General features: G+C 44.3%; 2 protein-coding genes across 2 annotated transcripts; both read right to left on the bottom strand.

Moving 5' to 3' along the window:
• Positions 1–4,108: 4,108 nt before the first annotated feature.
• LOC144738394 (uncharacterized) lies at positions 4,109–57,914 on the bottom strand. The gene is given in 11 exon segments (XM_078621429.1): positions 4,109–8,749; positions 29,821–29,992; positions 30,741–31,539; positions 31,542–32,316; positions 32,318–32,381; positions 32,383–32,661; positions 33,802–33,926; positions 37,039–37,071; positions 40,495–41,673; positions 52,568–55,827; positions 57,363–57,914. Coding segments are annotated over 10 exon segments (7,518 nt in total). The 5' UTR covers positions 54,584–55,827; positions 57,363–57,914; the 3' UTR covers positions 4,109–6,673.
• A 1,079-nt stretch (positions 57,915–58,993) lies between these two features.
• Positions 58,994–103,269, bottom strand: LOC144738393 (uncharacterized). Its single transcript, XM_078621428.1, is given in 9 exon segments — positions 58,994–65,558; positions 65,675–65,901; positions 75,810–75,982; positions 76,547–76,653; positions 76,774–77,601; positions 89,309–89,448; positions 90,495–91,119; positions 91,121–91,365; positions 102,187–103,269. Coding segments are annotated over 9 exon segments (4,680 nt in total). The 5' UTR covers positions 103,267–103,269; the 3' UTR covers positions 58,994–64,303.
• Positions 103,270–116,284: the final 13,015 nt, after the last annotated feature.

Here is a 116,284-nt window from a genome sequence, read left to right as displayed (position 1 = left end):
ATTGTTGAGTTCATAATGCAGTGAAATAACTGCACCACAGCTCCCCAGAAAGATAAACTCTTAAATACACATACATTCCACATGCATCATTAACATATATAAACAAAATCCACCATTCATGACGAATTGCAAGTCACCTTATCCCAGTGCTAATGCCATGATAGGTGCAATTTAAGGCCATGTAAGTGTGGATTCCTTGTCAGCAGGTAATGGGAATGATCCAGGTGTCAAGGGATGACTGGCAGATGAACCAGCTGTGCTCCCCACTGTCTTGCTGGGTTTTAGGAACCCAGCGTACCACGTATTCATGATGGCGTCGCCCTTCCGACCTCATCGTTGTTGCAGAGAAAATATCTATTAACTGCCCTGCAGCATACCTCACGGACCTCCTTCACAGAGGCCAATCTTGACACTGCCGGCACCAGTCATTGGCAGGTCCGATCACCTCTACATCCTCCAATCTCTCCTCTGGCCAATGCCATGCCTGTTCAGCCCCTAATATCTGGACAAACAAAAGATGCTTGAGCATGCAGTGTCTGGGAATGCGGGATTCATGACCAAACAAATGCAGCCTCGCCTGCGAAAGAGACTCAAGATTATATTCTATATTGACATCTTCAGGATCTGTAAGCTTCTAATACAAAATAAGTCTGGTTGGATAGAGGATGAATCATAGGCAGGACAGCCTTCATGGTATAAGCCAGCAGAGATGGTAATTTAAATAAGTTAATATTCTGAATCCACATAGTAATATGTGGCCAAGAAGAATCACAGCTTTATTCGTTAGTTTCTAAAATGCTTTTTCTGGTGAGGGTCGCGGTGGCAGCATGCTGAGAAGGGCAGTCCAGGCCTCCTTTTCCCTGGCGATAGACTCTAGCTCATCCTGGGGAATTCCCAGGCATTCCCAGGCCAGCCGAGCGACATAGTCCCGCCAGCGTGTCCTGGGCCAGCCCTGGGGTCTTCGACCCAGTGGGACGCGTCTGGTAGAGATCCAGGGGAAGTCTATTGGGGGGCATCCTTACGTATATTCTATATTGATATCACCGCTAGAGGCAGGCAATCAGGTGTGAAAAACAGCAAGAACATTTTCAAGAATTTTCCAAAAATTTCTTGCTGTTTTTCACACCTAAAGTCATGTAGAAGAAAAACAATAAAAAAAACTACAAAAATTCTCACGTTTCGACTGCAACACGAGCAATCAGGTGTGAATTAACACAGCAAGAAAAATTTCCAAAAATTCTTGCTGTTTTTCACACCTAAAGTCACGTAGAAGAAAAACAATAAAATACCAAAAATTCTCACGACGTTTCGACTGCAACACGAGCAATCATCGTCAGGTGTGAAAAACACGGCAAGAAAATTTTCCAAAAATTTCTTGCTGTTTTTCACACCTAAAGTCACAGAGAAGAAAAACAATTAAATAAAAAATAAAATAAAAATTCTCACGACGTTTCGACTGCAACACGAGCAATCATCGTCAGCTGTGAAAAACACATTAAGACAATTTTCCAAAATGTAGAAAAAATTTCTTGCTGTTTTTCACACCTAAAGTCGTGTAGAAGAAAAACAATAAAATAAAAATATAAAAATTCTCACGTTTCGACTGCAACACGAGCAATCATCGTCAGGTGTGAAATCCACAGCAAGAAATTGTTATACTTCATTATTTCCCTTCTACATGACTTACCGAAAGAACCACTAATATCTTAACACCTGTTTCAGTTGCCAGAAAAGGGGAAAAAACTCTTCTTATATGTTGCTACTGGCAAAGGAGGTCCCATGAAGTAGTGAGCCAGATGAAGACGAATTAAACTTGAAGCAGAGGATTAAAGCAAATGCAATCAGGCGAGGGCAGGAGGCAAGGCCCCGCGTGGCTAGGCCCCGCGTTGTAATGTTCCAACCTGGACATCGATTCCATACTCGCTGCTACTCAATTGATATCCCGACGAGAGAGAGAGAGACGGAGAGAGGCTCTACCTGGGCAAACAACAACAACCACCACGACAACAACCACGATGTTAACTTCTCACCTCGGATCTGTGAGAGCGCGCGCGGTGCAGCAGCTTCCCGCTATAAAGTGACGTCACGAGGCAACCAGCGGTCTCACTGGCGGGCTTGAACACATTCCCCTCCCCCAACGAGCGGCGGTGTAAATGAATAAATTATGTTAATGAGACGGTCTCATGTGTAGTGATGAGCCGTGGATGTTGAACTTGTCGCAATGAAGTAGCGATATTTATGAATAAATTATGTTAATTAACCGCCAGTTGATAGTTTCAGTTTCATTTATTAGGTACTATCGGGAAGCACCCGGCGTTGCCCGAGGGAAACATTTATTGAAAAACTTCTCAAAAAACTTAAAAACATAACATATACAAATGAAAAAGAAAATTGATTTTCATCTTATTCATAAAATGAATACGAATTTTTATAATTTTTTTATGAATTTAAATAAAACCCAACGTGCGGTGGAAAATAAACTTGCGGCTCGCCCGTCAAGATTTGATTCTTTAGATAGCGCAAAGGAATCGAAGGTTGTAAATGTATTTAGAATCGGCTTATTCCGTTTGATCGATACCACAAACGCTCAGCAGATATCGATTCTCGCCACACACTTCATGGTCATTCCCCCCCCCCAAAATACAAATGTTTATTTTTTTATAATTTTTGCATGGTGTACATTTTGCAAAGTACCACATGGAAAATTTCAAGTTTGTTGAATGTCAGGAAGTATGCTAAACATTTTGAACAGACAACACATTCACAAATTTTCCTTTTATATATAGAAGACTAGCTTGACTACCCGGCTTCGCCCGGGACTTGGATTCACCACGCCCGGCCGCCTTTGTCTCCCCAGTGGCGATGTTCACACACCACATCAGTTACTCGTTTGAGGCTGAGTCGACCTAGGGGAAGCCCAGGACCATTAAAAATAATCGTTGTGGCCGTGAGCGGGAATCAAACTCGGGTCGCCGGGTTCGGAGCGCAGCACGCTCACCACACATCATCTCTAACACACAGAAGTGAGATGGCTTTCTAAAGGTAGATCACTGGCCAGAGTTTTTGAGTTGCGAGAGCCACTCCAGAGATATATTTTAGAAAAACAGTCACCACTGGCAGCACATTTCAGTGACACAGAATGGGTCGCAAAACTTGCTCACTTGTGTGACATATTCAGCCTGCTCAACGTACTCAATGTGTCATTTCAGGGGAGATCGACAACTCTGTTCAATTCGGCAGATAAAGTGGCTGCATTCAAAGCCAAACTGGAATTATGGGGGCGACGAGTGAACATTGGAACTTTTGACATGTTTCAAACACTAGCAGAGATTTTGAAAGAGACTGAGCCAGGGCCGTTCTCCCAGCTGGTGCATTAAAACCTATCTCAGCTTTTAAAAGAGTTTGAGCATTACTTCCCAACCACAAAAGACCCCCGAACTGGGAAAGAATGGACCCGCGACCCATTTGTGAATAAGCCAGGTGAATCGACTTTGTCTGTGCTAGAAGAGGATCAACTGCTTGAGATGGCAAATGAAGGTGGCCTTAAAAGTATGTTTGAGACAACTTCAAATCTCGATACGTTCTGGATTAAAGTCAAGGCGGAATATCCTGAGATTGCCACAAAAGCACTGAAAAGCCTGCTTCCATTTTCCAACGTCCTATCTTTGTGAAGCAGGGTTTTCTGCAGTGATAGCAACCTAAACGAGATTATGGAGTAGACTGGACATAAGCAACACACTTCGGGTGTCACCGTCTCCCATCACCCCCAGATGGGACCATCTAGTTACAGGAAAGCAGCTCAGGGCTCCCACTGATTCTGCATTATGGTGAGTTGTATAATTATTTAATATTACAATGTAATAATAATATAAATAAAGTGCACAATAAATACAATGCGCTTGAATCATGAAACCACCCCCCCCCCCCCCCCCCGCTGGTCCGTGAAAAAATTGTCTTCTTACTAATCGTGATGATACAAAGATTCACGCTTTAACTTTTACTGATTATGTTTTAGTGTACTATCAGATCTCATAATTCAGATCTCGCCGAAGGATACAGTTCTTATAATTAGGATCATTATGCATGAACTTCGGAAGGAACCACTCAGAAACTTCTGTGTAACTTTAATTTATGAACAAAAACATAACACTCTAATATGCGAACTCTTATGCTTGGAATTGTCAACACAGTACCCTTGGAGATGTGCTCCTCATTGATCCGTACATTTAACCCTCAATTCTTACGTTGTTAAACTGGGTAACAGAGTAATCGGTTAATTCCTCAGAGTAACGCGAGCATAGGAAAAAATTAACCCGTAAAACAAAGTTTTTCACTATAAATCCTTTATATGCGTGGCATTGGGGCGGCTAGAGTCCTCTCGTCCTATGGCTTGAGATGGCTGCCACCTATGGGTCAGATGATTGTCTGGCAGCATTAAACAATTGGTAAATAAATCTAATATTTTTGTCCTAAAAAGTGTAAAATTTAAGAAAAAATTTTTCACGAACATTAATTGTCACGCACGACGAGTATGTGTGGAAAATGTCAGCTCGATTGGATCACGGGAAGTGGGTTAAAAAACGGCCGAAAGATTTGCACGGTCCTAAGCAAGCAAGCGAACTTAATATAAAGGATTTAAAAAGTCCTTAAAAATAAATGTGACAATATTCATACGAACGGCAATAAAGAAACATGTCCCGATTGCAAAAGTAGACCTCAATGAATTCATTGGTAGATTATGCAATTAACTAAATGTCTTGGAACAATGGTGTGCGGCAGTGTGCCTGCTTCAGCAAATGCTTATCAATTGGCTAAGGCTTCAATAAATTCGCGGTCAAGATTCTGTGATCAAAATAAAGATTCCAACACAAGTCTCCCTGTGAGTGTGTGGATTCGTAACGTAGGTTTCTAAACGTTAAGTTTCGTCAATGAATTCATCGGTACAGTTAAAATTAACAAAAATAACAACTAAAATACTTATCAACGACCGTATCCATGTGACTCAATGGGCAGCAATGTTCTTCATTATCAGCTAATAGTTGACGCACTCTTATCATTCTTCTTCTTATTATTAGTCCCGGTATGTGCGGTATGTGTGTGTTTGGTGGTTTTGTCTCCTTGATCAATTCTTTGCGTCAAGCAGACGCTGGGTGATACGTGGCGAGTATGTGAGTGTGGGGGAGGGTCATACACACAGCTTCCTCGCTCTCTCTCGCTCGGCGGCAGCTGGAGCTGCTGCCCACTGCTGGATGAAGAGTCTGCACGACGCTCGCCGTCGGCGGTGCGCAATGATTCCGTCGTCAGATAGCGCCCGCAGCTCGTCTGCTGGTCGCAGTTCCTCACTCTTGTCTTGGTTCACAGCTGGTGCTGGTCGGTGTGTGTGGGTCGAACCCACGGCGCTCTCCTCTTCCTCACGGGCGGCTGGTCAGGCTCTTTCCCCTGCTGGATGAGCTGAGTCGGCACGACGCTTGTCTTTGAAGGTGGCGCTGCTGCGCTCTCTCTCCGGCTCCGTGCTCTCTGGCGATGCCTGGTTGCGCGTGCAGCTGGTTCTCTGTGATGCTGTCTTGGTCGATGCTTGGGCTTCCACCCTTTCTCCCGGTTGATTGCTCGTCGTTGCTCGTCACTATCTCTCGGGCTGCAGCTGCTCGTGGGAGCTGGCACTCAGCATTGAATAACTTTGAGCGATAATTCTTCTGTCAGCGCTGAGCTCGTACTCGGTAACCCATTGCTACTCGGCAAGCCTCTTCATCCTTGGTTGATTGCAGAGTCCCACCCCAGATCTTGCTGCTTGCAGTAAGTCAACTCTTTGCGATGATTTCGTAGACTCGTGGCTTCTGCTGGTGCAGCTCGTTGACGATGTGCCAGTCACGGGGGCAGGTTCCCCGGAGCCAGCCGATCACAGCTGCTCGTGGGAGCTGGAATCTCACTCTCAAAACTTGTAAATTGTATTCGCACACCTCTTGAACAACTGTGAAAGCTTAGTACAATACAACTTATCGCAATCCTTGACTTTGCAAGCAACTGAAAACATCAGGATAAATGTAGAATAAAACTCTCAGCGATACTGTCGGTCCATGCCGAACTCAGCACCGAGCATCACCTCGCCCCCTCTTCTCTGCGAGACACAACACCCATTGTTGATCTCGAGGCCATGCCCCGGAGTCTGCCCGTCACAGTACTCTCTGTCGCTTGTAGTCTTCTGTAACTTGCAGTAGTCTCGATGTATGGGTCGTGCCTCTGTTTTTACGTGAAATTCTCTCCCCTCGGATCACCGTGTGGTTAGTCATAGGAAACAACATATACATTGTCTTTGAAACTGATTGGTCCACACCAGAGACAGCTTTCTTTCGAGCCTAGTATCAAACGGTGTTAACCTAGAGGACTCCAAAAGGCGTGCTCTTCGAGTGTTTGTGATGAGATATGATACAAAACTCCGAGTTGCTGAGGCGATTAAGCAAGCACCATATAAATGCTAATATTATTATAACATAGTGAATGCTTGGGAGTTTATTGGCTCTCGCTCCTTGTTAGAGATCTACCCAATCCACAGGTCCGCAAATACTGACCGCTCTTACTCTGCAGGTTGAACCTAGGAATGGAGTGTTCAACTTAACGTTCTTTTCAATAAAGGCCTGTGAAAATGTGAATCAATTGGAGCTGCATTGTCTCAAGCTTATACATCTACAGGTTTTACATTTGACTTTGTATTGTCTAAGAAGTCCACCCACACCTCCACTTCCACAAACTGCTGGGAGTTGCCTCGCTCTGCCTCACAGTCAGAATTCTCCTCCTGCTTCACGTTGCCTCCATTGATGTGAAGGTCCGATTTTGGAGTTGAATGTTCATCTTCACATTTGACCTTCACTTCTTCGCTCTTCACCGTCGCCTCTTCAAATTTCACCTTGATACATTTCATAGTGTCCAAGCTGGAATTTAATTCTGGTTCTTTTTTCAGGAGGGATGGGCTCATTGCAGCACTTTGACTTTCACAAGTCGATTTCAGACTACACTCCTTGGGGGTCTTCTGATGCCTGTGTGTTCTCTGGTGTCTATCAAGCTGTGGTGAATTTGCAAACGCCTTCCCGCACACAGTGCACTTGAAGGGTTTCCCTCCTGTGTGTGTTCTCTGGTGTATTTTAAGATTTGATGAACTTGAAAATGCCTTCTCACACACACTGCACTTGAAGGGGTTCTCTCCTGTGTGCGTTCTCTGGTGCATTTTAAGATTTGATGACTGTGAAAATGCCATCTTACACATACTGCACTTGAAGGGTTTCTCTCCTGTATGCGTTCTCTGGTGGCTTTTAAGATTAGATGACTGTGAAAATGCCATCTCACACACACTGCACTTGAAGGGGTTCTCTCCTTTGTGCGTTCTCTGGTGGCTTTTAAGATTAGATGACTGTGAAAATGCCTTCCCACACAGACTGCACTTGAAGGGTTTATATCCTGTCTGTATTCTCTGGTGTATTTTAAGATAAGACGAACTTGAAAATGCCTTCCCACACACACTACACCTGAAGGCTTTCTCTCCCGTGTGTGTTCTCTGGTGGATCTGTAAACCTGATGTCCATGCAAATGCCTTCTCACACACAGTGCACTTGAAGGGTTTCTCTCCTGTGTGTGTTCTCTGGTGGCTATGAAGCTGTGGTGACTGTGCAAATGCCTTCCCACACACAGTGCACTTGAAGGGTTTCTCTACGGTGTGTGTTCTCTGGTGTATTTTAAGAGCAGATGAAAATGAAAATGCCTTCCCACATATACTACACCTGAAGGGTTTCTCTCCTGTGTGTGTTCTCTGGTGTTTTTTAAGAGCAGATGAAAGTGAAAATGCCTTCCCACACACACTACACCTGAAGGGTTTCTCTCCTGTGTGTGTTCTCTGGTGTTTTTTAAAAGCAGATGAATCTGAAAATGCCTTCCCACACACACTACACCTAAAGGGTTTCTCTTCTGTGTGTGTTCTCTGGTGTATTTTAAGATAAAATGAACTTGAAAATGCCTTCCCACACACAGTGCACTTGAAGGGTTTCTCTACGGTGTGTGTTCTCTGATGTATTTTAAGAGAAGATGAAAATGAAAATGCCTTCCCACACACACTACACCTGAAGGGTTTCTCTCCTGTGTGTGTTCTCTGGTGTTTTTTAAAAGCAGATGAATCTGAAAATGCCTTCCCAAACACACTACACCTAAAGGGTTTCTCTCCAGTGTGTGTTCCCTGGTGTATTTTAAGATAAAATGAACTTGAAAATGCCTTCCCACACACACTGCACTTGAAGGGTTTCTCTCCTGTGTGTGTTCTCAGGTGTATTTTAAGATAAAATGAACTTGAACATGCCTTTCCACACACACTACACCTGAAGGGGCTATCTCCTTTGTGCGTTCTCTGGTGGATTGTAAGATTAGATGACTGTGAAAATGCCATCTCACACACAGTGCACTTGAAGGGTTTCTCTCCTGTGTGTGTTCTCTGGTGGATCTGTAAACATGATGACCATGCAAATGCCTTTCCACACACAGTGCACTTGAAGGGTTTCTCTCCTGTGTGTGTTCTCAGGTGTATTTTAAGATAAGATGAACTTAAAAATGCCATCTCACACACACTGCACTTGAAGGCCTTCTCTCCCATTGGAGATCTCTGGTCCTGTGTAAAATTTCCAGTAGAATCCATGCTATTTGCATACTGGTCCCATTGTTGTCTTTGTCTACCGAGCCGCGCTGAGTGCCCCTTTGCTCCATCAGACCAATTCTGCAGAGGAAGCATCAGAAGAAGCATCAGCTGCAGACAGAAAAAAATTGTCCACACCATCTTCATCAGTATCGAGGCACAGAAGAGTGAATATATACACAGTCACACATGACTTACACGTCTATATTTATTCATATATTCAGGATTATCCCCAATTCATCACACCGGCTGTTAAGGCACACAATGAGAGGGCAAAAGGTTATAAATATGCCTGGAAGCACTAGCATCTTCAAAATAAATGTTAACCCAAAACACCAAGCACACAATTTCGGCAGCCTGGCTGCAAAAGTAGTATTTATACAAGCAAAATTCAGCTAACATAGCAAAGGCTGTTGGTAATAATACTATTTGTATTATGCAGAAATGCATAAATAAATGTTCAATCGTGACTTTAGAGGTGTGAAGTCAGGCTCAGATTTTCTTGAATGCTTGGATGAACAGATCTAACTTCAGCAGCATATGTGCTGTTAATTTCCTGTTTCCATTCTTCCAAAAAGTTCCAGAGAGAAACTAAAATAAACGATTGTTTTGATTTAACCTCCATGTTCAATAGTTAATATAATTTACTGCAAATACAAACTTGACATTGTCACACACTGGCATGGTAAAAAGTGGTGGTGTGTCCAGAACCATGCCTGGCCGCCTTCATCGGCTCAGTATTGACGCTTCCTCCCTTCACCATGTAATTCATTTAAGATCAATCAACATAGCAGAGGCCCACAAGCAGTTCAGCTTTCACTTTTCAATCATGTTTGCTGTCGGTGATAATCAAACTAATTGTTGAGTTCATAATGCAGTGAAATAACTGCACCACAGCTCCCCACAAAGATAAACTCTTAAATACACATACATTTCACATGCATCATTAACAAATATAAACAAAAATCCAACATTCATGACGAATTGCAAGTAACCTTATCCCAGTGCTAATGCCATGATAGGTGCAATTTAAGGCAATGTAAGTGTGGATTCCTTGTCAGCAGGTAATGGGAATGATCCAGGTGTCAAGGGATGACTGACAGATGAACCAGCTGTGCTCCCCACTGTCTTGCTGGGTTTTATGAACCCAGCGTTCCACCTATTCATGTGGGCGTCGCTCTTCCGACCTCATCGTTGTTGCAGAGAAAATATATATTAACTACCCTGCAGCATACCTCACGGACCTCCTCCACAGAGGCCAATCTTGACACTGCCGGCACCAGTCATCGGCAGTCCGATCGCCTGCCAAAGAGACTCAAGATTATCTATATATATAAAATCGCAAATCTGTCTGTCTGTCCGTCTGTCTGTCTGTGTGTGTGTCTGTCTGTCTGTCTGTGTGTCGCCGGACCATACGCAGTTTCATTGGACGAAATGTGAGGGATTTGCGAGACACGATTGGTCCGTTTGGTTTTCCTAGCGCTGCGATTGGCCCGTTGGCCGACCGGCGCGGCCCACGGCGGTTGCCCCTGGCAACGGCCAGCGACGCCTTCGCTGCGGGGTGGACGCCATTTTGAATTCCCGTTAAAAATATGCGCACGCATTAACACGCGACTCTGAGGTAAATTCATCAAAGTTTCACGTCCTCTTCACTCCCCCCCCACCCCAATGTGTGCAATTACTATTATAGGGTCGGTAGATAATGATATTATAGCGATTAGACAGTATTATTGTAGCGCGGGGGGGGGGGGGTAATGGCCCCAGTACCCAGCCTCAGCTGGGTAGGCAATCTAGGCGAGGCCGGAGGCTCTGCACGGTACTAGGCCTCGACACCCCACCCGTGTCAAGCGACGACTTTGTGGTATAAACTCGATATACCCGGCGTTGCCCGGGGGGAAAATACATTTAAAATCTTCTGAAAACTTTAAAACATTACATACCAATGAAAATACAACTGTGTAATTACTTTTAAACCCGACGCGCCAAGAATCGATTCTCTGAATCGCGCAAAGGAATCGAAGGTTGTAGATTCCTTTAGATTCGGACGATTCCCGTTTACTATAAGTTGGTTAAAGTCGATATAAACTGCTACGAACGGGAAATATCCCGCGTTGACCGGGGCAAAAATGTAATTAAAAACTCCTGAAAACATTAAAACATAACATACCAATGAAAATGAAACTCTATCATTTAAAATGTAAACCCCCAACATGCCAGGAATCGATTCTTTGAATCGCACAAAGGACTAATCGAAGGTTGTAAATTACTTTAGGATCGCGCTTCCTGTTTAATATAAGTTGGTTATAGAGTTGATATAAACTGCTACGAATGGGAAATATCCGGCGTTGACTGGGGCAAAAATATAATGGTGAGGGCGGTTGTGAGTGGCGATTGTGAGTGGTGATTAGTGAGTGGTGAGGGGAGGTTGAGTGGTGAGGGTGAGTGGTGAGGGTGAGTGTTGAGGGTGAGTGGTGAGTGGTGATTGGTGAGGGTGTGATTGGTGAGGATGAGTGGTGAGGGAGAGTGGTGAGGGAGAGTGGTGAGGGTGAATGGTGAGGGTGAGTGGTGAGGGTGAGTGTTGAGGGTGAGTGGTGAGGATGAGTGGTGAGGGAGAGTGGTGAGGGAGAGTGGTGAGGGTGAATGGTGAGGGTGAGTGGTGAGGGTGAGTGTTGAGGGTGAGTGGTGATTGGTGAGGGTGTGATTGGTGAGGATGAGTGGTGAGGGAGAGTGGTGAGGGAGAGTGGTGAGGGTGAATGGTGAGGGTGAGTGGTGAGGGTGAGTGTTGAGGGTGAGTGGTGAGTGGTGATTGGTGAGGGTGTGATTGGTGAGGATGAGTGGTGAGGGAGAGTGGTGAGGGTGAATGGTGAGGGTGAGTGGTGAGGGTGAGTGTTGAGGGTGAGTGGTGAGGGAGAGTGGTGAGGGTGAATGGTGAGGGTGAGTGGTGAGTGGTGAGGGTGAGTGTTGAGAGTGAGTGGTGAGTGGTGATTGGTGAGTGTTGTATACTAAACCCTTCTTCCAAACTTGATATTTTTATATATTATCTTGTTACTTGATATATAATGAATGAAAACACCCCAAAGCGCAGCAAACTGCAAAACACCAGGTGTTGTTAAGTAATGAACTGGAGGAGGGCTAGGATGACAGAATTTGCAACCTTGCCTCAAGGAAAGATAAATCCAGGGTGAGTGGTCAAACGAAGTGGGTCAGCTCAAGGTTGTGTACACAGGGGAGGGAGCTGATTTAAACAACCTGCGCGTCTGAACGTGAGGGGGCCTTTGACCTGAAATTAAGAATAACACTCCCAGAGCAGAAGGTTGGATGGCCACAGTGAGACGAATAAGAGCGTTGTATATCTCAAGGATGCAGACTCAGCTGAATAACAAGGCTGCGGGGGTCACCAGAAGTTCGCGTTCGCCTAGTTAAGACGAAAAGCTCAATTATTCTGTATTGCTATTAAAGTAACGTTAAAGTCAGAATTTAACAACAGGATAGGCTAAAGTTATTGATATTCACACCCACTCCAATTAAACCAGGCCACAAGTTACGCCTACTGAACCATCACCATCATTAAGTCAATATGAAATGTTATTTCCATACTTTAATATACAACTCGACCCAAAGCATATGACAATCAAAACCTTCCTAAGTCAAAATTGAATCGCACCCAGACAGGAGCGAATAGTCGATATAAGGTTGAAGAGGGAAGGAAATTAAGAGCACGGCGAACTGCAAACGTAAGCAAAAAAGCCGGGAACACACCAACCCAGCGACCCACCAGCCCAGCAACAGCGAGTCGGGCTTCGACAGGCCATAAAAGTAGAAATAATAACTCCCGGGGTCAGGGGACATCAGAAGAAGCAAGCAGACAAAAACCAGAACTGACTCCAAGGTTCAACCGCCCTCACCTACAAGGAGTGACGGAAATTAATGAGGCCTTGAGTTAACGGCGTCAGCTGGACAGCAACAACAACGGCGAGCAGAGACAGAGTGAGGCAAAGACTGCGAGGCTATGAAATGCAACTTCATGTCAGTAAAGCCCTGACCAACAAGTTAAGTTAAAGACATCACAATACATAATATCGTACATAACATCAATGTTAACGCTATTCACCGTCAACTATATTCCGCTTATATAACCATGCAGACACCAAGGAATACGAATTCCTAGGATCAAGAAACTTACCCCTTAACCTAAGATATCGGAAATAAATTAATAATAATAAGCCTATGCATGAAAGGACAAAAGTAAAACTTATGAAAAGCCAGGATAGCGGGATAAATCACCACCAGGTCGAAATAAAATACATAATAAAAGAGCGATGTTAAACCCAGGGTCGGAGAGAAAGGGAGATCCCGGCCGTCTTTGTATCCCCGCAGCGCGGGATGGGAGTGTGTATGTGCTCGGGGAGGCACCTCCACTTGGGTCAAGCACCACGATGGGAAACGACACACCTTAGGTTACATACAGAATCATAACTGGGAAATGGTAAGGGACAAATGTTAATTTAAAACTTTTTAACCATGTCTGTGTGCGTCTGTGAGGGTCGGAGGGAGTGTGCCCCTCCCTCCAGGTCGTGCAACACGGACAGAGGCGCCTGTGAGACGATTTGTAACGTCTGTGTTTTGGTTCATGAAGAAGGCCAGACAAGAGATAATATTGCACCCAGACAGAGAGACGATTTCGAGGCAATTTGTAACATCTGATTGTTTGCTCATGGTTTTATGGAGGGAGTATGACAACGGAATATACCGTGGGTGATGCACACAAGGACACGGACGTACGGACACACACATGGACACACCTACCTACGGACAGATCCTGACACAGCAAAAATCGAAAGAAACCCCGCCTTGTGGGCAGGACCCAAAGGGATTTTTCGGCATAAAAGAAAGGACCCTGAGCATTGGAAACCAGTTCGACCAGGAGGGTCAACTCATCAGCCGAGTTCGACCAGTGGGTCGGCTCAGGAGTTCGACCAACAGGGTCGGCTCAGGAGTTCGACCAGCGGGTCGACTCAGGAGCGAGCTGCGACCAACGGGTCGGCTCGACTCTTCAGCTCGTCTGGGACTCAGCCGAGTTCAGCCGGCTCTCGGGGCTCGACTCAAGCGGCTCCCCATCTCCTCTGCAGGCGGGCAAGACCCGCTTGACAGCTCAACTCGGCCTGCGTGGGCCAACCTCTGCCGAGTCGGAGGTCTCTCTGCAGCTGACGGTCGCGGTTTGACGACGTGGCGACGACGCTGCGAGCGAGCTGTGGGCGCCACCTACCGACCGGGTTCCGAACTACGACAGCGTATCAACAGGCATCCAACCAATTCACCACGGTGACAGAGGAGCGACTAATACGTATGACGCGCACCGCCCCCTCACCACACGACCACCAGGCGTCTGTTTGACATAAAGAACCGACTCCAAACATTGACTATTCAAGACCACTCTTACCACTCAAACACACTCGAACCCATAAGCCATCCGTGGCTGTGAAGAAAACATTCGAGACCGAGTGATGGCCATCCGTCGTTTATAAGAGTATTCGTAATTGTATCTTTAATATTTAGTGGGCTGTACTCTTAATCGCATAAATTCCCAACAGATCCATCAATACGAATTGATTCTTGGCACCTCCTTCCGCCGAGCCACGCTCACGTGGGGAGTGGTGGCCGTGATCCAGATCCTTATCAGGTGATCTGGTCCCCAATTAGTAAACTTGATAAGATAACGATCTTCGGAAAAGGAGCACCGTCGCAGGCCCTTACTCCGAGCCATTCTGTTGTCAGATAACCTGCCGATGTATCTGTTGAGATTGGTGCCTTTAAGAATAATAACTGTTTTGATTGTGTTTTTTTATCGCCGTATAATCTTTCAAGTATCTTTCAGTCATAATCGCCGCACGTACTCGCATCCTCTACAGAATATTCAACTGTCCCGTGACCCAAGGTGCTAACAACGTGATAAGGGTTGCGTATGATCAATAAGGAGGGCGGTACTGCGTGAACAATATTGAGTATAATCATTCATTAAAGTTAAGGTTTTTCTTAGCATAGTATTTGCATGTTTTAACGACTCTCTCTCTCACTAACAACCATCGCGTTATGCGGGATCCATGTGCCGTTGTCAAGTGAAATCAGACAATCATTGATGATACTGTAGTGATGCCGTGTTGACGTTCCGGGATTGAGAGTTCGCATACTATATCATAGTTGAGGTTGAATTAGTAATAAATTGATTAATACAGAAGTGGTTGTGTGATTCTTTCCTGAAGTCTATGCATAAGATCTGCTTCTGCGTTGAGATCTGAACTTGGTGACCTTAATAAACACACATACATACTCAGTAAATGTTAAAGCGATTACGGGGTGAACCGGGGACCTAAAGATAAGCGAGAATGAGACGAACCTAGACAACGATGCCGAGTTAATCTAAGTTAATCTTGCATACTTACACCACACCTGCATAACTGCATACGATTAATTGCCTTATTCCGATCGATAACCCACCCTCGTCACCGAGGCGGGGTCTGGTTATCATAACGACTTGCATTATCATAATTACACCCACTCGCATAATTACTACGATTACCTCTCGAATTGGCATAACTAAATGTGCATAATTACATAAATTAACATATATCCGGATAATTACACATTTGGCCAAATTTCATTTGATTATTATTATTTTCACTGAATATTCATAACCCACATATACAACATAATAATTTCACCCACGCACGCATACAACACATCAAAATTTTGATACCCAACATATACAACATAATGGGGGCGTCGCCCGGGATTTCTCGCAGACAGTTTATGCATGAATTCAGGAACGAATCACTGTTGTGTTAATCAAAGTGTTGTGAACTAACGTTGCCTCGTGATTATAAACGGGGATATACACGCGCTCTGAAGGGAAATACCAGAGTAGCAGAGTATAACAAAGACAGCTGGGCTGAGATTATTTGCTCGAGTTGAACTGACGCATCCTGTGATACAATTGTTTATAAGTGCTCTGAAGGGGAATTCAAAGTAACTCCTGCCACTTGAGATGATAGGATTAAGAATAATTTTTGAATGGGTGACGGGGTACGGGGAACTCGTATTAAAACGTACCGACTAATCTGTTACAAAGCAGTACAGTCAGAGAGACATATGGGAAGGGAGCTGTATCGATAACACGAACACACCTCGGGGGAAACTAATTGACTGGATAAAATGTAACAAAGGCGAACACGATGCAAAAACTACAGGAAAGGCAGGACAGGACTCATTCCTTTTCACACAGGCATACAGACAGGGATGGTGGAATAAAGGAAAATTCGGAAAGGAAACAGGAGAGAAATCGTCTCTAATAAACGAGGAAAAATGTCCTCACACCATCGTAAGGGAGGAGAAATCAGGGCTCGCGACACCAGCGGAACTCACAGACGTGGATCCACAGAATAAATGTGGAAGTAACATTAAATCACACTCATTCGAGAGAAGGGATGGAGAGATACATATGCAAACAAAAACATGTGAGATTGACAACTTCACAGATAGAGGGAAGCAAAATGTTAAAGTAAAGTCGACAGGACGTGCTCCGCTAAGGGCAGAGGCAAAAACTGAAGGGAAATGGCAACACGAGCGACACGGCATTGGGCGCGCACACAGAAAATGCACACCGCTTAATCACGCCCCACACAGAACAGATAAAAGTGACAGATTGCCTGATGATAACTTGTTTGATGATGACGCTGACGGCGATCAACTTTCGGAATACTTATTCAACAGTAAAACCCTTAAATTGATGGACAAGGCTCTAGTCAGAATTCCCGATTTTGACCCCCACAATAAGACTATGGATATCCACACACATATCGCGACAGTGGAAGAGGAGGCAATGATTAGAGGGTTGATGAGACGGGATGAAAAAGCGAGTTTGTTGAAACGAAGCTTAAATAAAGATTCTATCCCATGGGTAAAGTCACTACCACACAAGGTTAGAAATGATTTTAAACAACTGAGCCTGGCAGTGATTCGGAAGTTTGGAGAATATTCGACACTCACTGAGGGGTTTTATGCTGTAAAATCGATGACCCAGGGCATGGACCAAGATCCACGTGACTACCTCGTACAATTTAAAAGAGCGTATTACGCAGGCGATGTGAATCAATACCACGAAGGAGATAAAATGTTCAAAATTATGTTTTTTGAATCCTTGAGCCCAGAGATTACCGAAAGGGTGAGAATGGTTGTGAATCCAGAAACCGCATCCTTACGCCGCATAGAGAGCAAGGCGTACATGGCATGGTTATACAGAGCTAAGAATCATAATTCGGATCCAGAACACAGGGAGAGGGATAAAGAACCCAGCCTCTCAGAGAGGAATACAAATCACCGAGCAGTCCCACAATGCAGGACGGAGCAAACACGCAAGCACACATGGCAAAATAACCCAGAGAGAGGTTGGCACGAGAATGAGAGCGGCATAAAGCCGGACATTCAGAGGAATCGCAGGAGGGGGAGGTTCGGAACAGAACCATACCAACACCCCATGCCACGACACACGAGGCCAAAGTTGCACACTAAGATGGCGAGATAACCATCCAGCGGGAAGGTACACAGACTGCGGAGGTATGGATGCGAACATGCAGGAGAATCGTAGGAGGGAGAGGTTCAGAGCAGAACCATATCAACACCCCATCCCACGACACACGCCAGGTTCAAATTACGCAGAGAGATGGCAAGATAACCACCTAGCGGGAAGGTGTTACACAGACCGCGGAGGTATGGATGCGAACATTCAGAGGAATCGCAGGATGGGAGGTCAAACACAATCGATCCAATTCCGACCAATTCCTCCACCGGCTATACCAGGAGGGAATAGAGGAATAACACAGAATGCGGTCCAAAGACATGATAAACAACCCACAGTGAGCGCGAGCGAGCGGCCAACACGCGCCCCACCCGCCGAGGTATTAAACCCGAAGCTCAATGAGGAATACAGGCAGGCTGCAAGTGACAGGGCGGGCAGAAACGTGGACAGTACTCCCGTAAATGACGCGCGGATCGAATACAAGGACAGGGTTGCATTGAAGCGTGATCGGACAGTACAAAAACAGACAGCAGGGACACGCCCTGAGGAGCGCAGGCATGAGCCTTTGAATGGAAAATATTCAAGGGAAACCAAAATTTATGTGGATCGGAGTGCTAAAATGGAGACGAATGTCCATGACGTATTGGGAATGGTGTTGAAATCCAACACACTCGTAAAAACAAAGAGGGCAACATTACGAGGGACAGAATTAAATCGACACACTGACTCGGCAAATGTGCATGTAATCGCAGAGAGAGCGAATGCCAGTGATGACGGAGTACAGAAGTTGGTTGTGTGCGCGAATTTTGATTATGTGCAGCACAATTTTACACCACACACTCCCACGACGCGAGAGAGTGAGAGGGGAAATTACAAAAACGAACCGGAAAACCGTGATCGAATGATCAAAGTGATAAGTGGTAAACCAGACACTCAAAACTTGGTAAAAAGATTGCAAGGATGTAACAGGAGGGAATTAACGCAAAAATGCGTTCGAAACCGCTACCTAGCGTTTCCCAGGATTTAGCAAAAACAAAAAAATGTAATATCCGTCGGAGTTATGAGGGATGAGAACCATGTAACTGGTGATATCGATGTTAAAGTTGTGTTTTATTTCTTTTGCTTATTTCAAATGTAACCTTGTTAAGATTGTGAATGCGTTATGGATTAGTAACAATTCAAAAAAAAATTATAATAATTTTAATTTATATATATACCTTTTTTTAATTAATTAATGAAAACAACTCACTTCTCCTCACAAGAACACCAGGAATCCATGAAACATGGAGGGTGGTTAAAATGTTGAGAGTTCGGTCACAAAGAGGTCATGGACATCCGAATGGACAAAAGATGTATGGACTAGCCTCCCAAGACATCTGGAGATATACAGATAAGGGCAGAATAAATAACGGTTGAAACTTCGCGTTTTCTTAACGTTTTCCTTACCGAAAAGTAGAAACTTAACAAAAGATAATTAACCAACAAACAATAATTTTATTATTAGTAATTCCTTATATTCACCGCATACATATTATTTAGAAGTATATGTTTCCTATCTACACGACCTTCCGAAAAACTACGAATTCCAGGAAGCTTAAGTGCATAGTACGCTTAACCTTAGGACATAAAAATTAACTCAGAATAAACACCAATCTCTGGGGAACTAAACTAATGGGCATATCACACTACAATAATGTGTAACATGTTTTCCAGGAAATGGCAGCCCTCCTGCTCACGCTCCTGCTAACGTACCTTGCCAAGCTAGAAGGGAGCCAAGGCCTGATGATGCCACCCAAGAATAACCGTAGAAACTATCTTTTTAACGATATCTCCTATAACACGTAGTCAATAGAATAATTTCTCCCTCCCTTATCGTTTTACCTTCCTTTAGAATATTTTTTTTTCCCTTCTCTTGTCACATATAACCATGTTAAGTTGTGACACGTACGCGTGCGTTGTAAGGAAATAGCAGCAAAACTTGAGGACAATCGATGGTTCATGATGGAAGAAGGGTATATATTTTTTTTTTTAAAATAACCCGTGGCCATTTGACCACTGGTCATTTTTAAAAGGGCGGAATGTTGTATACTAAACCCTTCTTCCAAACTTGATATTTTTATATATTATCTTGTTACTTGATATATAATGAATGAAAACACCCCAAAGCGCAGCAAACTGCAAAACACCAGGTGTTGTTAAGTAATGAACTGGAGGAGGGCTAGGATGACAGAATTTGCAACCTTGCCTCAAGGAAAGATAAATCCAGGGTGAGTGGTCAAACGAAGTGGGTCAGCTCAAGGTTGTGTACACAGGGGAGGGAGCTGATTTAAACAACCTGCGCGTCTGAACGTGAGGGGGCCTTTGACCTGAAATTAAGAATAACACTCCCAGAGCAGAAGGTTGGATGGCCACAGTGAGACGAATAAGAGCGTTGTATATCTCAAGGATGCAGACTCAGCTGAATAACAAGGCTGCTGGGGTCACCAGAAGTTCGCGTTCGCCTAGTTAAGACGAAAAGCTCAATTATTCTGTATTGCTATTAAAGTAACGTTAAAGTCAGAATTTAACAACAGGATAGGCTAAAGTTACTGATATTCACACCCACTCCAATTAAACCAGGCCACAAGTTACGCCTACTGAACCATCACCATCATTAAGTCAATATGAAATGTTATTTCCATACTTTAATATACAACTCGACCCAAAGCATATGACAATCAGAACCTTCCTAAGTCAAAATTGGTATCGCACCCAGACAGGAGCGAATAGTCGATATAAGGTTGAAGAGGGAAGGAAATTAGGAGCACGGCGAACTGCAAACGTAAGCAAAAAAGCCGGGAACACACCAACCCAGCGACCCACCAGCCCAGCAACAGCGAGTCGGGCTTCGACAGGCCATAAAAGTAGAAATAATAACTCCCGGGGTCAGGGGACATCAGAAGAAGCAAGCAGACAAAAACCAGAACTGACTCCAAGGTTCAACCGCCCTCGCCTACAAGGAGTGACGGAAATTAATGAGGCCTTGAGTTAACGGCGTCAGCTGGACAGCAACAACAACGGCGAGCAGAGACACAGTGAGGCAAAGACTGCGAGGCTATGAAATGCAACTTCATGTCAGTAAAGCCCTGACCAACAAGTTAAGTTAAAGACATCACAATACATAATATCGTACATAACATCAATGTTAACGCTATTCACCGTCAACTATATTCCGCTTATATAACCATGCAGACACCAAGGAATACGAATTCCTAGGATCAAGAAACTTACCCCTTAACCTAAGATATCGGAAATAAATTAATAATAATAAGCCTATGCATGAAAGGACAAAAGTAAAACTTATGAAAAGCCAGGATAGCGGGATAAATCACCACCAGGTCGAAATAAAATACATAATAAAAGAGCGATGTTAAACCCAGGGTCGGAGAGAAAGGGAGATCCCGGCCGTCTTTGTATCCCCGCAGCGCGGGATGGGAGTGTGTATGTGCTCGGGGAGGCACCTCCACTTGGGTCAAGCACCACGATGGGAAACGACACACCTTAGGTTACATACAGAATCATAACTGGGAAATGGTAAGGGACAAATGTTAATTTAAAACTTTTTAACCATGTCTGTGTGCGTCTGTGAGGGTCGGAGGGAGTGTGCCCCTCCCTCCAGGTCGTGCAACACGGACAGAGGCGCCTGTGAGACGATTTGTAACGTCTGTGTTTTGGTTCATGAAGAAGGCCAGACAAGAGATAATATTGCACCCAGACAGAGAGACGATTTCGAGGCAATTTGTAACATCTGATTGTTTGCTCATGGTTTTATGGAGGGAGTATGACAACGGAATATACCGTGGGTGATGCACACAAGGACACGGACGTACGGACACACACATGGACACACCTACCTACGGACAGATCCTGACACAGCAAAAATCGAAAGAAACCCCGCCTTGTGGGCAGGACCCAAAGGGATTTTTCGGCATAAAAGAAAGGACCCTGAGCATTGGAAACCAGTTCGACCAGGAGGGTCAACTCATCAGCCGAGTTCGACCAGTGGGTCGGCTCAGGAGTTCGACCAACAGGGTCGGCTCAGGAGTTCGACCAGCGGGTCGACTCAGGAGCGAGCTGCGACCAACGGGTCGGCTCGACTCTTCAGCTCGTCTGGGACTCAGCCGAGTTCAGCCGGCTCTCGGGGCTCGACTCAAGCGGCTCCCCATCTCCTCTGCAGGCGGGCAAGACCCGCTTGACAGCTCAACTCGGCCTGCGTGGGCCAACCTCTGCCGAGTCGGAGGTCTCTCTGCAGCTGACGGTCGCGGTTTGGCGACGTGGCGACGACGCTGCGAGCGAGCTGTGGGCGCCACCTACCGACCGGGTTCCGAACTACGACAGCGTATCAACAGGCATCCAACCAATTCACCACGGTGACAGAGGAGCGACTAATACGTATGACGCGCACCGCCCCCTCACCACACGACCACCAGGCGTCTGTTTGACATAAAGAACCGACTCCGAACATTGACTATTCAAGACCACTCTTACCACTCAAACACACTCGAACCCATAAGCCATCCGTGGCTGTGAAGAAAACACTCGAGACCGAGTGATGGCCATCCGTCGTTTATAAGAGTATTCGTAATTTTATCTTTAATATTTAGTGGGCTGTACTCTTAATCGCATAAATTCCCAACAGATCCATCAATACGAATTGATTCTTGGCACCTCCTTCCGCCGAGCCACGCTCACGTGGGGAGTGGTGGCCGTGATCCAGATCCTTATCAGGTGATCTGGTCCCCAATTAGTAAACTTGATAAGATAACGATCTTCGGAAAAGGAGCACCGTCGCAGGCCCTTACTCCGAGCCATTCTGTTGTCAGATAACCTGCCGATGTATCTGTTGAGATTGGTGCCTTTAAGAATAATAACTGTTTTGATTGTGTTTTTTTATCGCCGTATAATCTTTCAAGTATCTTTCAGTCATAATCGCCGCACGTACTCGCATCCTCTACAGAATATTCAACTGTCCCGTGACCCAAGGTGCTAACAACGTGATAAGGGTTGCGTATGATCAATAAGGAGGGCGGTACTGCGTGAACAATATTGAGTATAATCATTCATTAAAGTTAAGGTTTTTCTTAGCATAGTATTTGCATGTTTTAACGACTCTCTCTCTCACTAACAACCATCGCGTTATGCGGGATCCATGTGCCGTTGTCAAGTGAAATCAGACAATCATTGATGATACTGTATTGATGCCGTGTTGACGTTCCGGGATTGAGAGTTCGCATACTATATCATAGTTGAGGTTGAATTAGTAATAAATTGATTAATACAGAAGTGGTTGTGTGATTCTTTCCTGAAGTCTATGCATAAGATCTGCTTCTGCGTTGAGATCTGAACTTGGTGACCTTAATAAACACACATACATACTCAGTAAATGTTAAAGCGATAACGGGGTGAACCGGGGACCTAAAGATAAGCGAGAATGAGACGAACCTAGACAACGATGCCGAGTTAATCTAAGTTAATCTTGCATACTTACACCACACCTGCATAACTGCATACGATTAATTGCCTTATTCCGATCGATAACCCACCCTCGTCACCGAGGCGGGGTCTGGTTATCATAACGACTTGCATTATCATAATTACACCCACTCGCATAATTACTACGATTACCTCTCGAATTGGCATAACTAAATGTGCATAATTACATAAATTAACATATTTCCGGATAATTACACATTTGGCCAAATTTCATTCGATTATTATTATTTTCACTGAATATTCATAACCCACATATACAACATAATAATTTCACCCACGCACGCATACAACACATCAAAATTTTGATACCCAACATATACAACATGAGGGTGTGATTGGTGAGGGAGAGTGGTGAGGGAGAGTGGTGAGGGTGAATGGTGAGGGTGAGCGGTGAGTGGTGAGGGTGAGTGTTGAGGGTGAGTGGTGATTGGTGAGGGTGTGATTGGTGAGGATGAGTGGTGAGGGAGAGTGGTGCGGGAGAGTGGTGAGGGTGTGATTGGTGAGGATGAGTGGTGAGGGAGAGTGGTGAGGGTGAATGGTGAGGGTGAATGGTGAGGGTGAGTGGTGTGAGTGTTGAGGGTGAGTGGTGATTGGTGAGGGTGTGATTGGTGAGGATGAGTGGTGAGGGAGAGTGGTGAGGGAGAGTGGTGAGGGTGAGTGGTGAGTGGTGAGGGTGTGTATATATGTAAGTTATTAAGAAATATATTTTTCACTCGGGCAACGCCGGGTACTTCTGCTAGTATTCTATATTGATATCTTAAACAATAAAGTCTGGTTGCATGAATCATAGGCAGGCCAGCCTTCATTGTATAAGCTAGCAGAGATGGTAATTTAAATAAGTTGATATTCTGAATCCACACAGTAATATCTGTGGCCAAGAAGAATCACAGCTTTATTCGTTAGTTTCTAAAAAAATAACCCGTAAAAACAATGTTTTTCACTATAAATCATTTATATGCGTGGCATCGGTTTTATTTTATTATTCATTTCTGTTTTTCTTGAGTAAGAGTTTCATTTTTATCACATTGGTATTTTAAACAAAAAACCCAAAATTAAGATTGAACCACTTCTACGGGCAAGTTCTAAGTTTACCTTTTTCTCTCTCTCTCTGGGTTTTTTGTTCTCTCTCTCTGCCTGTATATTTAGTGCACTTTTTTCTGTCTACACTCGTTTTTTGTCGTTCTTATGTTCTGCTCTGTCTGTGTGTCTCCGTTCCTCTTGTTTTTTTATGTTTTGTCTTTCTTTCACACTTAAATTCTAACTTAGCAATCTTTGAAATACGCAATCGACCAGGCTATGCGTTAATTGTGTGTTGACCGACTCTCTGTGTCGTATTACATAACATTTCGATATTTTGCTAGGTTATTTAATTTAGTGTGTTCTTTCTCCCTCTCTCCTAATGTTCAAGCCTGCGTACTTTACTACGCGTTTCTTCGTACTCATTGACATGTACATTTTTTCTCTAACCCCTCCCTCTCTCTGCCTCCGCCCCCCTCTGTCTATTTAAGGCCACCCCACAGAGACGATCCCCCCTCTCTGTACCTGTGTTGCTCTCTCTATGTATCTTGGTGATATCTTTCTGCTTATATGTCTGTCTATAGTTTTCTGGTTATATTTTTACGTTGCTATTTCATTATACCTGATGATGATTGCTTGTGTTGCAATCGAAATGTCGTATGCTATTATTTAATTTATTATTTTATCTTTATACGTGACTTTACCGAAAGAACCAAATACGTAGTCATTTATTGATTTAAAGCTTTCGTGACTGCAGGAATTAATACTCTTTGGGTCCTTCGGTCAAGTCACGTACATAGAAAATAATAGATCACGATGTTTCGATCGCAATACAAGCAATCGTCGTCAGGTGAGAGAGAAAGCTGCTGAGACAAGGTCTTATATAGGCCTGAGATGGGTGCATCAAGGTAGGTGGATGGAGCTAGAGATGGTCCAACCAATTGAAATAAACACGAAGAAACCGTATACAAAAATATCTCAAGACAAAAAATAGTACAAATCTGTAAATAATAAAAGGGGTAAAACCTCTTCTTATATTTTGCTACTGGGAAAGGAGGTCCCATGATGTAGCTGCTCACCCCGAGCCGTCATTGTTCTGATGGTGGCGTTGTCTTTGTGCTGTGTACGCCTTTTGGCGCTGTCCTCTGGTCGAACACCGTTTGAGACTAGGCTTGAAAGAAAGCCGTCTCTGATGTGGACCAATCAGTTTCATAGACAATGCACAGATTATCACAGCATGTGTTTTGTTTGCATATTGATCGCGAGTATATTGTGGTTAATGCAGACACGATTCCTTGCAAGAGGTTTCAGTTCGGCGTTTTAACATCTTAACACCTAAATTTAGATTTGAAGCTTTCCTGACTGCAGGGATTCATATTCTTGGTTCTTTTGGTAAAGTCATCAAGTAGAAGCGAAATAATAAAATAAAAATTAAATTAAAATTTCTTACGACGTTTCGATTGCAATACGAGCAATCATCGTCAGGCGTTAAAAACACAGCAAGACATTTTTCCAAAAGTGTACAACGAATTATTGCTGTTTTTCACACCTAAAGTCACGAAAAAGAAAACAATAAAATAAAATTTCTCACGTATCGACTGCAACACGAGCAATCATCGTCACCTGTGAAATCCACAGCAAGAAATTGTATTACTTTATTATTTCCCTTCTACGTGACTTTACCGAAAGAACCAATAATATCTTAACACCTGTTTTGTTGCCAGAAAAGGGGGGAAAACCCTCTTCTTATATGTTGCTACTGGCAAAGGAGGTCCCATGAACTAGTGAGCCAGATGAAGACGAATTAAACTTAAGCAGAGGATTAAAGCAAATGCAATCAGGCGAGGGCAGGAGGCAAGGCCCCGCGTTGTAATGTTCCAACCTGGACATTGATTCCATACTCGCTGCTACTCAATTGATATCCCTACGAGAGAGAGACGGAGAGAGGCTCTACCTGGGTAAACAACAACAACCACCAGGACAATAACAACAACCACGATGTTAACTTCTCACCTTGGATCCGTGAGAGCGAGCGCGGTGTAGCAGCTCGTGACGTCACTCGGCAGCAGGTGACATGACGTCACTTGCGGTGTTCAACACAATCCCCTCCCCCAACGAGCGGAGGTGTAATAGAATAAATTATGTTAATGAGACGGGCTCATGTCTAGACATAATTTCAACCGTGATGATGGGTACAAACTTAGTAATCATTGGAAAGATGTTATCAACCACGCAAAAAGACTTAATTACAATTTTTTGGACCATCTTATCTGACAGGCACTATTTTACTTTACTTTACCGAGTGTTAACATCCCCAGTTGTTTTTTAGCAGTGCTCTCTTCATTGTTCAGCCAACATTGGTATAAACATGGGCATTTTCGTTCTTTTGTCTATCATGTGTATTAGAGCTTCCCTCCCCCTCTCTGTCCATTGTGTTGGCGTGTGCGGCAGTTGGCCGCTTGCGCATAATCGCTCCATTGTGTTGGCGTGTGCAGTAATTAGCCGCTTGCGCACAATCGCTTGCACGCCGTCGCCCACCCTTTTGGCCTCGCACCCCCTCCCTCCCGATACGTTCCATTCATTGGCTACCATAGTCTGATGAGCTCCCCCCTCCCTCTCCTCCCCCCCTCAACTCGCTTTTAAGGGATTACATCTTGAATCATTGCCTCACTTGATGCAGCTAATCTGGCTGTGACGGTCCCACCTGATGACGGAGACTTGTGTTGCCTCCGAAACGTCGTGAATTTTGATTTTATTTTATTTTCATTCATTTTGATGTTTTACCTACGTGACTTTACCGAAAAAAACCTAAGAAGATGATGGGGCGTGGATGCTGAACCCGTCCCAATGAACTAGCGACGGTATTTATGAATAAATTATGTTAATCAACTGCCAGTTGATAGTTCAGTTTCATTTATGAGGTACTCGCGGAAAGCACCCGGCGTTAGCCCGGGGAAACATTTATTGAAAAATTTCTCAAAAAACTTAAAAACATAACATACAAAATTTTTTTTTTAGATGATTATCTCATTAATAAAATTTTTAATAAAACCCAACGCGTGGTGGAAAATAAACTTACACTCGAGCGTCAAGATTCGATTCTTTAGATCACGCACAGGAATCGAAGGTTGTAGATTTATTTAGAATCGGCCTATTCCTGTTTAATCGATACCACAAACGCTGAGCAGATATCGATTCACGCCACACACTTCATGGTCATTTCCCCCCCCCCTAAATACAAAAGTGTATTTTTTTAATTTTTGCATGGTGTACATTTTGCAAAGTACCCACATGGCAAATTTCAAGTTTGTTGCATGTCGGGAAGTACGCTAAACATTTTGAACAGACAACACATTAACAAATTTTCCTTTTATATATCGAAGACTAGCTTGACTACCCGGCTTCGCCCGGGATTTGGATTCACCAAGCCCGGCCGCCTTTGTCTCCCCAGTGGCGATGTTCACACACCACATCAGTTACTCGTTTGAGGCTGAGTCGACCTAGGGGATGCCCAGGACAAGAAAAAATAATCGTGGTGGCCGTGAGGGGGAATCGAACTCGGGTCGCCGGGTTCGTAGTGCAGCGCGCTCACCACACATCATCTCTAAAACACAGAAGTGAGATGGCTTTCTAAAGGTTGATCACTGGCCAGAGTTTTTGAGTTGCGAGAGCCACTCCAGAGATATATTTTAGAATAACAGTCACCACTAGCAGCACATTTCAGTGACACAGAATGGGTCGCAAAAGTTGCTCACTTGTGTGACATATTCAGCCTGCTCAACGTACTCAATCTGTAATTTCAGGGGAGATCGACAACTCTGTTCAATTCAGCAGATAAAGTGGCTGCATTCAAAGCCAAACTGGAATTATGGGGGCGACGAGTGAACATTGGAACTTTTGACATGTTTCAAACACTAGCAGAGATTTTGAAAGAGACTGAGCCAGGGCCTTTCTCCCAGCTGGTGCATTAAAACCTATCTCAGCTTTTAAAACAGTTTGAGCTTTACTTCCCAACCACAAAAGACCCCCGAACTGGGAAGGAATGGACCCGCGACCCATTTGTGAATAAGCCAGGTGAATCGACTTTGTCTGTGCTAGAAGAGGATCAACTGCTTGAGATCGCAAATGAAGGTGGCCTTAAAAGTATGTTTGAGACAACTTCAAATCTCTATACGTTCTGGATTAAAGTCAAGGCGGAATATCCTGAGATTGTCACAAAAGCACTGAAAAGCCTGCTTCCATTTCCAACATCCTATCTTTGTGAAGCAGGGTTTTCTGCAGTGACAGCAACCAAAACGAGATTATGGAGTAGACTGGACATAGGCAACACACTTCGGGTGTCACCGTCTCCCATCACCCCCAGATGGGACCATCTAGTTACAGGAAAACAAGCTCAGGGCTCCCACTGATTCTGCATTATGGCGAGTTTTATAATAATTTCATATTACAATATAATAATAATAACATAAATAAAGTGCACAATAAATATAATGCTCTTGAATCATCATCAAACCATCCCTGCACCCCCTCGCTGGTCCGTGAAAAAATAGTCTTCTTACTAATCGTGATAACACGAAGATTCTCGCTTTAACTTTTACTGATTATGTTTTAGTGTAATTCTATCAGGTCTCAGAATTCAGATCTCGCCGAAGGATACAGTTCTTATAATTAAGATCATTATGCATGAACTTAGGAAGGAACCACTCAAACACTTCTGTGTTAAGCAACTTTAATTTCTAAACGAAAACATAACACTCTAATATGCGAACTCTTATGCTTGGAATTGTCAACACTGTACTCCTGGAGATGTGCTCCTCATTGATCGGTACATTTAACCCTCAATGATTACGTTGTTAAACTGAGTAACAGAGCAATCGATTCATTCCTCAGAGTAACGCGAGCATAGGAAAAAGTCCTTAAAAATAATGTGACGATATTCATACGAACGGCAATAAAGAAACATGTCCCGAATGCAAAAGTAGACCTTAATGAATTCATTGGTAGATTATGTAATTCACTAAATGTCTTGGAACAATGGTGTGCGGCAGTGTGCCTGCTTCAGCAAATGCTCATCAATTGGCTAAGGCTTCAATAAAATCGCGGGCAAGATTCTGTGATCAAAAGAAAGATTTCAACACAATAGTCTCCCTGTGAGTGTGTGGATTCGTAACGTAGGTTTCTAAACGTTTTAGTTAATTAACAAAAAGAACGACTAAAAAACTTCTCAATGACCATATCCACGTGACTCAATGGGCAGCAATGTTCTTCACTATCAGCTAATACTTGACACACTCTTATCATTATTCTTATTATTATTAGTCCCGGTATGTGTGTGTTTGGTGGTTTTGTCTCCTTGATCAATTCTATGCGTCAGGTAGACGCTGGATGATACGTGGTATGCGAGTGTGGGGCAGGGTCATATACACAGCTTCCTCGCTCTCTCTCTCTCTCGCTCGGCGGCAGCTGGAGCTGCTGCCCACTGCTGGATGAAGAGTCGGCACGACGCTCGACGTCGGCGGTGCGCGATGATTCCGTCGTCAGATAGCGCCCGCAGCTCGTCTGCTAGTCGCCGTTCCTCACTCGTGTCTTGGTTCACAGCTGGTGATGGTCGGTGCGTGTGGCTCGAACCCACGGCGCTCTCCTCTTCCTCACGGGCGGCTGGTCAGGCTCTTTCCCCTGCTGGATGAGCTGAGTCGGCACGATGCTTGTCTTTGAAGGTGCTCGACAGTGCTCGCCGCTCGTCCGCTGGCAGCTGACACCCGTGCTCTGTGGTGCTGCTGTGCTCTCTCTCCGGCTCTGTGCTCTCTGGCGATGCCTGGTTGCGCGTGCAGCTGGTTCTCTACAATGCTGGCGTGGTCGATGCTTGGGCTTCCACCCTTTCTCCCGGTTGATTGCTCGTCGTTGCTCGTCACTATATCTCTCGGGCTGCAGCTGCTCATGGGAGCTGGCACTCAGTGTAGAATAACTTTGAGCGATACTTCTTCCGTCAGCGCCGAGCTCGTACTCGGTGACCAATTGCTACTCGACAAACCTCTTCATCCTTGGTTGATTGCAGAATTCCCACCCCAGCTTGCTGCTTGCAGTAAGTAACTCTTTGTGTTGATTTCGTAGACTCGTGGCTTCTGCTGGTGCAGCTCGTTGACGATGTGCCAGTCACGGGGGCAGGTTCCCCGGAGCCTGCCGATCGCAGCTGCTCGTGGGAGCTGGAACTCACTCTCAAAACTTGTAAGTTGTATTCGCACACTTCTTAAACAACTGTGAAAGCTTAGTACAATACAACTTATCGCAATCCTTGACTTTGCAAGCGACTCAAAACATCAGGATAAATGTAGAATAAAACTCTCAGCGATACTGTCGGTCCATGCCGAACTCAGCACCGAGCATCACCTAGTCCCCTCTTCTCTGCGAGACACAACACCCATTGTTGATCTCGAGGCCATGCCCCGGAGTCTGCCCTTCGCAGTACTCTCTGTCGCTTGTAGTCTTCTGTAACTTGCAGTAGTCTCGATGTATGCGTCGTGCCTCTGTTTTTACGTGAAATTCTCTCCCCTCGAATCGCCGTGTGGTTAGTCATAGGACACAATATATGTATTGTCTTTGAAACTGATTGGTCCACACCAGAGACAGCTTTCTTTCGAGCCTAGTATCAAACGGTGTTAATCCAGAGGACACCAAAAGGGGTGCTCTTAGAGTGTTTGTGATGAGATGAAACAAAACTCCGAGTTTCTGAGGCGATTAAGCAAGCACTATATAAATGCTAATATTATTATAACATAGTGAATGCTTGGGAGCTTATTGGCTCTTGCTCCTAGTTAGAGATCTACCCAACCCACAGGTCCGCAAATACTGACAGCTCTTACTCTGCAGGTTGAACCTAGGAATGGAGTGTTCAACTTCTTAAAGGCCTGTGACAAATGTGAATCTATTGGAGCTTCATTGTCTTAATCTTACACATCAACAAGTTCTCCATTTGACTTTGTATTGTCTAAGAAGTCCACCCACACCTCCACTTCCACAAACTGCTGGGAGTTGCCTCGCTCTGCCTCACAGTCAGAATTCTCCTCCTGCTTCACGTTGCCTCCATTGATGTGAAGGTCCAGTTTTGGAGTTGAATGTTCATCTTCACATTTGACCTTCACTTCTTCGCTCTTCACTGTCACTTCTTCGCTCTTCACCGTCGCCTCTTCAAATTTCACCTTGATACATTTCATAGTGTCCAAGCTGGAATTTACTTCTGGTTCTTTTTTCAGGAGGGATGGGCTCATTGCAGCACTTTGACTTTCACAAGTCGATTTCAGACTACACTCCTTGGGGATCTTCTGATGCCTGTGTGTTCTCTGGTGTCTATGAAGCTGTTGTGACTGTGCAAACGCCTTCCCGCACAGAGTGCACTTGAAAGGTTTCTCTCCTGTGTGTGTTCTCTGGTGTATTTTACGATTTGATGAATGTGAAAATGCCTTCTCACACACACTGCACTTGAAGGGGTTCTCTCCTTTGTGCATTCTCTGGTGGAGTTGAAGATAAGATGAACTTGAAAATGCCTTCCCACACACAGTGCACTTGAAGGGTTTCTCTCCTGTGTGTGTTATCTGGTGTTTTTTAAGATAAAATGAACTTAAAAATGCCTTCCCACACACACTACACTTGAAGGGTTTCTCTCCTGTGTGTGTTCTCTGGTGTTTTTTAAGATAAAATGAACTTGACAATGCCTTCCCACACACAGTGCACTTGAAGGATTTATCTCCTGTGGTGTTCTCTGGTGTATTTTAAGATAAGATGAATTTGAAAATGCCTTCCCACACACAGTGTACTTGAAGGCTTTCTCTCCTGTGTGTGTTCTCTGGTGTATTTTAAAATAAAATGAACTTGAAAATGCCTTCCCACACACAGTGCACTTGAAGGGTTTCTCTCCTGTGTGTGTTCTCTGGTGTATTTTAAGATTTGATGAATGTGAAAATGCCTTCTCACACACACTGCACTTGAAGGGGTTCTCTCCTTTGTGCATTCTCTGGTGGAGTTGAAGATAAGATGAACTTGAAAATGCCTTCCCACACACAGTGCACTTGAAGGGTTTATCTCCTGTGTGTGTTCTCTGGTGTATTTTAAGATAAGATGAACTTGAAAATGCCTTCCCACACACAGTGCACTTGAAGGCTTTCTCTCCTGTGTGTGTTCTCTGGTGTTTTTTAAGAGCAGATAAATCTGAAAATGCCTTCCCACACACACTACACCTGAAGGGTTTCTCTCCTGTGTGTGTTCTCTGGTGTATTTTAAGATAAAATGAACTTGAAAATGCCTTCCCACATACAGTGCACTTGAAGGGTTTCTCTCCTGTGTGTGTTCTCTGGTGTTTTTTAAGATAAGATGAACTTGAAAATGCCTTCCCACACACACTGCACTTGAAGGGTTTCTCTCCTGTGTGTGTTCTCTGGTGTATTTTAAGATAAAATGAACTTGAAAATACCTTCTCACACACAGTGCACTTGAAGACTTTCTCTCCTGTGTGTGTTCTCGGGTGTTTTTTTAAGATAAGATGATCTTGAAAATGCCTTCCCACACACACTACACTTGAAGGGTTTCTCTCTTGTGTGTTCTCTGGTGTATTCTAAGATAAGATAAACTTGAAAATGCCTTCGCACACACACTACACCTGAAGGGTTTCTCTCCTGTGTGTGTTCTCTGGTGTTTTTTAAGAGCAGATGAATCTGAAAATGCCTTCCCACAAACAGTGCACTTGAAGGCTTTCTTTCCCGTTGGAGATCTCTGGTCCTGTGTAAAATTTCCAGTAGAATCCATACTGTTTGCATACTGGTCCCATCGTTGTCTTTGTCTACCGAGCTGCGCTGAGTCCCTTTGCTCCATCAGACCAATTCTGCAGAGGAAGCATCAGAAGAAGCATCAGCTGCAGACAGAAAAAAAAAAATGTCCACACCATCTTCATCAGTATCGAGGCCCAGAGGAATCAATATATACACAGTCACACATGACATACACGTCTATATTTATCCACATATTCAAGATTATCCCCAATTCATCACACGGGCTGTTAAAGCACACAATGAGAGGGCAAATGGTTATAAATATGCCTGGAAGCACTAGTATCTTCAAAATAAATGTTAACCCAAAACACCAAGCACACAATTTCGGCTGCCTGGCTGCAAAAGTAGTATTTATAAAAGCAAATTTCAGCTAACATAGCAAAGGCTGTTGGGAATAATACTATTTGTATTATGCAGAAATGCATCAATAAATTTTCAATCTCAACTTTAGAGGTGTGAAGCCAGGCTCAGATTTGCTTGAATGCTTGGATAAACAGATATAACTTCAGCAGCATATGTGCTGTTAATTTCCTGTTTCCATTCTTCCAAAAAGTTCCAGAGGGGAACTAAAATAAACGATTGTTTTGATTTTACCTCCATGTTCAATAGTTAATATTATTTACTGCAAATACAAACTTGACACTGTCACACACTGGCATGGTAAAAAGTGGTTGTGTCCAGAACCATGCCTAGCCGCCTTCATCTGCTCAGTATTGCTGCTTCCTCACTTCACCATGTAATTAATTTAAGATCAATAAATATAGCAGAGGCCCACAAGCAGTTCAGCTTTCACTTATCAATCATGTTTGCTGTCGGTGATAATCAAACTAATCATAATGCAGTGAAATAACTGCACCACAGCTCCCCACGAAGATAAACTCTGAAATACACATACATTTCATATGCATCATTAACATATATAAACAAATATCCACCATTCATGACGAATTTCAAGTAACCTTATCCCAGTGCTAATGCCATGATAGGTGCAATTTAAGGCCATGTAAGTGCGGATTCCTTGTCAGCAGGTAATGATCCAGGTGTCAAGGGATGACTGACAGATGAACCAGATGTGCTCCCCACTGTCTTGCTGGGTTTTAGGAACCCAGCGTTCCACCTATTCATGTGGGCGTTGCTCTTCCGACCTCATCGTTGTTGCAGAGAAAATATATATTAACTGCCCTGCAGCATACCTCACGGACCTCCTCCACAGACGCCAATCTTGACACTGCCAGCACCAGTCATCGGCAGGTCCGATCACCTTCATATCCTCCAATCTCTTCTCTAGCCAATGCCATGTCTGTTCAGCCCCTAATATCTGGACAAACAAAAGATGCTTGAGCATGCAGTGTCTGGGAATGCGGGATTCATGACCGAACCAATGCAGCCACGCCTGCCAAAGAGACTCAAGATGATATTCTATATTGATATCTTCAGGATCTGTAAGTTTCTAATACAAAATAAGTCTGCTTGGATAGAGGATGAATCATAGGCAGGACAGCCTTCATTGTATAAGCCAGCAGAGATGGTAATTTAAATCAGTTCATATTCTGAATCCACAGAGTAATATCTGTAGCCAAGAAGAATCACAGCTTTATTCGTTAGTTTCTAAAAATGCTTGTCCTGGTGAGGGTCGCAGTGGCAACATGCTGAGAAGGGCAGTCCAGGCCTCCCTTTCCCTGGCGACAGACTCTAGCTCATCCTGGGGAATTCCCAAGCCTTCCCAGGCCAGCCGAGTGACATAGTCCCGCCAGCATGTCCTGGGCCAGCCCTGGGGTCTTCAACCCAGTGGGACGTGTCTGGTAGAGTTCCAGGGGGAGTCTATTGGGGGGCATCCTTACATACATTCTATATTGATATCAGCCCTTGAGCCAGGCCCAGGGGTTGTGTTCACCAACAAGCGCCTGGTGGCCGCGTGATGGCCAAGTGGTGCAATCCTGTGCGTCAAACATCCGCAGGATGAAGGGTGAGAGGCGGGTGCGATTCCAGCATAGCAGGGAGAAGGATGGTCTCAGGTGTCAATTTTGTTTCCAGATAAAAGGGTAAAAAAAACAATTATGATATTTTGCTACTGGCAAAGGAGGTTCCAATGGTGTAAATGCGTACCACGAGCTCTCATACTCTGATGGTACATTGTCTTTGAGTTGTACGCCTTTTGGTGTCATCTGGTCCAACACCATGTGAGACTAGGCTCTAAGAAAAGCTGTCTCGGGTGTGGCCCAATCAATTTCAAGGACAGTGCATACATTATCAGAGTTGTGTTTTTGTTTGCATTCTGACCGCAGGTATTGTGGTCAATGCAAACATGACTCCTCGTAAAAAAAGGTGTCAGTTTTGTTGCCAGATAAAAGGGTAAAAAAACAATTATCATATTTTGCTACTGGCAAAGGAGGTTCCAATGGTGCATTGGGAGCTCCTCAAACTACGTAGTTATTTATTGATTTAAAGCTTTCGTGACTGCAGGAATTATACTCTTTGGGTCTTTCGGTCAAGTCGCGTACATAGAAAATAGATCACGACGTTTCGATTGCAACACAAGCAATCGTCTTCAGGTGAGAGAAAAAGCTGCTGAGACAAGGTCTTATATAGGCCTGAGATGGGTGCATCAAGGTAGGTGGGTGGAGCTAGAGATGGTCCAACCAATTGAAATAAACAGAGAAACCGTATACAAAAAATATCCCAAGACAAAAAGAATTGTACAAATCTGTAAATGATAAAAGGGGAAAAGCCTCTTCTTATATTTTGCTACTGGGAAAGGAGAGGTCCCATGATGTAGCTGCTCACCCTGAGCCGTCATTGTTCTGATGGTGGCGTTGTCTTTGTGCTGTGTACGCCTTTTGGCGCTGTCCTCTGGTCTAACACCGTTTGAAACTAGGCTCGAAAGAAAGCCGTCTCTGGTGTGGACCAATCAGTTTCACAGACAATGCACAGATTATCACAGCATGTGTTTTGTTTGCATATTGATCGCGAGTATATTGTGGTTAATACAGACGCGATTGCTTGCAAAAGGTTTCAGGTCGGCGTTTAAACATCTTAACACCTACATTTTTATTTCAAGCTTTCGTGACTGCAGGGATTCATATTCTTGATTCTTTCGGTAAAGTCATCAAGTAGAAGGGAAATAATAAAATATGAAACGATTAAAATTTCTCACGTTTCGATTGCAACACGAGCAATCATCGTCAAATGTGAAAAACAAAGCAAGAAATTTTTCCTAAATTTTCATACATTTTCTGGCTGTTTTTCACACCGAAAGTCACGTTGAAGAAAAACAATAAAATAAAAACATTTCTCACGACGTTTCCACTGCAACACGAGCAATCATCGTCGGGTGTGAAAAACACGTTAAGAAAATTTTCCAAAAATTTCTTGCTGTTTTTCACACCTAAAGTCACGTAGAAGAAAAACAATAAAATAAAAGATAAAATAAAAATTCCCACGACGTTTCGACTGCAACACGAGCAATCATCGTCGGGTGTGAAAAACACGGCAATAAAATTTTCCAAAAATTTCTTACTGTTTTTCACACCTAAAGTTACGTAGAAGAAAAACAATAAAATAAAAAATAACATAAAAATTCTCACGTTTCGACTGCAATACGAGCAATCATCGTCATGTGTGATAAACACACCAAGAAAATAATCCAAAATTTTCAAAAAATGTCTTGCTGTTTTTCACACCTCAAGTCACGTAAAAGAAAAACAATAAAATAAAAAAAGAAAACATGTCACGACGTTTCGACTGCAACACGAGCAATCATCGTCAGCTGTGAAAAACACAGCAAGACAATTTTCCAAAATTTAGAAAAATTTTCTTGCTGTTTTTCACACCTAGTCACGTAGAAGAAAAATAAAATAAATAAAAATTCTCACGACGTTTCAACTGCAACACAAGCAATCAGGTGTGAAAAACACAGCAAGAAAATTTTATACAATTAAAAAAAATTCTTGCTGTTTTTCACACCGTCACGTAGAAGAAAAACAGAATAAAAAATTATCACGTTTTGACTGCAACACGAGCAATCATCTTCGGGTGTGAAAAACACGGAAAGAAATTGTATTACTTTATTATGTCCCTTCTATGTGACTTTACCGAAAGAACCAATAATATCTTAACACCTGTTTTGTTGCCAAAAAAGGGGAAAAAACCTCTTCTTATATTTTGCTACTGGCAAAGGAGGTCCCATGAAGTAGTGAGCCAGATGAAGACGAATTAAACTTAAGCAGAGAATTAAAGCAAATGCAATCAGGCGAGAGCAGGCGGCAAGGCCCCGCGTGGCTAGACCCCGCGTTGTAATGTTCCAACCTGGACATCGATTCCATACTCGCAGCTACTCAATTGATATCCCTACGAGAGAGAGACGGAGAGAGGCTCTACCTGGGTAAACAACAACAACCACCACGACAACACCCACGATGTTAGCTTCTCACCTCGGATCTGTGAGAGCGAGCCCGGTGTAGCAGCTCGTGACGTCATGCGGCAGCAGGAAGCGACTTGACGTCACTTGCGGTGTTCAACACAATCCCCTCCCCCAACGAGCGGCAGTGTAACTGAATAAATTATGTTAATGAGACGGGCTCATGTCCAGTGATGAGGCGTGGATGCTGAACCAGTCACAATGAACTAGCGACAGCATTTATGAATAAATTATGTAAATTAACCGCCAGTTGATAGTTTGTTTCATTTATTAGGTACTGCCTGGAGCAGGGGTCGGCAACCTACGGCTCCGGAGCCGCATGCGGCTCTTTACGGGCTGCTTCTTGACGATATGTACGTATGTACAGTATGTACTCAGATGCATTGCGGCTCTTGAAATACTGAATTTTGTACCGAATTGGAAAGAAATGGCTCTTCTTGTTATTTTAGTTGCCGACCCCTGGCCTGGAGGAAGAATGTAGTGAAAAACTTCTCAAGAAAATTAAAAACATAACATATACAAATGAATTTTTTTTTCTTATTCTTATGAATAATTTTTTTAATAAAATGTAAATAAATCCCAACGCGCGATGGAAAATAAACTTACGCTCGCGCGTCAAAATTCGATTCTTTAGATCGCGCAAAGCAATCGAAGGTTGTAGATTTATTTAGAATCGACCTATTCCCTTTTAATCGATACCACAAACGCTCAGCAGATATCGATTCTCGCCACACACTTCATGGTCATTCCCCCCCCCCCCCAAAATACAAAAGTTTATTTTTTTATTATTTTTTCATGGTGTACATTTTGCAAAGTACCCACATGGCAAATTTCAAGTTTGTTGCATGTTGGGAAGTACAGCTAAACATTTTGAACAGACAACACATTCACAAATTTTCCTTTCATATATTGAAGACTAGCTTGACTTCCCCGGCTTCGCCCGGGACTTGGATTCACCACGCCCGGCCGCCTTTGTCTCCCCAGTGGCGATGTTCACACACCACATCAGTTACTCGTTTGAGGCTGAGTCGACCTAGGGGAAGCCCAGGACCAGTAAAAATAATCGTGGTGGCCGTGAGCGGGAACCGAACTCGGATCGCCGGGTTCGTAGCGCAGCGCGCTCACCACACATCATCTCTAAAACACAGAAGTGAGATGGCTTTCTAAAGGTAGATCACTGGCCAGAGTTTTTGAGTTGCGAGAGCCACTCCAGAGACATCTTTTAGAAAAACAGTCACCACTGGCAGCACATTTCAGTGACACAGAATGGGTCGAAAAACTTGCTCACTTGTGACATATTAAGCCAGTCAACGTACTCAATGAGTCATTTCAAGGGAGATCGACAACTCTGTTCAATTCGGCAGATAAAGTGGCTGCATTCAAAGCCAAACTGGAATTATGGGGGCGACAAGTGAACATTGGAACTTTTGACATGTTTCAAACACTAGCAGAGATTTTGAAAGAGACTGAGCCAGGGCCTTTCTCCCAGCTGGTGCATTAAAACCTACTCTTGTGCTTGGAATTGTCAACACAGTACTCCTGGAGATGTGCTCCTCATTGATCCGTATATTTAAAACCCTCAATGATTACGTTGTTAAACTGGGTAACAGAGCAATCGGTTAATTTCTCAGAGTAACGCGAGCATATACGGCGATAGTAAAAAGTCCGTAAAAATCAATGTGACGATATTCATACGAACGGCAATAAAGAAACATGTCCCGAATGCAAAAGTAGACCTCAATGAATTCATTGGTAGATTATGCAATTAACTAAATGTCTTGGAACAATGGTGTGCGGCAGTGTGCCTGCTTCAGCAAATCCTTATCAATTGGCTAATGCTACAATAAATTCGCGGGCAAGATTCTGTGATCAAAATAAATATTTCAACACAAGTCTCCCTGTGAGTGTGTGGATTCGTAACATAGGTTTATAAACGTTTAGTTTCGTCAATGAATTCATCGGTACAGTTAAAATAAACAAAAAGAACGACTAAAACACTTCTGAACGACCGTATCCACGTGACTCAATGGGCAGCAATGTCCTTCATTATCAGCTAATAGTTGACACTCTCTTATCATTATTCTTCTCATTATTAGTCCTGGTATGTGTGTTTGGTGGTTTTGTCTCCTTGATCAATTCTTTGCGTCAAGCAGACGCTGGGTGATACGTGGCGAGAATGTGTGGGGGAGGGTCACACACACAGCTTCCTCGCTCTCTCTCGCTTGGCGGCAGCTGGAGCTGCTGCCCACTGCTGAATGAAGAGTCGGCACGACGCTTGCCGTCGGCGGTGCGCGATGATTCCGTCGTCAGATAGCGCCCGCAGCTCGTCTGCTGGTCGCCGTTCCTCACTCTTGTCTTGGTTCACAGCTGGTGCTGGTCGGTGTGTGTGGGTCGAACCCACGGCGCTCTCCTCTTCCTCACGGGCGGCTGGTCAGGCTCTTTCCCCTGCTGGATGAGCTGAGTCGGCACGACGCTTGTCTTTGAAGGTGCTCGACAGCGCTCGCCGCTCGTCCGCTGGCAGCTGACACCCTTGCTCGGTGGCGCTGCTGTGCTCTCTCCGGCTCCGTGCTCTCTGGCGATGCCTGGTTGCGTGTGCAGCTGGTTCTCTGCGATGCTGGCTTGGTCGATGCTTGGGCTTCCACCCTTTCTCCCGGTTGATTGCTCGTCGTTGCTCGTCACTCTATCTCTCGGGCTGCAGCAGCTCGTGGGAGCTGGCACTCACTCTCAAAACTTGTAAATTGTATTCGCACACCTCTTAAACAACTGTGAAAGCTTAGTACAATAAAACTTATCGCAATCCTTGACTTTGCAAGAGACTCAAAACATCAGGATGAATGTAGAATAAAACTCTCAGCGATACTCTGTCGGTCCATGTCGAACTCAGCACCAAGCATCACCTCGCCCCTCTTCTCTGCGAGACAACACCCATTGTTGATCTCGAGGCCATGCCCCGGAGTCTGCCCGTCGCAGTACTCTCTGTCGCTTGTAGTCTTCTGTAACTCGCAGTAGTCTCGATGTATGGGTCGTGTCTCTGTCTTTACGTGAATTTCTCTCCCCTCGGATCACCGTGTGGTTAGTCATAGGACACAACATATGCATTGTCTTTGAAACTGATTGGTCCACACCAGAGACAGCTGTCTTTAGAGCCTAGTATCAAACGGTGTTAATCCAGAGAACGCCAAAAGGCGTGCACTTTAAGTATTTGTGATGAGATGATACAAAACTCCGAGTTGCTGAGGTGATTAAGCAAGCACCATATAAATGCTAATATTATTATAACATAGTGAATGCTTGGGAGCTTATTGGCTCTCGCTCCTAGTTAGAGATCTACCCAACCCACAGGTCCGCAAATACTGACGGCTCTTACTCTGCAGGTTGAACCTAGGAATGGAGTGTTCAACTTCACGTTCTTTTCATTAAAGGCCTGTGACAAATGTGAATCTATTGGAGCTTCATTGTCTCAAGCTTACACATCTACAGGTTCTCCATTTGACTTTGTATTGTCTAAGAAGTCCACCCACACCTCCACTTCCACAAACTGCTGGGAGTTGCCTTGCTCTGCCTCATAGTCAGAATTCTCCTCCTGTTTCACGTTGCCTCCATTGATGTTAAGGTCCGATTTTGGAGTTGAATGTTCATCTTCACATTTTACCTTCACTTCTTCGCTCTTCACTGTCACTTCTTCGCTGGTCACTGTCGCCTCTTCAAATTTCACCTTGATACATTTCATAGTGTCCAAGCTGGAATTTACTTCTGGTTCTTTTTTCAGGAGGGGTGGGCTCATTGCAGCACTTTGACTTTCACAAGTCGATTTCAGACTACACTCTTTGGGGGTCTTCTGATGCCTGTGTGTTCTTTGGTGTCTATAAAGATGTGATGACCGTGCAAACGCCTTCCCGCACAGAGTGCACTTGAAGGGTTTCTCTCCTGTGTGTGTTCTCTGGTGTATTGTAAGATAATTTGAACTTGAAAATGCCTTCCCACACACAGTGCACTTGAATGCTTTCTCTCCTGTGTGTGTTCTCTGGTGCATTTTAAGATAATATGAACATGAAAATGCCTTCCCACACACACTGCACTTAAAGGGTTTCTCTCCTGTGTGCGTTCTCTGGTGCTTTTTAAGATGTGATGACTGTGAAAATGCCATCTCACACACGCTGCACTTGAAGGGTTTGTCTCCTGTGTGTGATCTCTGGTGTATTTTAAGATAAGACAAACTTGAAAATGCCTTCCCACACACACTGCACTTGAAGGGTTTCTCTCCTGTGTGCATTCTCTGGTGTATTTTAAGATAATATAAACTTGAAAATGCCTTCCCACACACACTGCACATACAGGGTTTCTCTCCTGTGTGTGTTCTCTGGTGGATCTGTAAACATGATGACCATGCAAATGCCTTCTCACACACAGTGCACTTGAAGGGTTTCTCTCCTGTGTGTGTTCTCTGGTGTTTTTTAAGATCAGATGAATCTGAAAATGCCTTCCCACACACAGTGCACTTGAAGGGTTTCTCTCCCATTGGAGATCTCTGGTCCTGTGTAAAATTTCCAGTACAATCCATGCTGTTTGCATACTGGTCCCATTGTTGTCTTTGTCTACCGAGCCGCGCTGAGTGCCTTTGCTCCATCACACCAATTCTGCAGAGGAAGCATCAGAAGCATCAGCTGCAGACAGAAAAAATGTCCACACCATCTTCATCAGTATCGAGGCACAGAGGAATGAATATATACACAGTCACACATGACTTACACGTCTATATTTATTAATATATTCAAGATTATCCCCAATTCATCACACAGGCTGTTAAGACACACAATGAGAGGCCAAAAGGTTATAAATATGCCTGGAAGCCCGAGTATCTTCAAAATAAATGTTAACCCAAAACACCAAGCACACAATTTCGGCAGCCTGGCTGCAAAAGTAGTATTAATCAAAGCAAATTTCAGCTAACATAGCAAAGGCTGTTGGGAATAATACTATTTGCATTATGCGGAAATGCATAAATAAATGTTCAATCGCAACTTTAGAGGTGTGAAGCCAGGCTCAGATTTGCTTGAATGCTTGGATGAACAGATCGAACTTCAGCAGCATATGTGCTGTTAATACTGGTAGGAACGAAGTGGACCAGCCTACAATAGATTATATCGTCCGTCCGTCCGTGTAGCAACATCGCCCCCTACTGCAAACACTTGACATGACCCTACAAAAACCTTTAGACTCAGTGACGCTTTCCTGGCTAAACAAGTGTAACATTCCCTTATAATTCCCTCAGATAGCTTTTAATAATAACATTTAAATTAATGAGGCTTTCCTGGCTAAACAAGTGTAACATTCCCTTATAATTCCTTGAGATAGCTTTTAATTAAAACTTTTAAATTAAAATTTTACTCACAGCGGCCTAAAGCCTACAGCTAGGCCTAAAGCCTCGACCTACGCCTCAAACTCTCCCTTCGTATCGTACCCCCGCGTGTGTGCGAGGGAGTTAATGTTTAACAATGTTACATTCCCTGATGCTTTTAAATAGAAACATTTAAATGTAAAGCTTTTACATAAATAATAAAAACATTTAAATTTAAAATTAACTCACGGCGGCCTAAAGCCTACAGCTAGGCCTAAAGCCTAGAAATAGGCCTCAAACTCTCCCTTCGTATCGTACCCCCGCGTGTGTGAAAGGGAGTTAATGTTTAACAATGTTACATTCCCTGATGTTTTTAAATAGAAACATTTACATTTAAAGCTTTTACATAAATAATTAAAACATTTAAATTAAAAATTAACTCACAGCAGCCTAACGCCTACAGCTAGGCCTAAAGCCTAGACCTTGGCCTCACACTCTCCCTTTGTATCGTCCGATTCGGTGTAGCAACATCGCCCCCTACTGCAAACACTTGGTAGGACCCTACAAAAACATTTAGACTCATTTGGGCTTTCCTGGCTAAACAAGTGTAATAATACATTATGTTTATAATCTTTGGTTATTCGTTCCTACCAGCCCACACCGCAGGGTCCTGTTTTCCTGTTTCCATTCTTCCAAAAAGTTCCAGAGGGAAACTAAATAAGCGATTGTTTTGATTTAACCTCCATGTTCAATAGTGAATATAATTTACTGCAAATACAAACTTGACACTGTCACACACTGGCATGGTAAAAAGTGGTGGTGTGTCCAGAACCATGCCTGGCCGCCTTCATCTGCTCAGTATTGACGCTTCCTCACTTCACCATGTAATTAATTTAAGCTCAATCAACATAGCAGAGTCCCACAAGCAGTTCAGCTTTCACTTATCAATCATGTTTGCTGTCGGTGATAATCAAACTAATTGTTGAGTTCATAATGCAGTGAAATAACTGCACCACAGCTCCCCACAAAGATAAACTCTTAAATACACGTACATTTCACACGCATCATTAACATACATAAACAAAAATCCACCATTCATGACGAATTGCAAGTAACCTTATCCCAGTGCTAATGCCATGATAGGTGCAATTTAAGGCCATGTAAGTGTGAATTCCTTGTCAGCAGGTAATGGGAATGATCCAGGTGTCAAGGGATGGCTGTCAGATGAACCAGCTGTGCTCCCCACTGTCTTGCTAGGTTTTAGGAACCCAGCGTTCCACCTATTCATGTGGGCGTCGCTCTTCCGACCTCATCGTTGTTGCAGAGAAAATATCTATTAACTGCCCTGCAGCATACCTGCAAGGCAGTTAATATGGTGCTGGACCAGATGATGCCAAAAGGCGTACAACTCAAAAAAGGTGTCAGTTTTGTTGCCAGATAAAAGGATAAAAAAACAACTATCATATTTTGCTACTGGCAAAGGAGGTTCCAATGGTGTAAATGCTTACCCAGACCTCTCACACTCTGATGGTGCATTGTCTTTGAGTTGTACGCCTTTTGGCGTCATCTGGTCCAACACCATGTGAGACTCGGCTAAGAAAAGCTGTCTCGGGTGTGGACCAATCAATTTCAAGGACAGTGCAAACATGACTTCTTGTAAAAAAAAGTATCAGTTTTGTTGCCAGATAAAAGGGTAAAAAAACTATTACAGTGATACCTCAGTTCACGAACTTAATTCGTGAATTGACTCTGGTCGCGAACCGAATTGGTCGTGAACCGAGGCACATTTTCCCATAGGGTTCAATGTAAATCCGGTTAATCCGTTCTGACCTTTTTTTTTTGGTTTTTGAAGCACAAAAATATGAAACAAATTACAATACACATTAGTACTGTACAGTATAGTAATGTATAAAGAGAGAACACTAACCTTGGTTTAGATGACTTCAGTAAGCACTCAAACAGGTGAACTGTACAATACAGTAAGTACAGTATTGTACAGTACAGTAGTACAGTACAGTACTGTATGTGCTAAAAAGCACACCAAAAAGCAAAAAGTCACTGAAAGTGTCTTCACAGTACTCACAGTACTTCTTTCTGTGTCTCTTCTTCTCTCCACGATCTTCCTACAGGAAGTCACGACCATGTGACAGCCTGGAAATAGCATTAAAATGGCCGCGGCTCCTGTTCGTGAACTGAAGCGGAGTTCGTGAACCGAGTTGTTCGTGAACAGAAGCGTTCGTGAACAGAGGTATCACTGTATCATATTTTGCTACTGGCAAAGGAGGTCCCAATGGTGCATTGGGAGCTTCTCAAACTACATAGTTATTTATTTATTTAAAGCTTTCGTGACTTAAGGAATTAATACTATTTGGGTCTTTCGGTCAAGTCAAGTTACATAGAAAATAATAGATCACGACGTTTCGATCGCAACACAAGCAATCGTCTTCATGTGAGAGAAAAAGCTGCTGAGACAAGGTCTTATATAGGCCTGAGATTGGTGCATCAAGGTAGGTGGGTGGAGCTAGAGATGGTCCAACCAATTGAAATAAACACGGAGAAACCGTATACAAAAAATATCCCAAGACAAAAAAATAGTACAAATCTGTAAATGATAAAAGGGGAAAAGCCTCTTCTTATATTTTGCTACTGGGAAAGGAGGTCCCATGATGTAGCTGCTCACCCCGAGCTGTCATTGTTCTGATGGTGGTGTTGTATTTGTGCTGTACGCCTTTTGGTGCTGTACTCTGGTCTAACACCGTTTGAGACTAGGCTCGAAAGAAAGCCTTCTCTAGTTTGGACCAATCAGTTTCACAGACAATGCATAGATTATCACAGCATGTGTTTTGTTTGCATATTGATCGCGAGTATATTGTGGTTAATACAGGTAGGAACAATGTTCCACACTGCCCACCAGGGATTTATTGTCTGTCTGTCATGCATAAATAAATATATAATACACACAGCTCTTTGATTGGTGGAGACCTTACAAACAGCTCTTTGATTGGTGGAGACCTACTGCCGGGTACGGAGAGGGGAGGTGCCTAAGGGAAGAGGGTCAGGGGAGGGGCCTAAGGGAGGGGGGTAATGGGAGGGGCCTAAGCAAGGGGGAGGGGCCGATAGTTAAGGGGGCTGGCTACCTGGCTGGCTGCCTGGCTGCCTCAAGTCAAGTTATTTTTTATACAGGTAGGAACAACAGGTTCCACACTGCCCACCAGGCATGAGTTGTCTGGCTGTCGTGCACGAATGCGCTGTCCAACCAAGTTCCTACCTGCCCACTCCGAAGGAACGTGCTGCAGACACGATTCCTTGCAAAAGGTTTCAGTTCGGCGCATTAACATCTTAACACCTAAATTTTTATTTGAAGCTTTCCTGACTGCAGGGATTCATATTCTTGGTTCTTTCGGTAAAGTCATCAAGTAGAAGCGAAATAATAAAATAATAAAAATATTAAACAATTAAAGTTTCTCACGACGTTTCGATTGCAACACGAGCAATCATCGTCAGGTGTGAAAAACACAGCAAGACATTTTTCTAAACATTTCTTGCTGTTTTTCACACCTAAAGTCACGTAGAAGAAAAAAAATAAAATAAAACAATTCTCACGACGTTTCGACTGCAACACGAGCAATCATCGTCAGCTGTGAAATCCACAGCAATAAATTGTATTACTTTATTATTTCCCTTCGACGTGACTTTACCGAAAGAACCAAGAATATCTTAACACCTGTCTCAGTTGCCAGAAAAGGGGAAAAAACCTCTTCTTATATGTTGCTACTGGGAAAGGAGGTCCCATGAAGTGGTGAGCCAGATGAAGACGAATTAAACTTAAGCAGAGGAATAAAGCAAATGCAATCAGGCGAGGGCAAGAGGCAAGGCCCCGCGTGGCTAGGCCCCGCGTTGTAATGTTCCAACCTGGACATCGATTCCATACTCGCTGCGACTCAATTGATATCCCTACGAGAGAGAGACGGAGAGAGGCTCTACCTGGGTAAACAACAACAATCACCACGACAAGAACAACCACCACGATGTTAACTTCTCACCTTGGATCTGTAAGAGCGCGCGCGGTGCAGCAGCTTCACGATATAAAGTGACGTCACGCGGCAGCAAGCGGTGACATTACGTCACTGGCGGGCTTGAACACAATCCCCTCCCCCAACGAGCGGAGGTAACTGAATAAATTATGTTAATGAGACGGGCACATGTGCAGAGATGAGGCGTGGATGCTGAAGCCGTCGCAATGAACGAGCGATAGCATTTATGAATAAATTATGTTAATTAACCGCCAGTTGATATTTTCAGTTTAATTTATTAGGTACTAGCGGGAAGCACCCGGCGTTGCCCGGGGGAAACATTTATTGAAAAACTTCTCAAAAAACTTAAAAACATAACATACACAAATGAAAAAAAATTAGATTTTCATCTTATTCATAAAATACAAATTTTAATATTTTTTTATAAATTTTAATAAAACCCAACGCGCGGTGGAAATAAACTTGTGGCTCGCCCGTCAAGATTTGATTCTTTAGATAGCGCAAAGGAATCGAAGGTTGTAAATGTATTTAGAATCGGCTTATTCCGTTTGATCTATACCACAATGGCTCAGCAGATATCGATTCTCGCCAAACACTTCATGGTCATTCCCCCCCCCCCAAAATACAAATGTTTATTTTTTGTATAATTTTTGCATGGTGTACATTTTGCAAAGTACCACAGGGAAAATTTCAAGTTTGTTGCATGTCGGGAAGTACGCTAAACATTTTGAACAGACAACACATTCACAAATTTTCCTTTTATATATAGACTAGCTTGACGACCCGGCTTCGCCCGGGACTTGGATTCACCACGCCCTGCCGCCTTTGTCTCCCCAGTGGCGATGTTCAAACACCACATCAGTTACTCGTTTGAGGTTGAGTCGACCTAGGGGAAGCCCAGGACCAATAAAAATAATCGTGGTGGCCGTGAGCGGGAATTGAACTCGGGTCGCCGGGTTCGTAGCGCAGCGCGCTCACCACACATCATCTCTAAAACACAGAAGTGAGATGGCTTTCTAAAGGTAGATCACTGGCCAGAGTTTTTGAGTTGCGAGAGCCACTCCAGAGATATCTTTTAGAAAAACAGTCACCACTGGCAGCACATTTCAGTGACAGAATGGGTCGTAAAACTTGCTCACTTGTGTGACAAACAGGTCCCTGCGGGGTGGGCTGGTAGGAACGAATAACCAAAGAATATAAACATAATGTATTATTACACTTATTTAGCCAGGAAAGCCTCACTGAGTCTAAAGGTTTTTGTAGGGTCCTGCCAAGTGTTTGCAGTAGGGGGCGATGTTGCTACACCTAATAGGACGATACGAAGGGAGAGTTTGAGGCCTAGTTCTAGGCTTTAGGCCTAGCTGTAGGCTTTAGGCCGCTGTGAGTTAGTTTTTTAATTTAAATGTTTTAATTAAAAGCTATCTCAGGGAATTATAAGGGAATGTTACACTTGTTTAACCAGGAAAGCCTCATTAATTTAAATGTTTTAATTAAAAGCTATCTCAGGGAATTATAAGGGAATGTTACACTTGTTTAGCCAGGAAAGCCTCACTGAGTCTAAAGGTTTTTGTAGGGTCATGCCAAGTGTTTGCAGTAGGGGGCGATGTTGCTACACCTAATCGGACATCAGACGGACGGACGATATAATCTATTTTAGGCTGGTTCACTTCATTCCTACCAGTATCAGCCTGCTCAACGTACTCAATCTGTCATTTCAGGGGAGATCGACAACTATGTTCAATTCGGCAGATAAAGTGGCTTAATTCAAAGCAAAACTGGAATTATGGGGGCGACGAGTGAACATTGGAACTTTTGACATGTTTCAAACACTAGCAGAGATTTTGAAAGAGACTGAGCCAGGGCCTTTCTCCCAGCTGGTGCATTACAACCTATCTCAGCTTTTAAAAGAGTTTGAGCATTACTTCCCAACCACAAAAGACCCCCGAACTGGGAAGGAATGGACCCGCGACCCATTTGTGAATAAGCCAGGTGAATCGACTTTGTGCTAGAAGAGGATCAACTGCTTGAGATCGCAAATGAAGGTGGCCTTAAAAATATGTTTGAGACTTAAAATCTCGACACGTTCTGGATTAAAGTCAAGGCGGAATATCCTGAGATTGCCACAAAAGCACTGAAAAGCCTGCTTCCATTTCCAACGTCCTATCTTTGTGAAGCAGGGTTTTCTGCAGTGACAGCAACCAAAACGAGATTATGGAGTAGACTGGACATAAGCAACACACTTCGGGTCTCACCGTCTCCCATCACCCCCAGATGGGACCATCTCGTTACAGGAAAACAAGCTCAGGGCCCCCACTGATTCTGCATTATGGTGAGTTGTATAATTATTTCATATTACAATGTAATAATATAAATAAAGTGCACAGCAAATAACAGGACCCTGCGGGGTGGGCTGGTAGGAATAATACTTAGTACCGGTACAGGGATATCGACCGGGTATAGAGGAGTTAAAGAAAAAATTACTGTATTCTAGTGTAACGTTAATTAAAAGTGTTTGTTTTGACAAGAAACGCTGTGAGATTTAAAGAGCCCCCAACACCCCCCTCAACACCACGCCTCCCACCAGCCCTCACCACCCCCCCACCACCCCCCACCACCACCCAACCCCACCACCACCACCCCCCACCACCACCTTCTGCACTAGGCCTCGCGAAGCCTCCCGCACTAGGTCTCGCGAAGCCTGCCGCACTAGGCCTCGCGAAGCCTGCTGCACTAGGCCTCGCGAAGCCTTCTCTGCAGTAGACTTAGCGAAGCCTTCTGCACTAGGCCTCGCGAAGCCTCTGCAGTAGGCCTCGCGAAGCCTTCTCTGCAGTAGGCCTCGCGAAGCCTTCTCTGCAGTAGGCCTCACGATGCCTTCTCTGCAGTAGGCCTCGCGATGCCTTCTCTGCAGTAGGCCTCGCGAAGCCTGCCGCACTAGGCCTCGCGAAGCCTGCCGCACTAGGCCTCGCGAAGCCTTCTCTGCAGTAGACCTAGCGAAGCCTTCTGCACTAGGCCTCGCGAAGCCTTCTCTGCAGTAGGGCTCGCGAAGCCTTCCCTGCAGTAGGCCTCGCGAAGCCTTCTCTGCAGTAGGCCTCGCGAAGCCTGCTCTGCAGTAGGCCTCGCGATGCCTTCTCTGCAGTAGGCCTCGCGAAGCCTGCAGCACTAGGCCTCGCGAAGCCTTCTCTGCAGTAGACCTAGCGAAGCCTTCTGCACTAGGCATCGCGAAGCCTTCTCTGCAGTAGGCCTCGCGAAGCCTTCCCTGCAGTAGGCCTCGCGAAGCCTTCTCTGCAGTATGCCTCGCGATGCCTTTTCCGCAGTAGGCCTGGCAAAGCCTGCCGCACTAGGCCTCGCGAAGCCTGCCGCACTAGGCCTCACGCCGTGCTTTTCTTGCACAAATAAGGCGATTAAATGTATCTCGTCTGTGTTAATAAATGTTTCTTGTCTCTGTGTTAAAAAAACGTGCTGCGTTTCAGTAAAGTATTTTTTTTTAAAAACGTGCTGCGTTTCAGTAAAGTAAATTTGAAGCGAAGTTTAAAGTTTCGCCGTGAGGCGCCGGAAGCGACGGCCATCTTGTTTATTTCACAGATCGCAGGGGGAGCGGGCGGCCATCTTGTCGGACAGGGTCATGCCAAGTGTTTGCAGTAGGGGGCGATGTTGATACATGGACGGACAGACGGACGGACACATTAATCTATTGGTGGTCTGGTCCACTTCGTTCCTACCAGTATATTGCGCTTGAATCATCATGAAGCCATCCCCCCCCCCCCCCCCCGCTGGTACGTTAAAACATTGTCTTCTTACTAATTGTGATAATACAAAGATTCTCACTTTAACTTTAACTGATTATGTTTTAGTGTAATTCTATCAGGTCTCAGAATTCAGATCTCGCCGAAGGATACAGTTCTTATAATTAAGGTCATTATGCATGAACTTAGAAAGAAACTACTCAGGCACTTCTGTGTTAAGCAACTTTAATTTCTAAACAAAAACATAACACTCTAATATGCGAACTCTTATGCTTGGAATTGTCAACACAGTACTCCTGGAGGTGTGCTCCTCATTGATCCGTACATTTAACCTTCAATGATTACGTTGTTAAACTGGGTAATAGAGCAATCGGTTAATTCCTCAGATTAACGCGAGCATAGGAAAAAGTCCTTAAAAATAAATGTGACGATATTCATACGAACGACAATAAAGAAACATGTCCCGAATGCAAAAGTATACCTCAATTAATTCATTTGTAGATTATGTAATGAACTAAATGTCTTGGAACAATGGTGTGCCTGCTTCAGCAAATGCTTATCAATTGGCTAAGGATTCAATAAATTCACGGGCAAGATTCTGTGATCAAAATAAAGATTTCAACACAACACTCTCCTTGTGAGTGTGTGGATTCGTAACTTAAGTTTCTAAACGTTAATGTTCGTCAATGAATTCATAGGCACAGTTAAAATTAAAAAAAAGAACGACTAAAATACTTCTCAACGACCGTATCCACGTGACTCAATGGGCAGCAATGTTATTCATTACCAACTAATAGTTGACGCACTCTTATCATTAATCTTCTCATTATTAGTCCCGGTATGTGCGGTATGTGTGTGTTTGGTGGTTTTGTCTCTGATCAATTCTTTGCGTCAAGCAGACGCTGGGTGATACGTGGCGAGTATGTGAGTGTGGGGGAGGGTCATACACACAGCCTCGCTCTCTCTCGCTCGGCGGCAGCTGGAGCTGCTGCCCACTGCTGGATGAAGAGTCGGCACGACGCTCGCCATCGGCGGTGCGCGATGATTCCGTCGTCAGATAGCGCCCGCAGCTCGTCTGCTGGTCGCCGTTCCTCACTCTTGTCTTGGTTCACAGCTGGTGCTGGTCGGTGTGTGTGGGTTGAACCCACGGCGCTCTCCTCTTCCTCACGGGCGGCTGGTCAGGCTATTTCCCCTGCTGGATGAGCTGAGTCGGCACGATGCTTGTCTTTGAAGGTGCTCGACAGCGCTCCCCGCTTGTCTGCTGGCAGCTGACACCCTTGCTCGATGGCGCTGCTGCGCTCTCTCTCCGGCTCCGTGCTCTCTGGCGATGCCTGGTTGCGCGTGCAGCTGGTTCTCTGCGATGCTGGTTTGGTCGATGCTTGGGCTTCCACCCTTTATCCCAGTTGATTGCTCGTCGTTGCTCGTCACTCTATCTCTCGGGCTGCAGCTGCTCGTGGGAGCTGGTACTCAGTGTAGAACAACTTTGAGCGATACTTCTTCTGTCAGCCCCGAGCTCGTACTCGGTGACCTATTGCTACTCGGCAAGCCTCTTCATCCTTGGTTGATTCACCCCAGAGCTTGCTGCTTGCAGTAAGTCAACTCTTTGTGTTGATTTCATAGACTCGTGGCTTCTGCTGGTGCAGCTCGTTGACGATGTGCCAGTCACGGGGGCAGGTTCCCCGGAGCCTGCCGATCGCAGCTGCTCGTGGGAGCTGGAACTCACGCTCAAAACTTGTACATTTTATTTGCACACCTCTTGAACAACTGTGAAAGCTTAGTACAATACAATTTATCGCAATCCTTGACTTTGCAAGCGACTCAAAACATCAGGATAAATGTAGAATAAAACTCTCAGCGATACTCTGTCGGTCCATGTCGAACTCAGCACCGACAATCACTTCGCCTCTCTTCTCTGCGAGACACAACACCCATTGTTGATCTCGAGGCGATGTCCCGGAGTCTGCCCGTCGCAGTACTCTCTGTCGCTTATAGTCTTCTGTAACTCGCAGTAGTCTCGATGTATGGGTCGTGCCTCTGTTTTTACGTGAAATTCTCTCCCCTCGGATCGCCGTGTGGTTAGTCATAGGACACAACATATGCATTGTCTTTGAAACTGATTGGTCCACACCAAAGACAGCTTTATTTCGAGCCTAGTATCAAACGGTGTTAATCCAGAGGACGCCAATAGGCATGCTCTTTGAGTGTTTGTGATGAGATGATAACAAACTCCGAGTTGCTGAGGCAATTAAGCAAGCACCATATAAATGATAATATTAGTTAGAGATCTACCCAACCCACAGGTCCGCAAATAATGACCGCTTTTACTCTGCAGGTTGAAACTAGGAATGGAATGTTCAACTTCACGTTCTTTTCATTAAAGGCCTTTGACAAATGTGAATATATTGCAGCTTCATTGTCTCAAGCTTACACATCTACAGGTTCTCCATTTGACTTTGTATTGTCTAAGAAGTCCACCCACACCTCCACTTCCACAAACTGCTGGGAGTTGCCTCGCTCTGCCTCACAGTCAGAATTCTCCTCCTGCTTCACGTTGCATCCATTGATGTGAAGGTCCGATTTTGGAGTTGAATGTTCATCTTCACATTTTACCTTCACTTCTTCGCTCTTCACTGTCACTTCTTCGCTCTTCACCGTCGCCTCTTCAAATTTCACCTTCGCCTCTTCAAATGTCACCTTGATACATGTCATAGTGTCCAAGCTGGAATTTACTTCTGGTTCTTTTTTCAGGAGGGATGGGCTCATTGCAGCACTTTGACTTTCACAAGTCGATTTCAGACTACACTCCTTGGGGGTCTTCTGATGCCAGTGTGTTCTCTGGTGTGTATTAAGCTGTGTTGACTGTGCAAACGCCTTCCCGCACAAAGTGCATTTGAAGGGTTTCTCTGCGTGTATTCTCTGGTGTATTTTAAGATTAGACGAACTTGAAAATGCCTTCCCACACACAGTGCACTTAAAGGGTTTCTCTCCTGTGTGCGTTCTCTGGTGCATTTTAAGATTTGATGAATATGAAAATGCCATCTCACACACACCGCACTTGAAGGGGTTCTCTCCTTTGTGCGATCTCTGGTGGATTTTAAGATTAGATGAACTTGAAAATGCCATCTCACACACACTGCACTTAAAGGGTTTCTCTCCTGTGTGCGTTCTCTGGTGCATTTTAAGATTTGATGAATATGAAAATGCCATCTCACACACACCGCACTTGAAGGGGTTCTCTCCTTTGTGCGATCTCTGGTGGATTTTAAGATTAGATGAACTTGAAAATGCCATCTCACACACACTGCACTTGAAGGGTTTCTCTCCTGTGTGTATTCTCTGGTGTATTTTAAGATAAGACGAACTGGAAAATGCCTTCCCACACACACTGCACTTAAAGGGTTTCTCTCCTGTGTGCGTTCTCTGGTGCATTTTAAGATAAAATGAACATGAAAATGCCTTACAACACACACTGCACTTGAAGGGTTTCTCTCCTGTGTGTGTTCTCTGGTGTATTTTAAGATAAAATGAACTTGAAAATGCCTTCTCACACACACTGCACTTGAAGGGGTTCTCTCCCGTCTGTGTTCTCTGGTGTATTTTAAGATTTGATGAATGTGAAAATGCCATCTCACACACACTGCACTTGAAGGGGTTCTCTACTTTGTGCGTTCTCTGGTGGATTTTAAGATAATATAAACTTGAAAATGCCTTCCCACACATAGTGCACTTGAAGGGTTTCTCTCCTGTGTGTGTTCTCTGGTGTATTTTAACATAATATGAACTTGAAAATGCCTTCCCACACACACTGCACTTAAAGGGTTTCTCTCCTGTGTGCGTTCTCTGGTGCTTTTTAAGATTTGCTGACTGTAAAAATGCCATCTCACACACACTGCACTTAAAGGGTTTCTCTCCTGTGTGTGTTTTCTGGTGGATTTTAAGATTAGATGACTGTGAAAATGCCATCTCACACACACTGCACTTGAAGGGTTTCTCTCCTGTGTGTGTTCTCTGGTGTCTTTTAAGATGAGATGAACTTGAAAATGCCTTCCCACACAAAGGGCACTTGAAGGGTTTCTCTCCTGTGTGAGTTCTCTGGTGTTTTTTAATAGCAGATGAATTTGAAAATGCCTTCCCACACACAGTGCACTTGAAGGGTTTCTCTCCTGTGTGTGTTCTCTGGTGTTTTTTAAGATTAAATGAACTTGAAATTGCCTTCCCACACACAGTGCACTTGAAGAGTTTCTCTCCTGTGTGTGTTCTCTGGTGTTTTTTAAGAGCAGATGAATCTGAAAATGCCTTCCCACACACAGTGCACTTGAAGGGTTTCTCTCCCGTTGGAGATCTCTGGTCCTGTGTAAAATTTCCAGTAGAATCCATGCTGTTTGCATACTGGTCCCATTGTTGTCTTTGTCTACCGAGCCGCGCTGAGTGCCTTTGCTCCATCCGACCAATTCTGCAGAGGAAGCATCAGAAGAAGCATCAGCTGCAGACAGAAAAAAATGTCCACACCATTTTCATCAGTATCGAGGCACAGAGGAATGAATATATACACAGTCACACATGACTTACACGTCTATATTTATTCATATATTCAGGATTATCCCCAATTCATCACACCGGCTGTTAAGGCACACAATGAGAGAGCAAAAGGTTATAAATATGCCTGGAAGAACTAGTATCTTCAAAATAAATGTTAACCCAAAACACCAAGCACACAATTTCGGCAGCCTGGCTGCAAAAGTAGTATTTATACAAGCAAAATTCAGCTCATATAGTAAAGGCTTTTGGGAATAATGCTATTTGTATTATGCAGAAATGCAAAAATAAATGTTCAATCGCAACTTTAGAGGTGTGAAGCCAGGCTCAGATTTGCTTGAATGAACAGATATAACTTCAGCAGCATGTGCTGTTAATTTCCTGATTCCATTCTTCCAAAAATTTCCAGAGGGAAACTAAAATAAACTATTGCTTTGATGTAACCTCCATGTTCAATAGTTAATATAATTTACTGCAAATACAAACTTGACACAGTCACACACTGGCATGGTAAAAAGTGGTGGTGTGTCCAGAACCATGCCTGGCCGCCTTCATCTGTTCAGTATTGACGCTTCCTCCCTTCATCATCTAATTAATTTAAGATCAATCAACATAGCAGAGGCCCACAAGCAGTTGAGCTTTCACTTATCAATCATGTTTGATGTCGGTGATAATCAAACTAATTGCACCACAGCTCCCCACAAAGATAAACTCTTAAATACACATACATTCCACATGCATCATTAACATATATAAACAAAATACACCATTCATGACGAATTGCAAGTCACCTTATCTCAGTGCTAATGCCATGATAGGTGCAATTTAAGGCCATGTAAGTGTGGATTCCTTGTCAGCAGGTAATGGGAATGATCCAGGTGTCAAGGGATGACTGGCAGATGAACCAGCTGTGCTCCCCACTGTCTTGCTGGGTTTTAGGAACCCAGCGTACCACATATTCATGATGGCATTGCTCTTCCGACCTCATCGTTGTTGCAGATATATATTAACTGCCCTGCAGCATACCTCACGGACCTCCTTCACAGAGGCCAATCTTGACACTGCCGGCACCAGTCATTGGCAGGTCCGATCACCTCTATATCCTCCAATCTCTTCTCTGGTCAATGCCATGCCTGTCCAGCCCCTAATATCTGGACAAACAAAAGATGCTTGAGCATGCAGTGTCTGGGAATGCGGGATTCATGACCAAACAAATGCAGCCTCGCCTGCGAAAGAGACTCAAGATTATATTCTATATTGACATCTTCAGGATCTGTAAGCTTCTAATACAAAATAAGCCTGGTTGGATAGAGGATGAATCATAGGGAGGACAGCCTTCATGGTATAAGCCAGCAGAGATGGTAATTTAAATAAGTTCATATTCTGAATCCACATAGTAATATCTGTGGCCAAGAAGAATCACAGCTTCATTCGTTAGTTTCTAAAATGCTTTTTCTGGTGAGGGTCGCGGTGGCAGCATGCTGAGAAGGGCAGTCCAGGCCTCCTTTTCCCTGGCGATAGACTCTAGCTCATCCTGGGGAATTCCCAGGCATTCCCAGGCCAGCCGAGCGACATAGTCCCGCCAGCGTGTCCTGGGCCAGCCCTGGGGTCTTCGACCCAGTGGGACGTGTCTGGTAGAGATCCAGGGGAAGTCTATTGGGGGGCATCCTTACATATATTCTATATTGATATCACCGCTAGAGGCAGGCAATCAGGTGTGAAAAACAGCAAGAACATTTTCAAGAATTTTCCAAAAATTTCTTGCTGTTTTTCACACCTAAAGTCATGTAGAAGAAAAACAATAAAAAAACTAAAAAAATTCTCACGACGTTACGACTGCAACACGAGCAATCAGGTGTGAATTAACACAGCAAGAAAATTTTCCAAAAATTTCCAAAAAAGTCTTGCTGTTTTTCACACCTAGCCACGTAGAAGAAAAACAATGAAATAAAAAAATTCTCACGACGTTTCGACTGCTACACGAGCAATCATCGTCAGGTGTGAAAAACACGGCAAGAAAATTATCGAAAATTTTCAAAAAAATTCTTGCTGTTTTTCACACCGAAAGTCACGGAGAAGAAAAACAATAAAATAAAAAATAAAATAAAAATTCTCACGTTTCGACTGCAACACGAGCAATCATCGTCAGCTGTGAAAAACACAGCAAGACCATTTTCAAAAGTTTAGAAAAAATTTTATGCTGTTTTTCACACCTAAAGTCGTGTAGAAGAAAAACAATAAAATAAAAATATAAAAATTCTCACGTTTCGACTGCAACACGAGCAATCATCGTCCGGTGTGAAATCCACAGCAAGAAATTGTTTTACTTTATTATTTCCCTTCTACGTGACTTTACCGAAAGAACCAAGAATATCTTAACACCTGCTTTGTTGCCAAAAAAGGGGGAAAACCTCTTCTTATATGTTGCTACTGGCAAAGGAGGTCCCATGAAGTAGTGAGCCAGATGAAGACGAATTAAACTTAAGCAGAGGATTAAAGCAAATGCAATCAGGCGAGGGCAGGAGGCAAGGCCCCGCGTGGCTAGGTCCCGCGTTGTAATGTTCCAACCTGGACATCGATTCCAGACTCGCTGCTACTCAATTGATATCCCTACGAGAGACGGAGAGAGGCTCTACCTGGGTAAACAACAACTACCACAACAACCACCACGATGTTAACTTCTCACCTCGGATCTGTAAGAGCGCGCGCGGTGCAGCAGCTTCCCGCTATAAAGTGACGTCACGCGGCAGCAAGCGGTGACATGACGTCACTGGCGGGCTTGAACACAATCCCCTCCCCCAACGAGCGGCGCTGTAATTGAATAACTTATGTTAATGAGACGGGCACATGTGCAGAGATGAGGCGTGGATGCTGAAGCCGTCGCAATGAACGAGCGACGGTATTTATGAATAAATTATGTTAATTAACCGCCAGTTGATATTTTCTGTTTCATTTATTAGGTACTCGCGGGAAGCACCCGGCGTTGCCCGGGGGAAACATTTCTTGAAAAACTTCTCAAAAAACGTTACAAAATAACATATACAAATGAAAAAAAAATGTATTAGATGATTATCTCATTAATTAAAATTTAAATAAAACCCAAGGCGCGGTGGAAAAAAAACTTACGCTCGAACGTCAAGATTCGATTCTTTAGATCGCGCAAAGCAATCGAAGGTTGTAGATTTCTTTAGAATCGGCCTATTCCCGTTTAATCGATACCAGAAACGCTCAGCAGATATCGATTCTCGCCACACACTTCATGGTCATCCCCCCCCCCCCCCCTAAAATACAAAAGGGCATTTTTATAATTTGTGCATGGTGTACATTTTGTAAAGAACCCACATGGCAAATTTCAAGTTTGTTGCATGTCAGGAAGTACGCTAAACATTTTGAACAGACAACCCATTCATAAATTTCCTTTTATATATAGAAGACTAGCTTGACGACCCGGCTTCGCCCGGGACTTGGATTCACCACGCCTGGCCGCCTTTGTCTCCCCAGTGGCGATGTTCACACAGACCACATCAGTTACTCGTTTGAGGCTGAGTCGACTTAGGGGAAGCCCAGGACCAGTAAAAATAATCGTGGTGGCCGTGAGCGGGAATCGAACTCGGGTCGCCGGGTTCGTAGCGCAGCGCGCTCACCACACATCATCTCTAAAAGACAGAAGTGAGATGGCTTTCTAAAAGTAGATCACTGGCCAGAGTTTTTGAGTTGCGACAGCCACTCCAGAGATATATTTTAGAAAAACAGTCACCACTGGCAGCACATTTCAGTGACACCGAATGGGTCGCAAAACTTGCTCGCTTATGTGACATATTCAGCCTGCTCAACGTACTCAATCTGTCATTTCAGGGGAGATCGACAACTCGGTTCAATTCGGCAGATAACGTGGCTGCATTCAAAGCAGAGGTCGCAACCGGGTACCCGATACCTGTACCCTTCCCGATACCCGGCTACCCGTACCCGGCCGGGGACGGGTACCCATTTGCGACCCTGGTGCGGCCGGGTACGGGTAGGCCGTGAGTCACTGGTGAGTAACTTTCGATTTATTTTATTTTTATTATTTTATTACTTCCCTTCTAAGTGACTTTACCGAAAGAACCAAGAAGATGGTGAGTAACTGTTTGTCACTCATTTCCCAACGTCTTGTCTCTTCTCACAATTCAAGTTCCTAGAACAGGGGTGGGCAAACTTTTTCACTCGCGGGCCACTATGGGTTCTAAAATTTGACTGAGGGGCCGGGCCAGGAACAGATGGATGGAGTGTTTGTGTGAACTAATATAAATGACATGTAAAAATCATTACATGAAAGGATTTGGCCTTTAACAGGTAGCAATGCATTTATTTGCAAGGAAATTTAACAAATTGCACGAACATGAACAATACAAAAACATGTCGTAACGTGACTGATGAAACATCATGAAAACATCTGAGGCCTGCGCCCAAACCAATGACCTCACTTGAACGTCTTTATTATCTACATTAACAGGTTAGAGCAGCCACGCAGGCTGTGTGATGGGGATTTGGTTTCAACCTCGCTGCAGCAACAGATCATCAGTTTCAGTGGGAACAGTGTTGTTGATCTCCCATTTTTGCCAGTGCATTCAAGTCTGGAGGTATTTTGGTTGTGGCAATTCTCAGGATAGATCTGAGGTGCTGATCCGTTAACTTTGATCTGTGACGGGCTTTGTTGGCGTTCATGACGCTGAATGTCTTCTCACACACATAAGTCGAGCCAAACAAAGTCAGTATCTTCTGTGCAGTCCTCCGGAGGTTTGGAAACGTGGCTCTGTTAAGTGTCATTCAGCTTAACAGAGTTGAACTTCTCCTTTAGGACGGAGTCAGACTGAAGATCTATCAGTTCCAACTGCAGATCCTGTGGTGCTGTTTCAGAGTCTTGTGACACGGGACAGGACACCAGCTGAAGTGACTGTTCAATGTTTTCAAAATCAGAGAAACTATGGCAGAATTCTCCGTACCAGTCCTCAAGAGATTTGCTGTATTTTTTTGGGTTTCGCGGTGCCTCTTCCTGCATGGAAAGTATGGGGAAATGAGCGAAAGATTTGTTCACAATTTGTCCAGAGAACAAAGTGAGCTTGGATTTGACAGCTTTCACATGTTTGTACATGTCGTGAACAAACTGATCTTTCCCCTGCAGTTTCACATTCAGCTCATTCAAGTGTGAAAATGTGTCCACAGCAAACGCAAAGTCACTATGCCAGTTCTTGTCCCTTAGCTCAGGGAATTCGTCAGATTTCCCCATCAACTCCAAAAATGCGATGATGTCCTCTTTCAGCTCCCACACTCGTTGTAACACTTTCCCCAAATTTAACCAGCGGACACGAGAGTAAGTCCTGATGATCCGCATCAGTTTCCTCCAGGAATGTAATAAACTGATGGTGCTGAAGTCCCCTTGCTCGTATAAAGTTTACAAGTTTTACGACTGGATTCACGACATGATTTAGCTGCAATAGACTTACACAGGGATTCCTGATGGATGATGCAGTGAAGGAAAATAAGATCCTGGACAGGGTTTTCCTCTTTCACTTTATCCTGGATTCTTTTCAGCAGCCCAACATTTTTTTCAATTAAATTTGGCGATCCATCCGTCGTGACATTGACAAGTTTACTCCGAGGTAGCGTCATTCTTTCCATGACAACAGATACCTGGTTATACAAGTCCTCTCCCGCGTTGTTCCTTTCAGGGACTCCATGGTCAAAAACTCCTCTGCTATTGCAAAACTGTCGTCAATGCCTCGGATAAAAATGAGGAGCTGAGCAGTGTATTTTACGTCCGTACTTTCATCCAGTGCTAGTGAATATAATTCAAAGGAATCAGACTTTTTGTTTAATTGACTGGCTATATTTTTATCAATCAGTTCCACACGGCGAGTCATAGTCCTGCGTGATAAACTGACTTTTTCAAATTTGCTTTTGATCTCCGGACACAAGATGTCTGCTCTCTGTACCATGTACTATTTTACAAACTTGCCTTCGGAGAAAGTGGTAATGAGTGGTAATGTTGGTGAGAAGAAGTTTTCAAAGAAAATTTAAATCTAAGTAAAGAAGGAAATTATTGAAAAGTTTGTATAATTAATGATTTTTCAAACTTTAATTATGTATTCTGTGCTTAAAACTCTTTAAAAAAACGGTGGGGTCTGGAACGGACTCGTGACATTCGGAGAGAACTCGGAGTTAAGTTTTGTTCAATTACATAAAGTGCGCCATCTAATGGGGGAATTACAGGAAGAAGGTAACATTTAATTTAATAATATTTGGACAAGTTCGGCGGGCCGGATTAAAAAGCCCAACGGGCGGTATACACCCCGCGGGCCGTACTTTGCCCATGTCTGTCCTAGAATCAACCCACCCGCGCCTGCAACATGGCCTCATCCCAGAGGTCGCAATCGGGTACCCGTACCCAACCCGATACCCGTACCCTACCCGTACCTGGCCGGGTACGGGTACCCTTTTGCGACCCTGGTGCGGCCGGGTACGGGCAAGGAATCAAAACCCGTTTGCGACCTCTGATTCAAAACCAAACTGGAATTATAGGGGCGACGAGTGAACATTGGAACTTTTGACATGTTTCAAACACTAGCAGAGATTTTGAAAGAGACTGAGCCAGGGCCTTTCTCCCAGCTGGTGCATTAAAACCTATCTCAGCTTTTAAAAGAGTTTGAGCATTACTTCCCAACCACAAAAGACCCCCGAACTTGGAAGGAATGGACCAGCGACCCATTTGTGAATAAGCCAGGTGAATCGACCTTGTCTGTGCTAGAAGAGGATCAACTGCTTGAGATCGCAAATGAAGGTGGCCTTAAAAGTATGTTTGAGACAACTTCAAATCTCGATACGTTCTGGAATAAAGTCAAGGAGGAATATCCTGAGATTGCCACAAAAGCACTGAAAAGCCTGCTTCCATTTCCAACGTCCTGTCTTTGTGAAGCAGGGTTTTCTGCAGTGACAGCAACAAAAACGAGATAATGGAGTAGACTGGACATAAGCAACACACTTCAGGTGTCACGGTCTCCCATCACCCCCAGATGGGACCATCTAGTTAGAGGAAAATAAGCTCAGGGCTCCCACTGATTCTGCATTATGGTGAGTTTTATCATTATTTCATATTACAATGTAAAAATATAAATAAAGTGCACAATAAATATAATGCGCTTGAATCATCATGAAACCATCCCCCCCCCCAGTCCGTGAATAAATTGTCTTCTTACTAATTGTGATAATACAAAGATTCTCGCTTTAACTTTTACTGATTATGTTTTAGTGTAATTCTATCAGGTCTTAGAATTCAGATCTCGCCGAAGGATACATCTCTTAAAATTAAGATCATTATGCATGAACTTAGGAAGGAACCACTCAGACACTTCTGTGTTAAGCAACTTTAATTTCTAAACAAAAATATAACACTCTAATATGCAAACTCTTATGCTTGGAATTGCCACAGTACTCCTGGAGATGTGCTCATTGATCCGTACATTTAACCCTCAATGATTACGTTGCTAAACTAGGTAACAGAGCAATCAGTTCATTCCTCAGAGTAATGCGAGCATAGGAAAAAGTCCTTTAAAATAATGTGACGATATTCATGCGAACGGCAATAAAGAAACATGTCCCGAATGCAAAAGTAGACCTCAATGAATTCATTGGTAGATTATGTAATTAACTAAACGTCTTGGAACAATGGTGTGCGGCAGTGTGCCTGCTTCAGCAAATGCTTATCAATTGGCTAAGGCTTCAATAAATTCGTGGGCAAGACTCTGTGATCAAAAGAAAGATTTCAACACAATAGTCTCCCTGTGTGTGGATTCGTAACGTAGGTTTCTAAACGTTTAGTTTCGTTAATGAATTCATCGGTACAGTTAAAATTAACAAAAAGAACGACTAAAATACTTCTCAAAGACCGTATCCACGTGACTCAATGGGCAGCAATGTTCTTCATTATCAGCTAAGAGTTGACGCACTCTTATGATTATTCTTCTCATTATTAGTCCCGGTATGTGCGGTATGTGTGTTTGGTGGTTTTGTCTCCTTGATCAATTCTTAGCGTCAAGCAGACGCTGGGTGATACGTGGCGAGTATTTGAGTGTGGGGGAGGGTCATACACACAGCTTCCTCGCTCTCTCTCGCTCGGCGGCAGCTGGAGCTGCTGCCCACTGCTGGATGAGGAGTCGGCACGACGCTCGCCGTCAGCGGTGCGCGATGATTCCGTCGTCAGATAGCGCCCGCAGCTCGTCTGCTGGTCGCCGTTCCTCACTCTTGTCTTGGTTCACAGCTGGTGCTGGTCGGTGTGTGTGGGTCGAACCCACGGCGCTCTCCTCTTCCTCACGGGCGGCTGGTCAGGCTCTTTCCCCTGCTGGATGAGCTGAGTCGGCACGATGCTTGTCTTTAAAGGTGCTCGACAGCGCTCGCCGCTCGTCCGCTAGCAGGTGACACCCTTGCTCGGTGGCGCTGCTGCGCTCTCTCTCCGGCTCCGTGCTCTCTGGCGATGCCTGGATGCGCGTGCAGCTGGTTCTCTGCGATGCTGGCTTGGTCGATGCTTGGGCTTCCACCCTTTCTCCCGGTTGATTGCTCGTCGTTGCTCGTCACTCTATCTCTCGGGCTGCAGCTGCTCGTGGGAGCTGGCACTCAGTGTTGAATAACTTTGAGCGATACTTCTTCTGTCAGCGCCGAGCTCGTACTCGGTAACCCATTGCTACTCGGCGAGCCTCTTCATCCTTGATTGATTGCAGAGTCGCACCCCAGAGCTTGCTGCTTGCATTAAGTCAACTCCTTGCGTTGATTTCATAGACTCGTGGCTTCTGCTGGTGCAGCTCGTTGAGGATGTGCCAGTCACGGGGGCAGGTTCCCCGGAGCCTGCCGATCGCAGCTGCACGTGGGAGCTGGAACTCACTCTCAAAACTTGTAAATTGTATTCGCACACTTCTTGAACAACTGTGAAAGCTTAGTACAATACAAATTATCGCAATCCTTGACTTTGCAAGCGACTCAAAACATCAGGATAAATGTAGAATAAAACTCTCAACGATACTCTGTCAGTCCATGCCGAACTCAGCACCGAGCATCACCTCGCCCCTCTTCTCTGCGAGACACAATACCCATTGTTGATCTCGAGGCCATGCCCCGGAGTCTGCCCGTCACAGTACTCTCTGTCGCTTGTGTCTTCTGTAACTTGCAGTAGTCTCGATGTATGGGTTGTCTCTGTCTTTACGTGAATTCTCTCCCCTCGGATCACTGTGTGGTTAGTCATAGGACGCAACATATGCATTGTCTTTGAAACTGATTGGTCCACACCAGAGACAGCTTTCTTTTGAGCCTAGTATGAAACGGTGTTAATCCAGAGGACGCCAAAAGGCATGCTCTTCGAGAGTTTGTGATGAGATATGATACAAAACTCAGAGTTGCTGATAATATTATTATAACATAGTGAATGATTGGAAGTTTATTGGCTCTCGCTCCTAGTTAGAGATCTACCCAACCCACAGGTCCGCAAATACTGACCGCTCTTACTCTGCAGGTTGAACCTAGGAATGGAGTGTTCAACTTCACGTTTTTTTCATTAAATGCCTATGACAAATGTGAATCTATTGTAGCTTCATTGTCTCAAGCTTACACATCTACAGGTTCTCCATTTGACTTTGTATTGTGTAAGAAGTCCACCCACACCTCCACTTCCACAAACTGCTGGGAGTTGCCTCGCTCTGCCTCACAGTCAGAATTCTCCTCCTGCTTCACGTTGCATCCATTGATGTGAAGGTCCGATTTTGGAGTTGAATGTTCATCTTCACATGTTACCTTCACTTCTTCGCTCTTCACTATCACCTCTTCACATTTCACCTTCGCCTCTGCAAATTTCACCTTGATACATTTCATAGTGTCCAAGCTGGAATTTACTTCTGGTTCTTTTTTCAGGAGGGATGGGCTCATTGCAGCACTTTGACTTTCACAAGTTGATTTCAGACTACACTCCTTGGGGGTCTTCTGATGCCTGTGTGTTCTCTGGTGTGTATTAAGCTGTGTTGACTGTGCAAACGCCTTCCCGCACAGAGTGCACTTGAAGGGTTTCTCTCCTGTGTGTGTTCTCTGGTGGATCTGAAAACCTGATGACCATGTAAATGCCTTCTCACACACAGTGCACTTGAAGGGTTTCTCTCCTGTGTGTGTTCTCTGGTGTTTTTTAAGATTTGATGAACTTGAAAATGCTTTCTCACACACACTGCACTTGAAGGGGTTCTCTCCTGTGTGTGTTCTCTGGTGTTCTTTAAGATTTGATGAACTTAAAAATGCCTTCCCACACACAGTGCACTTGAAGGGTTTCTCTCCTGTGTGCGTTCTCTGGTGGATTTTAAGACTACATGAATGTGAAAATGCCATCTCACACACACTGCACTTGAAGGGTTTATCTCCTGTGTGTGTTCTCTGGTGCTTTTTAAGACTAGATGACAGTGAAAATGCCATCTCACACATACTGCACTTGAAGGGTTTATCTCCTGTGTGTGTTCTCTGGTGTATTTTAAGATCAGATGAACTTGAAAATGCCTTCCCACACACAATGCACTTGAAGGCTTTCTTTCCTGTGTGTGTTCTCTGGTGTTGTTTAAGAAAAGATGAATCTGAAAATGCATTCCCACACACACTACACGTGAAGGGTTTCTCTCCTGTGTGTGTTCTCTGGTGTATTTTAAGATAAGATGAATCTTTAAATGCCTTCCCACAGACAGTGCACTTGAAGGGTTTCTCTCCCGTTGGAGATCTCTGGTCCTGTGTAAAATTTCCAGTACAATCCATGCTGTTTGCATACTGGTCCCATTGTTGTCTTTTTCTCCCGAGCCGCGCTGAGTGCCTTTGCTCCATCAGACCAATTCTGCAGAGGAAGCATCAGAAGAAGCATTAGCTGCAGACAGAAAAAAATGTCCACACCATCTTCATGAGTATCGAGGCAAAGAGGAATGAATATATACACAGTCACACATGACTTACACGTCTATATTTATCCATATCTTCAAGATTATCCCCAATTCATCACACGGGCTGTTAAGGCACACAAAGAGAGGGCAAAAGGTTATAAATATGTCTGGAAGCCCTACTATCTTCAAAATAAATGTTAACCCAAAACACCAAGCACACAATTTCGGCTGCCTGGCTGCAAAAGTAGTATTTATAAAAGCAAAATTCAGCTCATATAGTAAAGGCTTTTGGGAATAATGCTATTTGTATTATGCAGAAATGCAAAAATAAATGTTCAATCGCAACTTTAGAGGTGTGAAGCCAGGCTCAGATTTGCTTGAATGCTTGGATGAACAGATCTAACTTCAGCAGCATGTGCTGTTAATTTCCTGTTTCCATTCTTCCAAAAAATTCCAGAGGGAAACTAAAATAAATGATTGCTTCGATTTAACCTCCATGTTGAATAGTTCATATAATTTACTGCAAATACAAACTTGACACAGTCACACACTGGCATGGTAAAAAGTGGTGTGTCCAGAACCATGCCTGGCCGCCTTCATCTGCTCAGTATTGACGCTTCCTCCCTTCATCATCTAATTAATTTAAGATCAATCAACATAGCAGAGGCCCACAAGCAGTTGAGCTTTCACTTATCAATCATATTTGATGTCGGTGATAATCAAACTAATTGTTGAGTTCATAATGCAGTGAAATAACTGCACCACAGCTCCCCACAAAGATAAACTCTTAAATACACATACATTCCACATGCATCATTAACATATATAAACAAAATACACCATTCATGACGAATTGCAAGTCACCTTATCCCAGTGCTAATGCCATGATAGGTGCAATTTAAGGCCATGTAAGTGTGGATTCCTTGTCAGCAGGTAATGGGAATGATCCAGGTGTCAAGGGATGACTGGCAGATGAACCAGCTGTGCTCCCCACTGTCTTGCTGGGTTTTAGGAACCCAGCGTACCACGTATTCATGATGGCATTGCTCTTCCGACCTCATCGTTGTTGCAGAGAAAATATCTATTAACTGCCCTGCAGCATACCTCACGGACCTCCTTCACAGAGGCCAATCTTGACACTGCCGGCACCAGTCATTGGCAGGTCCGATCACCTCTACATCCTCCAATCTCTTCTCTGGTCAATGCCATGCCTGTTCAGCCCCTAATATCTGGACAAACAAAAGATGCTTGAGCATGCAGTGTCTGGGAATGCGGGATTCATGACCAAACAAATGCAGCCTCGCTTGCAAAAGAGACTCACAATTATATTCTATATTGACATCTTCAGGATCTGTAAGCTTCTAATACAAAATAAGTCTGGTTGGATAGAGGATGAATCATAGGCAGGGCAGCCTTCATGGTATAAGCCAGCAGAGATGGTAATTTAAATAAGTTCATATTCTGAATCCACATAGTAATATCTGTGGCCAAGAAGAATCACAGCTTTTACTAATAGGGTTTTTCCCCTTTTTTTTTCTGGCAACAAAACTGACACCTTTTGCAAGGAATCATGTCTACATTAACCACAATACCTGCAGTCAAATGCAAACAAAAAACAACACTCTGGTAATTTATGCATTGTCTTTGAAACTGATTGGTCCACACCAGAGACAGCTTTCTTTGGAGCCTCGTCTCATATGGTGTTCGACCAGATGACGCCAAAAGGCGCACAGTTCAAGACAACGCACTACCAGAGTAATGAGGGCTCGGGGTGAGCAGCTACATCATGGGACCTCTTTTGCCAGTACCAAAATATACTAATAGGGTTTTTCCCCTTTTTTTTTCTGGCAACAAAACTGACACCTTTTGCAAGGAATCATGTCTACATTAACCACAATACCTGCAGTCAAATGCAAACAAAAAACAACACTCTGGTAATTTATGCATTGTCTTTGAAACTGATTGGTCCACACCAGAGACAGCTTTCTTTGGAGCCTCGTCTCATATGGTGTTCGACCAGATGACGCCAAAAGGCGCACAGTTTAAGACAACGCACTACCAGAGTAATGAGGGCTCGGGGTGAGCAGCTACATCATGGGACCTCTTTTGCCAGTACCAAAATATACTAATAGGGTTTTTCCCCTTTTTTTTTTCTTTTTTTTTTCTGGCAACAAAACTGACACCTTTTGCAAGGAATCATGTCTACATTAACCACAATACCTGCAGTCAAATGCAAACAAAAAACAACACTCTGGTAATTTATGCATTGTCTTTGAAACTGATTGGTCCACACCAGAGACAGCTTTCTTTGGAGCCTCGTTTCATATGGTGTTCGACCAGATGACGCCAAAAGGCGCACAGTTCAAGACAACGCACTACCAGAGTAATGAGGGCTCGGGGTGAGCAGCTACATCATGGGACCTCTTTTGCCAGTACCAAAATATACTAATAGGGTTTTTCCCCTTTTTATTTTTTTTTCTGGCAACAAAACTGACACCTTTTGCAAGGAATCATGTCTACATTAACCACAATACCTGCAGTCAAATGCAAACAAAAAACAACACTCTGGTAATTTATGCATTGTCTTTGAAACAAAAAAAAAGGGGAAAAACCCTATTAGTATATTTTGGTACTGGCAAAAGAGGTCCCATGATGTAGCTGCTCACCCCGAGTCCTCATTACTCTGGTAGTACGTTGTCTTGAACTATGCGCCTTTTGGCGTCATCTGGTCGAACACCATATGAGACGAGGCTCCAAAGAAAGCTGTCTCTGGTGTGGACCAATCAGTTTCAAAGACAATGCATAAATTACCAGAGTGTTGTTTTTTGTTTGCATTTGACTGCAGTTATTGTGGTTAATGTAGACATGATTCCTTGCAAAAGGTGTCAGTTTTGTTGCCAGAAAAAAAAGGGGAAAAACCCTATTAGTATATTTTGGTACTGGCAAAAGAGGTCCCATGAAATCACAGCTTTATTCGTTAGTTTCTAAAATGCTTGTCCTGGTGAGGGTCGCGGTGGCAGCATGCTGAGAAGGGCAGTCCAGGCCTCCCTTTCCCTGGCGACAGACTCTAGCTCATCCTGGGGAATTCCCAAGCATTCCCAGGCCAGCCGAGCAACATAGTCCCGCCAGCGTGTCCTGGGCCAGCCCTGGGGTCTTCGACCCAGTGGGACGTGTCTGGTAGAGATCCAGGGGAAGTCTATTGGGGGGCATCCTTACATATATTCTATATTGATATCACCGCTAGAGGCAGGCAATCAGGTGTGAAAAACAGCAAGAAAATTTTAAAGAATTTTCCAAAAATTTCTTGCTGTTTTTCACACCTAAAGTTATGTAGAAGAAAAACAATAAAAAAACTAAAAAAATTCTCACGACGTTACGACTGCAACACGAGCAATCAGGTGTGAATTAACACAGCAAGAAAATTTTCCAAAAATTTCCAAAAAATTCTTGCTGTTTTTCACACCTAGCCACGTAGAAGAAAAACAATAAAATACAAAAAATTCTCACGACGTTTCGATTGCAACACGAGCAATCATCGTCAGGTGTGAAAAACACGGCAAGAAAATTTTCAAAAAATTTCTTGCTGTTTTTCACACCTAAAGTCACGGAGAAGAAAAACAATAAAATAAAAAATAAAATAAAAATTATCACGACGTTTCGACTGCAACACGAGCAATCATCGTCAGGTGTGAAATCCACAGCAAGAAATTGTTTTACTTTATTATTTCCCTTCTACGTGACTTTACCGAAAGAACCAAGAATATCTTAACACCTGTTTCAGTTGCCAGAAAAGGGGAAAAACCTCTTCTTATATCTTGCTACTGGCAAAGGAGGTCCCATGAAGTAGTGAGCCAGATGAAGACGAATTAAACTTAAGCAGAGGATTAAAGCAAATGCAATCAGGCGAGGGCAGGAGGCAAGGCCCCGCGTGGCTAGGCCCCGCGTTGTAATGTTCCAACCTGTACATCGATTCCATACTCGCTGCTACTCAATTGATATCCCTACGAGAGAGAGACGGAGAGAGGCTATACCTGGGTAAACAACAACAACCACCACGACAAGAACAACCACGATGTTAACTTCTCACCTTGGATCTGTAAGAGCGCGCGCGGTGCATGAGCTTCCCGCTATAAAGTGACGTCACGCGGCAGCAAGCGGTGACATGACGTCACTAGAGCGCTTGAAAACACAATCCCCTCCCCCAACGAGCGGCGGTGTAACTGAATAAATTATGTTAATGAGACGGTCTCATGTGTAGTGATGAGGCGTGGATGTTGAACTTGTCGCAATGAAATAGCGATATTTATGAATAAATTATGTTAATTAACCGCCAGTTGATAGTTTCAGTTTCATTTATTAGGTACTAGCGGGAAGCACCCGGCGTTGCCCGGGGGAAACATTTATTGAAAAACTTCTCAAAAAACTTAAAAACATAACATATACAAATGAAAAAAAAATTTGATTTTCATCTTATTCATAAAATTAATACAAATCTTTATTATTTTTTATAAATTTTAATAAAACCCAACGCGCGGTGGAAAATAAACTTGCGGCTCGCCCGTCAAGATTTGATTCTTTAGATAGCGCAAAGGAATCGATGGTTGTAAATGTATTTAGAATCGGCTTATTCAGTTTGATCGATACCACAAACGCTCCGCAGATATCGATTTTCGCCACACACTTCATGGTCATTCCCCCCCCCCCAAAATACAAATGTTTATTTTTTTTTATCATTTTTGCATGGTGTACATTTTGCAAAGTACCACATGGAAAATTTCAAGTTTGTTGCATGTCGGGAAGTACGCTAAACATTTTGAACAGACAACACATTCACAAATTTTCCTTTCATATATAGAAGACTAGCTTGACTACCCAGCTTCGCCCGGGACTTGGATTCACCACGCCCGGCCGCCTTTGTCTCCCCAGTGGCAATGTTCACACACCACATCAGAAACTCGTTTGAGGCTGAGTCGACCTAGGGGAAGCCCAGGACCAGTAAAAATAATCGTTGTGGCCATGAGCGGGAATCAAACTCGGGTCGCCGGGTTCGGAGCGCAGCACGCTCACCACACATCATCTCTAAAACACAGAAGTGAGATGGCTTTCCAAAGGTAGATCACTGGCCAGAGTTTTTGAGTTGCGAGAGCCACTCCAGAGATATCTTTTAAAAAAACAGTCACCACTGGCAGCACATTTCAGTGACACAGAATGGGTCGCAAAACTTGCTCACTTGTGTGACATTCAGCCTGCTCAACGTACTCAATGTGTCATTTCAGGGGAGATCGACAACTCTTTTTAATTCGGCAGATAAAGTGGCTGCATTCAAAGCCAAACTGGAATTATGGGGGCGACGAGTGAACATTGGAACTTTTGACATATTTCAAACACTAGCAGAGATTTTGAAAGAGACTGAGCCAGGGCCTTTCTCCTAGCTGGTGCATTAAAACCTATCTCAGCTTTTAAAAGAGTTTGAACATTACTTCCCAACCACAAAAGACCCCCGAACTGGGAAGGAATGGACCCGCGACCCATTTGTGAATAAGCCAGGTGAATCGACTTTATCTGTGCTAGAAGAGGATCAACTGCTTGAGATCGCAAATGGTGGCCTTAAAAGTATGTTTGAGACAACTTCAAATCTCGATACGTTCTGGATTAAAGTCAAGGCGGGATATCCTGATATTGTTACAAAAGCACTGAAAAGCCTGCTTCCATTTCCAACATCATATCTTTGTGAAGCAGGGTTTTCTGCAGTGACAGCAACCAAAACGAGTTCATGGAGTAGACTGGACATAGGCAACACGTATCAGGTGTCACCGTCTCCCATCACCCCCAGATGGGACCATCTAGTTACAGGAAAACAAGCTCAGGGCTCCCACTGATTCTGCATTATGGTGAGTTGTATAATTATTTCATATTACAATGTAATAAAAATGTAAATAAAGTGCACAATAAATATATTGCGTTTGAATCATCATGAAACCATCCCCCCCCCCCCCCTGTTGTATATGTTGGGTGTGAAAATTTTGATGTGTTGTATGCGTGCGTGGGTGAAATTATTATGTTGTATATGTGGGTTATGAATATTCAGTGAAAATAATAATAATCAATCGAAATTTGGCCAAAGGTGTAATTATCCGGAAATACTTTAATCCATGTAATTACGCACATTTAATTATGCCAATTCGAGAGGTAATTGTAGTAATTATGCGAGTGGGTGTAATTATGATAATGCAAGTCGTTATGATAACCAGACTCCGCCTCGGTGACGAGGGTGGGTTATCGATCGAAATAAGGCAATTAATCGTATGCAGTTATGCAGGTGTGGTGTAAGTATACAAGATTAACTTAGATTAACTCGGCCTCGTTGTCTAGGTTCGTCTCATTCTCGCTTATTTAGGTCCCCGGTTCGCCCCGTTATCGCTTTAACATTTACTGAGTATGTGTTAGTGTGTTTATTAAGGTCACCAAGTTCAGATCTCAACGCAGAAGCAGATCTTATGCATAGTTCAGGAAAGAATCACACAACCACTTCTGTATTAATCAATTTATTACTAATTCAACCTCAACTATGATATAGTATGCGAACTCTCAATCCCGGAACGTCAACACGGCATCAATACAGTATCATCAATGATTGTCTGATTTCACTTGACAACGGCACATGGATCCCGCGTAACGCGATGGTTGTTAGTGAGAGAGAGTCGTTAAAACATGCAAATACTATGCTAAGAAAACCTTAACGTTAATGAATGATTATACTTGAAAGATTATACGGCGATAAAACACAATCAAAAACAGTTATTATTCTTAAAGGCACCAATCTCAACAGATACATCGGCAGGTTATCTGACAACAGAATGCTCGGAGTAAAGGCCTGCAACGGCGCTCCTTTTCCGAAGATCTGCTGGGAATTTAAGCGATTAAGAGTACAGTCCACTAAATATTAAAGATAATACTCTTATAAATGACGGATGGCCATCACTCGGTCTCGAGTTTTTCTTCACAGCCACGGATGGCTTATGGGTTCGAGTGGGTTTGAGTGGTAAGAGTTGTCTTCAATAGTCAGTGTTCGGAGTCGGTTCTTTATGTCAAACAGACGCCAGGTGGTCGTGTGGTGAGGGGGCGGTGCGCGTCATACGTATTAGTCGCTCCTCTGTCGCCGTGGTGAATTTGGTTCGGATGTCCGTTGACACGCTGTCGTAATTCGGAACCCGGTCGGTAGGTGGCGCCCACAGCTCGCTCGCAGCGTCGTCGCCAAACCGCGATTCTCGCGGCAGCAGGGAAACCGCCGACTCGGCAGAGGTTGGCTGTCGCGGCCGAGTTGAGCTGTCAAGCGGGTCTTGCCCGCCTGCAGAGGAGATGGGGAGCCGCTTGAGTCGAGCCCCGAGAGCCGTCTGAACTCGGCTGAGTCCCAGAAGCTGAAGAGTCGAGCCGACCCGTTAGTCGCAGCTCGCCCTTGAGTCGACCCGCTCGGTCGAGCTGAAGATGAGTCGAGCCGACCCGCTCGGTCGAGCTCGCTCCGGAGCCGACCCACTGGTCGAACTCGTGATGAGTTGACTCCTGGTCGAACTGGTTTCCAATGCTCAGGGTCCTTTCTTTTATGCCGAAAAATCCCTTTGGGTCCTGCCCACAAGGCGGGGTTTTCTTTTGATTTACTGTGTCAGGATCTGTCCGTGTGTAGGTGTGTTCATGTGTGTGTCCGTACGTCCGTGTGCTTGTGTGCATCACCCACGGCATTTTCCGTTGTCATACTCCCTCCATAAAATCCATGAGCAAACAATCAGATGTTACAAATTGCCTCGAAGTCGTCTCTCTGTCTGGCCTCCTTCATGAACCAAAACACAGACGTTACAAATCGTCTCATAGGCACCTCTGTTCGTGTTGCACGACCTGGAGGGAGGGGCACACTCCCTCCGATCCTCACAGCACACAAAGACATGGTTAAAAAGTTTTAAATTAACATTTGTCCCTTACCATTTCCCAGTTATGATTCTGTATGTAACCTCAGGTGTGTCGTTTCCCATCGTGGTGCTTGACTCAAGTGGAGGTGCCTCCCCGAGCACATACACACTCCCATCCCGTGCTGCGGGGATACAAAGACGGCCGGGATCTCCCTTTCTCTCCGACCCTGGGTTTAACATCGCTCTTTATTATGTACTTTATTTCGACCTGGTGGTGATTTATCCCGCTATCCTGGCTTTTCATAAGTTTTACTTTTGTCTTTCATGCATAGGCTTATTATTATTAATTTATTTCCGATATCTTAGGTTAAGGGGTAAGTTTCTTGATCCTAGGAATTCGTATTCCTTGGTGTCTGCATGGTTATATAAGCGGAATATAGTTGACGGTGAATAGCGTTAACATTGATGTTATGTACGATATTATGTATTGTGATGTCTTTAACTTAACTTGTTGGTCAGGCTTCACTGACATGAAGTTGCATTTCATAGCCTCGCAGGTTTTTGCCTCACTCTGTCTCTGCTCGCCGTTGTTGTTGCTGTCCAGCTGACGCCGTTAACTCAAGGCCTCATTAATTTCCGTCACTCCTTGTAGGTGAGGGCGGTTGTACCTTGGAGTCAGTTCTGGTTTTTGTCTGCTTGCTTTTTCTGATGTCCCCTGACCCCGGGAGTTGTCATTCCTACTTTATGGCCTGTCGAAGCCCGACTCGCTGTTGCTGGCTGTGTGTTGTTCCCGGCTTTTCGCTTACGTTTGCAGTTCGCCGTGCTCTTAATTTCCTTCCCTCTTCAACCTTATATCGACTATTCGCTCCTGTCTGGGTGCGATTCAATTTTGACTTAGGAAGGTTCTGATTGTCATATGCTTTGGGTCGAGTTGTATTTTAAAGTATGGAAATAACATTTCATATTGACTTAATGATGGTGATGGTTCAGTAGGCGTAACTTGTGGCCTGGTTTAATTGGAGTGGGTGTGAATATCAATAACTTTAGCCTACCCTGTTGTTAAATTCTGATTTTAACGTTGCTTTAATAGCAATACAGAATAATTGAGCTTTTCGACTTAACTAGGCGAACACGAACTTTTGGTGACCTCCGCAGCCTTGTTATTCAGCTGAGTCTGCATCCTTGATATACAACGCTCTTATTCGTCTCACTGTGGTCATCCAACCTTCTGCTCTGGGAGTGTTATTCTTAATTTCAGGTCAAAGGCCCCCTCACGGTTCAGCCGGGCAGGGTTGTTAATCAGCTCCCTCCCCTGTGCACACAGCGTTGCTGACCCACTTCATTTGACCACTCACCCTGGATTTAATAATTTAATTCCTTAAAACCATGCAGGATGGTTGGCTTTTTGCCTTAATTATGTCTGGCTGACTCTCCCACTGTCTCTGCCGCCTGCACGGGTGACATATGCCCGTTCATCAGGCCCCCTCCTTCCTTGAAGCAAGGTTGCAAATTCTGTCATCCTAGCCCTCCTCCAGTCCATTACTTAACAACACCTGGTTTTTGCAGCCTGCTGCTTTTTGGGGTGTTTTCATTCATTATATATCAAGTAAAAAGATAATATATAAAAATATCAAGTTTGGAAGAAGGCTTAGGATACAACATTCCGCCCTTTTAAAAATGGCCAGTGGTCAAATGGCCACGGGTTATTTTTAAAAAAAAATGTATACCCTTCTTCCATCATGAACCATCGATTGTCCTCAAGTTTTGCTGCTATTTCCTTACAACGCGCGCGTACGTGTCACAACTTAACATGGTTATATGTGACAAGAGAGAGGAGGAAAAAAAAAATTCTAAAGGAAGGTAACACGATAAGGGAGGGAGAAATTATTCTATTGACTACGTGTTATAGGAGATATCGTTAAAAAGATAGTTTCTACGGTTATTCTTGGGTGGCATCATCAGGCCTTGGCTCCCTTCTAGCTTGGCCAGGTACGTTAGCAGGAGCGTGAGCAGGAGGGCTGCCATTCCCTGGAAAACATGTTACACATTATCGTAGTGTGATATGCCCATTAGTTTAGTTCCCCCCCCCCTTTTCCACCTTTATTCCTCATCTTGCTCCACCAGCACAGGGTACGGTTTGATTTGGTTGATGTGCACCCACTTGTATTGCTGCTCTCTTCCTGTCTTTGTGATTTTTAGCTGATATACTACCGGGGACATTTTGTCAACAACCTCGTGTGGTCCTGTCCAGGAAGGTAGGAATTTCCTGCACTTCTGTTTTCTTTTCTCGTAATTGAGGTACCACACCTGGTCTCCTAGCTGGTATTCTGCGTGGCTGGCTTTTTGGTCATAGTATGCTTTGCTCCCCTGAGCCTCTACTTGCAACTGGTCCCTGACCATAGCGAAGGTGCTCTGTAGGTGACTACTGAGTCCCGTCAGGTATTCAGTTGGCGTCATTGCCGTCGGGGTCTCGTCCTCCGCTGGGACATATAACAGGTGTACTGGGAGGGTCATTAGCCTCCCTGTCATGATCTCGAAGGGTGTCCTGCCTGTAGCTCGGTTGGGTGTGGCTCGCATGGCCATCAAGACTAGGGGTAGTTTCGTATCCCAGTCGCGGCCCGTGGTAGACACATATTTCTTTAGGATGCTCACGATGGTCCTGTTGGCTCTTTCCACCTGTCCTGAGGATTGTGGATGGTATGCGACATGTAATTGTCTTTTTACTCCCAACATCTTCCACACTTCTGTGATAACCTCGGCTGTGAAGTGGCTTCCTTTGTCTGAATCGATCGTTGACGGTAGACCCCATCTACTGAATATTTGGTTGATCAGTAGGACAGCGGTCGTTTCCGCGGTGTTGTTGGGTGCTGGCAAACACTCTGTCCATTTAGAGAATGCACAGGTCACAGTTAACATGTACTTGTTCCCTTTGGTTGATCGGTTGACAGGTCCTATCCAGTCGATTTGTAGGTTGGACCAAGGGTAATCTGTTCCCCTCCTCTGTAGGGGTGCCCTATGCTGTGAAGTCGTTGGCTGGTACTTACAACACACGAGACAGTTGGACACATGTTTGTGTATGTCTTCCCCCATTTTTGGCCAGTAGGCCACCTGTCGCAGCATCTGTCCCGTATTCACCTCGCATCGGTGGCCGCTGCACGGTTCATTGTGGGCGTGTTGTAACATTATTTCCCGATATTGAGAGGGGACTACCCATCTAGGTCGACCGTCTTTTTCGTTTGTATATACCAGTAGCCTTTTCCGCATTGAGAACCTTTTGATTTGGCTATGCATGATCTCGAGCTCTTTGTTGTCATTCAAGTTGTCAGTAGTGATCGGTTTTCCTGCTGGATCTTGGATATGATCGGCGAGGGTCTTTAGTGTTTCATCCTCTTGTTGCATTCTGATCAGGTCTTCGGAAGGCTGGGCACTGTTCAATTGGGCTCTGGTTCCAGCTTCTGCCGGGTTCTTCCCACTTCTTGTGACCAGTCTTATCACGGCGATGTCTTGGTTCGTCGACTCTGGTTGTCCGTCTCTGTCGGTTTGGTCTTCTAGCTTCCACGGGGTGCCTTCCAGGCTTCCCACCTTTGCTATGGCATCTGCTTGGTCGTTCCCAGTTTTCTCTTGACCAGGTATCTTGGAGTGCCCTTTGACTTTCTTCCAAAATATCTTCATATCCTTGTTCTGAACCATCTTATCTATGGCCTCGAATAGTTCTCGATGGTGAATTGGTTTATTCCTATGGTTCTTCATCCCGTTTTTTTTCCATATGGGTAGGTGGTGCAGGAAGCTGTGCTGTACGTAATTGGAATCAGTGCACACCACCATGGTCCGTATTTGGTTATCGGATGCCATTTGGACAGCGATGTGTACCCCGACCAACTCTGCATACTGGTTTGACTTTGGTCCCAGCTGAAATCCCTCTTGAATCCCTGTGAGTGGGCCAGTTTCCCAAATGACTCCTGACCCAGCGTGAAGCTTGTTCTCCTTCATCTTGGAGCATCCATCGATGTATACCACTGGTAGGTCGGCACATGTCTCCTTCCTGAAGGGCAGGTACCTGTTGTCCTCCGGAGGTATCTTTTCGTCCTCTGCTTCTACGCTGTCAAAGGTACAATCATGTAAATCGGCAAGACCTTGGGCCATTGGACTTTTCTTGTTTTTTGCGTATTTCACTGTGATTGGTAGGCCTTGGAGTGTCAGTGCCCAGCTGGCTATTCGGCTGCTGGTGACGCGGCCCTCTCGAATCTTCTTACTGTTGAGGTATGCCAAGGATTCATGATTCGTTTCCAGGATGATCTTCTCTCCGTTCAACAAGTTCCGAAAATGTTGTATGGCCCAGATGTTTCCAAATATCGCCTTCTCACACTCGGAGAACTTCATCTCCACTCCCCGGAGGGCTTTGCTGGCATAGGCAATAACTCGTTTCTCTGCTTCCTGTCTCTGGTACAGTACCGAGCTGATACTATGATCTGAGTATGCGGTCTCCAGGTAGTATTCTTTCCCTTTCTCTGGGTATGCTAGGCAGGATGCCTCTGTGATCTGTCGTTTTAATTTTTTTTCTGCGGCTTCCTGTTCCTGTCCCCACTCCCATGGTTCGTCTTTTTGCAGTAGTTTGACTAAGGGTCGAACGATTCCTGCGTAGTCGTCCACGAACTGTCGAAGGTAGTTGCAAATTCCTAAGAAGCTCCGAAGGGTCGTGACTGTGGTGGGCGATTTGAGTGCGAGGAGGGCTCCAAGTCTTTTGGTTTGGGGTAACAGTCCCTCAGTGCCGACCTGGAGCCCGAGGTAGTCCACCCTCTTGCGTGCCCACTGTCCTTTTTGTATTGAAATCTTTGCGCCTGCTTCCTTTAACTGATCGAGGGTATGCTGGAGGCTCTCGCGGTGTTCTTCCCATGAGGAGTCCTTGACCAGTATATCGTCGACATAGACGATGGTACCTCGCTCTTTTGCGTCGTCCATTGCCTTGTGTAGGAATATGTTAAAGTCCGCAGGTGAATTTGAGTATCCAAATGGACATCGGTTCCAAGTATACTGTATTCCATTGAATGTAAATGCCAACTTGTATTGATCCGCTTCTTTCACAGGCATGGTCCAGAAGCCATTTGATAGATCCATGGTGGTGAGAATTTTTGCGCCTTTTATTTGGTTGAGATTCTGGTCGATCTCTGCCATTGGCCATCGAGATAGGGGAACCGTTTTGTTGAGTTGCCTATAGTCGATGGTGAGTCGCCACTTGCCTGTGGGTTTCAATACAGGCCAAATCGGTGAGTTGTAGGTTGAGTTGCATTCTCGAATTATATTCTTCTTGAGTAGGTTCTCCAAGGTTTCTTGGATGGATTCGTAGGCAGCCAGTGGAATCTTGTATTGTTTCACATATACCGCTGGCGCTCCTTCCAGTGTGGGAATAGATACCACGTGTAGGTCGGTTTTGCCGCAATCATAGGGGTCTTCTGAGAACAGGGAGTGGTATTTGTGGAGCAGTTGGCGAAGCTCATTTCGTTGAGTGTCGTTCTCGAGGGCGTCTGCTGCTTCAATTTGTTGTTCGATTTGTTCTTCTATTAGGGAGACTCCTTGTCCTGGGTCTAAGGCCTTTGTGGTTTCGGGCGGCTCGGTTGAAAGTTCCTTTTGCGTTACTATCGGTTGAGTTGCCTTGGCTTCATCCGAGGGTAATACGCTCTTGCCCTCGTGTTCTCCTTCATCAGTTTGCAGTTCGTCGGTTTGGCCTCCAGGGGGCGGTATATACTCCATGAGGGGACGGTCATTTAGTGATACTGACTCTAAGTCGGCTTCCTTTCGGTCTTCTCTCAGTCTGTTAGTCATTAGCTGAGTGATTCGAATTCCTGCTGGGTCTTCGTCTTCGTTCCTGATTGTCGTTGATAGGACGTTGAGCTCTTGTGTTATCACTTGGATTCCCGTGGAGTCTTCCACAACGTCTTCATCTTCTGAGTCCCTTTGTTGCTCCGGCATTGATTGTGCCCAAATTTGTTGGGATTCAAGGTTCATAATGGGTTTCAGGCGATTCATTAGTTCTATCCCAATGATCAACTCTTTTCCGGGGCTCCGTACGACGTATAGGGGATGGTTCATGTTGATTTTGTTGAACGTCAACTTCGTCATAACTTTGCCCAATGGTCGCATGTGGGTCCCTTCACATCCTGAGTAGGTAAGGTTACTTGGCATCATCTGTAGTGTTTCATTCTTCCTCTGGAGGGCAGTCTGGAGTTCGTCAAATAATTCTCTGGATATCATGGATATTTCTGCTCCAGTATCCCAAAGGCCCTGGCTGGTCAGGGTGTCTTGTAGTATTACCTCCACGTGGACTCGTCCGACTGGTCCTACGGGAATCAATTCCCCCAGATGGTACCCTTTTACCTCTGGTACCACTTCGGTGATTGCTTCGGGGCTTCTTGTCTTCCCTACGTTCACTTGGGCTACCTTTGCTCTGGGTGTGTCCTCCTCCTGTGTGGGTATAGTTGGTATTCTTCCCTTCGCTATTTGCATGGGAGTCTTCATACTCCCTAGGAGCTCTTTTTCCATCCTGATGTGGTGAGCATATCGATTCCTGTTAGCTAACGGTGGTCTATGCTCTATGGTTAGCGGAGGCGGCAGTAGGGAACGATATGGTGACTGGTTTGGTGGGCGTCGGCCTCCGCGGGGTAGGTATGGCCCGTCACTCGCTCTTCCTCCTCCATAATTCCAGCCTCCGCCCTCTCCTGCATTCCATGGTGGTGGCGGCTGTGGGTGCCAGGTTCCCCTGGACTCGTCCCTCCCCCCACGTGGAACGTTGTTCAGCGTGTTGTAGACGGGTGTTGATTCTATTGGGTTAGGCGCCCTCTCCTGGGGGAATTCATGTCCACCCCGTGTGGCGCTAATATTATTCCTTGGAGATTCGCTTCCCTCCAGATCGAGGCATTCTTTATCTCTGGTGACGATGTGGGTTTTGGCTATGCTAGTGGTTTTCCGTCCGTTCACCCAGGCCGTGTGGGCCTTGCTTTCAATCTGGCGTAGGGAGGCAGTCTCGGGGTCCAACATCATTCCTACTATTCTCACTATTTCAGGTCTCAATGATTGAAAGAACATCACTTTTAAAACTGTCTTATCTCCCTGGGCATTGTCCCCGTCCCCTGCGTAATATGCTTTCTTAAGGCGTAGGAGATAATCTCGTGGGTCTTCGTCTACACGCTGGGTCATCAACTTTGCCGCGTTCAATCCTTCGGATAGTGTGGAGTATTCCCCAAATCTCTTAACTACTGCTCGGCTCAATTGTTTAAAGTCACTCTTCACCCTATTTGGCAGGGAGGCTACCCATGGTCTGGCGGGTTCATGTAGGCTCCTTGATAATAAACATGCCTTTTCTGCTGATTTACCCAGACCCCGGATCTTAGCCTCCTGTTCTACCGTAGCTATGTAAGTGTGTATGTCCCTGTTCTTGTTATGTGGATCGAAGTAGGGAATTCTCACGAGTGCTTTGTCCATTAGTTTTAGTGTCTTACTGTTAAAAGTGTGTTGTTCGTCATCAGTGGTGTCGGTTCCTGAGGAGTGCTCACTTGAGCTACCCTTGTCTCCACTATCCCTGTTGTCATGTTTCCCGTGTCTGTGTCTCTTGTTTTCCTTATGTGGGTCTTGTGATTCGTGTTTGTGGGTTGGTGTGCGTGATCTCCTTGAGCGGTGTCTATGTGGTGAGTGTTTTTGTCTTTGACCTTCATGCTGCCTACTACATGTGTAGTGCCTGCTAGGTGAGGTGTTGTATTTACGTTTGTCTCGTGCTTCATGGTTATCGGGATTCCTGTCTCTGTCATCTGTGGTGCGGGTGGTTTTGCGTGGGTGATTTTTACGGGTCATGCGTCCCTCTGGTGAGCTTTCTCTGTTACCCCTGTCGTGTTGATAATGTTTACGTGAGGTGCGTCTCTCTGGTGAGCGGTGTCTGTCATCTGCATCGTGTCTGTCATGTTTGCGTGAGGTGTGTCTCTCTGGTGAGCTGTGTCTGTCATCTGCATCATGTCGGTCATGTTCGTGTGAGGTGTGTCTGTCATGTTTGCGTGAGGTGCGTCTCTCTGGTGAGCTGTGTCTGTTATGTTTGCGTGAGGTGCGTCTCTCTGGTGAGCGGTGTCTGTCATCTGCATCGTGTCTGTCATGTTTGCGTGAGGTGTGTCTCTCTGGTGAGCTGTCTCTGTCATCTGCATCATGTCGGTCATGTTTGTGTGAAGTGTGTCTCTCTGGTGAGCTGTGTCTGCCATGTTCGCGTGAGGTGTGTCTCTCTGGTGAGCTGTGTCTGTCATCTGCATCATGTCGGTCATGTTTGTGTGAAGTGTGTCTCTCTGGTGAGCTGTGTCTGTCATGTTTACGTGAGGTGCGTCTCTCTGGTGAGCTGTGTCTGTCATGTTTGCGTGAGGTGTGTCTCTCTGGTGAGCTGTGTCTGTCATCTGCATCATGTCGGTCATGTTTGTGTGAAGTGTGTCTCTCTGGTGAGCTGTGTCTGTCATGTTTACGTGAGGTGCGTCTGTCATGTTTGCGTGAGGTGTGTCTCTCTGGTGAGCTGTGTCTGTTATCCGTGTCGTGTTGGTCGTGTTTGTGCGAGGTGCGTTTCTCTGGTGAGCTGTCTCTGTCACCTGCATCATGTCGGTCATACTTGCGTAGCGTGCGTCTGCCTGGTGTGCTGTTTAGGTCATGTTTCCCGTCTTGCACCAGCTCCGCCCTTCTCCGCCCTATCATTACAGTGTATCCTGATGACTTAGGGTTAATTATTTGTCTCTCTCTAACGTTGGTGTGGTCGGCCTCATGTTTTCCCGTTTGTATTATTATTTCCTCTTCTCTCTCCTCGATTTGCGAGGGTGTTACTTCATCAAAATTGCTTTGCACAGTAGCCATACTCATTGTGGGATCTGGCCCTGGGCTACGTCCACGTGGCTCGGAGTGTGGTAAATTGTTACTCCCGTATGTGTTCTGTGTATCAGCGTCTGGGTGTTTCACTGGTGCATTTAGTGCGGATTCTTTCTCTCTCACGAGGGTGTGCAGATTCTCTACCTGCTCCATTAAGGACAGTTTCTCTTGTCTTTCCCTTTCAAATTTTTCCTCATTCCATAATCTTTCTCTGTCTGTCTGTGCGAGGAGGTACGAGTCTACCCTCGCTATTTCTGCAATTTTTACGTCACGTTTGGCTTTGCCACATTTCATCACGTCCTTAAGTAGTTTCCTTCTATGGGCTTTAACATCTTCTGTATGGCACCCCTCCCATATATCTCTCTGCTCTGTCTGCTGGCTAGCAGTCCGTCCAGTGCGTTTTAACACAAATTCCCGATATTGTTTTTCCATAGATTCCATCTCCTCCTCCGAGGTCCACTCTGTATCAGTGTTATGCGTTGGTGTGTCAACCTCAGAACGTTGTGGATCCTGCGCCATCTCTATTACGTAGTGTGGTTAACAGACTTAAGAGTGTATCTTAATTCTAACATCTCATGTGCGGCGTGAGTTACTCTAGAATTCCCCTTCAGCGCACCTATACACAATTGTATCACAGGATGCGTCAGTTCAACTCGAGCAAATAATTTCAGCCCAGCTGTCTTTGTTATACTCTGCTACTCTGGTATTTCCCTTCAGAGCGCGTTTTTTGTTTTACGCCCGTTTACAATCACAAAGCAACGTTAGTTCACAACTCTTTGATTAACACAACAGTGGTTCGTTCCTGAATTCATGCATAAACTGTCTGCGAGAAATCCCGGGCGACGCCCCCATTATGTTGTATATGTTGGGTGTGAAAATTTTGATGTGTTGTATGCGTGCGTGGGTGAAATTATTATGTTGTATATGTGGGTTATGAATATTCAGTGAAAATAATAATAATCAATCGAAATTTGGCCAAAGGTGTAATTATCCGGAAATACTTTAATCCATGTAATTACGCACATTTAATTATGCCAATTCGAGAGGTAATTGTAGTAATTATGCGAGTGGGTGTAATTATGATAATGCAAGTCGTTATGATAACCAGACTCCGCCTCGGTGACGAGGGTGGGTTATCGATCGGAATAAGGCAATTAATCGTATGCAGTTATGCAGGTGTGGTGTAAGTATACAAGATTAACTTAGATTAACTCGGCCTCGTTGTCTAGGTTCGTCTCATTCTCGCTTATTTAGGTCCCCGGTTCGCCCCGTTATCGCTTTAACATTTACTGAGTATGTGTTAGTGTGTTTATTAAGGTCACCAAGTTCAGATCTCAACGCAGAAGCAGATCTTATGCATAGTTCAGGAAAGAATCACACAACCACTTCTGTATTTATCAATTTATTACTAATTCAACCTCAACTATGATATAGTATGCGAACTCTCAATCCCGGAACGTCAACACGGCATCAATACAGTATCATCAATGATTGTCTGATTTCACTTGACAACGGCACATGGATCCCGCGTAACGCGATGGTTGTTAGTGAGAGAGAGTCGTTAAAACATGCAAATACTATGCTAAGAAAACCTTAACGTTAATGAATGATTATACTTGAAAGATTATACGGCGATAAAACACAATCAAAAACAGTTATTATTCTTAAAGGCACCAATCTCAACAGATACATCGGCAGGTTATCTGACAACAGAATGCTCGGAGTAAAGGCCTGCAACGGCGCTCCTTTTCCGAAGATCTGCTGGGAATTTAAGCGATTAAGAGTACAGTCCACTAAATATTAAAGATAATACTCTTATAAATGACGGATGGCCATCACTCGGTCTCGAGTTTTTCTTCACAGCCACGGATGGCTTATGGGTTCGAGTGGGTTTGAGTGGTAAGAGTTGTCTTCAATAGTCAGTGTTCGGAGTCGGTTCTTTATGTCAAACAGACGCCAGGTGGTCGTGTGGTGAGGGGGCGGTGCGCGTCATACGTATTAGTCGCTCCTCTGTCGCCGTGGTGAATTTGGTTCGGATGTCCGTTGACACGCTGTCGTAATTCGGAACCCGGTCGGTAGGTGGCGCCCACAGCTCGCTCGCAGCGTCGTCGCCAAACCGCGATTCTCGCGGCAGCAGGGAAACCGCCGACTCGGCAGAGGTTGGCTGTCGCGGCCGAGTTGAGCTGTCAAGCGGGTCTTGCCCGCCTGCAGAGGAGATGGGGAGCCGCTTGAGTCGAGCCCCGAGAGCCGTCTGAACTCGGCTGAGTCCCAGAAGCTGAAGAGTCGAGCCGACCCGTTAGTCGCAGCTCGCCCTTGAGTCGACCCGCTCGGTCGAGCTGAAGATGAGTCGAGCCGACCCGCTCGGTCGAGCTCGCTCCGGAGCCGACCCACTGGTCGAACTCGTGATGAGTTGACTCCTGGTCGAACTGGTTTCCAATGCTCAGGGTCCTTTCTTTTATGCCGAAAAATCCCTTTGGGTCCTGCCCACAAGGCGGGGTTTTCTTTTGATTTACTGTGTCAGGATCTGTCCGTGTGTAGGTGTGTTCATGTGTGTGTCCGTACGTCCGTGTGCTTGTGTGCATCACCCACGGCATTTTCCGTTGTCATACTCCCTCCATAAAATCCATGAGCAAACAATCAGATGTTACAAATTGCCTCGAAGTCGTCTCTCTGTCTGGCCTCCTTCATGAACCAAAACACAGACGTTACAAATCGTCTCATAGGCACCTCTGTTCGTGTTGCACGACCTGGAGGGAGGGGCACACTCCCTCCGATCCTCACAGCACACAAAGACATGGTTAAAAAGTTTTAAATTAACATTTGTCCCTTACCATTTCCCAGTTATGATTCTGTATGTAACCTCAGGTGTGTCGTTTCCCATCGTGGTGCTTGACTCAAGTGGAGGTGCCTCCCCGAGCACATACACACTCCCATCCCGTGCTGCGGGGATACAAAGACGGCCGGGATCTCCCTTTCTCTCCGACCCTGGGTTTAACATCGCTCTTTATTATGTACTTTATTTCGACCTGGTGGTGATTTATCCCGCTATCCTGGCTTTTCATAAGTTTTACTTTTGTCTTTCATGCATAGGCTTATTATTATTAATTTATTTCCGATATCTTAGGTTAAGGGGTAAGTTTCTTGATCCTAGGAATTCGTATTCCTTGGTGTCTGCATGGTTATATAAGCGGAATATAGTTGACGGTGAATAGCGTTAACATTGATGTTATGTACGATATTATGTATTGTGATGTCTTTAACTTAACTTGTTGGTCAGGCTTCACTGACATGAAGTTGCATTTCATAGCCTCGCAGGTTTTTGCCTCACTCTGTCTCTGCTCGCCGTTGTTGTTGCTGTCCAGCTGACGCCGTTAACTCAAGGCCTCATTAATTTCCGTCACTCCTTGTAGGTGAGGGCGGTTGTACCTTGGAGTCAGTTCTGGTTTTTGTCTGCTTGCTTTTTCTGATGTCCCCTGACCCCGGGAGTTGTCATTCCTACTTTATGGCCTGTCGAAGCCCGACTCGCTGTTGCTGGCTGTGTGTTGTTCCCGGCTTTTCGCTTACGTTTGCAGTTCGCCGTGCTCTTAATTTCCTTCCCTCTTCAACCTTATATCGACTATTCGCTCCTGTCTGGGTGCGATTCAATTTTGACTTAGGAAGGTTCTGATTGTCATATGCTTTGGGTCGAGTTGTATTTTAAAGTATGGAAATAACATTTCATATTGACTTAATGATGGTGATGGTTCAGTAGGCGTAACTTGTGGCCTGGTTTAATTGGAGTGGGTGTGAATATCAATAACTTTAGCCTACCCTGTTGTTAAATTCTGATTTTAACGTTGCTTTAATAGCAATACAGAATAATTGAGCTTTTCGACTTAACTAGGCGAACACGAACTTTTGGTGACCTCCGCAGCCTTGTTATTCAGCTGAGTCTGCATCCTTGATATACAACGCTCTTATTCGTCTCACTGTGGTCATCCAACCTTCTGCTCTGGGAGTGTTATTCTTAATTTCAGGTCAAAGGCCCCCTCACGGTTCAGCCGGGCAGGGTTGTTAATCAGCTCCCTCCCCTGTGCACACAGCGTTGCTGACCCACTTCATTTGACCACTCACCCTGGATTTAATAATTTAATTCCTTAAAACCATGCAGGATGGTTGGCTTTTTGCCTTAATTATGTCTGGCTGACTCTCCCACTGTCTCTGCCGCCTGCACGGGTGACATATGCCCGTTCATCAGGCCCCCTCCTTCCTTGAAGCAAGGTTGCAAATTCTGTCATCCTAGCCCTCCTCCAGTCCATTACTTAACAACACCTGGTTTTTGCAGCCTGCTGCTTTTTGGGGTGTTTTCATTCATTATATATCAAGTAAAAAGATAATATATAAAAATATCAAGTTTGGAAGAAGGCTTAGGATACAACACCCCCCCCGTGAAAAAATTACTAATCGTGATAAAACAAAGATTCTCGCTGATTATGTTTTAGTGTAATTCTATCAGGTCTCAGAATTCAGATCTCGCCGAAGGGAACAGTTCTTATAATTAAGATCATTATGCATTAACTTAGGAAGGAACCACTCAGACCCTTCTTTGTTCAGCAACTTTAATTCATAAACAAAAACATAACACTCTAATATGCGAACTCTTATGCTTGTGTAATGCGAGCAAGGATTGAGGGGGGCGGAGTCTGGGTCACATGAGGAGAGGGAGGAGTTAGGGTCACGTGGGGGAGAGGATTTAGGGAGAGAACTGGAAGGGGAACGGGGAGTTGAGACGGAGTGAAACAGGAGGAGGCCACGCTGGGCAGTACGGGGAGAGTGGCGCGGTCGCCACGCGGTGGGAGACGTCGGCACCGTCAGCCATCGGTGTCAGGACGCAGAGGGCTAGCGAGCGGTGGAAGGCTAGCTGCAGAGCGGAGCAGCAGTGAAGCTGCAGACGGAGCAGCGGTGTGGCTGCAGGGCGGAGCAGCAGTGAGGCTGCAGAACGAGCAGCAGAGTGGCTGTGGAGTGATCGTTGGGAGAAACGCGGGCCTGAGCGAGGACGCCGTGTGAACGAGATTCTACGAACCCAAAAAAAGGACAACGGAGATCGACATTGAGAAAGAGTCCTTTATTACACTTGGAATTGTCAACACAGTACTCCTGGAGATGTGCTCCTCATTGATCCGTACATTTAACCCTCAATGATTATGTTGTTAAACTGGTTAACAGAGGAATCGGTTCATTTCTCAAAGTAACGCGAGCATATACGGCGATAGGAAAAAGTCCTTAAAATAAATGTGACGATATTCATACGAACGGCAATAAAGAAACATGTCCCGAAGGCAAAAGTAGACCTCAATGAATTCATTGGTAGATTATGTAATTAACTAAATGTCTCGGAACAATGGTGTGCGGCAGTGTGCCTGCTTCAGCAAATGCTTATCAATTGGCTAAGGCGTAAATAAATTCGCGGGCAAGATTCTGTGATGAAAAGAAAGATTTCAACACAATAGTCTCCCTGTGAGTGTGGATTCGTAACATAGGTTTCTAAACGTTAAGTTTCGTCAATGAATTCATCGGTACAGTTAAAAATTAACAAAAAGAACGACTAAAATACCTCTCAACGACCGTATCCATGTGACTCAATGGGCAGCAATGTTCTTCATTATCAGCTAATAGTTGACGCACTCTCATCATTCTTCTTATTGTAATAAAGGACTTTCACTGTGTCTGTCTCCGTTGTCCTTTATTTGGGTTCTTACAACTTTGCCCCACACGGCCCTCGCTCAGAGCCTTCTCCGTCTCCCGCTTGGCAGCTTGGCAGCTGCCGTCGCTCACGTAGCCTTTTCTCCTCGCTCCCGATGCAGCTCCGCTGCTGGCTCTCCTCTCAGCCTCTCCGCCTTTATGCAGTCTCTCAGCTGCTCTCTCTGCAGCTCCACCGCTGCTCTCTGGTTCCCCCGTGCCCAGACACCGCTGGCCAACGGTGCCGAGTCCCGTCCTGTGGCGATCGCGCCACTCTCCACCCTTTGCCCTGCGTGGCCTCCTCCCGTCTTTATTCTTACACTCTCCCCCCGTCTCTTCCGGTTCCCACCCTTAAGAGCTTTCCCTTCTCCCCCACGTGACCTAACCCCTCCCCCCGTTACGTCATATCCGCGAGGCCGTTTACGCCCGCATTACATTATTATTAGTCCCGGTATGTGCGGTATGTGTGTGTTTGGTGGTTTTGTCTCCTTGATCAATTCTTTGCGTCAAGCAGACGCTGGGTGATACGTGGTGAGTATGTGAGTGTGGGGGAGGGTCATACACACAGCTTCCTCGCTCTCTCTCTCTCGGCGGCAGCTGGAGCTGCTGCCCACTGCTGGATAAAGAGTCGGCACGACGCTCGCCGTCGGCGACGCGAGATGATTCCGTCGTCAAATAGCGCCCGCAGCTCGTCTGCTGGTCGCCGTTCCTCACTCTTGTCTTGGTTCACAGCTGGTGCTGGTCGGTGTGTGTGGGTCGAACCCACGGCGCTCTCGCTGGCGCTCTCCTCTTCCTCACGGGAGGCTGGTCAGGCTCTTTCCCCTGCTGAATGAGCTGAGTCGGCACGATGCTTGTCTTTGAAGGTGCTCGACAGCGCTCGCCGCTCGTCCGCTGGCAGCTGACACCCTTGCTCGGTGGCGCTGCTGCGCTCTTTCTCCGGCTCCGTGCTCTCTGGCGTTGCCTGGTTGTGCGTGCAGCTGGTTCTCTGCGATGCTGGCTTGGTCGATGCTTGGGCTTCCACCCTTTCTCCCGGTTGATTGCTCGTCATTGCTCGACACTCTATCTCTCGGGCTGCAGCTGCTCGTGGGAGCTGGCACTCAGTGTAGAATAACTTTGAGCGATACTTCTTCTGTCAGCGTCGAGCTCGTACTCAGGTGACCCATTACTATTCGGCAAGCCTCTTCATTCTTGGTTGATTGCAGTCCCACCCCAGAGCTTGCTGCTTGCAGTAAGTCAACTCTGCGTTGATTTCGTAGACTCGTGGCTTCTGCTGGTGCAGCTCGTTGACGATGTGCCAGTCACGGGGGCAGGTTCCCCGGAGCCTGCCGATCGCAGCTGCTCGTGGGAGCTGGAACTCACGCTCAAAACTTGTAAATTGTATTTGCACACCTCTTGAACAACTGTGAAAGCTTAATACAACTTTTCGCAATCCTTGACTTTGCAAGCGACTCAAAACATCAGGATGAATGTAGAATAAAACTCTCAGCGATACTCTGTCGGTCCATGTCGAACTCAGCACCGAGCATCACTTCGCCTCTCTTCTCTGCGAGACACAACACCCATTGTTGATCTCGAGGCCATGCCCCGGAGTCTGCCCGTCGCAGTACTCTCTGTCGCTTATAGTCTTCTGTAACTCGCAGTAGTCTCGATGTATGGGTAGTGCCTCTGTTTTTACGTGAAATTCTCTCCCCTCGGATCGCCGTGTGGTTAGTCATAGGACACAACATATGCATTGTCTTTGAAACTGATTGGTCCACACCAGAGACAGCTTTCTTTCGAGCCTAGTATCAAACGGTGTTAATCCAGAGGACGCCAATAGGCGTGCTCTTAAGAGTGTTTGTGATGAGATAATAACAAACTCCGAGTTGCTGAGGCAATTAAGCAAGCACCATATAAATGATAATATTATTATAACATAGTGAATGCTTGGGAGCTTATTGGCTCTCGCTCCTAGATAGAGATCTACCCAACCCACAGGTCCGCAAATACTGACTGCTCTTACTCTGCAGGTTGAACCTAGGAATGGAGTGTTCAACTTCACGTTCTTTTCATTAAAGGCCTGTGACAAATGTGAATCTATTGGAGCTTCATTGTCTCAAGCTTACACATCTACAGGTTCTCCATTTGACTTTGTATTGTCTAAGAAGTCCACCCACACCTCCACTTCCACAAACTGCTGGGAGTTGCCTCGCTCTGCCTCACAATCAGAATTCTCCTCCTGCTTCACGTTGCCTCCATGGATGTGAAGGTCCGGTTTTGGAGTTGAATGTTCATCTTCACATTTTACCTTCACTTCTTCGCTCTTCACTGTCACTTCTTCGCTGGTCACTGTCGCCTCTTCAAATTTCACCTTGATACATTTCATAGTGTCCAAGCTGGAATTTACTTCTGGTTCTTTTTCAGGAGGGATGGGTTCATTGCAGCACTTTGACTTTCACAAGTCGATTTCAGACTACACTCCTTGGTGGTCTTCTGATGCCTGTGTGTTCTCTGGTGTCTATGAAGCTGTGGTGACTGTTCAAACGCCTCCCCGCACAGAGTGCACTTGAAGGGTTTCTCTCCTGTGTGCATTCTCTGGTGTATTTTAAGATAATATAAACTTGAAAATGCCTTCCCACACACACTGCACTTAAAGGCTTTCTCTCCTGTGTGTGTTCTCTGGTGCGTTTTAAGATTGGATGACTGTGAAAATGCCATCTCACACACAGTGCACTTGAAAGGTTTATCTCCTGTGTGTATTCTCTGGTGGATTTTAAGACTAGATGACTGTAAAAATGCCATCTCACACACACTGCACTTGAAGGCTTTATCTCCTGTGTGCATTCTCTGGTGTATTTTAAGATAAGATGAACTTGAAAATGCCTTCCCACACACAGTGCACTTACAAGGTTTCTCTCCTGTGTGTGTGCTCTGGTGCGTTTTAAGATTGGATGACTGTGAAAATGCCATCTCACACACAGTGCACTTGAAGGGTTTATCTCCTGTGTGTATTCTCTAGTGGATTTTAAGACTAGATGACTAAAAATGCCATCTCACACACAGTGCACTTGAAGGGTTTCTCTCCTGTGTGCGTTCTCTGGTGCATTTTAAGATTTGATGAATATGAAAATGCCTTCCCACACACAGTGCACTTGAAGGGTTTCTCTCCCATTGGAGATCTCTGGTCCTGTGTAAAATTTCCAGTACAATCCATGCTGTTTGCATACTGGTCCCATTGTTGTCTTTGTCTACCGAGCCGCGCTGAGTGCCTTTGCTCCATCAGACCAATTCTGCAGAGGAAGCATCAGAAGAAGCATCAGCTGCAGACAGAAAAAAATGTCCACACCATCTTCATCAGTATCGAGGCACAGAGGAATGAATTTATACACAGTCATACATGACTTACACGTCTATATTTATTAATTTAATCAAGATTATCCCCAATTCATCACACGGGCTGTTAAGACACACAATGAGAGGGCAAAAGGTTATAAATATACCTGTACGCCCGATTATCTTCAAAATAAATGTTAACGCAAAACACCAAGCACACAATTTCCGCATTCTGGCTGCAAAAGTAGTATTTATAAAAGCAAATTTCAGCTAACATAGCAAAGGCTGTTGGGAATAATACTATTTGTAATGCATAAATAAATTTCGATTTAAAGCTTTCGTGACTGCAGGGATTCATCTTCTTGGTTCTTTCGGTAAAGTCACGTAGAAGGGAAGTAATAAAATAATAAAAATAAAACATAATAAAATAAAATAATTCTCACGACGTTTCGGTTACAACGCAAGCAGCCGTCTTCAGGTGAAGAATGAGACACTACCAAGCTAGGAGCTTATATATAAGCTGGGTTGGAGGTGGAAGAGCGCCTTAACAAAAATAATGTGCATATGAAGAGGAATTTAGCATATTCATGGGAAATGCGTAGGAGGTGGGCGGGGGGTTTCAAAGTCATATTATGCCCATGCATTATGCAGGATCAGCAGCACCAAGGGGGGTGCAGGCAGTAGCATTAACAAAGGAAAGGAATGTTAATGATATGTAGCTGCAGTTACTAAACAACCACGTAGAAAACTAAAGTATAAACTACATAAAAAACTAAAGTATAAACTGCATAGCACCATCAGTATACTTACTATACTCTACAATAAGCTGAGTTACTAACAGCAAGTAATACATTACAATTCTACCCACCCTAATGTGTATTTTTCGATACACATTAGGGTGGGTAGAATAATACATAGTGTTATATTAAAATGTATAAGGTATAGGTTGGTTTATAGCAATACAGTATATAATTTAATGTTGGGTTTATCTATGGCAGTATATAGTACGGTATATGCTCGTGTGATGTAAGAGAATAAAGTTTAGATGGAAGCATATTATATAATTCTTACGACGTAGAATTGTAATGTATTACTTGCTGTTAGTAACTCAGCTTATTGTAGAGTATAGTAAGTATACTGATGGTGCTATGCAGTTTATACTTTAGTTTTTTATGTAGTTTATAGTTTAGTTTTCTACGTGGTTGTTTAGTAACTGCAGCTACATATCATTAACATTCCTTTCCTTTGTTAATGCTACTGCCTGCACCCCCCTTGGTGCTGCTGATCCTGCATAATGCATGGGCATAATATGACTTTGAAACCCCCCCGCCCACCTCCTACGCATTTCCCATGAATATGCTAAATTCCTCTTCATATGCACATTCTTTTTGTTAAGGCGCTCTTCCACCTCCAACCCAGCTTATATATAAGCTCCTAGCTTGGTAGCGTCTCATTCTTCACCTGAAGACGGCTGCTTGCGTTGTAGCCGAAACGTCGTGAGAATTATTTTATTTTTATTATTTTATTACTTCCCTTCTACGTGACTTTACCGAAAGAACCAAGAAGCATAAATAAATGTTCAATCGCAACTTTAGAGGTGTGAAGCCAGGCTCAGATTTGCTTGAATGCTTGGATGAACAGATCGAACTTCAGCAGCATATGTGCTGTTAATTTCCTGTTTCCATTCGTCCAAAAAGTTCCAGAGGGAAACTAAAATAAGCGATTGTTTTGATTTAACCTCCATGTTCAATAGTTAATATAATTTACTGCAAATACAAACTTGACACTGTCACACACTGGCATGGTAAAAAGTGGTGGTGTGTCCAGAACCATGCCTGGCCACCTTCATCTGCTCAGTATTGACGCTTCCTCCCTTCACCATGTAATTAATTTAAGATCAATCAACATAGCAGAGGCCCACAAGCAATTCAGCTTTCACTTATCAATCATGTTTGCTGGCAGTGATAATCAAACTAATTGTTGAGCTCATAATGCAGTGAAATAACTGCACCATATCTCCCCACAAAGATAAACTCTCTAATACACATACATTTCACATGCATCATTAACATATCTAAACAAAAATCCACCATTCATGACGAATTGCAAGTAACCTTATCCCAGTGCTAATGCCATGATAGGTGCAATTTAAGGCCATGTAAGTGTGGATTCCTTGACAGTAGGTAATGGGAATGATCCAGGTGTCAAGGGATGACTGACAGATGAACCAGCTGTGCTCCCCACTGTCTTGATGGGTTTTAGGAACCCAGCGTTCCACCTATTCATGTGGGCGTCGCACATCAGACCTCTTCATTGCTGCAGAGAAAATATCTATTAACTGCCCTGCAGCATACCTGCAGGGCAGGTAATATGGTGTTGGACCAGATGACGCCAAAAGGCGTACAACTCAAAAAAGATGTCAGTTTTATTGCCAGATAAAAGGGTAAAAAAACAATAATCATATTTTGCTACTGGCAAAGGAGGTTCCCATGATGTAGCTGCTCACCCCGAGCTGTCATTGTTCTGATGGTGTCGTTGTCTTTGTGCTGTGTACGCCTTTTGGCGCTGTCCTCTGGTCTAACACCGTTTGAGACTAGGCTCGAAAGAAAGCCGTCTCTGGTGTGGACAAAAAAGTTTCATAGACAATGCATTTATTATGACAGCATGTTTCTTCACCATTGGAACCTCATTTGCCAGTAAAAATATGATAATTGGTTGTTTACCCTTTTATCTGGCAACAAAACTGACACCTTTTTTACAGTCATGTTTACATAGACCACAATACCTGCAGTCATAATGCATTATGACTGAAGGTGTCAGTTTTGTTGCCAGATAGAAGGGTAAAAAAACAATTATCAGCATGTTTCTTGTTTGCATATTGATGGCGAGTATATTGTGGTTAATGCAGACACGATTCCTTGCAAGAGGTTTCAGTTCGGCGTTTAAACATCTTAACACCTAAATTTTGATTTGAAGCTTTCCTGACAGCAGGGAATCATCTTATTGGTTCTTTCGGTAAAGTCATCAAAAAGAAGCGAAATAATAAAATTATAAAAATATAAAACAATTAAAATTTCTCACGACGTTTCGACTGCAACACGAGCAATCATCGTCAGCTGTGAAATCCACAGCAAGAAATTGTATTACTTTATTATTTCCCTTCTACGTGACTTTACCGAAATAACCAAGAATATCTTAACACAAGAATATCTTAACACCTGTTTTGTTGCCAGAAAAGGGGAAAACCGCTTCTAATATGTTGCTACTGGCAAAGGAGGTCCCATAAAGTAGTGAGCCAGATGAAGACGAAATAAACTTAAGCAGAGGATTAAAGCAAATGCAATCAGGCGAGGGCAGGAGGCAAGGCCCCGCGTGGCTAGACCCGCGTTGTAATGTTCCAACCTGGACATCGATTCCATACTCGCTGCTACTCAATTGATATCCCTACGAGAGAGAGACGGAGAGAGGCTCTACCTGGGTAAACAACAGCAACCACCAGAACAACAACAACCACGATGTTAACTTCTCACCTCGGATCTGTGAGAGCGAGCGCGGTGTAGCAGCTCGTGACGTCACGCGGCAGCAGGAAGTGACATGACGTCACTTGCGGTGTAAAACACAATCACCTCCCCCAACGAGCGGTGGTGTAACTGAATAAATTATGTTAATGAGACGGGCTCAAGTCCAGTGATGAGGCGTGGATGCTGAACCCGTCGCAATGAACTAGCGACCATATTTATGAATAAATTATGTTAATTAACCGCCAGTTGATAGCTTCAGTTTAATTTATTAGGTACTAGCGGTGAGTACCCGGAGTTGCCCGGGCGAAAAAGGCAGACACATGTAGTTACACACGCAAATCCATTGATACACAAAAATAGAGTTACACGCACAAATGGACTGTCACATGCATACATAGACTGAACAACAACCGCCATTCGCCACTAAGTGGCGGTGACGTCACAACAACGCTTGTGCCAGACTATGTGCACATTGAGGCCATGTGAAGTGTCGAACGCCCGCTGGCAAGAGGTCACGGGATAAACCCAAATGGCACAGGTCGACTGAGACGACTGGCTGATGCAGCACCTGTGGCCCCTACTGTAGCAACTTTCTGTGCTTTAACCACCCGGCGCTCTGCTCGTTGTTGTGAGCGTCGCTCCTCCGCCCTCCGTTGTTGTTGGAGGGTGACTGCCTCCAACTGGCCAGTAGCGTCTTTCAGGAGCCTCCTCCACAGTGGCCGATCTTGACATGGCTGGTACCAGTCATCCGCAAGTGGACTCAGCTCCAAGTCTTCCTGTAGCACATAACTCCCATGTCTTCTCCAGCCCGTGCCGCACCCGTTTAGCCCCCTCGATCCGGCGGAACAAAAGCTGTTCAGGCATGTGGCTGGCCAAGCGGGCTACATGACTCAGGCAACGCAGCCTTGCCTGCCGGAGGTCACCGATGGGACTTTGTCCACATCTTTCAAGGATTTGTGAGCTCCTCACACAATGCAGCCTGGTTAAAGCCAGGATGGATTGTAGGCAGGCCAGCCTAAATGTTTCTAACTGGCGAAGATGTTCCATTATGGGGGTCCAAGTTTCGCAAGCGTAGAGAAGGGAGGGAATGACCGTGGCCGAGAACACCTGAAGCTTCGTACGGAGTGATAGACCAGGTAGCTTCCACACAGCGTTACGCAGCCAATGAAAAGATACTGCAGCTCCACTGATTCGGAGTGAGACCTCTGCTGTTAAACCGGAGCCGGTCATTAGCACACTGCCCAGGGAAACTCTCCACTGTCTCCACAACTGGCCCATCACCAATTGGGAGTTGTGGGGGTGGAGTGTCCGATGGTACAAAATAGCCAGGCAGGTGCTTAGCTTTGGTTGGGCTGATGGTAAGGCCCCACCTGTTGGTGGCAAGCTCCAGGTTCAGCAGCAGCACCTGGAACTCCTCCTCCGAGTGAGCAGCCATTAGCAGATCATCGGCATACATAACGTGGTTGAGCAATAGGGAGCCATCCCTTGACTGCACCCGGGCATCGATCAGCATCCTATTGTATCTGTAGCAGATGGGAATTCTTCCGGTACAGTCATTGAAGGCTCGACGAACTACGTGGTCCAATGTGGGAGCCAGAGGACATCCCTGTTGCACCCCAAGGTGTAAAGGGAATTTCTCTGACTTACGGCCACGTAGTTAAGACGCGGGGCCGCTCACCATCATGAAGGTCCTTAAGGATGGTGATGAGTGGGTTCGGGACTCGGAAAGTACGAAGAGCAACCCAGAGGCCAGGCCTACTGATGGTATCATAGGCCTTGAGCAGGTCAATAAAGCACACGCATGGACTAAGATGCACACATGGACCTACAGACACGCAAATAAATGAAGTTACACTGACTAACATGGAGGCATGCACACACAGCGACTAACACACACACACATAGACTGAGACACACAAACACATCGACTTACAGACACACACACATATGGACTCACACATACATAGACATGTACTTGAAATACGCACACAAGGAGTTACACACACATATCGATGTACACACATACAGCAACACACACACATACACCGACTCGCACACAGCAATACGTGGACTAAAATACACATTGACGTAAACACACATATGTACTCACACACACACATGGACTAAGACACACACACATGAACTTACACATACATAGGCTGACACATACATAGGCTGACACACACATAGCCCTACACACACATATGGACTGACACACAGATATATACTTTAGATACACAGACATGGATTAACACACATATGGACTAACATACAGACGCATTTACTTACACACACACATCGAGTGACACACACATGTATAGACTTACACACACATGTGGACTAACACACACATCGACGTACACGCACACAGATCGACTGACACACACATGGACTAACACACACACATAAACACTTTTGACGTTGTCCATTCAAAAAAGACACCCACATGGAATGAAAGACATGCATGGCTCTACACGCACACACATATGGACTCAAAGACACACACATGGACTCACACACACACACACATCGACGGGCACAGCAATCCCTGATGATGGCACAGCTATCAGTATCGCAGTACTACGTATGAGTAAATAGCGTGACGTGAGCGATGGAAACAATAGAAATGCATTGAAGAAATAAGCAGAAATCACAGACTGGCAGTAGACCGTGGCAGCGTTATAAAAGCGCATCAAAAAAAGGGGAAACTGAGCAACCCAAAAATCCAAAAAGAGTTTTGTGTACACAAACATAATTATTGTAACATGTCAACTCGTTTCATAATGGTAAACAATGAACCTGAGTAGTTATCTTCACAAAAACAGAATTATTGTAACATCTGTGAACTTGTTTCAAATTGGTAAACAATGAAGCTGAGTTTTTATCTGCACACAAACATTATTATTGTAATGTTTGTCAACTAATGTGTTTAACAATAATAAACAATGGACTTGAGTTGTTAGCGTAAGAAGCAAGGAAATTTGTACTTAGCTTCGGCGTGTTGAGGCCTTGTACGATGCGTAGCCCCCGTCCTGGCCTACATTGGCGAGGCGCGGAGTTGGCACGTTGCCAGGCTGGGGGCTGGGCCGCTACCCCCCTCTCCAACATCCGCCGCCCGTGCAAGAATAATGCTATGTAAGCAGTAAAATATTATTATCTACGGAGTCTGTAGTATAAACTGAACGCATCGTGTTGGGGGGGGTGGGGGGCGAAGAGGACATGACACTGTGAAGAAATATCCGCAGCGTCATGTGTGTACGTGTTGACTGTAAAACGCGTAAAAGAAAATGTCTCCCGTGAGCTGGAGCGAACGCGCAGCACTTGGCAGGGTCCGCCCCCCCCCCCACGCAATTGGCGTCACTTGGTACAGTCGATGTCGTGCAATAAGTAAATAATGAATAATAGAAACGGCACAAATGTGTTAAACTACTTTAAAGTTTACGGACGGGAAAACGGAATAGCCTATACCCACCACGGTGCTTAGGGCGTGCCGCCTGGCAAATTATTTCAGTGTTAACCCCCACCGTCCGAGAGCCAAATCCCCCGCAAGCGCGAGCGCACGGAGACTTTTATATATAAAAGAAAAGAAAAAAAAAGAAAGAAGAAAAGACTAGCGGGAAGCACCCGACGTTGCCCGGGGGAAACATTTATTGAAAAACTTCTCAAAAAACTTAAAAACATAACAAATACAAATGGAATTTTTATTTTTTATTATTTTATTTAAAAATTTTGCATGGTGTACATTTTGCAAAGTACCCACATGGCAAATTTCAAGTTTGTTGCATGTCAGGAAGTACGCTAAACATTTTGAACAGACAACACATTCACAAATTTTCCTTTAATATATAGAAGACTAGCTTGACTACCCGGCTTAGCCCGGGACTTGTATTCACCACGTCCGGCCTTTGTCTCCCCAGTGGCGATGTTCACACACCACATCAGTTACTCATTTGAGGCTGAGTCGACCTAGGGGAAGCCCAGGACCAGTAAAAATAATCGTGGTGGCCATGAGCGGGAATCGAACTCGAGTCGCCGGGTTCGTAGCGCAGCGCGCTCACCACACATCATCTCTAAAACACAGAAGTGAAATGGCTTTCTAAAGGTAGATCACTGGCCAGAGTTGTTGAGTTGCGAGAGCCACTCCAGAGATGTTTGAGACAACTTCAAATCTCGATACGTTCTGGATTAAAGTCAAGGCGGAATATCCTGAGATTGTCACAAAAGCACTGAAAAGCCTGCTTCCATTTCCAACATCCTATCTTTGTGAAGCAGGGTTTTCTGCAGTGACAGCAACCAAAACGAGATTATGGAGTAGACTGGACATAGGCAACACACTTCGGGTGTCACCGTCTCCAATCACCCCCAGATGGGACCATCTTGTTACAGGAAAACAAGCTCAGGGATCCCACTGATTCTGCATTATGGCGAGTTGTATAATTATTTCATATTACAATGTAATAATAATATAAATAAAGTGCACAATAAATATATTCTTGAATCATCATGAAACCATCCCTGCACCACCCCCCCCCCCCCCCCCCGCTGGTCCGTGAAAAAATCGTCTTCTTACTAATCGTGATAACACAAAGATTCTCGCTTTAACTTTTACTGATTATGTTTTAGTGTAATTATATCAGGTCTCAGAATTCAGATCTCGCCGAAGGATACAGTTCTTATAATTAAGATCATTATGCATGAACTTAGGAAGGAACCACTCAGACACTTCTGTGTTAAGCAACTTTAATTTCTAAACAAAAACATGACACTCTAATATGCGAACTCTTATGCTTTGAATTGTCAACACTGTACTCGTGGAGATGTGCTCCTCATTGATCCGTACATTTAACCCTCAATGATTACGTTGTTAAACTGGGTAACAGAGCAATGGGTTAATTCCTCAGAGTAACGCGAGCATAGGATAAAGTCCTTAAAAATTAATGTGACGATATTCATACGAACGGCAATAAAGAAACATGTCCCGAATGCAAAAGTAGACCTTAATGAATTCATTGGTAGATTATGTAATTAACTAAATGTCTTGGAACAATGGTGTGCGGCAGTGTGCCTGCTTCAGCAAATGCTTATCAATTGGCTAAGGCTTCAATAAAATCGCGGGCAAGATTCTGTGATCAAAAGAAAGATTTCAACACAATAGTCTCCCTGTGAGTGTGTGGATTCGTAACGTAGGTTTCTAAACGTTTAGTTTCGTCAATGAATTCATCGGTACAGTTAAAATTAACAAAAAGAACGACTGAAAAACTTCTCAACGACCGTATCCACGTGACTCAATGGGCAGCAATGTTCTTCACTATCAGCTAATACTTGACACACTCTTATCATTATTCTTATTATTATTCTCGGTATGTGCGGTATGTATGTGTTTGGTGGTTTTGTCTCCTTGATCAATTCTACGCGTCAGGTAGACGCTGGATGATACGTGGTATGCGAGTGTGGGGGAGGGTCACATACACAGCTTCCTCGCTCTCTCTCTCGCTCGGCGGCAGCTGGATCTGCTGCCCACTGCTGGATGAAGAGTCGGCACGACGCTCGACGTCGGCGGTGCGCGATGATTCCGTCGTCAGATAGCGCCCGCAGCTCGTCTGCTAGTCGCCGTTCCTCACTCTTGTCTTGGTTCACAGCTGGTGCAGGTCGGTGTGTGTAGGTCGAACCCACGGCGCTCTCCTCTTCCTCACGGGCGGCTGGTCAGGCTCTTTCCCCTGCTGGATGAGCTGAGTAGGCACGATGCTTGTCTTTCAAGGTGCTCGACAGCGCTCGCCGCTCGTCCGCTGGCAGCTGACACCCTTGCTCGGTGGCGCTGCTGCGCTCTCTCTCCAGCTCCGTGCTCTCTGGCGATGCCTGGTTGTGCGTGCAGCTGGTTCTCTGCGATGCTGGCTTGGTCGATGCTTGGGCTTCCACCCTTTCTCCCGGTTGATTGCTCATCGTTGCTCGTCACTCTATCTCTCGGGCTGCAGCTGCTCGTGGGAGCTGGCACTCAGTGTAGAATAACTTTGAGCGATACTTCTTCTGTCAGCGCCGAGCTCGTACTCGGTGACCCATTGCTACTCGGCAAGCCTCTTCATCCTTGGTTGATTGCAGAGTCCCACCCCAGAGCTTACTGCTTGCAGTAAACAACTCTTTGTGTTGATTTCGTAGACTCGTGGCTTCTGCTGGTGCAGCTCGTTGATGATGTGCCAGTCACGGGGGCAGGTTCCCCGGAGCCTGCCGATCGCAGCTGCTCGTGGGAGCTGGAACTCACTCTCAAAACATGTAAATTGTATTTGCACACCTCTTAAACAACTGTGAAAGCTTAGTACAATACAACTTAACGCAATCCTTGACTTTGAAAGCGACTCAAAACATCAGGATAAATGTAGAATAAAACTCTCAGCGATACTCTGTCGGTCCATGCCAAACTCAGCACCGAGCATCCCCTCGCCCCCTCTTCTCTGCGAGACACAACACCCATTGTTGATCTCGAGGCCATGCCCCGGAGTCTGCCCGTCGCAGTACTCTCTGTCGCTTGTAGTCTTCTGTAACTTGCAGTAGTCTCGATGTATGCGTCGTGCCTCTGTTTTTACGTGAAATTCTCTCCCCTCGAATCGCCGTGTGGTTAGTCACAGGACACAATATATGCATTGTCTTTGAAACTGATTGGTCCACACCAGAGACAGCTTTCTTTCGAGCCTAGTATCAAACGGTGATAATCCAGAGAACACCAAAAGGCGTGCTCTTCGAGTGTTTGTGATGAGATAATACAAAACTCCGAGTTGCTGAGGCGATTAAGCAAGCACTATATAAATGCTAATATTATTATAACATAGTGAATGCTTGGGAGCTTATTGGCTCTCGCTCCTAGTTAGAGATCTACCCAACCCACGGGGACGCAAATACTGACTGCTCTTACTCTGCAGGTTGAACCTAGGAATGGAGTGTTCAACTTCACGTTCTTTTCAATAAAGGCCTGTGACAAATGTGAATCTATTGGAGCTGCATTGTCTCAAGCTTATACATCTACAGGTTCTCCATTTGACTTTTTATTGTCTAAGAAGTCCACCCACACCTCCACTTCCACAAACTGCTGGGAGTTGCCTCGCAATGCCTCACAGTCAGAATTCTCCTCCTGTTTCACGTTGCCTCCATTGATGTGAAGGTCCGATTTTGGAGTTGAATGTTCATCTTCACATTTGACCTTCACTTCTTCGCTCTTCACTGTCACTTCTTCGCTCTTCACCGTCGCCTCTTCAAATTTCACCTTGATACATTTCATAGTGTCCAAGCTGGAATTTACTTCTGGTTCTTTTTTTCAGGAGGGATGGGCTCATTGCAGCACTTTGACTTTCACAAGTCGATTTCAGACTACACTCCTTGGGGGTCTTCTGATGCCCGTGTGTTCTCTGGTGTCTATGAAGATGTGGTGACTGTTCAAACGCCTTCCCGCACAAAGTGCACTTGAATGGTTTCTCTCCTGTGTGTGTTCTCTGGTGTATTTTAAGATTATATGAACTTGAAAATGCCTTCCCACACACAATGCACTTGAATGGTTTCTCTCCTGTGTGTGTTCTCTGGTGTATTTTAAGATTATATGAACTTGAAAATGCCTTCCCACACACACTGCACATAAAGGGTTTCACTCCTGTGTCCGTTCTATGGTGCATTTTAAGATTTGATGAATGTGAAAATGCCATCTCACACACACTGCACTTGAAGGGTTCATCTCCTGTGTGTGTTCTCTGGTGTATTTTAAGATAAGACGAACTTGAAAATGCCTTCCCACACACACTACACCTGAAGGGGTTCTCTACTGTGTGTGTTCTCTGGTGGCTATGAAGCTGTGGTGACTGTGCAAATGCATTCCCACACACAGTGCACTTGAAGGGTTTCTCTCCTGTGTGTGTTCTCTGGTGTTTTTTAAGATGCGATGAACGAGAAAATGCCTTCCCACACACAGTGCACTGGAAGGGGTTTTCTCCTGTGTGTGTTCTCTGGTGTATTTTAAGATAAGATGAACTTGAAAATGCTTTCTCACACACAGTGCACTTGAAGGGTTTCTCTCCTGTATGTGTTTTCTGGTGTATTTTAAGATAAAATGAACTTAAAAATGGCTTCTCACACACAGTGCACTTGAAGGGTTTCTCTCCTGTGTGTGTTCTCTGGTGTATTTTAAGATAAAATGAACTTGAAAATGCCTTCCCACACACAGTGCACTTGAAGGCTTTCTCTCCCATTGGAGATCTCTGGTCCTGTGTAAAATTTCCAGTACAATCCATGCTGTTTGCATACTGGTCCCATTGTTGTCTTTGTCTACTGAGCTGTGCTGAGTGCCTTTGCTCCATCAAACCAATTCTGCAGAGGAAACATCAGAAGAAGCATCAGCTGCAAACAGAAAAAAATGTCCACACCATCTTCATCAGTATTGAGGGACAGAGGAATGAATATATACACAGTCACACATGACTTACACGTCTATATTTATTCATATATTCAAGATTATCCCCAATTCATCACACGGGCTGTTAAGGCACACAATGAGAGAACCAAAGGTTATAAATATGCCTGGAAGCCATAGTATCTTCAAAATAAATGTTAACCCAAAACACCAAGCACACAATTTCGGCAGCCTGGCTGCAAAAGTAGTATTTATAAAAGCAAAATTCAGCTAACATAGCAAAGGCTGTTGGGAATAATACTATTTGTATTACGCAGAAATGCATAAACAAATGTTCAATCGCAACTTTAGAGGTGTGAGGCCAGGCTCAGATTTGCTTGAACGCTTGGATGAACAGATCTAACTTCAGCAGCATATGTGCTGTTAATTTCCTGTTTCCATTCTTCCAAAAAGTTCCAGAGGGAAACTAAAATAAACGATTGTTTTGATTTAACCTCCATGTTCAATAGTTAATATAAATTACTGCAAATATAAACTTGACACTGTCACACACTGGCATGGTAAAAAGTGGTGGTGTGTCCAGAACCATGCCTGGCCGCCTTCATCTGCTCAGTATTGACGCTTCCTCACTTTACCATGTGTAATAACAGCCATAGAGGGTTCACGTGGGGATTGGCTTGCCGGTCCTGCTTGTAGCCAATAAGGGTTGAGATAGGGACCATGGCCCAGGCGTGATCACGACATGTCATCAGGAGTGATTGGCCTAGCCATTCGGGGCCCCAGCTAATGGGGAGCCGGATGAGGGGCGTGGTCCCGGGATTGACAGGGAACCATTGAGAATGGTCGAAGCTGTCCATGAACGATTGGCTGGGGGGACCACGTGACGAAGGTATTAAGAGAGAGTGAGGGAGAACGATCGGGAGCAGACTGGAACTGACAAGAGCAGGGTCACGCGCGGACGGGGGCTCTGGGTGCCACGTGCGCGGTGGGGACTTAGTGCGAAGTCTGTCCTCTCTCCGTTGTCTGCCAGCAACGGAGAGTGAGTGAGTAAAGTGTATTGTGGAGTGGAAATAAAAAGGACTGATTCCGAAGCCGTCTCAAGAAGGATTATTACACGTGTAATTAATTTAAGATCAATCAACATAGCAGAGGCCCACAAGCAGTTGAGCTTTTACTTATACTGGTAGGAACGAAGTGGACCAGCCTACAACAGATTATATCGTCCGTCCGTGTAGCAACATCGCCCCCTACTGCAAACACTTGGCATGACCCTACAAAAACCTTTAGACTCAGTGATGCTTTCCTGGCTAAACAAGTGTAATATTCCCTTATAATTCCCTCAGATAGCTTTTAATTAAAACATTTAAATTAATGAGGCTTTCCTGGCGAAACAAGTGTAACATTCCCTTATAATTCCCTGAGATAGCTTTTAATTAAAACTTTTAAATTAAAATTGAACTCACTGCGCCCTAAAGCCTACAGCTAGGCCTAAAGCCTCGAACTACGCCTCAAACTCTCCCTTCGTATCGTACCCCCGCGTGTGTGCAAGGGAGTTAATGTTTAACAATGTTACATTCCCTGATGCTTTAAAATAAAAACATTTACATTTTAAGCTTTTACATAAATAATTAAAACATTTAAATAAAAAAATAACTCACAGCAGCCTAACGCCTACAGCTAGGCCTCAAGCCTAGAACTAGGCCTCACACTCTCCCTTCGTATCGTCCGATTCGGTGTAGCAACATCGCCCCTCACTGCAAACACTTGGCAGGACCCTACAAAAACCTTTAGACTCAGTGGGGCTTTCCTGGCTAAACAAGTGTAATAATACATTATGTTTATATTCTTTGGTTATTCGTTCCTACCAGCTCACCCCGCAGTTCATAATGCAGTGAAATAAATGCACCACAGCTCCCCACAAAGATAAACTCCTAAATACACGTACATTTCACATGCATCATTAACATATATAAATAAAAATCCACCATTCATGACGAATTGCAAGTAACCTTATCCCAGTGCTAATGCCATGATAGGTGCAATTTAAGGCCATGTAAGTGCGGATTCCTTGTCAGCAGGTAATAGGAATGATCCAGGTGTCAAGGGATGACTGACAGATGAACCAGCTGTGCTCCCCACTGTCTTGCTGGGTTTTAGGAACCCAGAGTTCCACCTATTCATGTGGGCGTCGCTCTTCCGACCTCATCGTTGCTGCAGAGAAAATATCTATTAACTGCCCTGCAGCATACCTGCAGGGCAGTTAATATGGTGTTGGACCAGATGACGCCAAAGGCGTACAACTCAAAAAAGGTGTCAGTTTTGTTGCCAGATAAAAGGGTAAAAAAAACAATTATCATATTTTGCTACTGGCAAAGGAGGTTCCAATGGTGTAAATGCGTACCCCGAGCTCTCATACTCTGATGGTACATTGTCTTTGAGTTGTACGCCTTTTGGCGTCATCTGGTCCAACACCATGTGAGACTAGACTCTAAGAAAAGCTGTCTCGGGTGTGGACCAATCAATTTCAAGGACAGTGCATACATAATCAGAGTTGTGTTTTTGTTTGCATTCTGACCGCAGGTAATGTGGTCAATGCAAACATGACTCCTCGTAAAAACGGCGTCAGTTTTGTTGCCAGATAAAAGAGTAAAAAAACTATTATCATATTTTGCTACTGGCAAAGGAGGTTCCAATGGTGCATTGGGAGCTTCTCAAACTACGTAGTTATTTATTTATTTAAAGCTTTCGTGACTTAAGGAATTAATACTATTTGGGTCTTTTGGTCAAGTCAAGTTACATAGAATATAGATCACAACGTTTCGATCGCAACACAAGCAATCGTCTTCAGGTGAGAGAAAAAGCTGCTGAGACAATGTCTAATATAGGCCTGAGATGGGTGCATCAAGGTAGGTGGGTGGAGCTAGAGATGGTCCAACCAATTGAAATAAACACGGAGAAACCGTATACAAAAAATATCCCAAGACAAAAAGAATTGTACAAATCTGTAAATGATAAAAGGGGAAAAGCTTCTTCTAATATTTTGCTACTGGGAAAGGAGAGGTCCCATGATGTAGCTGCTCACCCCGAGCTGTCATTGTTCTCATGGTGGCGTTGTCTTTGTGCTGTGTACGCCTTTTGGCGCTGTACTCTGGTCTAACACCGTTTGAGACTAGGCTCGAAAGCCGTCTCGAGTGTGGACCAATCAGTTTCACAGACAATGCACAGATTATCACAGCATGTGTTTTGTTTGCATATTGATCGCGAGTATATTGTGGTTAATACAGGTAGGAACAATGTTCCACACTGCCCACCAGGGATGTATTGTCTGTCTGTCGTGCATAAATAAATATATAATACACACAGCTCTTTGATTGGTGGAGACCTTACAAACAGCTCTTTGATTGGTGGAGACCTACTGCCGGGTACGGAGAGGGGAGGTGCCTAAGGGAGGAGGGTCAGGGGAGGGGCCTAAGGAAGGGGGGAGTCATGAAAGGGGCCTGAGGGGGGGGGTTCAGAGGAGGGGCCTAAGGGAGGGGGGGTCAGGGGAGGGGCCTAAGGATATGGGGGGTTGGGCAGGGGAGGGGCCTAAGGGAGGGGGGTAATGGGAGGGGCCTAAGCAAGGGGGATGGGCCGATAGTTAAGGGGGCTGGCTACCTTGCTGGCTGCCTGGCTGCCTCAAGTCAAGTTATTTTTTATACAGGTAGGAACAACAGGTTCCACACTGCCCACCAGGTATGAGTTGTCTGGCTGTCGTGCACGAATGCGCTGTCCAACCAAGTTTCTACCTGCCCACTCCGAAGGAACGTGCTGCAGACACGATTCCTTGCAAAAGGTTTCAGTTCGGCGTTTTAACATCTTAACACCTAAATTTTGATTTGAAGCTTTCCTGACTGCAGGGATTCATATTCTTGGTTCTTTCGGTAAAGTCATCAAGTAGAAGCGAAATAATAAAATAATAAAAATATTAAACAATTAAAGTTTCTCACGTTTCGATTGCAACACGAGCAATAATCGTCAGGTGTGAAAAACACAGCAAGAAAATTTTCAAAACATTTCTTGCTGTTTTTCACACCTAAAGTCACGTAGAAGAAAAACAATTTAAAAAACAATTCTCACGACGATTCGACTCCAACACGAGCAATCAGGTGTGAAAAACAGCAAGAAATTTACCAACAAATTTCCAAAAAAATCTTGCTGTTTTTCACACCTAAAGTCACGTAGAAGAAAAACAATAAAATAAAACAATTATCACGACGTTTCGACTGCAACACGAGCAATCATCGTCAGCTGTGAAATCCACAGCAATAAATTGTATTACTTTATTATTTCCCTTCTACGTGACTTTACCGAAAGAACCAAGAATATCTTAACACCTGTTTCAGTTGTCAGAAAAGGGGAAAAACCTCTTCTTATATTTTGCTACTGGGAAAGGAGGTCCCATGAAGTAGTGAGCCAGATGAAGACGAATTAAACTTAAGCAGAGGATTAAAGCAAATGCAATCAGGCGAGGGCAGGAGGCAAGGCCCCGCGTGGCTAGGCCCCGCGTTGTAATGTTCCAACCTGGACATCGATTCCATACTCGCTGCGACTCAATTGATATCCCTACGAGAGAGAGACGGAGAGAGGCTCTACCTGGGTAAACAACAACAACCACCACGACAAGAACAACAACCACGATGTAAACTTCTCACCTTGGATCTGTAAGAGCGCGCGCGGTGCATCAGCTTCCCGCTATAAAGTGACGTTACGCGGCAGCAAGCGGTGACATGACGTCACTAGCGGGCTTGAACACACAATCCCCTCCCCCAACGAGCAGCGGTGTAACTGAATAAATTATGTTAATGAGACGGTCTCATGTGTAGTGATGAGGCGTGGATGTTGAACTTGTAGCAATGAAATAACGATATTTATGAATAAATTATGTTAATTAACCGCCAGTTTATAGTTTCAGTTTCATTTATTAGGTACTAGCGGGAAGCACCCGGCGTTGCCCGGGGGAAACATTTATTGAAAAACTTCTCAAAAAACTTAAAAACATAACATATACAAATGAAATTTTTTATTTATTTTCATCTTATTCATAAAATGAATACAAATTTTTATTCTTTTTTATAAATTTTAATAAAACCCAACGCGCGGTAGAAAATAAACTTGCGGCTCGCCCGTCAAGATTTGATTCTTTAGATAGCGCAAAGGAATCGAAGGTTGTAAATGTATTTAGAATCGGCTTATTCAGTTTGATCGATACCACAAACGCTCAGCAGATATCGATTCTCGCCACACACTTCATGGTCATCCCCCCCCCCCCCCCCAAAATACAAATGTTTATTTTTTTTATAATTTTTGCATGGTGTACGTTTTGCAAAGTACCACAAGGAAAATTTCAAGTTTGTTGCATGTCGGGAAGTACGCTAAACATTTTGAACAGACAACACATTCACAAATTTTCCTTTTATACATAGAAGACTAGCTTGACTACCCGGCTTCGCCCGGGACTTGGATTCACTACGCCCGGCCGCCTTTGTCTCCCCAGTGGCGATGTTCACACACCACATCAGATACTCGTTTGAGGCTGAGTCGACCTAGGGGAAGCCCAGGACCAGTAAAAATAATCGTTGTGGACGTGAGCGGGAATCAAACTCGGGTCGCCGGGTTCGGAGCGCAGCACGCTCACCACACATCATCTCTAAAACACAGAAGTGAGATGGCTTTCCAAAGGTAGATCACTGGCCAGAGTTTTTGAGTTGCGAGAGCCACTCCAGAGATATCTTTTAAAAAAACAGTCACCACTGGCAGCACATTTCAGTGACACAGAATGGGTCGCAAAACTTGCTCACTTGTGTGACATTCAGCCTGCTCAACGTACTCAATGTGTCATTTCAGGGGAGATCGACAACTCTTTTCAATTCGGCAGATAAAGTGGCTGCATTCAAAGCCAAACTGGAATTATGGGGGCGACGAGTGAACATTGGAACTTTTGACATATTTCAAACACTAGCAGAGATTTTGAAAGAGACTGAGCCAGGGCCTTTCTCCTAGCTGGTGCATTAAAACCTATCTCAGCTTTTAAAAGAGTTTGAACATTACTTCCCAACCACAAAAGACCCCGAACTGGGAAGGAATGGACCCGCGACCCATTTGTGAATAAGCCAGGTGAATCGACTTTGTCTGTGCTAGAAGAGGATCAACTGCTTGAGATCGCAAATGAAGGTGGCCTTAAAAGTATGTTTGAGACAACTTCAAATCTCGATACGTTCTGGATTAAAGTCAAGGCGGGATATCCTGATATTGTCACAAAAGCACTGAAAAGCCTGCTTCCATTTCCAACATCCTATCTTTGTGAAGCAGGGTTTTCTGCAGTGACAGCAACCAAAACGAGTTTATGGAGTAGACTGTACATAGGCAACACTTATCAGGTGTCACCATCTCCCATCACCCCCAGATGAGACCATCTTGTTACGGGAAAACAAGCTCTGGGCTCCCACTGATTCTGCATTATGGTGAGTTGTATAATTATTTCATATTACAATGTAATAAAAACATAAATAAAGTGCACAATAAATATATTGCGTTTGAATCATCATGAAACCATCCCCCCCCCCCCCCGTGAAAAAATTACTAATCGTGATAAAACAAAGATTCTCGCTGATTATGTTTTAGTGTAATTCTATCAGGTCTCAGAATTCAGATCTCGCCGAAGGGAACAGTTCTTATAATTAAGATCATTATGCATTAACTTAGGAAGGAACCACTCAGACCCTTTATTCTTTGGTTCTTTTCGGTTAAGTCACGTCTAAAAATAAAATAATAAATTAAAATAACATATTACGACGTTTCGATTGCAACACAAGCAATCATCATCAGGTATAAAAGAAATAGCAACAAAAAATCTAACTAGAAAACTATAGACAGACATACAAGCAGACAGACATCACAACGGCACACAGAGAGAGGACACACATCGGCACAAAGAGAGGGGTTGTCTCTATGACGGTCCCTTAAATATAGAGAGGGGGGACGAGAACGGAGAGAGGGAGGGGGCAGAGAGAATTAGCATATCAATGAGTGTACGCCAACGTACTGCTGCTGCTGCAAGTAAGATGACAATGTGGAACGCGCACGCAAAATTGAAAACTAGGAGACAGGCACACGAAAATTAAATAACCCAGCAAAATATCGAAATGTGATGTAATACAACACAGAGAGTCGGTTAACACACAATTAACGCATAGCCTGGTTGATTACGTGTTTCAAAATTTGCTAAGTTAGAATTTTAAGTGTGAAAATTTCAAAGAGAGGACACAGGCAGAGAGAACAAATAGCCAGAAAGAAAAAGGATACGCTTAAAACTTCCCCGTAGAAGTGGTTCAATCTTAATTTAGGAGCTTTCGTGACTGCAGGAATTATTCTTTGGTTCTTTTCGGTTAAGTCACGTCTAAAAATAAAATAATAAATTAAAATAACATATTACGACGTTTCGATTGCAACACAAGCAATCATCATCAGGTATAAAAGAAATAGCAACAAAAAATCTAACTAGAAAACTATAGACAGACATACAAGCAGACAGACATCACAACGGCACACAGAGAGAGGACACACATCGGCACAAAGAGAGGGGTTGTCTCTATGACGGTCCCTTAAATATAGAGAGGGGGGGCGAGAACGGAGAGAGGGAGGGGGCAGAGAGAATTAGCATATCAATGAGTGTACGCCAACGTACTGCTGCTGCTGCAAGTAAGATGACAATGTGGAACGCGCACGCAAAATTGAAAACTAGGAGACAGGCACACGAAAATTAAATAACCCAGCAAAATATCGAAATGTGATGTAATACAACACAGAGAGTCGGTTAACACACAATTAACGCATAGCCTGGTTGATTACGTGTTTCAAAATTTGCTAAGTTAGAATTTTAAGTGTGAAAATTCCAAAGAGAGGACACAGGCAGAGAGAACAAATAGCCAGAAAGAAAAAGGATAAGCTTAAAACTTCCCCGTAGAAGTGGTTCAATCTTAATTTAGGAGCTTTCGTGACTGCAGGAATTATTCTTTGGTTCTTTTCGGTTAAGTCACGTCTAAAAATAAAATAATAAATTAAAATAACATATTACGACGTTTCGATTGCAACACAAGCAATCATCATCAGGTATAAAAGAAATAGCAACAAAAAATCTAACTAGAAAACTATAGACAGACATACAAGCAGACAGACATCACAACGGCACACAGAGAGAGGACACACATCGGCACAAAGAGAGGGGTTGTCTCTATGACGGTCCCTTAAATATAGAGAGGGGGGGCGAGAACGGAGAGAGGGAGGGGGCAGAGAGAATTAGCATATCAATGAGTGTACGCCAACGTACTGCTGCTGCTGCAAGTAAGATGACAATGTGGAACGCGCACGCAAAATTGAAAACTAGGAGACAGGCACACGAAAATTAAATAACCCAGCAAAATATCGAAATGTGATGTAATACAACACAGAGAGTCGGTTAACACACAATTAACGCATAGCCTGGTTGATTACGTGTTTCAAAATTTGCTAAGTTAGAATTTTAAGTGTGAAAATTTCAAAGAGAGGACACAGGCAGAGAGAACAAATAGCCAGAAAGAAAAAGGATACGCTTAAAACTTCCCCGTAGAAGTGGTTCAATCTTAATTTAGGAGCTTTCGTGACTGCAGGAATTATTCTTTGGTTCTTTTAGGTTAAGTCACGTCTAAAAATAAAATAATAAATTAAAATAACATATTACGACGTTTCGATTGCAACACAAGCAATCATCATCAGGTATAAAAGAAATAGCAACAAAAAATCTAACTAGAAAACTATAGACAGACATACAAGCAGACAGACATCACAACGGCACACAGAGAGAGGACACACATCGGCACAAAGAGAGGGGTTGTCTCTATGACGGTCCCTTAAATATAGAGAGGGGGGGCGAGAACGGAGAGAGGGAGGGGGCAGAGAGAATTAGCATATCAATGAGTGTACGCCAACGTACTGCTGCTGCTGCAAGTAAGATGACAATGTGGAACGCGCACGCAAAATTGAAAACTAGGAGACAGGCACACGAAAATTAAATAACCCAGCAAAATATCGAAATGTGATGTAATACAACACAGAGAGTCGGTTAACACACAATTAACGCATAGCCTGGTTGATTACGTGTTTCAAAATTTGCTAAGTTACAATTTTAAGTGTGAATATTCCAAAGAGTGGACACAGACAGAGAGAACAAATAGCCAGAAAGAAAAAGGATAAGCTTAAAACTTCCCCGTAGAAGTGGTTCAATCTTAATTTAGGAGCTTTCGTGACTGCAGGAATTATTCTTTGGTTCTTTTCGGTTAAGTCACGTCTAAAAATAAAATAATAAATTAAAATAACATATTACGACGTTTCGATTGCAACACAAGCAATCATCATCAGGTATAAAAGAAATAGCAACAAAAAATCTAACTAGAAAACTATAGACAGACATACAAGCAGACAGACATCACAACGGCACACAGAGAGAGGACACACATCGGCACAAAGAGAGGGGTTGTCTCTATGACGGTCCCTTAAATATAGAGAGGGGGGGCGAGAACGGAGAGAGGGAGGGGGCAGAGAGAATTAGCATATCAATGAGTGTACGCCAACGTACTGCTGCTGCTGCAAGTAAGATGACAATGTGGAACGCGCACGCAAAATTGAAAACTAGGAGACAGGCACACGAAAATTAAATAACCCAGCAAAATATCGAAATGTGATGTAATACAACACAGAGAGTCGGTTAACACACAATTAACGCATAGCCTGGTTGATTACGTGTTTCAAAATTTGCTAAGTTAGAATTTTAAGTGTGAAAATTCCAAAGAGAGGACACAGGCAGAGAGAACAAATAGCCAGAAAGAAAAAGGATAAGCTTAAAACTTCCCCGTAGAAGTGGTTCAATCTTAATTTAGGAGCTTTCGTGACTGCAGGAATTATTCTTTGGTTCTTTTCGGTTAAGTCACGTCTAAAAATAAAATAATAAATTAAAATAACATATTACGACGTTTCGATTGCAACACAAGCAATCATCATCAGGTATAAAAGAAATAGCAACAAAAAATCTAACTAGAAAACTATAGACAGACATACAAGCAGACAGACATCACAACGGCACACAGAGAGAGGACACACATCGGCACAAAGAGAGGGGTTGTCTCTATGACGGTCCCTTAAATATAGAGAGGGGGGGCGAGAACGGAGAGAGGGAGGGGGCAGAGAGAATTAGCATATCAATGAGTGTACGCCAACGTACTGCTGCTGCTGCAAGTAAGATGACAATGTGGAACGCGCACGCAAAATTGAAAACTAGGAGACAGGCACACGAAAATTAAATAACCCAGCAAAATATCGAAATGTGATGTAATACAACACAGAGAGTCGGTTAACACACAATTAACGCATAGCCTGGTTGATTACGTGTTTCAAAATTTGCTAAGTTACAATTTTAAGTGTGAAAATTCCAAAGAGAGGACACAGGCAGAGAGAACAAATAGCCAGAAAGAAAAAGGATAAGCTTAAAACTTCCCCGTAGAAGTGGTTCAATCTTAATTTAGGAGCTTTCGTGACTGCAGGAATTATTCTTTGGTTCTTTTCGGTTAAGTCACGTCTAAAAATAAAATAATAAATTAAAATAAAATAACATATTACGACGTTTCGATTGCAACACAAGCAATCATCATCAGGCATAAAAGAAATAGCAACAAAAATCTAACTAGAAAAAACTATAGACAGACATACAAGCAGACAGACATCACAACGGCACACCGAGAGAGGAGCAAGCTGACAACGCGGCACGGGCACGCAAGCCTGAAAATTAGGAGGCAGGCACACGAAAATTAAATAACCTAGTAAAATATCGAAATGTGATGTAATACAACACAGAGAGTCGGTTAACACACAATTAATTGCTTGTGTTGCAATCGAAACGTCGTAATATGTTATTTTAATTTATTATTTTATTTTTAGACGTGACTTAACCGAAAAGAACCAAAGAATAATTCCTGCAGTCACGAAAGCTCCTAAATTAAGATTGAACCACTTCTACGGGGAAGTTTTAAGCGTATCCTTTTTCTTTCTGGCTATTTGTTCTCTCTGCCTGTGTCCTCTCTTTGGAATTTTCACACTTAAAATTCTAACTTAGCAAATTTTGAAACACGTAATCAACCAGGCTATGCGTTAATTGTGTGTTAACCGACTCTCTGTGTTGTATTACATCACATTTCGATATTTTGCTGGGTTATTTAATTTTCGTGTGCCTGTCTCCTAATTTTCAATTTTGCGTGCGCGTTCCACATTGTCATCTTACTTGCAGCAGCAGCAGTACGTTGGCGTACACTCATTGATATGCTAATTCTCTCTGCCCCCTCCCTCTCTCCGTTCTCGCCCCCCCTCTCTATATTTAAGGGACCGTCATAGAGACAACCCCTCTCTTTGTGCCGATGTGTGTCCTCTCTCTGTGTGCCGTTGTGATGTCTGTCTGCTTGTATGTCTGTCTATAGTTTTCTAGTTAGATTTTTTGTTGCTATTTATTTTATACCTGATGATGATTGCTTGTGTTGCAATCGAAACGTCGTAATATGTTATTTTAATTTATTATTTTATTTTTAGACGTGACTTAACCGAAAAGAACCAAAGAATAATTCCTGCAGTCACGAAAGCTCCTAAATTAAGATTGAACCACTTCTACGGGGAAGTTTTAAGCGTATCCTTTTTCTTTCTGGCTATTTGTTCTCTCTGCCTGTGTCCTCTCTTTGGAATTTTCACACTTAAAATTGTAACTTAGCAAATTTTGAAACACGTAATCAACCAGGCTATGCGTTAATTGTGTGTTAACCGACTCTCTGTGTTGTATTACATCACATTTCGATATTTTGCTGGGTTATTTAATTTTCGTGTGCCTGTCTCCTAGTTTTCAATTTTGCGTGCGCGTTCCACATTGTCATCTTACTTGCAGCAGCAGCAGTACGTTGGCGTACACTCATTGATATGCTAATTCTCTCTGCCCCCTCCCTCTCTCCGTTCTCGCCCCCCCTCTCTATATTTAAGGGACCGTCAGAGACAACCCCTCTCTTTGTGCCGATGTGTGTCCTCTCTCTGTGTGCCGTTGTGATGTCTGTCTGCTTGTATGTCTGTCTATAGTTTTCTAGTTAGATTTTTTGTTGCTATTTCTTTTATACCTGATGATGATTGCTTGTGTTGCAATCGAAACGTCGTAATATGTTATTTTAATTTATTATTTTATTTTTAGACGTGACTTAACCGAAAAGAACCAAAGAATAATTCCTGCAGTCACGAAAGCTCCTAAATTAAGATTGAACCACTTCTACGGGGAAGTTTTAAGCTTATCCTTTTTCTTTCTGGCTATTTGTTCTCTCTGCCTGTGTCCTCTCTTTGGAATTTTCACACTTAAAATTCTAACTTAGCAAATTTTGAAACACGTAATCAACCAGGCTATGCGTTAATTGTGTGTTAACCGACTCTCTGTGTTGTATTACATCACATTTCGATATTTTGCTGGGTTATTTAATTTTCGTGTGCCTGTCTCCTAGTTTTCAATTTTGCGTGCGCGTTCCACATTGTCATCTTACTTGCAGCAGCAGCAGTACGTTGGCGTACACTCATTGATATGCTAATTCTCTCTGCCCCCTCCCTCTCTCCGTTCTCGCCCCCCCTCTCTATATTTAAGGGACCGTCATAGAGACAACCCCTCTCTTTGTGCCGATGTGTGTCCTCTCTCTGTGTGCCGTTGTGATGTCTGTCTGCTTGTATGTCTGTCTATAGTTTTCTAGTTAGATTTTTTGTTGCTATTTCTTTTATACCTGATGATGATTGCTTGTGTTGCAATCGAAACGTCGTAATATGTTATTTTAATTTATTATTTTATTTTTAGACGTGACTTAACCGAAAATAACCAAAGAATAATTCCT

This window comes from Lampetra planeri, chromosome 82 (genome assembly GCF_965212315.1).
Source record: "Lampetra planeri chromosome 82, kcLamPlan1.2.h2, whole genome shotgun sequence".
Classification (NCBI taxonomy): domain Eukaryota; kingdom Metazoa; phylum Chordata; class Hyperoartia; order Petromyzontiformes; family Petromyzontidae; genus Lampetra; species Lampetra planeri.
This window is presented reverse-complemented; position numbering and strand designations above follow the sequence as displayed.